Below are 144,179 nucleotides of genomic sequence, written 5' to 3' on the forward strand. Positions count from 1 at the left end.
AGTTCTAAAATTGCTTCTCTGGTACCATTTCTTGATCATTTGTTCCCTCGTGGTTTCTCATGCCATCACCTCTCCTCTGCCTTACTATCTCCTTCAGGAAAAACTCCTGGTCACCCATATAGTTATCAAATACTATTAGTGTCTCCTTGGTATTCCATTTGACATTTTAGAGTGAATGATTTCAACAAATTATCCATGTGCTGGCCCCATGTAGCTGAAAACTTAATGCTCTTATACTTTTATAATGGCCACTCAATCGTCATTATTCCATCAATTGACTATCTCCTACATCAAAGAAATAAACTTCTTTCCTTGGCAACTAGTTACAGGGATAAAAACGTGAAGCTTCATTTACAGTCTCTGCAGTAGCTGGTGTGTGTCCTATTTACTTTCAGTCACCCCCAATGCCACAGAAACACCATAATGACTCAACATAATAGTTATATACAAAAGAAGTTTCACTTTAAAACTGAGTAGTTGGCATGGACAAGTCATTGTCTATCTTCTGCTGCTGAATTTGCTGTATTTTCTGCTTTCTGGCTTGAACCCACCTAAGACCCATGATTCCATAGTACTTAGAACAGCTTTAATTACATCATGATAGAGTTGAAGCCACTCATCAATAATTTGACTGTGTCATATCTTTTTGGCTCCTTCAACATAATTTGAGCTATTTTGGAGTAAAATGCAAGCTCATTGTATACAAATATATTTTTCAGCTAAACGTCATTTTCTACATTTTTTTATGTGGAGCATTAGATATATTGGGCAAGTATTCATGTTGTGATTTACATGTCTTTATTGCAGTTATTTTCTTGCTAAATGTTTATGAATGTTATGGTTCAGTTTCATCATCTTCAAAACCCTCTTTCTACATCTACGTTGCTCAGTCTTTGCATAAGCTTGCAGGATTCTACAGGATTTACACCAAATAAATGGACAATGTTTCCATGGCCAGATCTATCTTCCATTCTATAAAATGGTATACTTTCCCAAAATTCATGTGCTATTATATGCTTAATTTGGTGAATAAATCTGTGTGTGTGTGTGTGTGTTTATTTCCTCCATGAACATCATATAGATATTGCAGATCCTCTAAGATTTCCATGAGAAGGTAAAAGAATTTCTCACCAACAACTTTTCTTGCAATAATCTCAAGAATCTCTTTTCTCACACCTCTCTGCAACACTTTCTGAATTTGAAGGAGCTACTGAATACATTAGCTGAGGTCACCTATGAAGATCCTAGAACTATGGTAGTAATTTACTTTACATGCAAATGCATTTCCACCTGCACAATGCATACCCTGCCCTCTGCATATCTGGCTATTTGTTTATTTATTTATTACATTTTAAAGTACCAAATAGTGGTTGTAGGATAATTGGATCATTTAAAAAAACTACAAAAGGAAACTGGTGATTTGCATTCCATGTGGTTTCATAGAATCTGTGGAATCATAGGGTATCTGTTGTACTGGATTGTTTGATTCAGATGTGCAGTGTACATTGTGTATACCATGTACATTGATGGTGCTATATAAATAAATAATAATAATAATAATGCAGTGAGGCTCTGTCATCCTGAAAGAAGGGAATGGGCAGCTTCTTTCACCTAAGGGACATCTTATTTTAAAGAGCTGTCTTTTATTCCAGTGTATCAGATGGGTGACAGAATACAAAAGGAGTCCATGCTTTTACTAGCAGCAGCAAAAACCCCAACATTTCTATGTCAGGTAAAGCTGAGTTCTGCCTGCTTACAGCTATTAAAGATGCTTACAGCTTCAATACTGTACACCCAGGAGTAAGTCTCCCTGAACTCTGGGAAACATACATCTACTGGGAAACAAGTGGGACTTGTTTCCCAGATGTATGTAGGATTGCACTGTAAAACTCTGTTCAGAAAATAACTATCAATTCTACAACAGAGTTTTAATTTATTGTGACACAAGCTTTCACATCCTAGTCCAGCTGGTACACAGCTGCCTTAATTCTGAAAAATCAGTCTGGCAATCTAAATAAAGCTAGATACACCCATCTCCTCTTTGGGTACCTAAAGAATTAGATAGAACTGGGCTGCAATCCTATACGCACACTTACTTAGAAATAAGCCCCACTGAACACTTACTTCAATTGAAGTGGAGATGCATATAGGATTGTGCTGTAGAGATAAGACACCTAGCATTTATATAGAACTGTTTGAGAGTTCAAAGCATGTACATTATCTCAAAAAGAAAAAAAAGTATTAAGAAAAAAAGTGTAACCATGTAAGATCGGGCAAACAGCTTGCGTGGGAAAGATTCGCCTAATGCCATCTAGCGAGGAAACATACCCATATGATGCCCTTTTCGTTAACACTTGGTCTGCCTACGTGAGCTGCTGCCTTCAACTGGCCTGTTCCAGAGTAAGAGAAGTGGATGGTAACTTGCTCTGTGGAGATGTGGGGCCATCGTAAAAAAGAGAGAGAACCCCTTCCATTTCTTCCCCTCAACCTGAACTCCTCACAGAGCCAATTAATGCATTAACAAGGACCGCTCTCCCGAGGGCGGGACGCACCCATGTGACTGACCGACCGGGCGGGGAGAAACGGCCGCCCCCGACTAGCGGCGGCGGCCTACCCGGGCCCAGCGGCGGCGACTCCGTTTTTGAGTTTGTCGCTGCCGGGCCCGGGCGGGTGAGGCTGCCACTCCATGGGGAGGCCGGAGAGCCCCCCGCAGGCTGAGACCCGCTGTCCGCTGTGGGCGCTGCCTGAAGAACTGCTGCTGCTCATCTGCTCGTACCTGGACGCGCGGGCCTTGGGCCGCCTGGGCCAGACCTGCCGCCGCCTTTGTCGCTTCACTTCCCGGGATGTGCTCTGGAGGCGCCTCGCTCGTTCCTGCCTCAACGCAGGCTTCAGCGCGCTCGGCGCCGACCTGTAAGCACCTAGGCTGGGAGAGGCCGGTTGGGAAAAGACGGGGCTTCGAGGCCTAGCCGGTTGCTAGGGGGCACTCCTGTAACTAAAGCCATGCCGCTCTGTAAGGGGAGGAGGGACGTCCCCGAAGCGCCGGTGCCGCGGGAAGAAAGGGGGGAGGCGGGGAAGCACCACTATGGATCCCCCGGAGTCGAGATGACTTCGCGGAGGGGCGGAGATCTGAGTCGGAACTCGTAATCGGCACGAAGCAGCCCGGGAAACCCAATTAGTTCAAGGGCCGAATTGCGCCCAATTTCTTTGTCCTGCTGGGACATATTAGCCAGGGGCTGAGACGCGTTGCGTTGTGCCTGGGAAGAGCTTGACACGTGGATTGATCTGTGCCATCCAGTGTTCGTTCACATAGCCTTGGACCTGGTATCACGCAAGGGACCCCGTCGTGACCTCTCTTGCTAGGGAACATCGTGCCCCCTCCCCCAAGCTAAAGCTGGAGGTTACACTAAAGAGTATGTGTGTTTTTTCATGAGCTCCCAGAAGAAATGAGTGGGTATTCTTGCAAGATAGCCCAGTTACGTTGCAATCCTATACACCAGGGGTGTATAGGATTGCTATACACCTATTACGTTGCAATCCTATACACTCTCTCCAGAAGTTGCTAGACTACATATCCCATAAACTCCAACCAGCATGGCCAATGGTTAGAGGTGGTGGGAGTTGCAGTCCAACAACATCTGGAGGGCCACAGGTTCCTTACCCCTGCTATATACATCCAAGAGTAACTCCCATTGAACTCAATGGGACTTCCCTCTGAGTAGACATGTGCTTCCCTCGTGTTCAGTCAGTCAGAGATGGGACAGTTTCTGAGCAATGGTCTTGCTTAGGGATTTCCCCATCAGATGTAGCACAAGTTGTGTGCTTACTCTCATTCCTCAGGATGATATTTGCAGAGAGAGGAGGCAATCAATGCTATATAGTGCCTGGCATTTTCAAGGCCATAGAGTGATGGATGCTTCCACTATAGTGGCTTAATTTTTCCAAATGCACTTCAGCCTCTCTTATGGCATGCATGTTGGGAATTTCTGAACCAGGTTGGGTTGAATTGTACAGCTCTAATTCTGCGCAGTTAGGGCAACACCTTGGGATGCACAGGCAAGCTATTTTGCTTTGACCCTTTCATAGCTGGTGACTAACATAATATCCCTAGATGCTTTTTAGCTTCAAATATGGCACTCCTTGATGTCGTCAATCTGATATAGAAAGTTGAAAAATGGATTGTACTTTCTGTACTTTAATTCAATTTACCTACTTGGAAAATTAAAATGCTGATTTTGGTATTGTGTATAGTTGCCTGAAGATATGATAGCTATTGCTGTGATTGTTCAAAGGGATGGCTATCTAGTGTAATAATACCAGGTTGCTAGATTGTGTACTTAACATCTGAGTTAAGGCTGGGGGCAAGCTTTCCAACAACTTAATTATATTGGATCTTCCCAGGCCTATGCTTAATGGCTGATATGAACAATTCTTTTACTACCACTCTAACTCTATTTAATGAATGGAGTTAATGCCGCGTTGAAATGTTATAAGAACGCATTTAGTGTATGTCAGCATAGAATTTACTGGGCTCCTGGTTTACTTCTTAAATGTATAACTGAAAGAGCAGAAAACAATTGCAAAGAAAATAAGCAATAGCAGCCTTCCCCAAAGTGATGCCTTCCAAATGTATTGGACCACAACTCCCAAACAGTAGGGGGGCAGGCTACCTGAAGGATTGTCTTCTTCCTTATATATCTGCCCAGACCTTAAGACCATTCCCTGAGGCCCTCCTCGGGGTGCCTGCTGGAATGTGCCTGCCTTTTCAGTGGTAGCACCCTGGTTGTGGAATGCCCTCTTGAGAAAGGCTTGCCTGGTAGCTACATTGTGATTTTTTTCAGTGCCAGGTGAAGTGCCTTTTCTTTTCCCAGCTTTTTTAGTCCTTTAGTTTTAAAAAATTGTGTTAGCGCATTTCTAGATCTTTGAACTGTTGTTGATTTTATCTTGGTTTTTCCTTTGGTTTTATGCTTTAAACTTAAAGTTTTTATATTATATTTTGCTATGTTACTGTATTTTATGATTTTAAGTTTGTTGTAAACTGCCCAGAGAGTTTCAGCAAATGGCTAGTATAGAAATGCAATAAATAAATAAAAATTATCCCCAGTCATCAAGGCCAATGGTCTTGCTGGCTGGGGAATGATGGAGGCTGTAGTCCAAAGAGATTGGGGAAGGCAGAACTACATTGTAGCAACCACCCTGTAGCATTAAGTTTCTTTTGTTGATGTATCTTCCAGTATGTGTGTGTATCATCACATTTCTAATTGGGTAGAAATGAGTTGTTTGCAGCATCTGGCAATGTGGTGATGAAAACTTGACCACTGCCCTGCTTCCTTTGATTTTTGATTAGATGTGTCACAAAAATGTTTCATGGTATAGCTGGATGCTAAAGATACAGTGCAACATACGTGGTTAATATTCCAACTGGTTAACATCCCAGTAACCATAGGATTGTTTGTATTTCCCATTCAGAGGTTGAAGACAGTGCTCTGACCTTGGATGGGGGTGGATCAGAGATCTAACCCTCCCCACCATTTCCTCTCAGCCAGTGCTAGCTGTCCTCCGAGGTTGGAAATGCAAGGAGGAACAGGGGTATTCTGGTGGTAGGGAAGAGACTGGAGAGACTAGGATATGATTTATCCTGAATGTCCTCCAGCGTTCTTCCCTCCCCCTTCGACCCACCCTCGCTAGACAGGCTAAAAAACCCATCTAGCAAAATATGCAGTGTGAGAAGAAGGGGAGGCGAAGATCACCTCTATTGCTCCTCCCACCCTGCATTGGATACCTCTGATTTCAGGGATTCTCATCACCGAGGGTGAACTCGATAGCACTGCACCCTGATTCAATGATCATAAAACCTGACTGTATAAGACAATTTGCCCTCCATGTCCCCATACTTTCCTGTGGTCTTTCAAGCCCAAATCCAGATGGGGAGGATTGAGTGCCTGGGACCAGCAAATATGTCCCAAGTTGTCCTGTACCTGTATTGCATTATGAGTGCCTTGCGCTTTTGCTAGAAGAATCTTGAGCCACAGCTAGACCTAAGGTTTATCCTGGGATCATCCAGGGTTCGCCCCTGCCTGAGCACTGGATCCCCTGTGTGTCACCTAGATGAACAGGTTTGACCCCTGGACGATCCAGGGATAAACCTTAGGTCTAGCTATGGCCTTACTGTGAGTTGATCCCTGCCAGTTTGTTGCTTGCTTCAGTAGCTGGCAGGATGGGTTAAATAGTGAAAGGGAGCCCTTTTCTAGCAGTAAAGCTAGATGCTTCATAAGGCAATACAGGACCAGGACAACATGTGGCAACTTTGCTGACCAAGGAAAAGTGTGGGTGCATTAAAGGCAAGTTGAAAGTAAGCACAGTTCGGTCAGAATTTTACCAAATCAGTGAAATGCACACCTTCTCAACTAGCCAGAATAGCATACATCAGTAGTTTCCATCAAAATTTGAAAAAATAGATGATATGCAAAGTCACAGTTTGGAGTAAAAAGTGCAAATGTGGCCATTTTAAGCACTTTTAAATTTGCTGTACCTGTGGCAATTTTTATCAGATCAGTTTTGCATTATGTACAGTTGTAGACCCCCATTGGGTACATCATGGATGCCAAGTTTGAGGTTATTAGCTCAACAGATGTAGTTTTGGAAGCAGTAGAACCTTGAGGCTTATAATAGCAGAAACCTTTTTTTTGCATCTCAACTTAACTAAAGGGGAACTCATGTGCCCCTTTAATAAACTCAGTTTATTGCAGTGGCAATGGAATAAATAGTAATTTATGAATAAATATGGGGAGGAGCCATAGTTCAGTGGTATAACACATGTCTTTCATGCAAAAGATCCCAGGTTCAATTCCTAGCATCTCCAGTTACAGGATCTGAGGTAGTAGATCTGGGAAAGACCTTGGATTGTTTCTACCGAAACCTTGGATTGTTTCTACCAGTCTCTGTAAATAATAATGGGCTAGATGTGCGAAGTAGGTTTCTCCATTTAATCAAGATTCATAACCAGCTTCAAATCATGGTTAAATGGGGAACCTACGTAGAGGCAACTGTTTGCTGACGTATCCCTTAACTGCAATTATGTGGGGAGGAAGTGCCTCACCTCTGATTTCTTAACAGTGGGCCTGTTCAGATGACATGCTAAGCTATGGTTAGGCCACTAAGCCTTTTGCAGGAAATGGTTGTCATCACCATGGTTAGGAATGGTTCATAAGACGACACACTAAGCCATAATGTTTAGCTCAAAATGCTTAACCGTCATGGTTTAATGTGTTGTCCGAGCAGGGTCTATATTATAAGTGCATTAGTTCTTTTGGCTGTTATCAATTGCAGATTTTTTTTTGTGTTTTTCTTAACAAATCCAGGCGTTTATAGATTATTAGGTTTAAATAACATTATTTTGTCTTCATTATTGAACAAATGTAATTTGGATGTCCCTGAATAATTTTATGCTAGCTTTAAAACTTAACCACTCATTACAAAATCTCCTATTATACTAATCTGTTTAAAAATGCTCCTGAACAGAAGACCAAGGAGACCCACTAAGATCTGGGATTGTGGGAGGTAGTAAAGGAAAGAAAATTCCCTTTTCATGAGTGTCTCAGGCAATAGTTGCATTGAAATCGGCAGGAGTGAGGGCTGTAGGATTGTTGTTCCTTTCAACACCTGGGATCTGCTTGCTGTTCTGTATTGTGTTTCCTTCTGAGAAAATGAAGTTTTGTATTTTTCATTAAGAAAATGTTCTACACTGGATGCTGGAGGGGGTTAGGTGTACAGCACAACAGGTTGGCGGGCCTGCTACTCTTACTTCCATAGTGAATGGCTGAACAATAAACTAACTTTTCAGTCAGCTGCGGGGAATGAACCAATGTTAGAGACAGCATTTATAACTTTAAATGTTCATGAAATTTACCTTAAGACTCTCTTTGATTGCATTTTTCTATTGTATGGCCTCCTCTTAAAATATCTCAGGCATTATGAGTTTGGTAGTGGCCCAAATTAGCCACAACCAAAAGCCAGGGTTCCAGAGAATCCTGTTTTACCATGATGGACAAGCCATACCATTGTGAATGGTAGTGGGAAAATGGTTAGGCTTGGCCTCTTCCTGCAGTTTGCTTCTGATATGAACTGAATGGCATCATGAGGCTTCCTTGGTTTGAGTGAGTGGCCTTAGCTAGATGGGGCTTTATCTCGGGGCGATCCCCGGGATCGTCCTTATGCATCGACATGACACACAGGGGATCCCGGGATCAGGGAGAGATGATCCCTCCCTTGCTCCGGGATTTTGCCCTCCACTTTTGGCCCATTTTTTCTGTGGTCTTGGGCTGATCCCGAGACCGTGGTACGTGTGGCTAGGTGTCGCGGTTTGTCCCAGCTTCTTGTGGTTCCTTGAACCAATCAGTAACAGTGACCACAGTGCTATCAGATTCAATATATACTTAAGTGGGAAACTGCCCAGGAAGTCCAACACAGTCACATTTGACTTCAAAAGAGGAAACTTCTCTAAAATGAGGGAACTGGTGAAAAGAGAATTGAAAGGGGGAATCAAGAGGGTTAAATCCTTGCAAAATGTGTGGAGCTTACTCAAAAGCACAATAATAGAAGCTCAACTAAAATGTATTCCACAGGTTAGGAAAGGTAGCACCAAGTCCAAGAGGTCACCAGCATGATTAACAGCAGTGTCAAGGAAGCTATTGTAGAAAAGAGGGCTTTCTTCAAAAAATGGAAGTCTTGCCCAAGTGAGAAAAATAAAAGAACAGAAAGCAGAGAATAGGAATAAATGGTAAATTCTCCTGATGGATGGAAGTAAATAGTGTGGTTCCACAGGGATCGGTATTGGGACCAATTCTTTTCAATTTGTTCATAAATGATCTGGAATTAGGAGTGAGTGGGGAAGTGGCCAAGTTTGCCGATAACACCAAATTATTTAAGGTGGTTAAAACAAAAAGGGATTGTGAGGAGCTCCAAAAGGATCTCTCCAAGCTGGGGAGTGGGCATCCAAATGGCAGATGCGGTTTGGTGTAAGCAAATATAATCTGATGGAATCTGAGCTGGCAGTTACTGATGAAGAAAGAGATTTTGGAGTTGTGGTGGATAACTCAATGAAATGTCAACCCAGTGTGTGGCTGCTGTAAAGAAGCAAACTTTAGGCATTATTACAAAAGGAATTGACAATAAAATGCCAGTATCATACTGCCTTTATACAAATCTATGGTGTGACCACACTTAGAATACTGTGTATAGTTTTGGTCACCACACCTAAAAAAAGATATTGTAGAGCTGGAAAAAGTGCAGAAGAGGGAAACAAAAATGATCAAGGGACTTGAGCATCTCCCCTCTGAGGGAAGGTTACAATAGCTGGGATTGTTCTGCTTGAGGAAAAAAAGAGGCTAAGAGGAGACCTGATAGAGGTGTACAAAATTATGCATGGTGTTGAGAATGTGGATAGGTAGACATTTTTCTCCCTTTCCCATAATACTAGATCCTGGGCTCATCCTATGAAGCTGATTGGTGGAAGATTCAGGACAGATAAAAGGAAGTACTTCTTCACACAGCACATAGTTAAATTATGGAATTCACTACCACAAGATGTGGCGATGGCCACGAATTATGATGGCTTTAAAAGGGGGTTGGGTAAATTCCTGGAGGAAAAAGCTGTCAATGGCTACAATGGCTAAGTGCAACCTCCAGTATTAGAGGCAGTAAGCCTGATCACAATTTAAAGTGCTGATTCTGACCTATTAAGCTCTACAACAGTTGGGACCAGTTTATTTGAAAGAGCGTATTCTTCAATTTGAGGCCACTTAAAGGACCTTCTTGGTTGCTGCTCCTAGACTCTGGAACCCCTTGCCAATATGAATCCATAGCTTCTTCTCTGGTGACATTCTTGTCAGCAGGCAAGGATATTTTTTATTCAGGCAATATGTAAATATTGCAATGCGGTCAGTTGTTTTTATTGGTTTATTAAAGTTTTACCTATTTGTTGGTAAGTTTTGTTTTTGTTTTTATCTTTTACTTTGTATTTTACTGTTAGTTGCCTTGAGTACCATTTCTGTGATATTAATTATGGATTTTTCTCTGTGTGTGCACATTGCTTCAAGACTGCTTTTTGCATTGGGAAGTAATGTGTAGTGTACATTTAATAAAATAATAATTTGGTGGAGCAACAGTATTCAAAGTAAATGAGCAGACAAACCAACCAACCAACCATATATTGAACTAGGAGCTTAGAAGCCATCTTAGCCAACAACTTAGTAGTTTCCTGCTCAAGTAGCTTTATTTTGAGCCATGTTGTCATTTTTAAAATGGGAATTCCAGCTTCTTATAATATCATAAGATAGTTGGGAAGACAAATTGTTTTGAACATCAGATGTGTTATAAATATCATCATTCAGCATTTGGGTTCAGAGAAATAAAAAAAGAAAATGTATCATAATTCATTTAAAGCCACTTGAGTCCTATGAAATAAAAAAGGCATAGGCTAACAAAACACCGAATCAAAAAGCATTCACATTCAATAAGACCAGTAACTTAGGAACTCTCAAAGGCCTTCCTAAGTAACTTTTATATTGTTTTCAGAAGGCCATGAGAGGTAGACATTGGCAGATATTTGTGGGCCAGGCAACCCCTTTATAAGGATAAAAATAATGTTAGAATTCTTTGACTCAAGCATCAACAGTTGTCTGGGGGGTTCCAGCCCTGTATACAACTATTAATACTTTCCATTTGACTGAAGTTGCTGTATGTAGTAACCGTAGAATGGCATGTGTCCTCTTTGTGACTACACATGGGTAGCTTCTTGTTTTTATATCAAAGGCCCCCTATTTTCTATTCTTCTCTGCTTTTTTATCCTACGAATCCCTAGGAAATTGACATGGGATGAACTTCTGTACTGTGCACAGCTGTGTATTGTATGTAAGGTAGACTGAATAATCAATTATGTCTTCAACATAATGTAGCTCATGTTGTGCTCTAACAAACAGGGTAAAAATCTGTTAATCTCCACATCAGTATTGAACTTCCTATTAGTATGGGATCTGCATTATTTGACTTGGAGCATATAGGATCTTGCAAGGCCAAGGTTCACAACTGTATTTATTGTTGTCTTCAGAAGTTTGCAAAAGATTTTGTTTAGTGGTTTCTTTGAGATGATAAAAACAGAGTTTAACTTCCTTTTAAAAAGGAGGGAGAGAAGAGAGAATGAGATCCATCACCTGCAGGAGCAGGAAATGGTCATATGATGTTAATATAGTTTGTCCAAATGTAAATTGCAGCCATGAGAGAGGCCTTGTCTTACAATATATGGTGGTGGTTGGGTGTACACATGTTAGTGCAGTCTCTACTTATGTGTGTGTGGGGGGAGGTATTCTGCCCTTTGTAAGAAAAAGCTCCCTTCAGATGTTATAAAGCAACATCTCTAAAGTGCTTCCTGGTGTTGTCAGAAACGATGAGTCTCCTTCCATGAAGGCCAAAGCAGTCTTTGCCATTGGGGTTTTATGGCCAGCAATGTGGTAGTTAACTTGGACTCTGTTTTATCCATTGTAAACTTTATTGGCATTTTACTCCTGGCCCCACCTCTCCCTTTTAAAGAAGCATATTCCAAAATAAAATATACCTGTCAATTTTCATAGCTGCAAACCATGCACTGCGCAGAAAAGCATTGCTGTAAGCTATTTATACCTGAAGGCAGTCTAGGAATTTCTTCTCTCCCCCTCTTTTCTGTCTTAAAAATGGGCAGAGAACTCAAAGTAATCTGAAAGGGAATCTTTACAAAAACAGATTCTCCCTCTTCCAGTTTTGTAGGCCAGAAATTTTTGAACTAGGTCTAAGTAGACTAGGAAAAATATAATTGTGGGCTAGTGTCTTAGGCCTTAGCTAGAACTAAGGTTTATCCCGGGATTGTCCCGGGGTCTTCCCTGTTCATGTAAATGACACACAGGGGATCCTGGGAGCAGACAAGGACGACCCTGGGACGATCCCGGGATAAACCTTAGGTCTAGCTAAGGCCTTAGTTGCTTGGCCACAAATGATTGATTAAAAAAATGGATTGAGGCTTGTAGACAAGCCTTTTATCTCTGGAAGGAAAAGGGCCAGTTGGAGTTGTCAGAAGCAGAATCTTTTTGCTAGAGGGCAAGAAAGATAAAAAGTCAGCACTTTGGAAAGGAATGTTAGGGTTTTGCTATGGCACTTTGTCACCCGAAGTGGTAGCACAGGAGAGACTTTCTTTAAGGACAGATACACACATATGCAACAAACATGATTAGTGTGGGTACACCACGTTTCCTACACCAGTGTGGACAACTGGTGTGCATACATGCTGCTGGGTACCCTGACTGGCCCAGGGGTCTCAGATGTGTATACCCAAGTGTTCAGATATTTTAATTATTTGTTTATCTAATAGATTTGTATCCTGCTTACAAGGGATCCTACCCCCATAAAAGTAAACATAACAACACATAGCAAAACACCCACACAAAACTGAAACACAGGAGCATGTTAAAAACTCCAAGTAAAAATCCAATTTAAGCAAGATGAAACAGCAACATTAAAATACAAAGTGCACTATTGCAATGGCTAGATGAGTAAAAATAATTTTACCTAGTGCCAAAAAACCATATGCAGAGGCACCAGGTGTCTGGAGCTAGGGAGGCTATTCCACAGATGCAGTGCCACCACAGAAAAGCTCTGTATCCTGGTCACCACCAGCCTGGCCTCAACATGTATGGTAACCTGAAGAAAGATCTTGCCTGGTAATATTAAAGCATGTGGAATACCCTAATACCAAAATGTGTATATATGTATTGCTCATGTTGCTGTAGGAAATACTAGGATATATGCTGCCATTTTATAATGTTTGTAGCTGTCCTAATTACAGCCACTGGGAAATGCAATCAGTAAGAAACTTCTTTTTTCCCTGGTGAACATGCCAGAATGAGAGAGGTAAGCCATAATTTCAGCAAAGTATATATAAGTGAAGAAGCAGCTAGATTAAAAAATAAATCTGTGAAGTGTGTGTTACAGTTCAGTGATAAATTTTTGAGGTACAGAATCTACCAAGTTCAGGGTACAGGAGAGAGCAGGATTATTCCACAGTAAACAACAAGGAGATTGAGAATCAAATGAATACTTCTGATGTTACAACTCCAATTATGAATTCCTGTTGCCTTGTGATTTGCTTTATGAACACACTTCTCCTTGGGAGTGGGCTCTGCTTTTCCCATCTTCAGTATTATCACACGATCTCTGCAAAATTAGGCAAGTAGTGTCATTAATTTCAATTGGATTTACTCCCAGGTAGGTAGATATAGGATTTCAAGCTGAGTCTCATCCAAAAGAGATGATCATGGATGCATTCTAAATAGTAACTTTAATGGTATTACTCAGGTATGCTAACTCCTGGTCATGTATCTGTTGCTATTATTGTTAATGGAATTATGGTATATGTTTGTTGTCATGAGATTAGGTGCTTCACTGAGTTTTTAGAAATGTAGAGTAATTTTCCCATTTAAAAAAGAAAAGGCAAATTTGCATATGTGGAAGGCTAAGGAATCTGAACGGGTTTTGGCGTCAAAGTAAAAAGATAGGCTTAATTTCAGACTTTAATCTCTTGTAGCATACAGGGACACTTCTTCTGGCAATGATCCAGAGGTGTTCCCATGCAGAAACTCCTCTGCATTGTGTGGATAGGTCTATGTACAGGACTACAAAAAGGGTTGACCAAGGCTGTTCTGAAGATTCAGATTTGGATAGGGACAGCATTCCACATTTTAAGATCAGATGCAAGTAGCACTTCCTTTCTGTGCTCACTGGGATCCCATTTGGGGGTGGGCAGAGACTGGGCATACAAAACCACTGTTGGGAATAACTGGATCATGTCATTTAACTTTCAGCAGAACTGTGGGACCTGTTTGTAGGGTTATGAGGGTTAGCTGTTGACTTTAACTTATGAGCTTTGTGAAATAAAAATCTTATCCTTTGTAGGGGATAGCTTTAAAACAAACACCCTGATCCTAACCATATTTATTTGGATTTTTTAAAATTATTATTTTGATGGGGCTTGCATCTAATAGAAAGAGGTGTAACTGAGGTATTCAGCATGCAGTTTGTAGGCTATGTATAACCCAAATGCACTTTAGTGTTAATAGTTTGTCTGTTTTTGTTTGTATTTTATGGTTTTTATGGTTTTAAATTTTGTATATTTGTTTTTAATTTTCACTGTTTTTAACTTTTGTATACCGCCCAGAGAGCTTCGGCTATGGGGCGGTGTATAAATGTAAATAATAATAATAATAATAATAATAATAATAATAATAATAATAATGATAATGTTATCCATGGGTTCTTGCAAGAATTTTGATTATAACAGGGTTCATTTAAAATAATAGCAACAAAGCAAGATTTAAAAGTAAAGGTGTATAAAGTAAAGTAATGACTGACTGAGAAGGTATTTCCAAAACATGTTGCTATTATGTGGTTAACTGCTTCAAATTAAGGTGGCAATAAAAAGAAATACTCTCCCACCCTGGCTCTCAAATCTTCTTAGGCCTATGTTAGACTGTTGAAGGGGCTATTTAAGACTGTTGCAGAATAAGTGTAACATAGCTATAAGCTGTGGTTTGGTACTCACTAGGTCATGCAGATTTTATACTATTACATTGTAGACATGTTGTATATGTCCAAGGTGACACATCATTATAAGCAAGTGAATAAACTAAGAGATGGATATGCCTGGTGAATGAGGTGATCTTAATTCCTCACACACTGGTTGCTGCTTTAGATTATATCACAAGAAACCTGTAGTGTGAAAGGGAAAAAATTAAATTTACGTTTCTGTGCTATGTCCTTTGCCTTACCTTCCCGCCTAGGTTCTACCAGTTTGGGACATCTGAGCTGTGTTGCTTAAACATGGACTCTTGGAAAATAAAGGAAAAGAAATATTTTTGAGTTCTATTGAAATGCAGCAGAGCAGAGAGCTCTTTGGAGTGACAGGGTGGATAAATGGTAGATAAGAAAAGCCCTTGCCTTTTCCTAATGGGGACAACAGCATGGTGCCTGAGGGTATGGTAGGGCTGCACTCCTATTTGGTTCAAGTACAGTCCTGTCTCTGTAAACATCCTAACATGGTGCTTTAGTAGGTTTAGGCTTATTTGTTGTGTTAACTTAGCACCATAATACAAGGGAAACAATGTAAGGTAATAACTTTAAGGCCAGCTTCTGCTGGTGACTGTGCAGGCAGTGCTTGAAGGAGTCTGAAAAGCTGGTGCATTCACTAGCAGAAGTAGATCTAATAAAAGATTCATAGAGCTGGTTCGGACATGATAAACTATGGTTTATCAGTACAGGAACAAACTGAAGTGAGCCTCTGGCTTCTGTGCTTCCACCTCTCCTCCGATGTGACCTCGAGGAGGAGATTGGAAGCTTTTACTTCTGTTTTCAATTAACCACAGCTTGTGTCTCTTAACTATGGTTTGCTTGAAACAAAACATAAAATTAACCATAGTTTAAGATTCTGTTTAACTGCAGTTAATCAGAAATGGAAGATTGGAGCTTCTGATCTCATGGCTATACCAGAGAAGGAGAAAGATAAATAAATAATACATGAACACAAAGCTAGCTGCAGCTTGTTCCCATCACAATGAACCATGTTTTATTATAAAGTCCGAACTGGCCCACAGAATGTTTGTATGCCTGGTGGTGTGGCAGGGGACAGGGAAGAGAAAAAGATGCACTTTGGGGATGTCAAGGATGTCACTGGGCCTACAGGTGGCCTCCATGATACAGAGTATCTTTTAATGCTCTCCATGGCTTGGGCCCAAGGTACCTAAGTAACTGCCATCTACACATGTGTCTACTCAGAGCCTAGGTCATTCATCAAAGGCTGTTCTCTGGATGCCCCCATGAGGTGAAGTGCAGCAAGTGGTTACTAGGGAAGCAGCCTTGTCAGTAGTTGCACCCTACTCTGCAATGCTCTCCTCAGAAAGGCTCTCCTGGTACCTGCTTTAATGTCATGCTGGTGCCAGGCAAACACCTTAGTTTCCCAGGCTTTTTAATTTGTTTTAGCTTCAGATTTGATTTTATCTCCTTTGTGTGGTTTTATGCTGCTCAGCATAAAATATACAGTTTTATATATTTTAACTGTTTTGCTATTACCTAACCATGTGAGTCAACCTGATGATTCATTGAAGGGTGGTATATTCACGTCCAAATATAAAAATAAAAAACCCTTTCAGTAGGGTATATAGTATCTTAACTGACTCCATGGTAATTAAATTTAAGACATTAAGCTAGATGGAAATTAATAGTTGGTCTAAGGTCTTCTCTCTCTCTCTCTCTCTCTCTCTCTCTCTCTCTCTCTCTCTCTCTCTCTCTCTCTCTCTCTCCCTCCCTCTCTCATGGTTTGGGGCAGAGAGATGAAGCACAGTGGCTATGAGCAGTTTCTGTACCCTCTCTTTTCCTGATTGTAAACTTGTATGGGGAAGAGATTTCTAGGTGATAGAAATCTGTGTGTTTTTGTTTAAAGTGGGTCACATGCCCAGGAATGCAGTCAAATTATAATAGTGACAAAGTGCCGGAAAGAGGAGGGGGGACTGAGGAGTAGGGGGGGAGGGAAGAGCCCCAGGCAATGGGAAGAGAGCTGGGAATGCTAGAATCTGGCCAAGCCTCAGGGCCAGTTTAGAGATTCTCCCATGCATTAACAGCCACAACAGATGTTTGTTTAAAAGGGTGGTTTTCCCCCCTTGTCTGAGGTGCTTTGTCATGTTTTCAAATACTAGTCCTTGGGGGGGGGGGGGAAGAGGGATAGGTAAGAAAGGACATTCCCGGATGCACTTGCTCTTGTTTCTTCCATCCTGCACCTGATCAGATTTCTTCAAGTTTCATAGTTAAAAACATTATCTTGATAGAAAAATCCCAGTTCTATCTTTAATAACAACAACAACAACAACAACAACAACAACAATTCTTGCAGTTGTTACCTCACTTGACAAAGCAAGCAAAAAGAAAGAAAGAAAGAAAGAAAGAAAGAAAGAAAGAAAGACACCATAATCCTAAACATGCTTACTAGGGAGTAAGCCCCACTGAACACACTAGGACTTACCTCTGACTAGATATACATAGGATTGTACATCAAATGTATCTTTGGTTGTGTGTGTTTGTATGTTTTTAAAGTCTCAAGGACAAATGGGAATAGGATAATTGCTTAAAATACACAGAAAAAAGTGACAGATTTGAACTGGTGCAAGGTAAACTTCACATGCTCTGAAAATTAATATGGAATCTTTCACTGGCTGACAGGATCAGGATCTAAGCTTCATTAGCTTGTTTAAAATGCTGTATTGAAAAATTAATATTGAACAAAATCTGGTTATGTGAGAAGCTGCCCTAAGGCAACTATTTGGCTTGAGTAGCACGGAACTTCAAGTCCACCAGTGGCCAGTGATTAATATCCCTCCAGTTTCATTTGTTCTAGCACAGTTTATTGGATAGGAAAAGAAACTGTTTAAAAGCTGCACCTTACTGTGTTTCTCTGTCCATTGTTTTAAATCTGTTCTGTGCCTCATAGTTTTTGAGTTCTGTCCACTGATGCATGAAAAGAGCTTTCTTCTTTGTTAGTTCCCGCAGCTAATGGAGAACGAGACATCTTCTATTCAGTCTTGTGTTTGATGGATGGAATTGCTAGCAAATCTCCAATTGCAGACTTCTTTTTTTCTTGTTTGGAAGCAGAACCTAGTTCATGTTTCCCCTGCTATCCATAAGGGTTAGTTTACTATGCTCCTGTGATTTGTGAGAGACAGAGCTAGCTATATAGTCTTGCATTTCCAGTGTGAGAGGAAATGTAAGGTGATGTCATGGGAAGACAGTTTGTATCTATTTGTTCTTTTGGAGGTAACCAGACTCTGGCCACAGTCCAAGTTAAAGTAAGGTGCATGGATTTGGTTGGGACTTAGGTGCATGTAGCTGTGTATTGGGTAGAGGCCTCTGTAAGCAAGCTAGAGTGGTCTCCTGTTAGGAGTAGAATGCTTTACTACTAGTGTTTATACTTTGAGGGAGAAATAGATCATAAAAGTTTTAACAGATTGGATTTCCATCTAAATTAACCCGCATCTATGGTAGAATTGGCCTAGATTAGTACCTATCTAGTTTTGCTAGTCTAGAAATCTTGGCGAGATGGATGTTAAAGTTACCTCTGATACTCTGGTCTTTTATTTCCTCCTGAAAGGCCAACTTTATGATGGCAAATCTCAGGTGTTTTGGCTAAGTTATTGGGAGGGAAAAATTGCAACGGCAGTGCGAAGTATATCATGGCGAAGCCACTTACGATTGGTGCTGCAGGCAACAATGGAGTTGTTTATATAGCACCATCAAATGTACATTAGTGCTTTATGATAGAGTAGCAATGTGAGGAAAAGTAGTCTCTGCCACAAGTAGCTTACAATTAGAATTTTAACAGTGGATAGGATAGGGGCATGAAAGGTAATCAGAATAAGAAAAGGTAATCAGAGATGGAACGTAAATAAATGCAGCTACACCTGCTTAGGCTATGCCCTTGAAGTGGGCACTAGCTAACTAGTCTGAACTCACCTTTCTAGTTCCATGAGAACAAAAGCCCCTTCCAAATTTGTGTTAATAATAAACAGCCACAATAGCTTTAGTGCTGTAACCTGCCGTGCATTTGAAGGGTCGGTGCCCATGAGCTTGGTGCTGGAATGCACGGAGCTAGGACAAAAGCATTCCTGCAGTTTTGTTCCTCCCACTGTTGCACATGCCTATTTAAAGTAGGTTTCATTCATGTAGAGCTCTTAGGGGATTCTCTTTCTTTGTTTTATCAGTCCGCCGGGTGCTAAATTTGGAGTTTAGCCACTCTGCTGGTAGTGTTGATTAAAATAAAACTTCCTTAGGCTCTCTGTCAATATTTCTTCTTGAGTTCAAAAATGAAATTCATGTTTTTCTCCCTGTGTAGTGCTTTGGGCTGGTATCATCTTGCTGACTTTCCAAGGATTCATTGCAAGCCACATGCTTTGAAATGGAAAGGAAGGGTTGGCTGTGGCTTAGAAATCAAGGTGGTGAAAGTTACCAGAAAAATCAAGGGCTGAGTTTGAAATTTACTAGAAAAAGCAAGCCAGCATGTATCCAATTAGGTTGTGAAACTGACCACAAAACTTATGATTTACAGCCCCAATTGTACCCATGTTTACTCTGAAGTAAGGCTACAAACCACTTGTCCTGAGATGCAGGCGCTGTTTTTTTTTTAAAAAAATCAAAACCACCACCACCCTCAAACAAACAGGATGCTTAAGTGGTGCTGAGACACCCACTGCATAACCCTCACTTTCAATTTGTGAATGGAACGTAGCAAGTTTTACATACTCAAAAAAGTGCTAGGCCTTCTGAAACGTGGACAGTCAATGAGAATTCTACTTTTAGCTTTAAGCAGAAGTGTAATGATTGGCAGTGCATGGAGTCCTCCTTCTGGAAGCACCCTAGGATATGTGACAGGGCTGCAGGTGCTAGGACAGGTGATCAAGTTTTGTAAAGGAGATAACATTGGGTGACAAGTCCTATCTCCCCTCTTCGTTCAAACTTGGGGTGGTAATGGAGTTGTCTGATTCCTTTGAGTCATGTCAACATTCTCATGGAGTTCTATCTGGCCCTGACTTTTCCCTGTGTATTTTTCTCTGTAGAGCAGCTGGTGTTCCAGTGAAAGAGAGGGTCAAGGTTTCTCAGAACTGGAGGCATGGGCGCTGTCGGAGAATCTCGCTCCTCAGATGGAAACGCAAGCAAGTGGCTCCTTCTCTTTCCCCAGTATCTGCAGCCAGAATTGTCTTTCTATCCCATTCTTGGTCTCTGTTGAGCTCTAATAACTGTTAGTTTACACTAACTTTGGACTTTGTGAGATTGGATAGCTGGTGATGCTGCCTTGTCTGCACCCTGTTAACATCTGTCAGTCTTGCAAGACTCTGTCTCTGTTAATATTCTTCCTGTCCACATTCCCATTGAAGTCTTATTCTCATTTCTTATATGACAGTTCTGAGTTTAAATTGCAGAATATGTACAAGCAGAAAGCGGTGGATCAGCTGGCTTTCAACAGGAGTGATTAAAGGTTGTTGAGAAATTGCTTCTCTTCCCTCTTGGTTCCAAAAGGATTAAGGGATTTTCTATATCCTGGTTTTTTCATACAACGAATACATAGTTGTTATTCATTTTGTTTCAAGCAAGTTGAGATCTTTCTTCAAGGTAGTGCGTATGTTTGGAGAAGATTGCATTGTCTTAGTACTCAGACAGCAATATTTTGTGGCTGAAAAAAATGGGATATTTTCCCTCTCAGCTAGCAAATGAATCCTCAGGAATAGCTATTGGATATTACCTGTGAAACCTCTAGCGATGAGCTGCCACCACCCAGCCACCCAAAAGCCTCGACCATTTTTTATGATTTTAAGAATTGTATTTTATTTCTTATTTTTCTACTTTTTGCGATTGCTCTTGTTTTCTCTGTTGCATTAGTTTATTGTTCCCCATTTAACTCTAATTCTAATTTGTAAAAGACTTCCAATTTCCCTTTAGCAGTGTCTGCCATTACACAGATCACTTCCTATCACAATATTTTTCCAAATATATTTATTTGAGTTTTGTTTACTTCCGCATCTGCACTGGGGGGGGGGGTACATTCCCACCCACCCAAAATATGTGTTTTAAAGTAAAAAGTGTGGTTTAATATGTGGTTTAAAGTAAAAAAGCCTTACATGGTTTGGGTCCAAGCTACCCATACAGTCTTCCTCACACACTCAGGTCCTCTGAGGAGAACTTACTAGTTAGTCAAAACTAGACTGACAATTGTTACCCAGAGGACCTTTTCTTCTGTTGCCCCCAGACTGTGGAATGGCCTGCTGGAGGAGTTTTATTAACTTAACTCTTTCTCTGAATTTAAGACTGCTTTTAAAGACTAGCCTTTTCCGGCAGGCCTACCCAGATGAATGTGAAACCAAGAATTTTTAAGATTTGTTGTACTAATGTTGTTCCCTGCCTCGATCCAAAGAGAGAGATGGGCAAGAAATAATTTTTTTATTATTATTATTAAATATGCCAATCAGCAAAATTTTCCTGCCATTATGTTGTGGTTCAGTCAGCATTAATAACACACCTAGCAAGACCGGAAGTTTTAGAACAATCTAGAGTGTTAATTTAGGATGTTTTTTAATTGCCAATATAGTCTTCAACGAGATATGCTTGAGTATTTCATTTGGTCTTCATTTCACAATGACCTGACCTAATCTGCTCCTCCTAGATTAATGTATGGTTTAGAATGCACTTCTCCTTCAGATTTTGCACTTCTCCAAATTTTGCAGCTCAAAGCAAACAAACAAAAAACAGAACTGTGTATAAAACGCATATGTTTAAGAATGCATATTTTGAGAGATAATACTTTTACAAATGCATATTTTGTGCCAGTAGGTTTAAAAATCAGTATTTAAATATACATTTTCTTTCTTTTCTTTTTCTTTTTTTAAAAATGCAGATTAATGTATGAAAACATGCAAAATGTTTCTAAAATTTAAAATATTTTCCCCTCCAGTTTACTGCCCTGGATGCAGCTAGATGGTGACTACCTCTACCTATCTCAGGCAGAAGACATTCAGGTTTATTGGCTCCATCCCAATGGCACCAGCATGCAACACTGTCCTCAGGCAGTCTTCTCTGGCCACCAGGAGGACGTGTGCCGCTTTGTGCTTGCTAATGGCCATATTGTCAGTGGAGGAGGGTAAGCTCTTTGTTGGAGAAAAAGGGGAGGAGAGGGATGCTGGTTGAGCATCTAACATTGGTTTATAGGAGCACTTGAACAAGAGCTGGAAGTACTGGTTTCCAGAGCCTCCCACATCGTGTGATTTACTTTTATTTTAGAGGAACCCTGCTTGAGGATCACTTTGCAAATCATTCTCCAGATGTACGTGTGTGTGTGTGTGTGTGTGTGTGTGTGTGTGTGTGAGAGAGAGAGAGAGAGAGAGAGAGAGAGAGAGAGAGAGAGAGAGAAAGTGATATTGGATTTCTTGTGAATCAAAGCTTTCATTTTTTACACAGTGTGGCAGTTTCTACACCTTATTTATTTATTTATTTATAATATTTATATACTGCTCCCCATTGAAAATTTCGGAGCAGTGTACAAGATAAAATAAAAATAAAAACAGAATAAAAATAATGGCTGCACGGAAATGTTTGATGGTGTGAGACAATGCCTGCTGAAATCTCAGAGGCCAGAGAGCTGGCGGAAACATATTTCTAGTGGCTGGCGATAGAGCTCCTGTACCCTGCATATCTCTTTCCCTCTTCCCATTATGATCAAAACTAGAATAATTATTCAAAACAGCAAACAGTGTCCAATGAATTATGCAAAATAAATGATTTTGCACATTTTACTCAGTTTGCATAATTTATACAGGCAAAAGAATTCTGCATTTCTTCCTGAAACCATGGAGAGCTGCTGCCAGTCAGTGCCAACAGTACTGGGTTAGATGGATCTATGGTCTTACTCAGTATAAGATAGTTTCTTATTTCCTGGCTCTTTTGCCCCTGCTTTCCCCCTCCTCCTTCAAATCTGTCTTGCACATCTTTATTGACTGCCATCTAGAATAATCTGAAGTGGAATTCCGTAAATTGGCTCATGGTATAGAAGACTGGGTGGCTTGTTGGGACTAGTTTCCATGCCATATGCCAGAGTGTAATGTGACATTGTTCTCAGGAGATGCACCTTCACACTTGGATTTTTATTTTCCAGAGATGGCAATATTGTCCTCCATAAACTGAATGGCTCCTTCAGCTTCAAGTTCTTGGGGCATGAACAGGAAGTGAACTGCGTAGACTGCCAAGGAGGCATCGTTGTGAGCGGTTCCCGGGACAGGACAGCAAAGGTGAACTCATATGACTTGCTTTACTTCTATGCTTAACAAGGGTTTGCATGTGCAAAGAAAGCTGGAAGAGGGACAAGAAGGGTGATGTTCTTGTTCCTCACTTTGTATTAAAATTAAAACACAACAAAATAAAACCCATTTGAATACATTTCTGCTAAATTCTTGATTATTTAAACTCTGTCTTATACAAACCAATCCCAAATATCTCAAAACATCTATCACGGAACCACCTGCCCAAAGCAGAGTAACTACATTTCTGTTGTGGTATAGATGTGATATTAGATAGTTTTAAGATATACCAAAATCAAAGTACAGAGTCCTGATAGCATTGTCCATTAAGGCTTCTGGACATGGCTGTTCATTAGTTCTTCAACTGCAAAGAGTGTGGGCGAGGAATCAATGGAGGGCTGAGCATTTGTATAGCTACTCCTTCCCTCTTCCTTGTAAGATTCTACATGGTTTGCTGTTACTGGAATGCCTCAAACACCAGAGGTGCAGCACATTTGGATAACATAGCATTCAGGCTTGCTACTTTCCTGCACTTCCCTAACTGTTATGGTCAGCCTTAGCTCTATGTGTTGTCAGAACTTCAACCATGTTGTGAGCTCTTCTCCATTCCTCAAGCAATTAGAATTTTAAGGCAGCTTTTACAATAACAACAACAACAACAACGGTGGATTACAATGCTTTTATGGATTGGAATGGATAGGAAGCAGTGGTCAGGACCATGCCAGCCTAGTGTGGGCTCTGAAGTCCAAGAAACTCTGAGCCTCAGCCTTGGCTGCTCATGATTGATATTGCACATCTGTCTTAATTGTTTGCAATACTCAGTGAACAGTCTCTCAGCTACCTCTTTCCACAAGTGAAGAGTGGTGCTTTCAGCATTTAATGACAGAGCTAACCTGGCCATAACTATTTATTATTATTATTATTATTATTATTATTATTATTATTATTATTATTATTTTATTTATTTATTTATTTATTTATATAGCACCATCAATGTACAAGGTGTACAGTACTCTGCTGTACAGAGTAAAACAGTAAACTATCCACATAATGCTAAGAGAATAGTTGAAGGAGAGGGTCAATGCTCATAGTTGTCTATGATTTAATTTGTATGTGGAAAGGCTAAAATAATATGTATCTTAGCTTAGAGCCATAGTGTTCACTGTGTGGGGCATATTTCCCTAGGGTGGCATAGGGAAATGCAAGGCTCTCCCCGACTTCTCAGCTCATGGGGTTTTCAGCTCAGAGAAGGAGTGCTGACCTTCCATGTGGTTATATAAAGTGGTTATATAATGCACACCTCTCAGTTGTGCTGGCAGTGTTGTGGGATAGTGGAGCAACAGCTTCCTTTTCATGAGCTTTAATTTTGGGACTGGGGGACTCAGGCAACCAGGGATAACATATAGCAGAAAGGATGTGGTATTTTTAACCTCCTGCTATCACACTTGGAATGGAAGGGCCTTGTGAATTGTTTGGGATGATGGCCAGGAGTAGTCTAAATTCAGTGAATTGTACTAGTTTCTTCCATATTTTGTCCTGCAGCCCTCCCTTATTTTGATTTAAGATTTGGAGCAGGAATATCTTTAAGGCTGCTGTCCTCAAGTAGCAGAGCCTTGTGTTTGCAAAAATCAGCAAGTAGAACATATCTGTTCTGACAGATACCTTATGAGTCACTGACCAAAGAGTGCATTTGAGGAGCATTTTACAAAAGATGTATTACATTAACCTGCTGTAATTGACCTGGAGAAGTGATGAAGTTTCCCATTACATTTATTATCATTGTTAAACCATGAGTTCTCCTGGTGACATTTTCAGGGCTGGAATTTGAATCTCTGGAGATACTAAGCAACAGCAAATGAAACTTGTAGCAGAGTCTTTGAAAGTAAAAAATGCACGGAAAAGAGGCACTGTATATTAGCAGAAGAATTTCAAAGTTGTCTAAAAGTCAAAATCGCCTATTTATACTGTTTGTATTTGCTGCATTATTCATTTGTAGATTGCTTTTAATCCGTTGAGAAATGCAAACAATAATTTTCTAAATAAATAAATTCTCCATCACCCCACATATTTTTGTTACAAAAAGGAAATCTATGTTCCTTCCAGTATTTCAGAAAGTGCTATACATGCAAGCTGTGGATGTAATGGTTAGTTCTGGTTGCCATGCAGTGGCCATTTGATGACAGCAGCTCATCACATTTCTGCAGGAGACCATGAACACAGCAGAATAAAAGACACACCTTACTTTAAGAAGTCTAGAAGTCTCATTCTGATGACTATATGCTTGCTCCTTGTGACCTTCAATAGGTCGTCATTGATGGCAGTTTCTGGAGCAGATTGTAGTTCATCTGGCCTCCACCAATTAACATAATTCATGTGGGCAAAGAAAAAGGCTTGAAACATCATCTTCTGGCTTGAGGTAAAGGCAGTGAGATCAGGTGTTTGGAACCCTGGCACAGAAAGGTGACCTGTGATCGTTTGTTCACAGTGGCCTGTATAAGCAAATGTCTTATACTGAAGGTGGTGGAGTTAAGCCCAATAAGGGCAGGAGAAGCACATCTCAAAGAGAGTAATCACAATTACAGTGGATTCATTCAGCAGGAAATATCTGGATTCTGGATAAGTGTTCTTAAAGATGACTTGTTTATTCCTCCTTCAGAGGAAAGCAGGTAGAGATTTAAGTGAGCGTTTTTTCTCCAAATTAAGATTGTAGTGTAATACATATTAATTTTAAAAGTTGCAGCAATATACATTTAGTTTCTAACTGCAGAACAATAAAATGCTGGAGCTCTTATAGTGTGCCCTATGTAATTTGTATCATTATGGGTGAAGATTAAGCTGTGTAAACTTTTGTTAGGATGCGTTAGGCTCAGGATTTTCTGCCGCTGGGTTAGCATTGAGAGGGTGGTGGGGATTGGACTAGATGCTCCCTACAGCACTTTCCAATTGCTTTCTCCTCCCACTTTCTTGTCCCAGCTCCAGGATCTGTGAAATAGATAAGTTATCTGGAGAAGCAGCTGCTGTGTTTATATAGGTGAGAATCAACTTCTCTATTTCTGGACAAACAGTTCAGTCTAACTTGGAAGCTTATGTATTCTTCCAAAAACAGTTTTGCATTTCTATTGGCAATTACAAAGATGTTTATAATTGCCTATTCCTCTAACAGAAACATTCCTCATTAAGTTCAGTGTAGCTTATATCAAAGGAGGTGTGTTTAAGATTGGAGCTTTATTCTATTTCTCATTGCATGTGATGGGATTTTGCTGCTTTAGAGAAGTGTTCTTATAAGTAAACACAACTTTTACTTAGATAGCTAAGTTCCTGGATTTAAACCATGAGTGCAGGATTTTGTGATGGCTGCATGTGTCTGGGAGATTTGAAGGCATCTCATGACCTTGAAAGCAAACTCCTCAAAGTCAAAGGGAATTCTGCTTTAATTGTGTTCACTGTTGTTGTTTTTAAGCAGAAATGGAATCTGGCTCACCTAACACTCTTTCAGACTGATCCTTATGAGCAGAGAATTGCTTTTATTTTTACCAAGTGACATTTTCCTTGTGTTGACTCCTAGCTGGAAGGGAATCCCTAGTAGGTCTCTAATGGGAGCTGTAAGTGCATTGGGTGCTTTGGAGGGATAGTGAGTGTTGATTAGGACTGAGCTTTGAGTAGCTGCTAATGCACATTCCTCATTGATAGGCACCAGATAGCATGCTCCCAGCAATATTTTTAACCTGTATGAGATAGGGGTGCATTAAAAGAGCTCAGCTTTTCTGCTGCTTTTGCTGACACTAGGTGCCAAATTCCCCACTGACACTGAATAGCCTGCAATCCTGAGCATTATCAACAAACAAACAAATACAACACTTCCAACTTTGAATTCCCTTAAGACATTGGGGGATAGTTGGGGAGGGAGCCAGAGGCTTTGAACTGTAGGATTCGAGAATGGCAGTTTGGTTCATTTGGAGGGATGGAAGGTAGAAGGGCTGGGATCCAAAAGGTTTTCAGGAACACAAGCTTAAGCTTTTTCCCTACATGAGTAACAGATGTCTGAAAGCTCATAACTTCATAAACAAGTCACTTCAGGCTGCTAATAAACAACATGTATTGTGGTAGAATAAGTACTATGAATCTGCATTAAGGGGTTTGTGCATGTTTTAACAGTTAGTAGAGAAGGGGACACTGCACAGGATTCTCCATGCATTTCTATTGTTTTGAGAAAACTGGAGAAGAGAGTTCTAAGCATTTGCCCACACAAAGAACCATAGAATATAATGATGAGATAAAATATCAATTTATTCTAACATGCAGACTCTGAAGATAATTTGAGCAGATACATGTCAGATGGTCATCCTCTGCCATCAGAACCTGAACTGGGACTGATTTGGACAGACACTGTACTAATCTCTTCTATCATTTAATTGCTGTGAATAAAGTATTTGCCCAGAAAGCTTTTAATCAAAATGTTGGGGTGGGGTGGGAGGTGGTTTAGGCTTGCTCTGATCACTTCAGATTGTATCCAAATGATGTCATGGGGGTGGATGGGATTATTTTAAACACAGCTGATCTTAACACCTCAATCTTTTACCTTTTATTGTGTGTAATTTGTCTTCTCTGCATCTCTTCCGTTCTCTTTCCAGGTTTGGTCGCTGTCACCAGGCAGAACTGGGCAGTGTCTTCATACAATACAGACTGAAGACCGGGTCTGGTCTATTGCCATTAGTCCATTATCAAGGTAACAAAGAGGTCATTTAAAAATTGTATTGGAATATATGGACATCTCATGTTTAATTTGGGTTTTCTTTATTGTAAAGCTGCTTATTTTACAAGTATACAAGAAGTCTATAACTCTGTGCCAAAGTATCACCAGTTTTATTACCCAAAAATCTCATTTGCCTAAATGAAATTAATTATGCACAGAGAGAGGAAGCATGTTTGTTGAATTATGTTTAGGTTTTGTTGAATTTGGTAGGGTTTTTCTTTCCCTCCCTCCCCCACACCTGCCACCATAAAGTCTAGAAAAGGAAAGTTTTTAATTTGTGGAACACTTTGGGCTCTATATGGATTAGATAAAGAGATGGAAAGATTTTGAAATTGTACCAAATTAAGCACTCCATCCTCTATTTTACTGGAAACTGTTCTTAGACATCACTGATTTTAAGCCTATTCTTCTTAGTGAGCTCTATGCCTCAGACATAAGGGTTCTGTGCCTGTGCAGACCTCTATTTGAAATATTCCTAAACTGAGATTTCGTTCACTTTTTAATATTAGAAACTGAAGGTTTTTTAGCATGTTCACCCAAAGCTTGCCACTGCCATATTGTAGACATTGTACAATACTCTTGCAAGCATCTCTTAGGCAACAGTAATATGATATCTAATCTTCATATAGTAGATAGATGTAAGCATATTAAAAATTGTACTCTTTTGGTATGTGGGGGTGGTAGCTATTCTGCTGTTCACCCGTTTTTAATCCACTGTTTGATTTTCTGCACATGAATTGTGCAGTGGGGAGCTACACACACTCAAAGCGACTTAACTGCAACTAATGGAATGTGATTGAGCACAGGAGGAGTTCTGTCACTCACCACTAACTATGTCACAGACTGTATCCAATTGGTGCCACTTGTACAACCACATTCCACATTGCAATTACAACCTGGAAGGAATTGCATTTTCTTCAGTACAAAATACAGTGCTTTGCTCAGGCGAAGCAAGTCAGAGAAGGCTTAGAATAGAGAACTAGATTAGTGTTAGCAAATTGGTTATTTGAAAGATTTGATAAAATGGAAGCTGCCGAGGAATGTTGATATGATCTCATGCGCCCCACCCCCAGTTTGATGTGTTAATGCAGATGATTGCTCATGTGCATGTCCTTGCTAAAGGGGGGAAATCCAGTGAATGGGAGAAACAACGCTGCGGCAAGAACAAGGAGTACATGTACCAATTCTGAGATTAATTTCAGAAAATCTCTGTATAGTTGGGAGATAGCTGGAGTCTTCCAATTAGCTCCAAGCATTATGGAAGGGGAGAAATCTGTCCTCTGTTGTAACAGGGAGAACCACACTATAGCACTTGTCCTTAGGGTATTGTGATTCCAAGTATTGTGATTCTAGATTACTATTTCACATCAATGCCATCTTTGTATGTATTTTCTATGTGAGATTTGTTCAGCAAATAGTACTGCAATTTAGTCCCCTGCCAACACTTAAAGAAAAACAAGGTAGACTTGAGGCTCACAGTTTGGTTCTGTTTCAGGCAGCCTCTTTTGCTGGTAGTGCAAAATGAAAAGGGATTCTCTGCATTGTCTGAAGTTGTACTGTACTGGAAGCTACTGGAGAAGCACTCATGTTCTGTGGGAATGTTGATAAGAGTCACTAAAACACATGGGGTTATACTCAGGGCTGGGTTATTCATATACAGAGAAATTAAGCAGCCCTGATGATTGAACTTTTTATTTATTTATTTATTTAGAATATTTATATACTGCTCCCCATTGAAATTTTTTGGAGTGGTGTACAAGATAAAATGAAAATAAAATCAGAATAAAACAGTTAAATCCAAATTTAAAAGAAGCAAAAACAGAAATCCAAGGCTGCATATTAAGGAAAGAATAAAGATGTTTTCAGGAGGCGCCGAAAGGAGTACAAGGTCGGAGCCTGCCTGACCTCCAGAGGCAGGGAATTCCACAGGAGGGGCGCCACCATGCTGAAGGCTCTTCCCCTGGTGGATTCGAATCAGAGGATGGATCTGTGTGGAACCACCAGGAGCAGGCCCTCGGATGACCTCAGTGATGGGGCAGGTTGGTAAGGGAGAAGGCGCTCTCTCAGGTATCCTGGTCCCAAGTTGTTTAGGGCTTTGTACACAAGGTTCAAAGGTACAAGTACAAGAACCTTAAACCTGGCCCAGTAGCGAATAGGCAGCCAGTGCAGTTCCCTTAGCAGAGGAGTTACATGCTGGAAAGGGGCAGCTCCAGACAACAGCCGAGCTGCAGCATTCTGCACTCGCTCCAGCTTCCGGAGCAGCTTCAAGGGCAGCCCCACATAGAGCGCGTTGCAGTAATCCAATCTTGAGGTTACCAGTGCCTGTACCACTGTGGCCAAGCTATCCCTGTCCAGGAGAGGCCGTAGTTGGCGAACCAACCGAAGATGGTAAAAGGCACTCCGAGCCGTGGCGGCTACTTGAGCCTCCAACGACAGAAATAGGTCTAAGAGTACCCCCAAACTATGAACCTGTTCTTTCAGAGGCAGAGCAACCCCATCCAGAACAGGCAATGAGCCTGTCTCCCGGGCTCGGGAACCACTCACCCACAGGGCTTCCGTCTTGCCAGGATTCAGTCTCAGTTTATTGGCCCTCATCCAGCCCATTACTGAGTCTAGGCACTGATCCAGGACCTGCACAGCCTCACCTGATTCAGTTGTCACAGGGAGATAGAGCTGCATGTCATCAGCGTATTGATGGCATTTAGCTCCAAATCCCCTAATGACCGCTCCCAACGGCTTCATATAGATGTTAAATAACATTGGGGACAAGATGGTGCCCTGCGGCACTCCATAGCTCAATTGCCAAGAGGCCGAGGACTGGTCACCCAATGCTACTCTCTGAAAATGACCCCGTAGGTAGGACCGGAACCACTGTAAAATAATGCCTCCGATGCCCATCCCACGGAGTCGATCTAGGAGGATACCATGGTCGATGGTATCAAAAGCCACCGAGAGATCGAGCAGGATTAACAGGGTTGCATTCCCCCTGTCCCTCTCTCGATAAAGGTCATCCATCAGGGCGACCAAGGCTGATTCAGTCCCGTAACCAGATCGGAACCCAGACTGGAATGGGTCTAGATAATCAGTATCCTCCAAGAGTGCTCCGCCACAACCCTCTCAAGTACCTTCCCTAAAAAAGGAGTGTTAGCAACTGGGCGGTAGTTGCCTAATACCATCGGGTCCAGGGTGGGCTTCTTCAGGAGTGGTCACACTACTGCCTCCTTAAGGACAGCAGGGACCACCCCTTCCTGGAGAGAAGCATTTATCACCCCCTGGACCCACCCAGTCAGACCCCCTCAGCTTGCTTCTATAAGCCAGGAGGGACAGGGATCGAGAGGGCAAGTGGTCGGCCGCACTGCTGCAAGCACCTTGTCTACATCATCAGGCCGCAATAACTGGAACTGATCCCACAAAATTGGGCAGATGGTGGCATCGGACACCTCAACTGGAGCTGCACTAAAAACAACATCAAGCTCGCTGTGGAGAGAATTGATCTTGTCCTCAAAGTGTGATGCAAAAAGGTCACAGCGGGTTCTCGACGGGGCCAGGGCCCCATTTGCTGGGGAGGATGTTAGCAGCCCCCGGACCACCCGGAAGAGCTCCGCTGGACGGCTACTCGAGGACGCAATGGAGGCAGCAAAATAAGCCTTCTTTGCTTCCCGCACTGCCACGCAATAGGCACGATTATGCCCTCTACAGTGTGCTCGGTCATCTTCGCTTTGAGTCTTGCGCCATTTGCCATTTTTGGTAATCATATTGCTGTTCTGCTGAGAATGGAAAGCCAGCAAAAGTTTATCATTCTTTTACAAAAGTAACAAAACTGAATTACTCAAGCTTGAGCAGTGTCTGAAGAATTCCAAGTAGTTTTGTACTCTAGCCCAACTTTTATTTTGAGGCTTGTTACTAATCATAGTAGCAGATTGCAACAAGGCAGTTTTACTTTGACTAAGCTCTTTTTTGATTCTGAATTATGAGCAACTTGTGAATGTTTTTGTGACAAACTTGCCTTGAATTTTTCAGAGTTTATCCTAGGCTGAAAATTTGGCCTGTTAACAGAGACTAGTCCTGCCTCTCCTGAAGCCTGGCCTTGTTGTCCTTTTTGAATTCACATCAATAGTTTGAATTAGTGAGCACATGAGATGGCCTTGTTAGCCTCCAATCTATTGAGTGAGCACCATTTGACATCCCTTTTGAATTAGTAAACATAAGAACTATCAGAGTGGCTCAGTATTGTCAGCACTAACTAGTGCATACAGCTTGTTAAAAGCTACGTTTGCATCAGTTAAACCAGTACTAAGGGCCTTCACACTGCTTGTGCAGAGCTTTGGGAGGCATGCGCTGGATGTACTGCTGTGACCGGGAGAACTCTTGTACAGCACGCTGTTTTATCCTCCTAAGTGATGACCTGCAGGGCTGGCCTCTTGTCAGAGCACTGACTTCTCTCCCTGGAGTGAACACACACTCTCTGTCACAATATTTACCTAGCGTCTTTTTCCCCCCACTGGGTGATAAATGGAAGCTTGTGGAGTGGCTTCTCCATCAGCGACCAGGTTTGGATCACTTGCTTGTTTTATGAGACTGCTGATCCCGCTGCACCTCTTTTTCCTCCCCACCCCCAAGTATTACAGCCGATTAGCCACGTCATTAATTCTTCAATTTGATGGCTGATATACCAAGGCCTGAAACATGCTGCTGACCCCGTATAATAGAACCTCTGCTCCTTAACATATTAATGATGGGAGAAGTTAATTAAAATTCCACAGAGCGAAGGTGTCAGCTAACCTATAAACCTGTCGCTTCTAAGAAAATGTCTCTGCCATCCTAGAAGAAACAGTTTGGGGGCAAGAGGGGCACGACTAGTGCAGGGTGAGATTCTCTCCCCTGCCCCCCTCCCTGGGCACTTCAAACTAAACTGATTGTTTGGGCGCTCTGAAAGAGTTCGCTTCAAGGTGACTCAAAATCTTTGTCTAGTTTTAGAGCCGTGTTCTCTTTTACCCTGATTACACAAATTTAGGAGGCTAAGTTATTGCCTTTCTACGGGGAGCTGATAATTGCTGGCAAACTGATTATTTTTGCTTCAATGTAAAATGCACTGTATGTTTGGCCCACTTGGCTTTTCTTTTATGATCCTCTAGAGTTTTTGTTGGTTGTGTGATAGTTTTTCAGTCATTTGACTCTCCTCAAGTTGGGCATCAAGCACTGATACTTATCACTTCTGGGGGAGAGGGGCTTGAAAGATATCTTTAAGCCCAAAGCTGCACCGGTCCCAATGTTGCCCCCTTTGTATCTGTGGTACAGATGGATCGAAGATCGATGTAGGCCGAAGATCCAGAGTTCTGTACGGCAGGGTTTGGATGTGCATCTGACCTTTCCCAAGTCCTGTGAAGGATCATTCTTACTTGCTTCTGCACCTTTCTTATGATAAGGATGCATTCTTCTGTACAATGGACTAATCTGTTAAGGTTGTTTTAAATCACGGAAAGGTTTGCTATATATAGTAGGTAGCACTGAATATTCTTCTAATTTTGTTCTTCTAATCCCTTGTAGTCCTACGATTCTAGGATATTATGAGCGCCATAATGTCAATATGGTGCTAGGTTTGTTTCTACCTGCTTCCTCTGCCTCTCCAATGAAGGAATTGAAGTGGTGTGTGTTATCTGAAGGGAGGTTTAACTTGTCACTGATGGTGGCAAATGCACTGTCAAGATCCCAGCTTGATTTGCAAGGCTCAGGTTTAGTTTGTAGAGTGGTTTGCTCCCCAGAATGGACCTGTGAAACCTTACAAGGCTGTTCCCTGGAGAATGTTATTTAGTTACTTTTTCCCCTCTGAAATTGGAATACAAGAATTTTTCCAGCTTGATTCTCCACCCCCATTCCACCTTCCTTATGGTGGGAGCAAGCCAGTTTTATTTTCATTATTTATTACATTTTTATACTGCCCAATAGCCAATGCTTTCTATGCGGTTCACAGAATTTAAAACCACAAAGTACAGCATAAAACAGTATAAAATATAAAAGCTTAAAACTACAATATAAAAGTACAACCAGAATAAAACCTAACAGCAATGCAGAGATTTAAAGCATGGATTTAAAACAGCAGAGCTAAAAGACCAGACTCCTAAATTTCTGGGAAAATAAGGAATACAAGGAATATGATGTAGACTCCAGCAAACTTCTCTGGGGAGCTCGTTCCTAACCTTCCGTGCCAAAGCAGGGGCTCCCGGAGAAGGATCCCTGAAGATGAATTTAGGGTCTGGGAGAGGATCCTTCAGTTACCCTGGCCCCAAGCCATTCAGGGCTTTGAATGTTAATACCAGCACTTTGAATTGGGCCCAGACATAGACTGGCAGCCAGTGCAGCTGGAAAAGAACTGGCATAATATGATCTCGTTGGCCAGTCTCTGTGAACAATCTTGCTGCCCTGTTTTGGACCAGCTGAAGTTTCCAGACCGTTTTCAAAGGCAGCCCCGCTTACAGTGTGTTGCAGTAATCCAGACGAGATGTTATAAGAGCTTAGATATAATAATAATAATAATAATAATAATAATAATAATAATAATAATATAGTAATTTATTTTATTCTTACCCGCCTCTCCCTCTGGATTGAGGTGGAGAACATCATTAAATACAAAAATACTATAAAATACATAAAACTAATTAAAACATTTAAAACTAATACATTATTAAAATAACAGCCAGACATCTTAAAATTTGACTGGTTAGGCTCTCTTTGTCCAGATAAGGTAATAGTTCGTATATTAATCTATGTATTTCTGCTTTGACTCTGTTCACCCTGTTTGCTTGAAGTAATAGCTCTGGTTTTTTGTCATGAGGGGGTCTTATATGGATTAAAAAAAATTCTTGTCTTATTCTGCATTTTATTTTCTTGGAGACTGTAGAGATGCATACTTTTTTATCATGCCAGCAAATTGTAGGGTGTTGGCATGTTGGAGGAAAATATTTATTTAAGTTAAATTCCCCTTCTCTATTGAGGTTGTAGGCATGTTGTAAAGAGGAGATGATCCCCTTGAAAGACCTCACTCTATTAGGAAGGTGGCTGTTATGTCAAATTCTCCTTAATTCAGTTCCTCACGTTTATGTAGTTATTGCTGCTGCTGCTGTGATTTTAATTATTTCCAAGGGCAGAGGAGCTTCCTGAAAGGCTAGGGGAGAAACCTCTCGTGCCATTTTGCACAGTGAAGGAGAAAATGCCCATGTCAGATTCTCCTGTCACATTGATTACAGTTCAGGGGTCCTGCAGTCATAGGACTGCAGGTTTCCATTTCCAGTTAGTGATCTTTCTCCTCCATTTTTCAAACTTCCAAGGGGAGGGATAGAGAAGGTAATTTTCCTGGGCCATGGCCGCTGTTTACTTTTGCTTGGCTGTGCAGTATGCCTTTGTTTTTCTACCTTTGATCAGTGTCCTGCCAGTAGATAATTTAGCAATTGCATCCCAGGGTGGAAGTGTGGAGTTAATGTTAAAATTAGGGTTTTTTTAAACTTCACTGGCTGATGAAGCAGGGATAGCAAGAGGGGAGGCAACGGGGGTCATAAATTCTACTCCTGGTGTATCTGCCTCTTGCAAAAAATGTAACCCTCTGATGTCTCCACAGCACTTTCATTAACATTTAAATTAAGGGTTTGTTTTTCAGTGACTAGGCCTTTCATGGCCTGACTCGTGCCTTACCAGTCAGCTACAATAGTAATCACTGCTTAATTTTCCCCCCTCATCTTTTTCTGGGGAGGGCAACGACCTGACAAATGTTCAAAGAGAATCTGCAACAGACTTGCACAGGTACCCAGGCAGCAGGATGCTAGCTTCTTTCCTACAATTACAGAGTGGTCTATGTTTCTTATCTCCCCCCCTCCCTCTCTCCTCCACTCTTCTTCAAAGACTTGTTTGGAGTCCATTTGGTATGTGATTGCCTCAGGTGTAACCTGCGTGGGACACCCTTCACCCTTCAAACAAGAACTTGTAAGGATGAAGGGGGTATACGGAGAGTGGAAAACAAATCTGTAATACTCTTCCACAACACTGCCTCTGTCCCACTTCTCTTTGTCAACTGTGCTACTTCATAAATGTTGTGTTAAAACTGTTTTATTTATTTATTTATTTAAGCATTTTTATGCCGCCATTCACGGCGGCTTACAAAAGTATTTCTTTAACTGTTGTGTGAGTGAGCTTCTGAGTAGGATAGGTTGTGGTGTTGGGGATTGTATATTAAAGTGAAGTGAACTGAAGAAATGAGTGAGGGAATTGAGCTTTAATGTAGGTAACTTGCACAGACATTTTGGCAAATCCTAGTTTATTTCCAGAATACGACAACACATCATGGCTTGTTTAGCAGGTTATATGTGTTGGGCCTGTTTTAGAAGGAAGGCCGTTGTCTAGCCCAGTAAATAGTGTGTGAAACATCCATGAATTCATGTGGTGGCAAGTAGCTAGTTCTCAGCCTGGATTTTGCACCTGTAAACTGAAAATTGCTTCCTCATCTTCTGGGAGCCCAAAAGATCTTAGGACATTAGAAGTACTACATAACTGATTTTTAAAAAAGACCGAAGTTGTTCTTTCAAAATACCTTAATTTTGCTTATCCTGCAAGCACCTAAGAGCCACTTTGCATGTTATAGTAGAAGCAGCTACTGAAACTTCCAGTACTGGGAAAAAGGCAGGATACTACTACTACTACCTCTACTACTAATAATTATAATTCACCAACAACTGGCCATCAAATTAACCTCATCAAACAACCTCCACCATACTATGCATACTCACCCAAAACAATTTTGGAAAATACAAATCAGAAAATATAGTGGGACAGAACAATTCACACAGAACAATTCAATACCTTGCAATCGACCAGACATAACAGTTATAGACAAAAAAGAAAAACACACCTCATTAACATAGCAATACCTAATGATAAAAATGTAGAAAACGAAGAGGAAAAGAGAAAAATATATACACCACTGGCTATGGAAGTTAAAGAACTATGGCAACAGGAAAAGGTCACAATTATTCCATTAGTCACATCAGTTACCGGCATCACATCAAAAAACTATACAGAAAATCTTCAGAAACTGGGCTTACCAAAACACATCTACACAAACACTCAGAAAACAGTCGTACTTAAAACATGTTCAATAGTCAGGAAATTCCTGAATCAGTAAAAGACAGCATGACTTGGCAAAACCTATCATGTCTGTCTAGAAAAACTGCTGCAAGCGAGAAAATAGAGATGACGACGATGATAATAATAATAATTTAAAGGGTTGAGAGATGGTACATGGGAGGCAACTACATACCTTCCCCTTATTTTTTATTCCTAGCAGAAATATGCTAGAAATATCCCAGAATGGCTACATGCTAGACTTTAGATGTGTAGCATATCCCAGTGTAACATGTGAATCAACTGTAAAAACTCTGATACTTGTCATGGTATTAACTGCCTACCATACACCCTTATTCCCCTTGGACCTTTGTGGCTGTGTAATGCCAGTTGCCCTCTAGTCATTTTGTGAGTAGTGTCATGTGGCCAAATTGTTTTGCTAACCCACTTGTTGAATCAGTTCGAGGAAACCTGATCAGAAGTGCTAGCACTTACAGTAACAAGGAGGTGAAAGCTGCCAGCCTGTGTCTCTGCAGGTGCTAGCTGGATCGAATTGCAGGGTTGCCATTAAAACTATCCTGGCCGGTGATTAATGTAGGGCACGGGGCATGCACATTCTTATTCTGGCAATGTGAAAAACCGTCCGGAAAGCTGAATTGGTCTCTAAATCTCAGAACTGTCTTGCTCTTTTCAGATTGTCAACTACTTGTCTGTCTTGAGTAAGTCTTGTTGAAGACGTTTGTCTTCACTGTGTGTATTAGGATAAGAATATCCTGAGAAGGTGTTCTGATATAAAGCTGTTAGTTTCTGGTTCTCTTGAGAGAAATGGGAGCCCAGGTCCTGAGGACAATATAGGGAAAGATATTCAGCATTTGTTATACAAATGAACCTTGACAACGGTACAGCTCCTGATGAAGGACCTAAGGGCCCGGAATGTCGAGCTAGTGTACGCGTCAATTTATCTTTTTTAAATCCACGCATTTTCTATTTTTTATTGAGGAAATTACCATTAAATATTGCAAATCTTATTCAACACCAGAGTATACATCTCTTTTTTCTTCAACTAAATCACAATAACAGTTTTTATCCTATGATTACCGATATTAATTAACTTAGCAATTCCAGGATATTAACATTTCTTTGCAAATGGTCAATGTGCTTATCTTACAGTTATTTAAGCTTTAACATCATTGTTAGCTTGTATTAACCCATGTGTGTGCATGAGGATAACACTTCATGCATCTGATGAAGTGTACTCTTGTCCATGAATGTTTATGTCATAAAAAAATCTAATAACCTTTAAGGTGCAACAAGACTTATTTTTGCTGCAATGAACTAACAGAGCTACTCCTCTGGAAATTAATAACTCTATTTTCCTTGGATTGTTAGTCTGATATTTTCTGTAACATGTGGCCATTGTTACATGCTTCATAGAAAAGGGTCTATGGCAATCCTGCACAACATATGACCCAAAGGCAAAGTGCAGCTCTATTTTCATAAGCTGGTAGCCTGCAAGGGGTTGCAGTCCGCTCCATTGTGGGCAGCTCTCCTACCACCAAGTAGAGAAGTAGCCCAATAAGCATTCACTGTTCCATATGAGATGGGTGAGGGATGTGGTTACAGCAGTACTGTGGCCGCCTGAGAAATGCAGAGAGAATTTAGTGGCACATTCTTTTATCATTCACCGTAGTTATCCATATCAAAATATGAGGCCCAGAAGGCTCTTATACCAAAGACTTGCTTCAGCCACCTTGCTTTATAATCATGATTGGAAAGGAAAGTGCATTGCATTTAACTGTTAGATGCAAGGTGCTGTTGTCTACAACTCGACTATGATAGCAGTGTAGCCATCAGCAAACAGCATGAGTGGATAACATATAATATAACACAACAAGCTATGCATCTCTGCTTCAGATATGGTATTTTCAGATCTGCATATAGAGAAAAAAATGAAGCATGAGTCTATACATTGTGTTTTATGACAACAAGTAAAATCGAAAATTCAACCACAGCTGAATTTTGCTAAAGACAGTTTAGCAAAGCCTAAAAGCCATTCCATTTCTGTCCTGATTTGGTACTGATCTGGCACAATATTAAGAGACCTTAAGTAACTTTAATATTGTTTATGAAGTTGGGATAAAAAGATACCAGAAATTTTTGTGCCAATCTGGCATAAGTAGAGCAATAGTGGAACAAAACATTGTTGTCAATTTTGGACATGAAGGACCTTGAGTGTGACTCAGTTTACAGACTGTTAGATATTTTTCTACTGGTCATAATGTTGGTAACTTCTCTCATGGTATATTATACATATTGTTGACTCCTCAATAGCACTGAGAGTATACAATGACATGTTTTAGACCCCTTGAAAATCCTCAAACAATCCACCAGAAAATTGTTTGTATCTGGAAGTGTTTTGTGTGGTTTTGTCTTAAGCGAACCACAGCCTTGCTCAAAGATATGGATGGTCCACGAACCATGTGAAGAAAACAGTATTTTCTTCATAATTACTGTGGTGACGCTGTGCTGAGGGCCACGAGAGGCACAGTTTTGGGGACTTCAGAAGAGTGGGTCCCACACCCTTGTTTGACCAGTGTATATGGTGGGAATGCATTCTCCACCTTTACACCTAATCCAGTAGAGTGAATAAATCTGGGTGTGTTTCCCCGGTATGTCAGTCAGCAGTTGTCATGGGGCTTCACTTGCTTCTGACCCAGCCTCCCAGTTCAGGGGCAATGCTCATTTCCCCCCACCCCCTCTTGATTGAATGCACTGGTTACTTACTGCTGTATAGCTTAATTGACTGCAAGAGTCCTGGTAGTCCTGGTTTCAGCAGCCAGCACCCTTGGACAGCAGTCGGGGCCCTTGCATCCTGGCAGGGAATATTAGTGCTGATCTTTGTCCATGCCCCCCATGCTGGGCAGCCTTGAGCCACGATATTAAATTTCACACAGTGTCCTGGAGTGCTCAAAATAGCATTGCTCCTGGAAATTTAAGGTGGCAGCTTCCCAGCTGACTGCTGTTGCTGTTGCACCTGCAGGCAGGGGTGGCCTACCAACATAGAAGAGGACTACCAGGTGGCACTTTGCCAAGGGCTCCCTCAACCTTTGGCCTAGCCGTGTTCCTGGGGAAAGCAATATCAGAGTAAGGGGTGTTTGACCGTATTTGTGGCATGTTCCCACCTTCTCCAGTGGTCCTATGAATCTTTGATTAAATGTAGGTCAAAATTTTCTACATTGTGACCTTAATAAGTGGGGATGATTGGCATGCCGCCTTGGCAGAAAGGGCGGCCAGTCCCTTTCATCTCCTCTAGTGTTGCTTGGAGACAATGGGCTCAGCATATTTTTCTTGTTGTTCCTTCTTTGAAAATGGCCTGGTATCTCTACTAGGTACCTGTGACATGGGGGTCTTGATTGGGGTCTCATAAAGGGCCTTGCCAGTGTGTCTAAAGGCCAAGAGGACAAAAGCGATCAGTGGGTGGGGGTCTCAGCTGACCGCCAAAGAAGGGAGGGGAGGGTCCTGGAGGCAGTGAAGGGAGAAGCAGCCCCTGTTGGGAGCTGTTCGAGAGAGGAGGGGGAGAGGAGTGGCCCATTTTTGTCCCAAACTCATCAAGCACATCTGCAGAATTGTCCCAGCTGCTGCCTCCCAGTTTCAAAAGAAAATGATCGTTTGATAAACCGGCCTGATTTACCGCTTTCTCACAAGGGAGGGAGGCCCACCTTTGACCTCTATGATTTCACATCAGACCCAGCTTTTCTTTCCCTTCCAGTCCTTGGAGAAACTTTGAAATGCATCCCTTGCTTTCTTTCTCTATCCCTTTACTCTTCTCTGCCCCCTTTTCCCCTTGCTTTGTTTGGGGTGGGGTGGGGGGAGTAGGGGCGTGCGGCCCTGGACTTTAGGCAAGTAATTAGTAAAATCTTCCTGCAGCACAATAAACCCACAGCGCCCATCCTGTATATTCCCACCATTTACTTGCTTGTGGGCATCTGAGAGAACAGGTGGCATTCTTATTACAGCGTATCTTGGGCTGGCACCCTCCACGCCTCTGTGCCTGCTAACTATAGGAATGCACATGAATATATTAAAATATTTTCACACAATGCATGTATTTTCCAGTGGGAAAGGGCATCTCCTGGATGAAAGGCAGCGGGCCCCACTGGAACGCTTGTTCCCACTCGGGCGCTTGCTCACATGGACTAGATAGAAAAGGGGGTGGGGTGGATTTCCTCTGAGAAGAGTGAACCTTTGTGTTCCCTACCCACTCCCCATAATTTTGGGAAGTGCTACATAGAGATTTGGGCACTGGATAATTTTCATTATTTTGACAAGTTTCCTTTTGGGGGCAGAAAACTAAAAAGCAGGAAATCAAAATAAGTCCACAGTTCTGTAATTCTGCAAATCCTCATTTGATGGATAGCACTGGCTAGTGCCAAGATGCTGCAGTATATCTTAGGGTAGGGCTCTCAGTGCTTGGCTACTCTGTTAAACCAGCAAATTTAATAGCAGAGGAAATCTACCCAGTGCTTTCCTTCTCATAGAGGAACTTGTAACTATGCATAACAAATCCAATCATAACAATCATGCAGATGAATTAGCTGCTAAAACAGTTAAAATGTAAATATTTGCAACTAAATAGAGCTTACTCAGGAGAATCCAAAACCTCTAGCTAAGCAACTTACATTCCCCTTTCACTCCAGATCTTGCATTTGCTTAGAAAAGCAATTGTTACATGTAGGATTTTCCTCTGGTATGTGTAAGGACACTAAGCAAGATCACATACTTGAAGACTTGCTCCCAGAACTTTCCTGGAGTGAGGGCTGGTTGTTGTTATGCAGAACAGTGTTTCCCCATCACATCAAAAGTAAATGTCTATGGTTGACAGAGCTTACCGAATTTTTATGGTTTGCATAATAAAAAATATAATACTTTATCTTTTGTGCCACATTTATAATATTTGACGTCAAAAGTAATATCCCTATCAACTTTCATGCTCTTAACAGCTGCTTTTCTTTGTAACTCAATGGGCCTTTTAACTCAATGGTAGGCAACATGGTACTCTGCAGCTGTTTTCTACTACAGCTCCCAAAATCCCTGACCATTGGCAATGCTGGCTGGGGCTTATGGGAGTTGTTGTTCAAAACATCTGGGCTAATATGTGTGTGAAAACGTCATGGATTCAGTTTTGAAATGCAGGCATAGACTTGAATTTTTTTTTATTACATTCTTATATTACTTTAAACAAAATGGCTTTTAAGGGAAATTTAATACACCTGTAATGAAACTTTTTTGAAAATCCAATTGTTTTTGTTTTTTCAGAACAAACCATACAGAGGACATCCTGAAAGCATTTTAAAGAAATGTATATTAAGTAATATAGCATTGGAAATATTTGCAGTTAGCTCCAGTAAACTCCTCAGGGAATTCAGCTACTTGCCTTATCGGAATTAGAGGTTTCCCTAGAGAGGCTGCTCAGCTGACAGAGCAGAAATAAGAACAAAACGTTGCTTGCCTATTCGACTTTTACATTCTCTTTCCCATGTTGAATTGCTCCCTAATCTTTACTGGCTGTGGAACAACATTATGGAGCAAGTAAGGCTCCTAGCAAGGGACCATATTTTATTTTCCTTGAACTTTGAAGAGAAACACTTCTGCAGAAAGTAAAACAGGGCCATATTTTAGAATGTGTTTTTAAAAATGTATAGATGTGGTTTATTTTTTCACTACATTTCCAAAAAAGCAAGTTTCTTTGTAAATGACCCAAGGCTGGTCTCTAACGGAAGAGAGATGCAGCACATAAACGCCGTGTCCAGGATGGGTCTTCTCAACCTTGAAGATTGCTCTTGAAATCTCTGTAGTGCGGGGTGGGTAGGTGGGTTGGCTTTAGGTTTACGATGCTATCGCATCAATCCCATGTTAGAATTATATCAGACAGTTCTATTATCTGGCATACCATTTTATATACTGGGAATGTCAGCTTTCCTTTAATCTTTTTTTGAATAATTCATGATAGAATGAAAAGGCTAGTAATATATTGGCAATTCCTTGAAAGTTCAGAAAATAACTTGGAGCTGGCCAGTCATTGAGTGGTTAGTTGTAAACGCAATGCCTAGCTTCATATCTTTCTTTCATGTGTATTTCCCATTCAATATCCCTATTGGCTGTGTATCTCCAATTTGTAGGCTCACCCTCTGATACCCCAGTCCTTGGGGGCAGGGGGTGGTGGAGAAACAGTCGCAGTTCCCTTCTTCAAAGGGAATGAAATTTGTCTAAGGAAATTAACACAACCTATTCTGAATGTAGAATTTAGATTTTCGTTTTCACAAAACTTGATTATTTCAGGGAAGGGAATGCAGACTCCACACATCCTCCAGTGTAATCTTAAAACCCTCTTGGTATGAACAGTTCAGGCATACTCTTCAGCAGTGTTAAGGTCTTTGCACTGTCATACATTTACCACAAAGAAAACCTGACTTTTGCCTGAAGGAGAGGCCTGTAAAGCTTGGGAAACTTATACTCTTTCACCAATAGGAATTGGTCAACTGAAAGGTGTCGCCTTTCCTACATGGAGAATTAATGAGCTTCCAATGTGGCAAAGTCGATTATGATTATGATTATTGATTATTTTGCTTCAGATTTTCCTGCCTGCACTCCCCTCTGCCCCTCCACAAGGCAGGAGAAAAATGGCTTTGGTTTTTGTTCAGGACAGAGGTTAGAAAGGTTGCAGGGGGCACATAGCCCTCTCATAGGGGTGTCTTGTCAGGGCGCAGCATGAAGGACACAAACAGATCATAACCTTTAAATGAAAATGCAATGGAGGGGAGAGATGAAAGCATTGAAACAAATTAGATACAACTATAGGGGGTGCTCAACTGGAGAAAATTAGCATTTCTTCCTAATTGGAGTGCAGGGCATGCCATTACAGGGATTCATTACCAGGAGGAGAGGGTGCTGGGCCTCTTCACAGAATGCCCCTTAAAGCAGACAAAAACAACAACCCTTCTGGTTTTTATATATTTATAAATGTTTAAAAATAGTGGGTAAAGTACTGGGGAGTTGGTCTGAGTCTTTCTTTGTTCATAAATATATATAATTCCTAGAAATTTGAACCTCTTGCCAGATGGAAAGGGGATATTTGTATTTTTCTCAATTTGATCTTCCCATTCTTTCTCTGTGTGTATGGGTGTCCATTCTAGGGATGGACGGATTAATCCCTTTCTGGTCCATGTTACTTTCACAAGTGTTTCAGTTATAAATCTGTTCCGTACCATTTTCTTCCATTAAAAACACACATGGGAATTTGCATTTAAATTGTATGCATTTCCTCACAAAGTATAGATTTTTGTAAGCATTTCCCCTTAAATATTCATTTATGTTAAATTTTCTCCAAACTACACATTTATCTATACATTTTTGAGCCAAGAACTGCATTCCAAAATTTGGAAAAAAAAAAAGTAATCTGAAGGATAACTGCTTTCTGATCCACATATTAGTCTGGGAAGTGTGAATTAGGTCAGTTTGCTTAAAAATGTGAACTGAAAATAATTCTCCAGCATCCCTAGTCCTCACTAGGGCACATTTGTGTGACAGATGAATATAAAGGGAATTTTAACATGCAGCAATCAACAAGTGTGAAAATGCTTGCTGCCAAACTACTATGTGTTTAGAAATAACTTAGTTCTTGCATCTGTCTATATGTAGATACCATATAGAACTGAATTCCTATAGTAATTTACAACAAATAGCCAGCAGGGAGTTTTGAAAAGCTCACGCCAGTTTCTGTAGGAACTGAATTGACTTCAGGCCTTCACATATTCTGGGTAGATGGACAGTTATCCTCCCCATGTGCACTGTTTCATCGGGGAACTATTATGTGGTCTGTATATGCTAGGAGGTAGATTAGACTGTTCAGATATCATACCATAGTTAAGTTCATGTGTTTCCCCCTCCCCTCTTCCAACACAGTTATGAGGAGGAGATTGGAAATGTTCACTTCCAGTTTTGATTATCTGCAGTTTAGCATGTCCTCCAAACCTTAAACGGTGGTTAATCTCAGCTGTTGTTTGTTTAAACTCCAGCTTTATAAAACATGGTTGGAAATTGGCTTGTTTCAAATAAGCCATAGTTAGCATTAACCACAGTTTGTTGGAATAGCAAGGTGCAGTTAAGTTAAACCAGAAGTGAAAGCTGAATTCTTCCTGTTGGCTGTGCTGGAGGAAGATGAGGAGGAGAATATGTGTGAGCCTGAGGCTTGCTGCGGCTTGTTCTCCTCTTGGCCATGATGTCCAAACTGGAACATTATCAGCAACACAAAAGAGCAGATCATAGAAGCATATAGCAACCTTGCTGTACTATGTTTCATCTTTTTATTCAGTGGTATATAAAACCTGTAAACTAATAATAAATAAATCTTCCCAAGTCACTGTTGTATAATGTTTCTGGGACAACAACAGCAACACATGTGTCTGGGAAAAACTTTAAATTTCTGCGTTGATTTCCCTGTCATCCTACTGCCTTTATTTCCTTCTCCTAACTTTGCACCTTCTTGTCCTTTTGCTGTCTTTTTATAGAAGTGGTTCAATGCATACATAAAAGAGAGAATTTTGCAAGCACAAGCACAAGTTAAATCACATGTACACAGAGGATTAATGGGTCACAAAAGCTGCAATGTTAACACCTGTTCTTCAATTGCTTCTGAAAAGGATGCTGAAACGATGCTCCCCAGTTAAAACAACCTGCAATATAAGCAAACTTTAAATGATTGAAAACCACATGTTAAAAGGCTTAGAAAACTTTATGCACTGCCCCTGCTTGTCCTCTCTGAGCCATCACCCCAGTAAAAGTCAAGTAAGCATGGTTTCTTCTAATTTCTATTAATTCAACAAGAGAGTACCTAATTCTGACTTCAATGAGAGGTGGTGTAGCATAGTGGCTAAGTGGCTAACCTGTGAGGCAGGTTTCCTCAGTTTGAATCTGACCTTAGCCATGATCTTGCTAGGTGGATTTAGGCACACCACTATTCTTTCAGCTTGCCACCAGCAATATGGGGACGATAATAATACTGACCTGCTGCAGAAGACAGTTGCAAAGATTACTGAGAGAAAAATCAAAGTATCATATGTAAATGTGCAGTATTATCCCATCTCATCTTTTTTTCATCTTGTCATTTGTATGCAGCTTTTCCACAAAATTGTGCCCAAAGCGGCTCACAACATAACGCGTTACACATTTTTTGGGGAAAAAACTTGCCGAGCCTGTTGTTCAGTTCATAAAGTTCCTCTGCTGAAAAGCCTTAGCAGAGGCTGGGGAAAGATGGCAAACTGAGCGAACTGATTATAAGCCTAGACTAGTGTTGCAGAAGAGTTTAGATCACTTTAGAATTCTTTGTAGTGCAGGATGCAATTTGGTACAGGGAGTAGCTTGAAATGAGGAATCACCGAAATGCAAAACCAGTCCTGCTCCAGTTCATTGCTCTGTGTGCATTTCTAGATGGGACCTTCACCAGATTTTGGATAGATTGGGTGTTATGTAGAAATCATGATGGTCAGATTGGTGTAAGAGTTTCAAAATATATCTTCACATTTTCTCCTTGCCTAATTAGTAAATGCTTATCCCCTTCCCCATCCCATAAGGTGGCAGTGCCTGCTTTTGTCGGCATTTCCACCTGTTGGAGGAAAGTTAAATGAAGACCATTCCATGGTCGGTGGGCACAGGCTGCTAATTGGAGAGAGGGAGCCCATTTCCTCTAAGGAGCGCAGGCTGCACAGAGGTGATGGATGGGCTGGAGATTTATTAGCACATGGTTGGGGGCTTAAAGCCCAGCACCAGCAGCTTGCTTCCTTCAGAAAAGAAGGCAGGAACCAGTGCCTGTTGCCCCTCCCCTGCTCCAGAAAGAAGGGTGAAGAAAGAAAAGGGGATAATTGGAAGGAGCGGTTTGTTTGAACATAACCGCAAGCCTGCTTTTAATTCTTGGTCTCTTGCATTTTGAGGCTGATTCTGAAATTTCAAAGTGAAGGGCAGCTATTTGGTGTCACACCTGTTGCTTGTATTGTAGCTTGTTTCCTAAAGTCCAACCTTATAGTAGCAGTGGAAGAAGCAAGTCTTTTACTCCAGTCTTCTGCTTGTATGTGTGTTTCTCTCTACATTGATCTTCAGAGATGTGCAATCCTGGGGTCCTTCCAGCATTGTACTAGATTTCCTAAACTGATGAGGCCAAAAGAACTTGTTCTGGGAATGAAGAGAACATGAATACCAGTCATGTCTATCTCCAAATCCTTGGAATTTGCTAGTTGTTCTGGGACTGCAGTGGGCCTCTGTTGCTCTTCGTTTTCTATTTAAGTTCCTCAGTTCTAGAAAGGAAAGCAATTGTATATACACTTTGCATTGTGACACACCAACTTTGTGCTGTCTATGCTAAAACCCTTTAGCCATCTGCAGGCTAGTGAGGTTTACCAGAGAAGGAACAGAAATGCTTTTGAAAATCATTGGGTGTTTCCAGACAGAGGGATTGTACAGCTATTCTGACTTTTCTTCCTTAACAGAATTTTTTTCTGGTAAGAAAATGGAAGAAGTAGTGGGAAAACAAAGGAAGGCTACAAATCGAATACAATGTCATCGTCCCCCCTCTCCATTCTATGAATAAAGTTATGACCCACTTCATGTGATCGTGGTTTGGTTTACAAGCCATGGTGGCTTGTTTCCACTGTCATACATGCCAATCAGATTTTCCTAATTACCCTTGCTGGAGTGGCTTGCTACAACATCCGAACACAGATGACATAACTTTATTTGAGGGGGCAGCAACCCTCCAATAATTCATGGGCTGTTTGGGGGTTATTTGCAGGTTGCCTGCCCCTTACAGGGGCAGAAAAAAAAAAACAGTTGGCTCAAAATGCATCGGGAACTGGAATGGCTTCATTGATCTTTATGCATCCTTATTTATTTATTACATTTATATCTTGCCTTTTTTCTGCCATGGAACTCGACACGTTGTAGACAACATTTCCAGACAGACTATGATCTAGGCATTGGCAGAACCTATTGCTGCATCATGTACTTTCAGGCCATACCTGTAATGGTTTGTTGCTACTTGTTACATTAGGATGTGGTCTACTTGTGGCAAGATTGCCAAATTCTGAATCAGGAAATGATATCCAAAGTAAATAGATTAGCATAGATTTAATACTGCACAACCTATTTTGCTGCTAAAATTCAGGCACTTGCAGAATATTAGTTTTGATTGCCAGCTGGAACAAGTTTTAAACAGAAAATAAGCAGGGAGGTCACATTCTGGAACCTCTCTTGAATTTTGCGCATTGCTCCAGGAACTGGTCAAACTTTTTTAAGCCATCTAAAGTATATGGCAGCAAATCCTGCATTGATGCAGCGGGGAGCTCGGGTGCTGTGACTGGAGGACGGATGCTTCAATGGCTATTTCATCACTGCTTTGAACACAGATGATGTCATCCTCCACAGGAGCATCTGGGTCTCAACGCCTCCCTGTCCTGGCTCCCTCCAGCTCTTTTCCTTTGGTACAGTAGTAACTTATCACCTTAACTAGTTCTTGAAGTTCTTTAAAAGAAAGCATATTCACCAAGGAAATGCTAAATATGCTGAAAATTTCAGCTTTTCTTTACAAAACATTCCAAATGCATGAGATGGTTTACAGGGCAAAGTGAAGAAGGAAAGGATCTTAGATTTATAATTTAATCCAAAATGGCTTCTTTTGTGTGATGGAGAGAAGTACTTCGAATAAAATGTTTGGATAGTTATAGCTGGCAGAGCTGGAAATGTATTTTGGATATTACCTTTGCCCATAGATGCTTAAGTAAAAGCCTTGTGGATTTTGATCCTTAATAACATGAGGGACTGGATGGCATGAACAGGTGGAAATCTTTATTTCTCCTGCTGCCTTTACCAAACTAGGCTTAAACTTCTCTGCGTCTCGGGTATCTACTTTAGGTAGTGTGGGGATTGGCTGTTATACATGGGGTGGGTAACAAAAAGAGCAAACAGTTCAGAGTTTCAAATAACAAAGTTTAAATGTTACTGAATAAAAATGCCAACAGGGAATTTTTAAAAATCTGAATGGATACACATACATACATCACAAGAAACATGTGAGCAATAAAACAACCAGGGATAAACACATTCAGCGAACGTAACTAAACTGGGTCTCTATTTTATCCAGGTCCCTTCCAAGCAATATTTTACTGTAATTGGTGGTCCAACTTTCCCAATCAGTTCTCTGGTTCCAGCTGCTCTGACCCTCCCTTCCTTCCTTTTCTCTCTCTCCTTCTTTACTCCTCTACCTTTTGCTCTTATCATTTAAATTTATTTTTCCCTCCCTCACCAGCCACTCAGAAGGGTTGTTTCATGTTCATTTCTGCCCACTAAGTTTCTTTTTCCTGAGTTAAAACTTCTCCCTCTCCCTCCCCCACTCTCTTGTTTTGATTTCGTTTCTAATATTGTATAGTTTTCAGATAACTTTTAAATACAAGGAATAGTATGGCAAAAGAGATGGGAACAGGAAATAGAGAGAGACATTATGGTTAGATGGTTATTAATGCTTAGGGACGGTTATTAGGGATCAAAACCAAGAGGATAGGGAATAAAGCTGTACAGGACGCTTGGCATTCCATCCTCTGATTGCTGGATATCTTGCTCCCAGCTTCTGGATTTCCTTCAGGCATTCTCCACATGTTTCTTAGTGTATATCTGCAATCATGAGTAAAAGAAACTTATTTTAAACAACAACAATGACAGCAACACGAATCAAATCAAAACTGGGAGTCTCATGGTAATCCATCACCATGCCATTCCCTCATTCTGCCTGTGTGTGAATTTTAGTTACAACTCAATACCAGGTGTATATTTCTGACATATGCCAGAAAGAGTGACAGACATCCACATTAGATTGTGCTTTACACTTACTGAGGCAATTCATATGTTCAGGGTGGGGTGGGGGTATCTCGTCAGATTCATTTACAGGAGAGATTTCAGAATGAAGTTTGGGATGGGATTGCTTTTTCACAAGTGTCTCTGTGTCAAACTATCCTTGCATATGGACATGCACATACCAAAGAGAAGGCAGTAAGTAAATTTTCAAACTTTCTTTGATCTGTGTTGCTATTTTTAAAGCACTGTTTGTACATTATCCTAAATGCTACCTCAGGACGACAAGGTAATTAATACACCTTCATTGGAGAACGACCTTCCTAGCGCGGCCCTGCTTTCTTCCTTTTAATCTTTTGTGTGTGGGGGAGGGGGGATCTGAGGCTCAGTATGAAAGCCAGGAGAGGCAGCATTTCTGTGGTGGTACCTATGCACCAGCCTTTGCAGAGAGAGCTCTCTGGGTAGAGGTGCTGCTTCTCTTCACTCCCCTCCTCAACAGGTTGGACCCCCAAGAAGCTTTTATCTGCATACTGCATGCATGTCTGGGCCTGCCATTCCCACATGGGGCACCCTCCCTTGGCAAAGTCTTACCATTCAGTGATGGTGGCTGAAAGAACCTTGGCTAATTACGCTGGATTGGAAATTACCACTTTGCTGTGTGCTCCTGCTGCTGGAGCGGTTTGTTCAGGGGCTGTATTTAGTGTGAACAAAGCCCCCCTGCAGCGTGAGTCCAGCCCCAAGTGTGAAGCTACAGGTAGAAGCTTAAAATAAAGGGGGTAATTACCAATGTCTCCAGGTGAAAGCCCCACTAAACTTCAATAGCCCAATATAGATTTGCAGGGGGGAGGGGAGGGGAGAATCCCCCTCCCCAAATAAACGATTCCCACCAGGCAATTAAGGGAAAATAATTCCACTCAGTGAAGGGGGTAGTGAGCTGCTGCTTAGAAATTGTGGCTTTTTTCTTGCCCTTGTTTGTCACTGGGTGGGGAAACAAAGTGCCTTCATTGAGGAGGGAGGGATGATTCCCACATATATACCCCAACCTCCCTGCTTTGTTAAGTGGCTTGAATGTACCTAGTGGGGAGCAGGAGAGGGAGAGAACAAATAAGTCAGAAAAAGGAATCGCTGGAGCTTTACACCTGAGCAAGCTTTGAAAAATGTGACAATGCCATTCACAGTCTCTTGTAAGGTGTGTGTGTGGGCATAGGGACCCATCTGAGCAGTGGAACAGGAATTGTGTTCTTTGTCCACAAAACTTTTGAACCTTAGAACCCACATTCCCCTCTACTGTCTGTAGCTGCTGGAGCCACTGTGTATGTGGGTGGAAGAGAAAGATTTTCTGTGATACGAAGCCCTACCTAAAGACCAGCAGGTGGCATATTGGGAACAGCAATAGTTTGGAACATAATTAAAGAACTCAACTTTTCCATGAGCGATGTTAGGAGATACTGACTAGACTATCAATATTTAGTTCATTTAGAAAAATGCTTTCTGTATTTATTACATTTCTGTCCAATAGCTGAAGCTAATAGTCATTTTTGGTCCACCATTGGTCTCCCTTTCAAAGTCTAGTCTTTAGAACATTTGCTTTCTGATTTATTCTGCATTATATGCAAACAAATGTGGGTATATACCAACTACTGTTTCCTCAACTAAGCATAACTGTATTCTTATTGCAACAACTTTGCCATTTTTAGTGCCTGTATTTGGACATTTCACTAAACCCTACTTTAGTGCAATGTGAACAACTTCAGGCTCATGCATCCCTCCCCTTTCCTTTTCCGGCAAGGCCACAAGAAGGTGATTGAAACCATATGCTTATGTTATAAACTAAACTACAGTTTGTCATTTCATCCAAACTGGGACAAATGTTTGTTAGCTTAAACCATGGTTTTTCTGTACATGCCAAGATAAAACTTTTCTGATCCTAGTTTGTTTGAAAAATCATAGTTTAACCACAGTTCCCAGATTGGTTGAAACAACAAAGTACGGTTAGTTTAAAATAGAAATGGTTGTTTTCAAACTCCTTGTGACCACACTTGAGGAGGAGAGGGGGGAGAGGGGGAAACAAGATCTTCCATGTAATGCTAAACTGTTGTTTGGATCCAGAGCAGGTCAATGTCTGAACCGAAGCCTGCCCATAAATCATGGTTTGTTTGAGGCTGACAAACCAGGTTGAAGTTGGTTTGGAACCATTACTTGTTCTAACTGTGGTTTGCTGTTATGCCTGATTTCACAGACCATTGACAAATCACAGTTAGGGCCACTGCTTTGCCTCAGTGGGCTGCTGCACTGTGGAAATAGGGCCCCAAGAAGTATTTTGCATAGATACTTAATCTCAGGGTTATCGTGACGTTGTGTGGACACATGTGGGAAAAGAGCCCAGTACACTTACTCCTGCAAACTCAAGGTTAAATGTGGGAGTACTGTGTAATATAATGTGATTTATTAGTATCTGTTTTGGCAGTTGAAATATGTTTTTCCAGCCACAGTCTATGATTCCTTTATCTATTATTTTTGAAGTCATAACTTCAGGCATTTTCCCAGCAAAAGCTAGGACAACATTTATGGGATGTACGTAAGCAACAAAGTGTATATGCCCAATTTGCCCTGGTTTTCTGCTCCATTTGTGTCATTTCACTGCTTAGCATTCAAACCTGGTCTCAAATGGAATGTTTGAGCCTTTGAGACACAGAGTAAAAGCCTAGTCTCAAGATAGTTCTCTCATCCACACATTCACTGGAAATTTGTTTTAAATATTTTCCTTTAGCCAGCAGTAGGTTGTATTCACTTGCACAACAACCATCTACAGTTTCTTAATAGCTTATGACTAAGTAAAAGGTCTGTAACTGAGATGGCTCTAGGAATGTGGTGATATAAAATGACAGTATTTATACAAGCTCCCCCAGTAGCCCCTGTCAAGATTTAAGCTTAGGTAGTACAGAAACAGTAAAACAACCACCTAAAAAGACACTGGGTTGTTTCAGCTGAAACACCAAATTACGTAGGGATGTATAGATTTTGTTAAAACCGTTCTGTCTGAATTTCACAGATTGTCAGCTGTCTTCTGTCCTCACTGACATAATCAGTTCTACTTGTCTTAATTTGCACATGCACAAATGTGAATTACTGCTAATGCACACTAACTAATGTGCATTTGTGCAAATGTGTATTAGCGCTAATGCACACTTCCGCTAATGTACATTAATGCTGGCGCAAATTAGTGCAAATCCCTCCCAAAAGTGAAAGCTGGTCTGCCTATCCACAGAATATCTGTGACACAGAAAAAGCTGGTCTATTACAGAATTCACAGGTCAGATTCAAAATAATCCAAACTCATTTGAATCTCTTGCAGCTTTTTCCAAGGTCCCTAAGTTTGCTGCTATGTGAATGATCCTTGTGCCTGCACCTGCCTTTGTCTCCTTGTGTGCTCCTAATTTAGCAGCAAATGAAATTTCGCTATCACGTCTGAAATGGGCAAATCAGGATTTTAAACCCTGTTGAAACTATGGCTTGCCACCGTAGTTTGTGTACTATGTTTGCTGATAAATCAAAATAGGTGGCCCAGGGAAGGGTGTGGGGGAAGAAAATTGGCAGGAATAAGGGAAGGAAGGAGCACAGAAGTACACTGCTTCTTTATATAGTGCCAAACCATGGTTTGGGTGGTATTATGGCTGAAATCACTTTCTGTCCAGCCCAACCTGACTGACATAATGACCCTGTTCAGATGACAAACTAAGCACGGTGGTGAAGTATTTTGAACTAAACATTATGGCTTAGTATGTCATGTGAACCATGACTTAGCCTGTTGTGTGAATCATTCCTAACCGTGGTGGCTACATAACCATGTTTTAAGCATGCTCACTAACCATTTGCTGCAAAAGGTTTTGCAGCCTAACTATGGCTTGCAATGTTGTCTGAACAAGCCCAATATAAGCAGCTGGATGTCTTGGGCTTTGTGAAGCCATCCTAAATTATCTAGCCCCATGGTTGTGCTGCAAGAACTATTTTGGAGTTATCAGTAGCAATGACAGATACATTTGTAACTAATTGTCTGGGTATGTTACTAATGTCATACTTGTTCAAGACATATGCACTGTGGGACACCCCCCCCCCCTCCATTGCAGCAAGATTACCTTGTTGGGTGGAGCCTGGTGTCTTTATTTGGAACTGTTCAGATGCAATCAAGCAGGAAACAGTATAATAGCCAAAGAGACATGGCAAAGGGACAATAAGTATCTGAGATGTAGTTGCTTCTTTCTGCTATTCAAAGTAGGACAGAGCTTTACCTCTTACATTTTAGTAGACTTTTTGGGTGGAGTGGGAAGAGATACATTTAGTACTGAGGATTGCTTTGAAAATATTTCAGTGATGCCATATGACCCATCTCTGCCTGACTCAACAAACATGGAAAATATATCAATTTAGAACTAGTTGGATTTTTAACCTTTCGTGTTAAGGATTGGGTTCTGCCTTTGGATTTCAAACCCAATTACAATAATGCTTACCATAATTTTGAGGATAAGGTCCTCAAAAATGGAAGCTGAGATATTTATAAATCTCACAAAAAATTATAAACTGCCTAACAACAACAACAACAGACATGATAGCACTCTTCAAATACTTGAAAGGTTGTCACACAGAGAAGGGCCAGGATCTCTTCTTGATCATCCCAGAGTGCAGGACACAGAATAACGGGCTCAAGTTACAGGAAGCCAGATTCTGGCTGGACATCAAGAAAAACTTCCTGACTGTTAGAGCAGTACGGCACTAGAGGCATTCAAGAGGCAGCTGGACAACCATCTGTCAGGTATGCTTTAGGGTGGATTCCTGCACTGAGCGGGGGGTTGGACTCGATGGCCTCTTAGGCCCCTTCCAACTCTACTATTCTATGAACAACAGCAACAAAAACCAACAACACTGCCTTGGAGAAGATCATACAGTGTTTACCTTTGATCTTAAAGGAATAGCCAGGTAATGCTGTATGCTGAATAAATTGTGAATAGATTTTCTGAAACTGGTGAAATAGTTGGCTCTAATCTGTTTAATATAAAGGTAGTCATATATTTCATATTTTTGAAGTCCTGCACGAGACTGAAGAAAGTGTTCTGATTTCCTAGAAATCAGGCATTTGCTTTACTGGGATTCCTCCCTTCTCCCCAGCACACATTTGAAGGTTTGGTATGAGACAAAATCCCATGTATAGAAGCAGTGTATGTGTATCATAGGCTGAAGATGAGGATTTTGAGCAGTACTCTAGGCTTGAAACAATGAAGCAACTGGAGCCTGGGCTTCAACTGAACCTTCAATGAGAGGCATTTCTGTTCTACCCCTGAGTTCAGAATTATGGCTTTCCCCACATCCGCAATGCTTTTCTTAGTGTGAAATGCGTACACTCACTTCCCAGGGGCCAATTTTCCAACCAGGTTGGGAAACAGAACACACATGAATTATTGGTATCTTTCCATGCCTCTGTTGTTAGTGTTACCTACCTTTTTTTTTCTGGGGTGTGTGGGAAAATACTGTAAATCCTGGAAACACACTCTATCTCCTTGCCCGAGATTTCTTCTCTCTTTATATGAAATGTCTCCATCACAGCACCTGGAGGGACCAGGCGAAGTTCTTCTGTAGCTCCACTGTGTACAATTTATGGCGCATGCTTGAAGAGCAATTGAATCTCAGGCTGGCTATGAAAATAGCACCATAGCAGCTCATAGACCTGTATATGTAAAGACTTTTAGAGAGCAGTGGCTAATAAGCTCATTGCTCATAATTCTACTAATGTGCCGCCACATTTTGGTAATAAATTAACATAAAAATCCTTGGCAGGTAAATTTAAACAGCTCCATTGGGCTTCACCAGACAGTAGTGTGAACTTTCGCTTGGGATTTGGAGGCCACCAACAAAGCCGGGAAGAGGCAGTGTTTCAGAGAAGGAAAGAACTATGGGCACTAGAATAGCTGTTGGGTTGATGGGTGTTGGCAGGATAAAAGAAGAAAAGTTTTGGAGCAGCAGTGAACTTAACTGAGATTGAGGGCTACAGGCAGAGTTAAAAGAATATGGAAGCAGGACTGGGATAGCACTAAGAATTAATACTTTTGTTACATTTGTAACAAAAAACCTTCTCGGAAATTTAAACTGGCATTTTAGACTTGCAGCAATGCGCACCACTGTCATGTACTCGTTTGGCAACTCCCAAATTGGATGATTGTAAACATGCTCTGTGTCAGACTGCCCTTGGAGATAGCTCAGAAACCTCAGATGGTACAGAACACAGCAATGTAGCTATTACCTAGTACTGGTTGCTTGGACCATATTACACTGCTGTTAAGAGGTGCTTATATTGATCTTTATTATAGTCCCAAATGGTCTGGGTCCAGCTATTTTAGAGAGTAGCTTCTCCCTGCACATCAAGATCATCAGGCATCGTCTTTGTCAGATATCAGGTTGGTATCTAGCAGGAGAAGATTTATCATGGTGGTAGTACCCTTTGGAATATTCTTTCCTACAAAGTCCAGATGTGATGTATAGAAGCTTTTGCAGGCAGAATGCATTGGCATCAAATGCTCTATATTCTGAAAGAGTGTAATAGGTATAGAATCAATACCTAGATGTTGTTGGGGTTTTCAAAAAAAGTTATATCCATTCAGATGATAAAGGGTTTTTTTAATGGGAAAGAGCAGTTTAGAGAGGAAAGGGTTGGGCTCGCCACACTTTAAGGCCTGCTAATCAAAACAAAGGACTCTTCCAGTTGTGTTTAATTCAGGGGTTGGGAGTCTTATTTCAACATTTCCAACTGCCTTAATCCAGTGTGTGGGGTGCTTTAGTACATGCTAGTGACATCATTTCCTGGCGAGAACCAGTATGGACTACATAACTCTGCACTCACTCTAAGGGAATATCCTGGAGAAAAATAGATTACCATTTCTTGGGCTACCTCTTATGTTACTAGCTCTGGCCTATAGGAAACTGCTGTTTTAGTGAGCCATGACTCACTAATAGGATGCTGCCTTTTATCAGGTTAGATTATTTGTCCAACAAATCCAGCATTGTTTATTCCAATTGACAATGGCTCTTCAGGGACTCAGGCAAAAGGACTTTAAGAACATAAGAATATAGGAAGAGCCAAGCTGGGTCAGACCAAGGGTCCATCTAGTTCCGCACTCTGTTCACACAGTGGCCAACCAGCTGTTGACTAGCAACCCACAAACAGGACACGGGTCTTTCACATCGCTTGCTACCAGATCCTTATAATTGGAGATGTCTGGGATTGAGCCTGGGACCTTCTGTATGCAAATCATGTGCGCTATCACTATGCTATGGCTCCACTTTACATGCAAGATAGAGGCCAGTTCAAAGCTGATATTGCAGCACAAAGAGCACTTCCCCATACAGTTTTTCCCATTTTAAAAGCTTCTTGCTCCATACTCTGTTCCAAACATGTGCAGGGGCTGCATATCCATACTGCATCAGTTGGGGCCAAAGATTGCTATTCTGCAAATGCCATATGTGTGATGCTGTCACACACATATGTGTGTGACAGCATCAAGTATTTCAGAGTCTGGCTGTGGAAAGAAAATCAAATGAAAATTGCTAGGGAGAATCAATGGGTGGGGAAACATTAAACACCCCCTTCCTTCTGCAGGCTAATTATTCTCTGCAAGCACTCCCCTTGCATTAACATTATATGGGTTGGAAATACTTTGATTCCCTCCTAACATCTAGCTTCAGTCTTGAGTTTGATTTCCAATGGAATCTTATTTAGGTCAGGACTACACATACAACAGAACAAGGTGGTGGAGACCTGAGATGATGATTGTCTGGAAACTGGATTGGGATTACACTTCAGTCTGGAAACTGGATTGGTATTACCTTTCTGAATATGTTTTACTAAAACAATCACACCCCAAACTCATTGCATTTAGGAAACTAGCCCAGCCGGGTGTGGATTGGACTACAGCAGCAGGTCTCCCTAACATGCTTTTTTTTTACCTGAGTTGTGTGTGTTTTAAACAAGGGGCAGCATTCCAAAAATTGTATCCTGAATGTACAGCTTGTCCATTCTTCCTCTACTTCATTCTGCTGCATGTGTAGGCCATGTCTTATTTTCGTAGGGTCCCAAGTGGGTGTTGCTTGTTATAGCCAGCTAAATATATGGCGGTGTAGTCTTACTTTTGTGTTGTATTCTGATCCTTCAGAGCATATCTGTCAGGTTCTCTTGTTGCCTTTTATTCTTTTTTCCCATTCATGCTCCTGCATGAGTACATGAGGGCTGGGACTGGTCAATTAAAACTAAGCTGCCGATAGTTTCATGCGTCCCATGTCTTGGGTGATGTTCCCAGGAGAGAAGAGCATTCTCTCACTATCCAATCAATTCTGGGTATGTGTGCAGAGTTGGAAAGGCTTCATGATGTAGGCACTGCTTGAGACCATCCGCTGTGCCGTGCCCATGTCTCTCCTACTCTTTGCAATGCTGCTACTGTTGGGGCCCTCCTCCCATCGCTCTCTAGCAGGGGGGACGCTGTGAGTTTGTGTGACCTTAGCACTAAATTCAGACTGCAGGAGTTACCTTCTATAATGATGTCAACTGATTAGGTTAGCGGGGCTGGTGGCAGCCACGATAAGACGTGACATGTTCTAATGATTCGCTTTAGCAGGGGCACAGGAGCAGTGAGGAGGAAGAGGCAGGGAAGGCGGGGGGCCCACAGGTGCCGACAAAGACTTTGACCTTTGCTGCTATAATATCAGTGTTTCACAGGCCAGGCGGTTCGGTAACCCACTTCCAGACCATCAAAAATTGATTTAATTGCAATTTCCCCCCCAATTTGGAGCACTGGAGCTTGACTAATTGGAGTAATAGAGAGTAATAAGGCTCTGATTAAAAAAAAGCTTTCCTCTGCCTCCTTTTGTATCCTGTGTCATTGCCTGTCAGAGGTCAGGGAGCCTGCATATTCTATTAGGCCGAGTTGCCTTCATTTGGACAAATTAGTTTACCCAACAGTAATTAAAATGCCAATGTGGGTCGGGAAGCGCTGAATGCAATTGATGGGCACGTTGGTGAAGGATTTGACAGCTTTGGTGGCCGCCCTTGCCAGAGCGTGTCGGTGCGGACTCAAAGGCTGCACAAGTTTGGGCCTATGTGGCTAGCGTAGCTCTATGGTTGAAAGCGGCTCAGGCAAAGTGTCCTTCTCTTTGGTATCCTCTCTCCTTGTTTCTTTATGACACTTGGGTTCATTCCTCCCCCACGTCCAGACTCTTTGTCCCAGCAAGACGGCCCTCAGCCCCCTCTGCCATACCCTCCATTTCCCAGCTGCAAGGCTCTTGCTAAGTAATAGCTTCTTTGTTTCTTGGTTCGATGATTCTTCATATAGAATAAATTCAACATGGGATAATAACATTAAGTTTAAAGGGTGTGGGGTATGGGACTGAGATTGAAGCATTCATGCATGTGCCAGTTTCTGGGATCCAGAAGTTAAAGACCAGTGTAGGGCTTAGACTCTTAAGTCTTAGAGGAAACTACTGGTTCATAGAGTAAATTTGGATAAAACGGAAATAACTTAAAAGAAAAGAGTTAATTGGGTAATTCTGGGGATATGTATGCAAGCGACAGAATAACACAATTAGCCCTAATTGTGAAACAAGTGACGAATTTGAAATGGTTTAAGTATTCGAAATCAAGAGTGATCCCTGCTGTACACATGTTTTAAAGTGAGTGCTTTAGTTTAAATTCATTTAGGTCAATGTTGGGTAAATCTTAAATCTGGTCATGCTTCCAGCGTGTGTGGTGTGGGTGTGGGTGGCTTTGCTTGATATGGCTTTTGCACACTGAACCAGGTGGCTATTGTTTTCATGCTACTGCAAATCTCCCTAAATATGGTTCCGTGGCAGTATGCAGTACAGACTGGTTCAGCATATGGCTTCAGGAGTTGCCATGGTCTGAGGGTTCATTTGCATCAGTGTTTAAGATGTTTTAGTTGCAATCTTGATCTTTATTACACTTTATGGCAAATGATGAACAACATTTTTCCTTCTCCTATTGGCATGACTTATATTATTGTAACTCCAGAGCTATACATAACCTGCCATCCCAATTCTACATCAGGGAAATTCAAATACTGTGCTCAGAATGGAGTATGAAAGTTCAGTTTTTCATATATTTTCTTTGCATGATTCTCCTTAAAGCATTCAAAGGGTTTGGAATTGTTCTGGAGGAGGATAGTGGAAGGCTCAAGGGAGACTGATGGCCAGCAGAGACAAGGAGTAGTATTAGTATCCATAAGAGAGTAATACAATCAGAGCACTTCCTCCCATGACCTTTGGAAGACTTTTCCAGCCAGTCTTCAGCATATACCTACACTTTTCTTGCCAGTTGTTAGGATTAGAAATATCTCTATACTTTAAAAAGAGATCTGAGATTAAATTTCTGTGACTTCTGTGTTAGATATCAGATTCTGCAAGAATATGTATTATGCAGGTGTGCAGATTATGCCCAGCCCTGTCTGTTTTCACATGATTAACATGTCTTTATAAACTGTTCAGTTAGCATTGCTTCTTCCCATTCCCCATTTTTTAAATTATTGCCATGCTATTCAACACTTCATATACATTATTGTGTTCCTGTCCATAAAACGGTCCTGTAATGAGGACTAGTATTATTATTATCCCCAGATAGGGAGCTGAGGCTGAGAAAAATATGGATAACAGTATGGAAAACAGTGAGAATACCTACATTCTATTTCTTTTCTTCCCCATTTTTCCTCCTCCTCCTCCTCCTCTTTTTTTTTTTGAAGCAAATCTGTTGCATATGTTTTATTGTGAGGGCTTATTGCTTGCAATCATACATGCTAGTGATTGGCTTGCATGTGGCCATCTATTGAGTTAGTAGCGGAGGTGGGGCTGAATACAGATAATTTCATATGAAAGTGATTTCAGCTAGTAGTGAAATTTTTACAGTAGAAGAGTTATTTGCTCTGCGTGGCGAGGACATTCGGTGGGATGAGACATTCATTCATGTTCACATTGCCACTCTTCACATAAGAAGAACTGTCTGTGTAAAAGAATCCGTCTAAACACTAGAATATCTATAACTGTTATTTCATTTGGAGAAAGTGCCAGTGTAGCAGTCATCAAGGCAATCATAGAGGCAGTAGCATCTGGACATCAAATTCTGCCCTGCATAATATTGTAATTCTTTTTTCCACTGTTGCTTTGTCCTGCAAGTTCCTTCCACAAGGATGTTTTTTACTCCTACATTACAAAAAGGTCCCTAGTGTTGGGGGGAGCACAGGGCTTTTCCTTCTCAGGAATGATGTTTCAGAAATTTGAAACTATAAATATCCCCTTTATGCTCCGGAACAATAGCAACAAAGTCATAGTTCAGAACTGAAATGACTTCACTCTCTTCGTCCTCAGCATTCGAAATATTCTAATTATGAGAACTACAGCCCTTCTTCTGGAGTAGGATGGCAGGGTGAATTGGTGGGTCAGGATCTGTGTAGCTGGAGGGAAGTGGCGTTAAGCTAAGGAGCAATTTGGAAGCCGACTGCCGAGAAATTTTTAATCCCTACCACAGACTGGTTTGAAGGCTGTACCGGCAGAGTGGCAGGGATTAGTGCTGGTGGTCTCCACCCACCTCTCCTTTCCTATTGACATACCTTGATGCTAATTTAGACCTGTGCAGCCTCTGGAGGGTTGTTGCATACCTTCTTCTCAAAGATCTGTGTGACTGTATAGAGCAAGGAAGAGAGAGAGAGAGAATCTTAAAAACCCAATTGCCCACTTCAGTGATTTCCAAGCTGCTATTATGTTTCTAACCACGGTAATTGGCTTTACCATTTATTAATGGCTTATGGTAAAGAGAAAAAAGAGACAAAACCCAGCACCTACCTTTGTAGTTCTGGGCTCCATTGACTGCAAGACTACTTGCTGACTTGGGGTCAATTGATGTGCCGCTCTATACTTAAGAGCTTGTCGGTGTTTGACATCTCATCCTTGATAGCCCATGAGGTGTGGAGTGGATTCTTATAGGCAGCTTGGGCCTCCAGTTTGTTTGGTCAAGAGAGCATGTTGCCAACTGACAACACAAAAAGCAATTTCTTTGTTGTGGCCTTTAAACTGGCACCACTGAATGTGAAGAACTTGTGTTAAAAATGCTTCTCTTGAGCTCTCCTAAAGGAACTCTGGCACTAGAGGAGAAGGGGTTAGTCCAGCCTTTCCCAAACTTATGTCCTCCAGATGTGTTGGGCTACATTTTCCATCATGCCCAGTCAGCATGGCCGTTGTTCATGCCGCCCCAGGTTGATGGGAGTTGTAACCAGGGATGAAAGAGAAATTAGTTTGGTTCACATTTTAATATGAATTGATCTAATTATCACCAAAGTAATAAGCACACCAGAATGCAAGTTTTCACACTTATCTGAATTTTGTGATAAGAACATAAGAGCAATGCTGGATCAGACCAAGGGTCCGTATACCCCAGTATTCTGTTCAAACAGTAGCCAACCAGCTGTGAACAGGAAGCCCACAAGCAGAATATGGTGGAACAGGACCTTCTCACCCATGTTCCTCAGCAACTAGGGTACATAGGCATACTGCCTCTGATACTGGATATAGCCATCAGGACTAGTAGCCATTGGACATAAGGAAAAACTTCCTGACTGTTAGAGCACTACGACAATGGAATCAGTTGCCTGGTGAGGTTGTGGGTTCTCTCACACTAGAGGCCTTCAAGAGGCAGCTGGACAACCATCTGTCAGGTATGCTTTAGGGTGGATTCCTGCATTGAGCAGGTGGTTGGACTCGATGGCCTTGTAGGCCCCTTCCAACTCTGCTATTGTATGATTCTATGATTCTGTGATAGCCTTATCCTCCATGAATTTGTCCAATCCCCTTCTAAAGCCATCCAAATTAGTTGCCATTGCTATATATTATGGAAGTGAATTCCATACTCTAATTATGCCCTGTGTGAAGAGGTCCTTCATTTTATCTGTCCTGAATCTCCCACCAATCAGGTTGATGGGATGACCCTGAGTTCTAATATGAGAGGGGGAGAAAAATGTCTCCCCATCCACTTGTCCACACCATGCATAATTTTGTACACCTCTATCATGTCTTCCTTTATTCATCTTTTTTCTGAGTTAAACAATCCCAGATGATGTAATCTTTCCTCATAGAGAAATTGTTCCAGCATCTTGATCCTTTTAGTTGCACTTTTCTGCACTCCCCCCCCCCCCCAACTCTACAATATCCTTTTTCAGGTGCAGTGACTAGAACTATTCATAGTATTCTAAGTTTGGGCGCACCATAGATTTTTATAAGGGGAGTATGATCTTGGCAGTTTTATTCTCAATTACTTTTCTAATAATGCCTAACCTGAAGTTTGCCTTTTACACAGCAGACTTTCCTCACTCATAGTTGTGTATGGGTGTTTTAGAGGATGCCATGATCTTTCAGTTTCACTTCTGCTTTTTAAGAGCACTTTTACTGGTTTTTGAATTGGGGAAAATGCTATTTTTTAAAAAAAAAAACTCCCAAAACTCCCCACTAGGGTAATTGCATTATTCCTCTATACCACAGTGCCATCTAGAGGTTGGAAAGGTAGGAAAGGAAAAGCTCTTTGTGTGGAGCCCCCTGCCCTGGCTTCGGGTGACCTATCAGAGGTTGCCATCTCCCTGGAAACACCCCCAGCTTGACGCCTAAGTGAGGTCACATGGTGAAAGGACTGTGGTGACCTCACTTCAAGGGAAAAAGTCAGGGTAAATCCCCAACTTTTAAAATCCAGAGCTTTGGGGCTGTGAGTTGGTGGCTGCGTTGTATAGCTTTCACAGCACCATCGCGCAGCCACCACAGGGCAAATAAGCCATATAGACAGTCCCCTAATCTTAATTCTGTACCTGAAATAGAAGTAGATACCACAGCCTCGTCTGCAAAAGCTCCTAGATATATGTGTGTGTGATTTGGTTTTGGTTTTGCTTCTGTTGTTTTACTATGTATACATTTGTAGTTCATCTGCTTGTGGTCATACAACTATTTACTAGTGATACAAGAAAGACGGCTAATGATTGTTTTCTTCCTTGATTGACAGTTCATTTGTGACGGGAACAGCATGCTGTGGACATACTTCACCTTTGAGAATCTGGGACTTGGGGAGGTAAGATTCTCCTACATTGGTGGTTGTGGTGAATAGAAGAATTTGCCTGTGAAATGAATGCCTGTGGAAACCCTGTAAACTGACTGTAGTTGCAAGTTAATGTTTATCAATAATAAAGAAGTAGATGAGATGTCAAGCATCTAATTCAGTGCTATGCATTGAACTCCAGACTTAAATCCTAAATTAGAGATGTTTATGCAATTTGTTCCTAACACACACATCAACCAGTGAATACATTTCCACATCTTGCCAACTATTCTCTGTAGTTAGGGCATGTTCCCTAAATGTTTAGTCAAATCTGTCTTCCGACAACTTAAACATATTTCCTCATCTGCTTTAGTGGCAAGGAAGATGAATTTACCTTACTTTTGTCTACTCTGTTGCAAGAAGGAAAATACAATCTAATTCTGGATTTATAATCTTGGTAACTACGTATTTATACTTCGATATCTATGAGAACCCCTGTACACCATCAGTCACAGCAATAATACTCCATTGTAATATAAATGATGGCAAACTAAATGGCTGAAAAGGCCTAGCAAATATAAAGGCTTTCACCTGGTACTGAAAAGAAAAGAAAGATGGCCTCAGGTGAACCTCCTTGGGGAGAGAATTCCAAAGATGGCACTGTCTCTAGTCACCAGCCATCTTACTTTAGATTTGGGGGGACTTGGAGCTTCAGGGCCTCAAAGGCTAATCTTAATGTCCAGGCAGGTCCATCTTAGTACTCTGGTCTCAAGCAATTTAGGTTGACTAGCACTTATTCCTGGCATTGCTCGAGTCCCTGAATAACATTAATCCGGTTCCCTCCGCTTGTTACTGATGCTGCTCCTCGACACTCTCTCAAGGGGTAGCATCGCCAAGGAGTGGAAGGAAGTGGCTCTCAGTGGATGTGGGCAGCTCCAGGCAAGGCATGCTGGGATGTGTAGTTGTTTCAGAGATCTTGGGCAATCGCCCACGTGGCTGTAGGCGATCCACGAGGTCTCTGAAACCCCCTCACCTCCCAGCATGCCTTCGGCGGTCTGCAATTGCCCCTGTCCTCTGAGAAGAGCTTTCTTGACAGTTGCTGGGAGTTGTAGGCATGCTGGGAGTTGTTGGCATCAGTGTAGGATTTGTTTAAATTAGATTTTTGGATTTTTGGGGTACATTGTACAGGAATGCCTATCAGTGTCCCAAATTTCAAGTTTGAAGCTCATCTAGAAGTAGATAACATTTCTGGACATACAAACCCACACACATGCGTTCAGCTCTATCTATCTATCTATCTATCTATCTATCTATCTATCTATCTATCTATCTATCTATCTGCACTTTGAATTGTACTTGGAACCTGACTGGAAGACTGTATAGCTCTTTAAAAACTGATATTCCATCTGCCCAGTACCAGTTAATAAGAGCATTGCTGTATTTTGCACTAACTGTAGTTTCTGAACAATACTTAAAGACAGACCCATGTACAATGCATTGCAGTAGTCTAAATGAGATGTTAGTAGAGCATGGATAAGTGTGGCCATGCTCTCTGACCAGGAGGGTTTGCAGCTGGTACTCCAGCCTAGCTAGTAAAAGATACCTCATTCCACAGAGATCACTTAGGCTTACAAAGATAGGGTAGAAAAAATAATTGAACCATAAGTCACAGTTGCCATTTCTCCCCCGCCTCTCCCTCCCCACCACATCCCACTTATTTGGGCATCAAAGAGATGGGTCAGGCCCTTGACTTAACTCACTTGTAACCAGTGAGTGAAGACTGAAAGGGCTATGCTTCATTTATAAGGTTGCTGCCCAGTGATGCCATCTTTCCCATTTTATAAAATCATTCCACAGTTAGGGCACAATTGATTTATATGGTTTATTTCTCTGAGAGGGAATATATGGGAGATTTTATGAGACCCTTCCCTTGAATCGAAATTCAGATGTATATAATTTTGAAGAGACCTGAGGTTCTTCTCTCCAAATTCTGTCTATGAGTTAGTGTGCAGTCACTTAAATATCTCCAGTTAATAGTATCCTATCCATCAGTCTTTCTTTGGTATTTCTGAGAGGAGACTTGTATAGCTGCAAACCTTTTGTTGTTGTTGAAGAACTGTAATATCCCTCCTGTCATATTTCCCTAGCCATTGCAATATTGTCTCCTGGTGTCTGTTCTGCTGTCCTGTTTAACCAGTGGGTTGTTATGTTCTCTGTTCTATCCCTGCCAAATTACTAAACCGTTAGTATAATTTCATTAGCCAATGGTCCTTTCCTTAATCATTACTATTGAATCTACATCCAACACTTTATAATTCACATTTAAATGTAATGTCTCTACCATATATTGTAGCTTATTGTGTTTAGTTATTGGGCAGTTTAAAATGTAAAAATAAATAAATAAAATGTTTTGTGGCTTTCTTATTCTCTCAAATATGTGATTTAAATAACAACAACAACAACAACGATATTCTTACCTGCCTCTCCCTTTGAATCGAGGTGGGAAAGAACATTAGTCCAACAACACAATGTAAATCAAATACATAAAATTAATTAAAAAAGCATATAAAACCAATACAACATCAAAATAACAATCAACACATCTTAAAAATTCTTGGTTTAAAATTCATCTCGGTAGGCCTACCAGAAAAGGCTAGTCTTTAAAGCTGTCTTAAATTCAGAGAGATAGTTAAGTTGAAACTTCTGGCAAGCCATTCTACAGTCTGGGGGCAACAGAAGAAAATGTCCTCTGGGTAACAGTTGTCAGCCTAGTTTTGGCTGACTGAAGTAAGTTCTCCCCAGGGGACCTGAGTGTGTGGGGTGAATTGTATGGGAGAAGGTGATCCTGCAGGTAACTTGGCCCCAAATCATGTAGGGATTTAAAGGTAACGACCAACAATTTGTATTTCACCCAGAAACTAATTGGTAGCCAGTGGAGTGATTTTAATGTTGCGGTAATATGCTCACCCCTAGATGTACCGGTGACCAACCTGGCTGCCATATTTTGAACTAGTTGAAGTTTCCAAACTAGGTACAATGGTAGCCGTACGTACAATGCATTGCAGAAGTTGAGCCTTGAGGTTACCAGTGCTTGCACTACTGTCTTTAGGTCTTTCAACTCTAGGAAAGGGTGCAGTTGCCTTATAGCTGAAGTGAATAGCAGGCACTCCTGGCTGTCGCATCTGTCTGTGCTGTCATTTGGAGTGACAGATCCAGGAGCACCCCCAAGCTGCAAATGCAGTCTTTCAGGGGGAGTGTAGTCCCATCCAGAACTGGCTGACACTCCTCCAAACCCAGGGCAGGGCCCTTGACAGCAATCATCTCCATCTTGTTTGGATTCAGCTTCAGTTTGTTTTTCCTCATCCAGCCCATTACCGCCTCCAAGCATTCATTCAGAGGAGGCACATTATCCTCAGCTGATGCTGTTATCGAAGGCATAGAGAAATATATTTTGGTGTCATTGGCATACTGATAGCACCTTGCCCCATGCCTCCGGATGATCTCTCCCAGCAGTTTCATGTAGATGTTAAACAGCATTGGGGATAGGATGGCACCTTGTGGTACGACGTACAACAGCTCCTTTTTTGAGGAGCAACTATCCCCAAGCATCACCATCTGGAACCTACCTGAGAGGTAGGACCAGAACCATTGGGGCACAGTGCCCCCGATTCCCAAACCCCTCAGGTGTTCCAGAAGGGAGACCATGGTTGATGGTATTGAAAGCCACTGAGAGGTCGAAAAGCACCAGCAGGGTCACACTCTCCCTGTCAATACTCATGCGGAGATCATCCACTAAGGCGACCATAGCTGTCTCAGCTCCATATCCTGCTCTGAAGCTGGTTTGAAATGTGTGTTCAGTCATGAAAACTCAGTTGGACATTGGCCAAGGTGCTATCTTCTTCCCTCATTCCATCATCTGTAAAGTGGTGACCTACATTGTGAGGTTTCACAACTTTTACATTTCCTTTAGTCTTCCAAGACTGATGTTGAATGTAATGTGGATTATGTGTAATGCGGTTCCTGCATTTAGACTAAAGGAAGGATGATTTTCAGCTTGGTTTCCCCTCCCACCCTCACCCTCCTTATCCATGAACTTGTCCTGGGTTACCTCAAATAGAAGCAACCCTTAGAAACAAGTGGGGAGTGGCTCTGTCACCTTTTCTGCCTTTCCCAAGGAAGCCTCCACAGATAATAAAGCTATGTAGAAAATAGGATTAAGGTAATGAACGGGCAGGATGGAGTTTGATCTTTCAATAAGGCAAAAGCCTGACTGACAGGCAGAGCTAAAGCTTGGAATCATCCAGCCAATGAGATGCTACCTACAGTGGCTGATGAGTGTCACGGATTCCTCCCTTTTCACTCGTTGCAGTGGAATGTAGTGTGCCACTGAGCTGCCCCTGTCAGGCCTCACACGTGGGGAGGAGCGGAAGTTACACCATTTGAGTGCCTCACATAATACATGTTAATTGGAAGAGCATAGTTGATGGGGCACCTTCACATAAGAAGTGGTGGTTGGTGTATATTGGGTGGTTACAGAGGGCAAGGATCAGATGTGTGTCTCTCCGTCTCTCTCCACCATTCCCAGATGGTATCTTTATTTTTTCATTGTTACTTGCATTGCTTTCTCCAGCTAACAGTTATTTTGTGTGTGTTTTGTGTTCTCTTCTGAGCCCACCTGTATAGCTGCAATACCGTCCACCAAAGAGTCAGTGCATGAATAGTTTCAAGCATTCACCCCCTACAGACTTCAATTCACTTACTCTAGAATATGATAGACTGGGTAACACAACAACTGGTAATGCATTCCCAGGGTGCATAATGGTTGCCTTATTTTGGAATATTTAAATAGAAATGCATTGTGTGTGGCCTGGCTTAGAGACTTGACTATTCTCTGTATAGCATTCCTATTCCTGGCTGCTGTGCCACCTCATTGCTGGTTCTCTCTTCTTCCTCACTCTCCAAAAGGCCCTGTTCTTCACCACAAGTCCTATCCTTCAATTCCCAAACACTCCCTTTCTTCCTCCTATATTGCTCAGGCTTTGTAACTTTCTTCCTCATTTGTCCTTAGTCCCTGTTGCGACATGCATTCCACTCTTGTTGACAAGCTCCTTGTACCTACTTTTTTTCTATTTTGGCAGCTTCAGGTAGATAAACATATAACCCTGTTGCAAAAGCAACTTTAACCAGATGGTTTACTCTGTTCTGCACTCCGATCTCTCTCTTTTACCCTCACTGGTTTGCTGAAGCCATCGAACAGAACACCCTTGGGTGATTGATCATTGTGATCCAGTTGGAAGCCTTGGTAGAGAACCAAGGACTGTGATCAGAGAAGCAGGCAAATTCCAGGCAGCTTTGTGCTGACCCATATTTTTTTTGTGGCGCCTTCTTATTTTCTCTCTTCCTCCTATGGTCAAATGCCGGCTTTACAATAGCCAAATAGATTCTGGTACCTTACTAATTATGTGCTATCTAAGCCCATTTGCTGCTCATCTTTGAGCTGAACTGTGGTGGTCCTTAATGTGCTCTTTTCCCAGAGAGATGTTGGGGTCCCTCTCCTGCTGATCATTGGTTTAAGGAATTGAACATGCTACAAAATTGCACCAAAAGTGTAGCTTCTGTTTGTGGCTTTACTTGGTTGGTGGTGGGATGACTTTTGCTTTTCTCTGACCCTGTGTTTCTAACACTTTGGATGTGTGAAAAGCTATGCTATGCTGTTTGGACACCAAACACCAAGGAGTCTTAAGGGAGGTTGGATGGCTCCCACCCTCGGGAGGATGGGAAACAGATGCTACTCAGGGGAGTTGCTATTTAGCTTCCTGTCCACTTCTGGGGAAAAGTTGCAATGGTAGCCCATTGGGCTTAGTGCTTAGCCCCATATTTCATCTCCTTGCTCTGCAACTGACATCCATCTAAGACCTTTGCCATTATAACTTATCTGTTCAAAAGAAATGCAGAACAGGGAAGTAGCCCAGAAGAAAAATAGTAGATATGTTCTGATAGCAGTTCATGCTATTTACATATAGTCTAAAAAGAAAAGCCCGGAGGAGGGAAATAATAAGTATTAGGTGCACAAAATGTCTTCTGGAGGAAAACAGGCTAAAAAATTAGTACTTTTCAACTTAGAAAAAATGTAGCTAAAGGGGGAATCTGGAAAGAGGCTTGCATGATGATGATCAACTAATAAAATGAACTTGGAAACAAGCATGTTCATGTATTTTTTAAAGCTGTTGGACAGACTTTGGCTACTAGCTCTAGTATTACTTAAAACAGTAAATAATTGTGTTTACACTATTCACAGTTGGTTCATGGATCTTGTTGCAAGCCATGTAATAATGCCTAACAACATGTTGGGAAGCTCAAAACAATAGTCAGACAAATTTATTAATGGTAGGAATTACGGCAACACATCCTTCTGCAAGATGGCTTTAAAGAGAGGCTGCAGATGAACAAATGAAGGATGTGGCTTGTGTGTATGCACTTGCATCCATGTGCTTTTTTCTTCTCCTTTAAAGTGCTCTGTGGTGATAGAACTGGCTACTACTGAATACTGGCCTGGATGGACCATTTGTGTGATCCAGTGAGGCTTTTCTTATGTTCTAGTGTGCACCTTGATCCGTAATTCAACAGAGGCCTTGTGAAGACAAGTCATATTTAGGTATATTATCATAAATTAGCTCTATTTAGCTAAACAGTCATTTTTCTTCTAAACCATCTTTTTCTTAAAAGTACTTGTGACAGCTTTTTTTTTAAAAAAGAACCCTCTAATTTTTCCTCTTTAGTTCTCGATCTTTATAACTCTTTGAAATTGGCTTCATGCCATCTCTGACACCAAACTGACACCTTTGCCGTTCCCCAGTTCTTATCCCTTTATAGCAACAGATGTTGAAATTTTGTATCCCTTTTATCTGCCCCTCTTTAACCTCTTCCTGTAATTAGGTTCCCCTTGTTAGCAGTACAAAGTGGGCTGGTCCGCTACCTACCCTGCCTTTTGAGCCATTGTGTCTGAGCACATGTGGTTTTGGGATGTTTGGGAAAATCCCTTCCCCCTTAGGTAATAGCGGTGGGTGGAGGGACAGAGATTGTGACCTTCTTTTTTTGTTCTTCATTTATCTTTGCCAAAGGAGGAAGAAAAAGGGAGGAGAGCCAAGAAGAACGTGTGAAGGAGAAGCCACAGACCTTCACATCTCATGCAGTTGGGTTTCCTGTTCCTTTGCTCTTTGGTGTCTTTCCCCCCCCTCCTTCATGTGTTCAGGGCAGGTCCATTTTGATATCTTCAGGGAGCTGGTATACTACACAGCCAGTTAAAAGGGGTGTGATCTCATGCACGTGCAACGCAGTGAAATGCATATACATATACGTTTGGCTTTAAGAAAGCTACAATATAAATTTTAGAGTGGCTTTTCATATGCATTTTACACCTTAGAGCTAAGAAAAGCACAAGACAGAAAACAGAAAACACTGATGTATTAAATACATGTGCAAAGCTGCCTTGGAGTTGGCTTCGCGTGTTACAGAAGCATTGGCAAAGGCTATACAAGTGACTCCCGTGTTCACTTGTAAATATATGAAGGTTAAACATGTGCATCTGCCCTGAGGAGAGATCTATAAGTTCCACATGAATTTGGAATGTGTGCATATGTCTTTAGTGGGAGATATACAAGTGCACTGTCTGTATGCTACATCAAAAGCACGAAGAAATGATGCATGAGTTGCATCTTCTTTTGCTTGCCACATGTTGTAAAATGCAAAGCTGCTATTAGGCAAACCTACAGTGTGGGCTGTATAAGAGATTGTAACATATATAAGCAGAAGCCAGCCCAGTTGCTGGTTTCTGTCTCTGCCTCCCACCACTACCACCAAATAGAGTTGGGGCATTGCATTTTCTCATAATGAGGTGGAAGCCATGACTCTTCAGACATTTCTTATTACTATTTTTTTTATTGTTACATGTCTTTTTACCATTTTGTTTATTGTTCTTGATTTCTGCTCAGATAATGTCCAGTATTTGTGAAGCTAAGAGTTGTAAGACAAATGAGAGAGAAATAATAATTTGTATTGCTTTTCTGTATTTTACATCTAATAAAGAAAGGCATATGCAAAGAAGAGCATTCTAAGGTGGATTTCTATATAAATGTAGTAACGTTTCATATTTGCATAATTATTGTAATGAGCAGCATGTTGATGATGTAGGCATGGACAACTATTTCTGTTTGTTTGTTTATTACATTTCTGTACCACCTAATATCCGAAGTTCTCTGTCATTGACACTTGCTGGTGCAAATGCAGCCCTTTCAGGGCTTGTGTAAGAACCTGCAAAAGTTTAAGGGCAGTTCTTATGTAACAAATTGCACACATGAGATGATTAAGTATTTTGTAGACTAAGTATATATGAACTTACCTGTATGTTAATCTGTGAGCTGAAGCTATATTCTCTTCTGAAACAATCTTTGGAAGTCATGCTGGTAGAGGATGGCTTGGGAGTAGAGGGGATTAGCCTGCCTGTGATCAATAGTCTCTCTGTGACCTGTCTGACCAGGTAAAGGGCCTTGGGGTACTCTTGGACTCAGCACTGTTTCTTCAGAAGCAGGTTAGAGTTGTTGCCAGAAGTGCCTTCTTTCATCTTCAGCTAATGAGCGCGTGCACACACACACACACCCTCGACAGACCAGCCCTTGCTATGGTGATCCATGCCACTGTAATTTCCAGGTTTGACATCTGCAATGCATTCTACATGTAGCTTCCCCGGAATATGACTTGGAAGCTTCAACTAGCATAGAATGGTGCTGCATGCCTATTGTCTGGCGTTGGAAGGCATGCACTTATTCAACTTGTTCTGAGTCAGTTGCATTGGTTGCTAATTAGCTTCCGGGCCCAATTTTACAGTGTTGGGTTTAACCTCTAAAACTTTGCATGGCCTTCGGTCTTCATATTTCAAGCACCCTGTGAGGCTCTTTGCCAGTCAAGGTTGTCATCAGGAGTTGTTGTCTGTGCCAACTTTGTGGCAAGTTCACACAGCAACTGCTCCGGAGAGGGCTTTTATGGTGGGACCTCCTCCCAAAGTTGTGGGACCTCCTCCAGAAGAGGGGAGAAAAACTACCCTTTTGCTGCCCTTTGAAAGAATTTGCAAGAACTTCCTTTTCCCGACCCCTTTGGACTGAAGTCCTGTTTCTATGGCTGGTCAGATTTGTTTTATATTTGATATTTGTTCTTAGTGCTGGCTTTGTTTTAAAGGTATCTGTTTTATTGTGTTTGATGTAAAATACTTTGAACCTTTGGTAAAGCAAAATAAAATGCTTGAATAAATATACAATAAATTAATAAGCATTTCCTACACTGATACTGTTTGTAGAGTCCTTTGCAAGAAAATTGCACGATCCTATTCACAGCTTCTCTTGCCTGCTCACCCCTATTTTGCACTGGCATCATGATGATTTTAGATTATAAAGCATCAGGCTGAGACTGTTTTGACTGACTTGTTCAGTACAGGACCTGTACCTATCTTTTATAGCACCTAGCTGCTGTAGGTAGATGATACAATCTTGACTATTTCAACAAGAATAGTATATAGATTGCTCATAGCAGTACCACCTGCATGGAGAACCCTTTCAAAAAGGACAGTTATTCATTTTAAAATACACAATTTTAATTTGTAAATAAAGTAATCAGCTAGTTATACTGACTGATCCATTACTTTCAGCCCTAGTTAGAAGGAATATGCTCGTACAACACTTCTGCAACACCTGTAACAAAAACCTCCAGTATGTGAGGGTGGAAGCCCTCTGGCTCTGGTCAATTTTATGCTCATGAATCATAAGACCATTTTATTTCCCCCTAGGTGGCAAGGGAATCAGCAGAAGTTATAAAGAATAAGTGTACCTACATGTGGGATGGGGACACACACACACACAGAGAACTCCCTCTCCGTCAGTTTGGACTGGCTCATTTAAACAGATGGCTTTGTTTTGATTTGGAATCTCTATTTTTCTTTTTCTTTCTGTCTGTCTGTCTGTCTGCCTTTCTTTTTCCTTTCTTTCTTTCTTTCTTTTTTTTGTCTGCTGGCCGAAGGAGACCTCCAAAGTGCTGTCTGTTCAAAAAGAAGCTATACAGTGGCTTATTCCCACACAACTCCCTGCCGGTTCTCCTTACTGCCCCCCCACCCCAATTTGAGAGAATTTCCCCCACCTTTGAGACATTCTTTACATTCTTTGCAGAGAAAGGGGGTTAAACGTCTGAATTTGGGGGTCACCATGTTATACAAATTGCAATCTAATCGTTTTTACAAGAACACACGTGTGCTAAGAAAAAGAACCCTGAACAAGAAAGACAAGGAGACAGACAGCTTGCTTTGTCCTTTCTTCCCCCGAATGTTTCGTGCCATTGTCATATTGCCGTGTCTCTCTCCCCTCTTTGCCTCTGGGAAGGAGAGAGTTGGTTTGATAGTTAAATTGGCCCGTAAAGCAGAAGGGCTTGGTGCCATTTCTGTTTGTTTTCCCAAATAAAAGCCCCAGAGGGGTCTCTTTTGCACCGTTGTGGCTTTATTTGAGGAAACTGGCTTTTTCCCATAGCTAGCGTGTCAGTTTATACTCTGAACTTAACCTTACGACAACCCGGACAACAAAAACTTCCAGAGTCCCAGAGCCAGGAAAGGTAAAGAAATTGTATCTCTTTATTGGACCCTTTAAAGTGTGTGTGGGCTAATTCAGAGTCACCAGAAGAAAAGAGGGCAAAGCTTTCTCCATTCCCGCCACCGCCACTATCATTGCCACCCCTGCTGAAGCTAAGGGCATGCTTGGCTCCAGATGGCACAGGGAGCATTGTAAGGAAGGTGCTGTCCAGAGTTAACTTTCTTTTTTTAAGCCTGTCACAGGAAGCCAGTTATTGTTGCACCCCAGGGTGCTTTTCACTCTCGTTCATTTGTAAATGGTCCAGGAATCCGCATTGATTCTTTATTAATAAACTCTTGGCTGTGAGTTTATTAAAGCAGTCGACTGCTTGCTCATTGTGATTTGCTTCTTGCCAATATATGTTGCATTCCTGCGATATTTATTAGCAGTCTGTAAACCAAAGCAACAGAGTGACTCCCCACCCCCCAGCATAGGCATTTGTCAATACAGAGACATATCTTTAAATCTAAGAGTGGGCACAGTGGATAACATCCAACATAAGTTCTAGTAAGAGTAGACTCAAGTTAACTAGGACTAACTTAAGTTACATTGAGTTCAGTGGATCTACTCGAAGTAGGACTTATGTTGGATTTTACCCAGTGTGGATGTAGTTGCAATTCTGTATGGCTCACAGGCTTTTTATTAGTATCCTGAGAATTCTAGCTTCATTTTTATTTAACAGTGTCTGGCAACATTATATTTGGGTTCTAAACTGTCCTTTGAATTTAATGCTGGTTACAATTATGCAGTAGGTAAATTGGCACAGGTACTGAATTTCTATATCGGTGCTGGAACAGTATATGTCCTAGTTCCTGTTCAGTAGACTATTAGCAGTTGGTTGAAAAAAAGTGTTTGGCAGTCGAAAGCCTAATCTAGATAGTTCCTGCTCCTTTTAAGTACACATGTGATTTTTCTTCTTATTGAGTGAGTAGGAATCATAAATAAGGAATAAGTGCTAAGCTTCAGCTCCAAAGTTAAGCCTGTGTTAGAAATATTTTGTCTCCAGTGTAGCTGATTGCATATGGGTGAGATACACATGGTTAAGATCATGTGATCATGTGATCTTAACCATGTATATCATCCATATACAATCAGTTAATATTTTCATATGCATGCACATGATAAAATAGAGGCATGTGTGATCTTATCACAGTATTAACTTAAGTCAGTGGAGTTTATAGCCAAGCACCTTCTCCTTATGAGGCTTGAACGAAGGAGAATGGCAGGCAAATGGGTGTAGTTCTGGTTTGTATGAGCAAGAGAGGTTAGAAAAATCCTTTAACATTTTTAAACCCTGTTTACTTTTATCAGAATTCTTATCCTTGGATGTTCATATCGTAATCAGTTTCATATTTCATTTGATTAACGTGAAGGTGATGAGCAAGAAAATAATGAAGCAATATATAGTTACTTCTTGGTGTGCACAGAAGCTCTGGCTGCCTTAGCAGTCAAAAGGAGAGGAAGGAAAAAAATACAGGTCAAGTAAACCTTCTCCCTAGAGGAAGGGAGAAGGTGGTTGCCTCCAAAATATCAGCAAAATTTTATGAATTAAAAAAAATCGGCTTGTCACTTCTGTCTCTAGGTCATGCTGAATATTTGGTGTGTGGGGAAACAGTAACCCCATTGCTGTTTTGGCCAGCCCAGCTGATCATCCTCTGCTGTGGCCTCGCAGGTACAGCAGAATTAAATGCATGTGAGTCCATTCTAGATGATCTACTGCAATAGGCTTTTGCCTATGAAAATTCATGCCTGTGTTTGTCAGGCGTTAAAGTCCACAGGACTCATTGTGGCCTCTGGCTTGAGCCCACCGTTGGTAGTAAAGTGCACGTTGAAGATTGGGCTTAGAAAAGTATCCCACTCAGCTTCCAGGTCATATTAGTTTTGGCATTTTAGTTTTGGCTGTGCCACTGATTTTCCAGTATGGGTAGTGAGATTTGTGGCTTGAACGCTGTTTCAGGAAGCTTGAACAGCTTGAATGCTGTTTCAGGCAAAGTAGGAGAACTGCCGACAAAGTAAATTCTGTCCCTTGTCCCCATTAGTATTCAGCACTATTGAGCAGACAGCTCTCAATCTAGTTAGACATGGACTATGCCACTTAGAAGGGGCTTGGGTAGTAGCAAGAGATACAGGAGTCTCTTTCCCACTGAAGTGGGACATTGTTGGTTGGAGTCCAAATGGCTTTTTGTAATGTTACAAACAGAGAAGGCTTTCAATAATGAGTGTACAGTGGTTTGAACCCCAGACTCTTCCTTTTCATATAGACCTATCTAAGTGACATTTAACCAAATTAGACTGAATTGGGACTAAGTGCTGAATGATCTGTGGATTTGAAAGGAGAGCTGAATGGGAAAGGGATGGTGGTGGAACGAGTGAATTGCTTGAACCAGGGCAGATGTTGTTGCTGGCTGCTTACTTGTGGAAATAACTGTTCACATGAATGGACTACTCACACAAGTAGTGAAACGAGTAACTGCTCACACAAGGAGTTACTTTTGTGGGTAAATCAGCTGCAGTAGTGTCTGCATTGGCTCCTGCACCCAGGCTTTGCATTGGACTCAGAATGCCTTAACTTAATAACTTGAAAGTCCAATGGCCACACTTCCAGAAATAAAAGTCTTAAAGAGGAGATGCCTCATCATTTGTCTGCCAGTGATACTAGAGGAAGAAAGCAAAGAAACATTTTCTCTGTTTCATCCCATCCCACACAATCCAGGGCAAGGGTGACTTCCCCAGTTCTCCTCCAATTCTTATTCTCCTACAACTGTTGATTGCCTCTTCCTTGGTAGACATCATTTTGTGGTTGCAACTTGGATCCTGAATTCCATCTGTGCTCTAGGTAGGACTGGGACATGCCGTTGTGCCACATTGTGACTGTGTTATCACTTCTTTTATCTGTATCTATTGGTATAGGGACCTACAAAACTTTTCAGAGTTCCCCATGCACCTGACGAAATGGGCTACAGCCTATGAAAGTGTATGACACATGACACAATACATTTGTTACAGCAGAGGCCTTTGTGTTTGCTGCAGTATAATATGGCTACCTTCTTTGAAATAATTTTTCTACGTGAATGAGAGGGCTCAGCCGAAGAGGTTGAACTATCTCCATCTGCCAGCACGCTTGGGTTTTATCCTTTCCCAGCCTAGGAGGTAGGTGAGGTGCTGATGGAGGAGTTGTGTCTCAAACACAAGAGGGAATGAGTGGGTGAGGGAGTAAACGTAGCAGTTGTAAGTACTAAAGATCTCGTGGCAGGATAAAGGGTGAGGTAGCACACTCCTGTGGACTCAACTACATAATGGGAGCTCATTTGCACTAACAGGCTCTCCCTACAGATGGGGATATAACAGTGTTAGAATGCTTACTAATTGTATTGCCTTTGTAATTTTTCCTGGTGTATCTTGTAAATGTCTTGGGGTCATGCTATTTCACATGAATGAGGCCTTACCTGTACCTACCTATTTTGTGAACCGCCCAGAGAGCTCCGGCTATTGGGCGGTATAGAAATGTAATAAATAAATAAAATCAAATAAACATTTTCTCTCTCTACTCAATATCTAGGCTTTCTAATGTGCATAGAACAGTGGAAGATAACCTGTAGCCCTCCAGGTGTTGTTGGACTGCACCTCCCATCATCCGTTATCATTGGGTGTGCTCTCTGGGGCTGATGGGATTTGGAGCCCACAACATTTGGATGGCCACAGGTTCCCTACCCCTGATGTAAAAGCACCTCTATGGATCATATGCTACAAGGTTTACTTTGCTATTGGCATTTGTCAAGTTTTTAACTTGTAAAGTTTCCCAATTGGAATATATAGTAGAGGAGAGCCTCTATGCAGTCTAGCCATGATCCAGGAAATATTTCTAAGACAGCTCTTTTAGTCCCATGGCTGCAGTATGATCATTTATAAGATCACTTTGAATAGGCAGGAAAAAGACAGAGGAATCAATCCAGGTTTGTAGACATCCCCATCCAATCCCCAGTCTGTGCTGATGTAGAGAGTGCTGTGTCTTTGCACATCTGGCCAGCATCACTAGGCATGATACCTGTAGCTCCTATCAACCCTAATTCTGCTGCTTCCAGTCCCTTCCCTAAACTGCTAGGTGGTACTTGAGGGTCCAGTTTTCTATCTTGGCTGGGAGTCTTGCTTTCTGTAGAAGATAAGAGGCCTGCCTCTCACTCCTGCCCTGATCCTGTAAACATCTTCACCTCCTGATGCAGATTTTATAAAGCAGACAGGCTACCCTCCTTCCCTCCAAGGGTTAATGTTTTAAGAGCTTGTCCAGCAATTCCTGCCTTGAGAAACACAAAAGTAAGTGCAATAACCCAGCACCCCTGGACTTAGGTTTTGGGGGTGGGGGGAGGGATGAGGATTAATTCCTGCACTTGGATGTTAAAGCTTGTCCGAGAGGTTTGCCTTGGGGGGAGCATTGCTAGGGCCGACTGGTCTTGTTAAATGGTTGCTAAGGCCCTGGCATCGCGGCCCGATGGAGTGGCCCACAGTCACGGTCACGGAGGGAATTACACAGTCACAAAGAAATTGTTATTCTCCGTAATCTGCTCTTTGGAGAGTGACTGGGGGAGATGGGCCGGCCCCAGCATGCCGCCAGTGCTGTGATCACAGAAGCGTGTTGGCTCTGGCGAGCGGACAAGGCTCACCTTCTGATCTGGGGGACACCAGTGCTGCTGGTGCTAATCTGCTTTCTCAGCAATTTTGCTCCTCTGACACAACGGTGTTTACTTGTTTGAACATCTCCTGGGACTCTATTTCACCTATTGTGTGGTCTTTATCCCCCTCACCCCCATGGGGCTTTAGCCCAGATTACAGATGGAATTAAGGCCTCTGGCTCGGGTGCCCCAGAAAGACTGATACGGGATCAAGGAGGAGAAAGTAACAAAATAACTGGAAGGAGGGGGAGGTGCTAGTTGCTTTAGGGAGTGGAGGCTGCATTGTCCCATGAAGCGAGAGCCAGTGCAGTAGTCTGAAAAGCAGGCGTTCAGTGCTTTGTGTCCAGTTCTGATTAGACCGTTAGGGAGGAGGAGAAGGGCTGGGAACATGTGGGTCTTTAGTGGCTGAATGGGCTTCATTGGATGCTGTTGTCTGAGTGGTAGTGAGAACTGTGGCAGCCTGGCTTTCTCTCGTAAGGGAGGTGGTGGGGGGAGGACAAGTGGGGCATGTTCCTCCTCAATTAGGAGCGTGTATTAATTAATCAGAGAGCCCTGTGCTAGACAGACCTTCTAGTTGTAATGAAGGACTACTCAGCTGCCTTGTTCAAAGTCTCTTGTTCCTTGGATCCTTTTGCTTTTCATGCCCATTTGGTTCTCACTGTCTCTTGATAAAAGTTGCATTCTCTTTTCCTGCCTATGCATGTATCCCCTGCATACGATAAGGTTGCCGGTTTTTGATATTTCCAGAAGCCATTATACTCTTTCCAGTTCTGCAATTAGCATGCTGCTCTTCAACACACCGTAGAGCAAAAGCTCCAGAAAGCTCTCTAACAGCCATGGCTGTGAGATTGGGTATCTGTTCTTCTAGAGTGAAGTGCTGGAAAGTCTGCTTCAGATGATGGGAATGAACTCAGCCTCCCTTTCAGTGTTGCTTATATGGAGGGTGGGGAAGGTAGGGGCCCTTAATGAAACCTATAAGGTCCATCTTTTGAATCTCCCAATGTTAGCCATGCCATAACTCTCCCCACTCTGCCCACCAGTGATGTGGGATGGAATTTTCCCCATGTTTTGTAAATTAACTAGACAAATGGATGTATGCCAATTGCAAGTACAATATTAGGCAAGCTTGGCAGTTTCAAAGTAGTAATTAATGTTTTTCAGGTGAATATCCCTAGCAGAGAATACATATAGGTCATTGAAATACATATATGTCTTAGAGTGAAATGGAACTTGTAAATAGTGATGGTGAAACTGAAGGTGCCCCAGCAACCTTAATGGAAGAGAGTTGAACTTTGTTGAAATAGATGAGTGGTTGTCAGCATATCATGCACATTTCTTTGGTTGCAAAAATTGATTAGGGTGGCAACAGTTTTCAGTACTTTTGTTTGTTGTCTTTAAATTTTTACAAGTATTCCAATAGAAATGTTTACCTAATATAACATTTAAATCACAGTAAGTGTGCTTTAATCCCCCCCCCTTAAATATTCCAGGTCAAATACTTATGGTGTATTGGGACAAAATGTTAACATAGGATACTTTTCCTTAGCTTTATTTGTAAGTAAAATAAGCATGCTGCAGTAGATCTCTCTAAGGCAACTTGTGGCCTAGCAGATGTTTTGACCTACGGCTTCCATTAGCTCTAGCCACTATTGCCAATGATGAGGGATAATTGGAGTTGTGGCCTTCCAGAAGTTTTGGTCTACAAGTTGCCCACCCCTCTCTAGGGCATTGGAACATTTTGTGATACAAACTGAAAAATTTCCTATACAAATTAACCTAATTTGCATAGGAAAAATTTCCCACCCCACTCGCCCTTCTAAAAACATCAGACAGGGGGAAATCATGGTTCCCTACCGTTGCTTCTCTGCCCCCACTTTTGTTTCTCAATATTTCCTCTTTCTCAGGGAGAAGGAAGAGGAAGTAAACAATGTCCATGTGGCCCATTCAGTGGGCCGTTTTTATCGCGCCGCTTCTCTTGCACACAGCAGGAGATAGCAGCAAGTTCGATCTCTAAAAATAAATCAGACTTACTGGGATCTTTTTTTTGTCATGGGAAGAAGGCTAAAAGGGGCAGGAGATGCACGGAAGGTAGATGATGTTGTGAATAGGACCCATGAAAATCCGTGAGTGCCCAGTAATGAGCATGCAATAAAACACTGGTCTGATGACGCTCTGTATGTGCCCAAGCAAAGGACATCCGGAGCATGCAGCATATCTGGAGTGTAGTGGCTTTGAGAGCTGTGAACACAGTAAAAAGGGGAGAGCGCCTTGGAGAAACGAGGAACTGCTTTTCAGTATCGCAGAGAAACTTCCTTAAAATGTAGTAACTAGGGAATTTTCCCCAAGAGAAGCATTGCCTCTTGAATCATTCAGAGCAAGACAGAATCAGAAACCAAGGGACGCCTTACAGATTATGTAGCAGCAAACACATTTTTGCTATAATGTCTATGTGCAACAAGCCATGGCTCCCTGGCATGTGCATCATGGAGATGTACAAGTAAAAATTCTACATGTATGCTGAAATCATGTAATGGGCAAAAATGTTTGAAGGATTGAGCTGTAGAATGCCTGTCATTGCTTTTTGGGCTTGAACTCTTGCATTTACAATTCATCAGTGACTTTTGAGCCATAAAGCAGGATTGCAGTAACTGAGTGTCTCTTTCCTTGCTGTGCTGCTTGCTATCTGAAGACAAGAAAGGATTGCTTAGGGCTATTGGTTTAAGGACAGAATCATAGAATTCCCAAAGAAGCCCAATTGTTTCCAGCATATTCTGTTTTTTCATTATATCAAATACGTGTTCGTTCAAACTACCCAGGGTATCTTTTGCATGAGCCCTTGTTTTTGAGACCTCTACTATTCTTGGTAAATATTATTTTTTGACACAGTTGCAGGACTTGTTCACTGAACAGTTTTACTCCTGGCAGGCGTTGTTATGGATAGTCATAGCAGGAGAGTGCTCAATGTAAGTATCCCAAAGAGAGAACCGTACTCCAGCCTAGTATATATTTATCTGTTCTTCATGCTTATGGAGTTTCGGTAACAACCACTAGGCAGTGCTACCCAGTGTGGCTTCTATTGATTCCCATTTGCGATGGTAAACATACCTAGTGTGTCATCTGCTTTTAATCTCCAACTTTGCTAATATAAGACCACTTAACTCTGTTCTCTGCTTTACAAAGGACACATAAGTTCTCATTAGTGCTAGAAACAAAACTGAGTACTAGCTTTTATACTTTCAAAGGAAAAGTAACCATTTATTTATCTTGGAATGCTTTTGTGCAAGTTGTAATCTTTTTTTACTGGGCACAAACTAATCTGCACTTGGTTGGTCCGTTAGCATCTTTCTTCCACTGACATCTGCTCTGACAGAAGAGCTCCATTGAAACAACCATAATGTGATACTATGTGGTGTGTATTATTCAGAACTATCATTTAGTTCCTTGTTGGGTTCTCTTTTCAGTGGGCAACTGGTCACTTGCCTTGGAACAGAATTCCACCGAGGCGCTGGAGTCTTGGATGTTCTCTATGAAACACCTTCCACCTTGCTCTCCTGTGGGTATGATACTTACATCCGGTACTGGGACTTAAGGACAAGCACAAGGTTAGTGACTTGCTTTGACAAATAAATAAGGACTGGTGTACCTGTATCTGGGGAAGAATGCTCTAAATTTCTTGCTTGTGATGTTATCTCCTACCCTTGCCCCCACTCCCCAGGGAATGTGTGAAGAAATGGGAAGAGCCACATGACAGTGCCTTGTACTGCATTCGGAGCAATGGCAATCACATGATCGCAAGTGGCTCTTCTTACTACGGTGTGGTCCGTCTTTGGGATAAACGGCAAACCAGGTGCTTGCAGGTGAGGACCATCACTGTGTTCCCAGAAGCTGGATGAAAGTGAACTATGCTGAGTTGCCCCACATGAAATAATGAGTGTGGGGATGTGAGTTACTTCTGCTCATTTCTGATTACATCATATATAGGGTGATGGATAAGAGTGTTGGACTTGGACAAGGAGACCCAATCTCAAATACTCACTCTCACTCATGAAGCTTAGTGTGTGCCATTGGGCATGTTACTAACCCTTGGTCTAACTAACATGATAAGGTTGCTGTGAGGATAAAATGGGGATGAGGGAGTGGAGGGGGAAACACATTTATTCCACCTTGATCTCTGGAAGGGTGGGATACAGATGTAACCATCACCAGCCCCTATCCTTAAAATGCCAAAACAAGCCTACCTACTAACATAGTGCTAGGACAGGGAATTCCCTCTATGATTTCATGAGATTAGATATATAGGGACAGCAAGTAGGGATCTGCTATGAAAGCTTTAGGTTCAATCCAATTCCAAAGATATCAACAAGGTATTCAAGCTATTATGTTGCCTTGAACTAACTTTATTCAGAAAGTGCCCTCTGTTAGTTTTATAATCCCTTGCTATGATGGAAGATGCAGGTTTACAGAGCTGAATGGAATCCTATGGGTGCTGTATGGCCGTTATCTAGTCCCTGGCTCTTACTGCTGAACAGTTTAAATCACTTATCTTGGATAATTTTTCATTATTACTTTGCAGAGCTTCTCCTTGTCATCACCCGTCAGTAGTCCTGTGTATTGCCTGCGCTTCAGCACCACCCATCTCTACGCTACCGTGGCATCTGCACTGTATGCCCTTGATTTCACCACCTCCTGACACAGATTGGCCTGGACTCCAGATTTGATGCCCAGCTCAGGAATCACCAAGAAGAGATAACGTCATTGAGACAAGCAGCCTGAAAGTCACACTAAGTGCTAAGGAGGACGCCATGGAGGGGAGTTCACCTGCCTTCTGATTTCAATAGAGGCTCATGTCTCCTTCCAATTCTTTTATCTTGCACATTTTGCGGTTCGCTGTTACCCTTTAAATTTCTCTGAAGGCATTGTTCAGTAAACTTGAGAATGTGTGCATTTTGGGGCGGGGGATATCAGCATAGATTCCATTTTGACCTCTGCGTGCTGCAAGTCCAACTGTACTGAAATCAGTTGGATTTAGTTTAGGAAGAACTGACTGTACCCTAGACAGTGAAGAGGGGGTGAAGAGCCTTTTACTCCTGCTTTACTGATATTCATCACTGCCTCATAATTGAGCACTGGGCTATAAGAGCAAAGCCTAGCTGGCTCTGTATAATTGTACCAAATTAACTATTGCCATCTGGCAGCATAGAAAGAGTGATTCATTAGATTGGTTCTGTCCGGTCAATGTGTTGAATAAATTGTCGAAGTGGAATGCAAGAAGTCTGTGATGTGAGTCTCTTTAATTTCAAAAGCAGTAACTGAGTATTGGCGATATATTTGAATTGATGCCTGTGATCAAATTTGTTTACCCTTAAATTAAGCTATAACACCTACAGATGTGGCATTCTGGCAACTGTTGAAATAATGGAACTCCTTTTAGATGAGCTGGAAATGTATACCTATGATGTACAGTGCAAGATGAGAATGGGATTGACTCATAATCTAAAAGCAGCCTTAAGGGGTCAAACCAATGGATGATCTCCCTCTATGCAACGTTTAACCCCAGATATTTCTAAGAGATGGGGCACTAGTGGAGTATCCTAGCCCCTGTCAGCCACTCCCACCAAACACCTGTATTTGTGATGCATTCCATGAACAGCCTACTGACCAGCTGTTGCCTTTCATACAGATATACAATTATTTTTTAAGCCATCCCTCACTCTAATAGCAAACTGAGCTGGTGAGTGTCAACAGGATTGTAGCAAAAACAGGGCCACTGAAAAACAAGAGGGAGGTATCAGCAAGCTCTGGGTTTGCAGAAGTACAAAGAAAAATTTAGGGGGAAACTAACAGGACAACTCCCCACCTCCCAACAGCTCAGTGGCGGCAGAACACTGAGTCTTTATAGGGGAGAAAGAACTGAAAATTTGATGGAGTAGAATGGAGTACACTATAGTATCATGGAGGAAGGAAATCTCTCTCTCTCTCTCTCTCGTTTTTAAATAAACAGCTGACACCTCAAATTATGGTGCAAATGAGTGTACGCTGTGAGATATAACAGTAAAGAAGATCATACTTTAAAATGATCCTTCATGTTTGTTTCAGAACAGGAAGGTTTGTCTGCAGTTTTAGGGGCAAACCAAGGAAAATTCTTCTGAGCAGGTGCTGGATTGGGTTCACACAACTTGACAATCCACCCTCAAGGTTGAGTGTAGTTTGTCATTGAACTGTGGATCGTTGCTGTGTTATGTAAACCCAGCCATGCCAACAAAACATCGTTTGTTAACCATGAACAACTCACAAAGAGAACCCATGGTTTGTTGTTGGGTTGCGAACTGTGGTTTGTTTGTGGTTAACAAACCATGGTGTGTTACCCATGCCTGAGGTCAAATAACACAACTCAAGATTCAATGACAAACCATACCCAACCTTGAGTGTGGATTGGTGTGTTGTGAGAACCCAGCTACTGTATTTACGTCTACATAAGAAATTCAAATTCAAATATAATTCCAAACAACTTAAGAAAATGCATCGTATTTGGCTTTTGGGCTTGCCTTGATATCAATTTAAAATGCTATGGAGTGCAGGAGAGAAGTGTAATTGTGGCCAGTCATCATCATCATCATCATAAAATTTTTACTTCTAACCCGCCTCTCCATCCTGATCGAGGCGGGGAACAACAAGTATAAAATACATAAAACATTAATCAAAACACAGTATACATTGTTAAAACTTCCTAAAAAAAATATCCTATGAGCCACCATTTCCCATCACATTCTTGAAGACAAGAAACTTGGCAAGCCTCAAGACCCTTTTCAGGCTCTTTAAGGAATCCAGATATAAAAGTACTTGTGGATGATTTTGCTCACCAAGAAGTGCAGACTGGTGCTTCTCACTTGGGTTCAGCGCCAGCAGGCTGCTGGGGAGCTTTAATACATCTGTGGGGAAATTCTCCTGTCAGGATATACTAAGTTCACTAAGGTCAAACAAATTCGCATCAGTTCAATGCATTTATTTGTTACAGAAAAGTAGCAAAATATGTACAGACAAGACATTCTGCGACTGTTGCCTATTGCGTCTTGCACTCCCCATCTCCATTATTTGCTGCCTTTATCTTCTTTAGCTCCTTTTGCAGCTCCTCCTCTGCAACCAGAATCTCTGTTGGCTTCTGATACTATGGAAAAGAAAATCATCTGAATATACCTCTAGCAAAAACAGAGCCACCATTAATACAGTGCCTTATTTTCAAAAGAGGCCAGTAAACAAGGTAAAAAGAATAGGCAAACTCACTGGACTGCTATGAAATTCTCACTCGCATTGTCTTTTGAGCTGCCCAAGATTCAATGAAACATTGAGCATAAGTCTGTATCTCAATGCACATTATCATTTCTGTACTCTAGTCTTGCCTTATTTTTAACCTCAGTTAAACCTGCTGGACTGGACTGTATCCAAAAGTAAACAGTGTACTTAGCTTTGCTGGTTCATTGTATTCCCCCCTCATATATTCTAGGAGTCTGGATTTCTACACTGAACACCACAGTTTGAGGAAAGATTTGAAGTTCAAAAAGGTGATTGCTGGTGGCAAGGTGAAACTGTATGGAGCATATGGAGTTCTATCACTGAAACTCTGAAGCCGAAATAGCACCAATAAGTCTATTTTCCCCCCCTGCTAGGCCTCAAGAGCCTTATCAGTATAGTTCTAAATTTGTAATTTTTCAGTCTTAGGCAAGGGGCTGTTTTTCTGTTTATGTCTTTCTCCAGTTTTTACAAAGACAGCTGGGAGAAGTGATGTGTCAGTGTTGATGAATTACCTACCGTGATGATCAATGTGTTGTTGGCATGAGTGAAGCTCAGAGCAGTGCTCTCCATGGGCAGCTGGAACCGGTCTAGGTCAGGAATGGAGAACTTCTTGTAATACCTGAAGGCAAGCATAAGAGAAAACGTGAAGAAAGGACCAATTCCTGCAGTGGTTTAGTGAAATGATAATTTATAAAGATTTAATTCTAGACAATCCCCCCAATATATACTTTTATATTAGAGAAACAGCTTGAAAGTTTATTATGCCTTCATATTCTATCTGAGGTATAGTCTATCTCAGCCATCAATGGTTCCAAGGCTTGGATGCTGAGCACTTTCCAAAAGGGTTATGAGATTTAGAGAACAATCCTATGGCACCTAGATAGTGCCTGGGGATCATAGGATTGCTTGGTTTACTATGTCCGAGATCAAAGATAGGACTCCGACCTCAGAGCCAGTAAACCATGCTCCCCACCCCCTCCCCCTCAGAGATGGCCTGGAGATGGGGGAAAGGGGGCAGTCCTGGGGCAGGGGAGGAGACTGGGGAAGTCATAGATTCATAGAATAGTAGGGGCCTATAAGGCCATTGAGTCCAACCCCCTGCTCAATGCCTCAGCTACCTCACGCAGCTTCCTATGTTCACCCATCTAGCAAAAATGCAGGGCAGCCGGAGAATGGAAGCAAGGCTCGCCTCTGGCCAATGGCTGCCTTGCATTAGGATAATCAGCAGCCTCTGAGTTCAGAGGCTTCCGGCTCTCAACATAGGATTGCACCCTTACATCATTTTTTAAAAAATTCTGATTGAATTAAGGAATTCCTCTGGTTATCCGAGCAGCAGATTGTAAAGTTTTTGTTTTTATTACAAGGATGCCCCTTAAGATGGTGCCTGGTGCAACAGAGCGCATCATCTAAAAATGAACCAAGCATGCTTTTTTTTTCTTTAGAATTTCTGATATGCACATTTAAACAATTATTTTATTTTGATTAATCAACTGAGATTTGTACTACCAATTGACATTACATTTCTTAGTTGGATAACTGCTGTACAACAATGCTGGGTGCCTGGTTCGGTCCCTTGGCTCACCTGGGGAAAAAAGGTAGGGAAAGAACCCTAACGGCTTGAATGCTAGCTTAGTGTTGATCACCTGGAGTCTGCACTGCTTCATACACCTTCATTATATCCATCAGACACTTGTCTGAACAATCTATTTTCTGCCAACCCTAACTTAACCAAGCTGGAAGAACATTATTCTTATTACCCACCTCCACCGCCAGCATTGCTGCCATTTAGCTCCTTTGTTACTTGGAGCTCTTCCCTTGTGAAATTCTCTCCATCTCTGACATGTTTCTGGTACTCCAAACTGAACAGGAGAATTTATTTCCTGGTGTCAGACCCATGAGCAATCCTTCTCCATTAAGCTAGTTTTGCTTGGAGGTTGACTGCTTGAACTGCTGCTGCACAAAACACGAACCCTTTATTTTCCAAGCCTTCACGAAAAACGCATACAAAGGCTAACCCAGCCCTGGCTGCTTTGCTTGCTCAGGAGGAATGTAACCGCAGGGCTCAGAGCCTTCTGCGTGTATTTGGGAAAGGTGGCAGACATGGATAATAATGGGGGTGTCAAAGGTTAAACAGCAAAGATTAGATGAACACAAAGACATGTTAAGGAAGTGTTAACTTCTTACTGATTGAGACAATAAAAAACAGGTCCCAAAAGAAGCCCAGTGTTTCAAAGAGCCTTGGGAGCCCTCACTGGGAACACCAACTTTGCCCCCCACCCCACCCTTCCCCAGGGCTGAAGCAGTGGGAAAAATACCTGGGGTCTGGTCTCCAACTGAAATCTCTGAAAGATCAAAGGAAAACAGATCTGCCACTTTGCCCCCTTTCCAGTGTAATGTTAACTGCTACCTCGCCCTGCCATAATTGAATCTGCTGTGGCCAAGGAGGCTTTGCCTGTTTGTTTGGAAAGTTTGCTTTAATGGATTTGTTTTACAGCAAGAGGGCTGGAGCAAATCCCACTTGAGCAGCCTTTTGCTGTGGCTGGAGGGGACAACAATGAATGAGCTGGAGCGGGTGGCAATATTTTCTTTTTAAGGTTCCTTGGGGCGGCTCTGTGTTCTGGCAGAGCTCCTGTGCCTTTAACAGCTGTGTAGCAACGTTTCAGTAGGTTCAGCTTTCCCGTTGTTGCATCTCCATACCTGGAAAAGTTTCATCTGTTGAGTTTCTGTCTGTCATGCAGCTGTTAAAGGCATCAAGGCATCCCCTCCCCTAAAACCCCACCTGAGTACAGGCAAGGAACCATTATTAACCATGGCCACAAGAACTGGCATGGAGGGCTGATACTTAGCTTAAACGAAAGCCTAGTTTCAGTAAAAGTACTAAGAGCAGAATAATTGTATAGAAGACCTAATACAAACACACACCGCTCTCTATAAAAACTATGCCACTAGCAAGGGCAGGGAATCTGAACTCAAGTTATTTTCTTCTCCCCATCCACCTGCTTTTCACTCCAAGAGACCATCACAGTAGTACCAATAAAAAAAGAGCTACCATAAAAACAGGGCATATGATAAAAGTAGAAACAGACATAGAAATCAACGAGAAGGTAGAAAGAGACTGTTGTGACAGCCATCTCTAGCCCCTGAAACTTTTGAAGTAGAAAGAACCTGCATTCTAAAAATTATTTGTGTGTGTGTGTATTGGAACTTGGCAGGCCTTGCTGGAGGGGGAATCCTTGTAAGGAAGGCGTCACAAAAAAGGGCTACCACTATAGGAGTGAGCCTATCTTGCATCTGAAGGTAGTGTGATTTGGAACAGGCTCTCTCCTGAAAATCACAAACGACAGAGAGGCAGGAGATACTCCTTAAGAGTTACCTTTTAAGGTCAAGATGCAGATGCCGAGTCAATGTTTCCTAATCCAATGTTCTAAAGGTCAACACACCATAGGAACCTGGAATGTAAGATCTATGAGCCAGGGCAAATTGGACGTGGTTATTGGCGAGATGTCAAGATTAAATATAGATATATTGGGTGTCAGCGAACTGAAATGGACCGGAATGGGCCACTTCACATCAGATCAGCACCAGATCTACTACTGTGGACAAGAGGATCACAGAAGAAACGGAGTAGCCTTCATGATTAATAACAAAGTGGCTAAAGCAGTGCTTGGATACAATCCAAAAAATGACAGAATGATCTCAATTCGAATTCAGGGTAAGCCATTTAACATCACAGTGATCCAAATATATGCCCCAACCACAGATGCTGAAGAAGCAGAAGTAGATCAGTTCTATGAGGATCTGCAGCACCTACTGGATAACACACCAAAAAGAGATGTTATTTTCGTTACAGGAGACTGGAACGCTAAGGTGGGCAGTCAAATGACATCTGGAATTACAGGTATGCATGGTCTAGGAGAACAAAATGAAGCGGGACATAGGCTGATAGAATTCTGCCAGGACAACTCACTGTGCATAACAAACACTCTCTTCCAACAACCAAAAAGACGGCTTTATACATGGACTTCACCAGATGGCCGACACCGAAATCAGATTGACTACATCCTTTGCAGCCAAAGGTGGCGGACATCTATACAGACAGTAAAAACAAGACCTGGAGCTGATTGTAGTTCAGATCACGAACTTCTTATTGCACAATTTAGAATCAAACTAAAGAGAATAGGGAAGACCCACAGATCAGTTAGATATGAGCTCACTAATATTCCTAATGAATATGCAGTGGAAGTGAAGAACAGATTTAAGGGACTAGATTTAGTAGATAGGGTCCCGGAAGAACTATGGACAGAAGTTCGCAACATTGTCCAAGAGGTGGCAACAAAAAACGTCCCAAAGAAAAAGAAAACCAAGAAGGCAAGATGGCTGTCTGCTGAGACACTGGAAGTAGCCCAAAAAAGAAGGAAAGCAAAAAGCAACAGTGATAGGGGGAGATATGCCCAATTAAATGCAAAATTCCAGAGGTTAGCCAGAAGAGATAAGGAATTATTTTTAAACAAGCAATGTGCGGAAGTGGAAGAAGACAATAGAATAGGAAGGACAAGAGACCTCTTCCAGAAAATTAGAAACATCGGAGGTAAATTCCAGGCAAAAATGGGTATGATCAAAAACAAAGATGGCAAGGACCTAACAGAAACAGAAGAGATCAAGAAAAGGTGGCAAGAATATACGGAAGATCTGTATAGGAAGGATAATAATATCGGGGATAGCTCAGACGGTGTGGTCAGTGAGTTAGAGCCAGACATCCTGAAGAGTGAGGTCAAATGGGCCTTAAGAAGCATTGCTAATAACAAGGCAGCAGGAGACGACGGTATCCCAGCTGAACTGTTTAAAATATTGCAAGATGATGCTGTCAAGGTGATGCATGCCATATGCCAGCAAATCTGGAAAACACAAGAATGGCCATCAGACTGGAAAAAATCAACTTATATCCCCATACCAAAAAAGGGAAACACTAAAGAATGTTCCAACTATCGGAGAGTGGCACTTATTTCACATGCCAGCAAGGTAATGCTCAAGATCCTGCAAGGTAGACTCCAGCAATTCATGGAGCGAGAATTGCCAGATGTACAAGCTGAGTTTAGAAAAGGCAGAGGAACTAGAGACCAAATTGCCAATATCCCCTGGATAATGGAGAAAGCCAGGGAGTTCCAGAAAAACATCTATTTCTGTTTTATCGACTATTCTAAAGCCTTTGACTGTGTGGATCATAACAAACTGTGGCAAGTTCTTGGTGGTATGGGGATACCAAGTCATCTTGTCTGCCTCCTGAGGAATCTGTATAACGAACAAGTAGCAACGGTAAGAACAGACCATGGAACAACGGACTGGTTTAAGATTGGGAAAGGAGTACGGCAGGGTTGTATACTCTCACCTTACCTATTCAACTTGTATGCAGAACACATCATGCGAAGTGCTGGGCTTGACGAATCCAAGGCTGGAGTTAAAATCGCAGGAAGAAACATTAACAACCTCAGATATGCAGATGACACCACTTTGATGGCTGAAAGCGAGGAGGAGCTGAGGAGCCTTATGACAAAGGTGAAAGAAGAAAGTGCAAAAGCCGGGTTGCAGTTAAACCTCAAAAAAACCAAGATTATGGCAACTAGCTTGATTGATAACTGGCAAATAGAGGGAGAAAACGTGGAGGCAGTGACAGACTTTGTATTTCTGGGCGCAAAGATTACTGCAGACGCTGACTGCAGCCAGGAAATCAGAAGACGTTTACTTCTTGGGAGGAGAGCAATGACTAATCTTGACAAAATAGTTAAGAGCAGAGACACCACACTGACAACAAAGGTCCACATAGTTAAAGCAATGGTATTCCCCGTAGTAACCTATGGCTGCGAGAGCTGGACCATAAGGAAGGCTGAGCGAAGGAAGATAGATGCTTTTGAACTGTGGTGTTGGAGGAAAATTCTGAGAGTGCCTTGGACTGCAAGAAGATCAAACCAGTCCATATTCCAGGAAATAAAGCCAGACTGCTCACTTGAGGGAATGGTATTAAAGGCAAAACTGAAGTACTTTGGCCACATAATGAGAAGACAGGATACCCTGGAGAAGAGGCTGATGCTAGGGAAAGTGGAAGGCAAAAGGAAGAGGGGCCGACCAAGGGCAAGATGGATGGATGATATTCTGGAGGTGACAGACTTGACCTTGGGGAAGCTGGGGGTGGCGACAGCCGACAGAAAGCTCTGGCGTGGGCTGGTCCATGAAGTCACGAAGAGTCGGAAACGACTGAACGAATAAACAACAACCCATTACACACCTTGATGTTAAATTGGGGACATTCAATCCTGCACACAATCAAGGGTGGTTCATTTTAAGATATTGCTAATGTGTGTCGTGCCTCACCATACTGTTCTTGATGGCATAGATGCAAAAGGCACAAAGATCTTCTTGCCTCTCAAAATGCACCGAAATTGGAATGTGTTGCTGTGCCAGACGATTATTGCTCTAGCCTTAGGATTGCTCCTCAGATTTGATTTCCTATCTTATCATATAAACGGCCCTCCAGGATCAGAACAAGGCTCCATCCATTTCCAACAGTGGCCATCCAGAGCATACAGGTATGGGAGCCATGTTTGTTTTACTAAAAGAGAACTCTTTTGCAAAAATAAGTGAATGAGATCTAGACTTGTTCAAACACTTTTGGGATTTTGAGTGTGCAATGCAAGACTACTTCAGATTTGCTTTTCCCCAAGTACAACTGAGGTGCCTGCCCTTGCTAAGGCAATGATGCAGTTCCAAAAGATGGCTAGCACATTAAAACTTGTAGTGCATGCTGTACATGCCAGGGAACAAACTAGCATAGATATAACCTAGAAGTTTAAAATAAACATTTGGAATAGTTCATCCACAGGAATCAATGATGGTAAAGCACAAAGAATGCCAAACATATGTCCTGTCATCTTCCACAGGCTTCAAGCTTTCCGACATTTCTTTTGGAGCTATAAAATACTACTGACTACCTTTACAAAGCTTGCCCACATTGTCTTGAGAAGTTAATGACCCACAGGACTATCCTACTCTATTATTTGCATGTTCTTGAAAGGCAGAGTTACCAATACACCAATTCCCTCCCCTGCTCCTTGTTGAGCTTGTCAGCGCCCCTTTCCAAATACACAACAATTTGATTCTGTGCAGAGTTATGCTCTTTTAAGCCCAATGAGTGCAACGGGCATCAGAGGAATTGTTGTGCCTAGATGTGTCAATCTTGAAAAAACACACAGAAAAATGGGGGTGGGGGGACGACCCAGAAAAATCCACACATACCCTGCAAATCTCTAGGGGGGGAAATAGGATTTAAAAATATATATATTCTGGTTCCCCCACTCCCACTGCTGCCATTTCCCTCAGAACTTCACATCTGTAGTTGGGTCATTAGAACAGCACTTCAAGATCTGCCCATGGCTAGACCAGCATCCTGTTACCAGCACTGGCAGGCAACCCACAAGCAGGGCGTGAAAGAAAGAGCCCTTCCTGCCAGGAGCGCCTGATGACTCTAGCGCCATCCCTGTATCCCTTCTAAATTCAGAGGTTCTGTTTAGCTATCATAACCAATAGTTGCTTTTAGATCTATCCCCCGTAAATTTGTTTAACCCCTGCTTTGAAAGACATCCAAGCCAGTGACCGCCAACCCATTTTGCGACAACAAATTCCACAAGTTATTTATGTGTCGTGAGAAGAAGTACTTTTATGTAGTCCAGCAATTTACTGGCAATCAATTTCATGGGCTGACCTTTAGACCAGTGTTAGGGGAGTAACTGCGAGATTCTTCAGAAAGCTGAGGATATTCAAGGGCTGCTCAAATCAACAAGTACTTAAGCATCTCCATACCTATCAAGAGGAGGCCACTGAGCAGCAGGGACCTGGTCCTGCACCTGCCAATTGCAGCCAGAGAGCAAAGATGCAAAGTGGGAAGACCCACAGGGTTAATGTAGTCTGGCCTTCATTGTGAAGTGTTTGACAAGTCCTGACCATATCCCTAGTCCTTTACTGTCACTGATTAATAGTGCTCTTTGCCCTCGGAAGAACTTTAGCTAGCCTTCACATAAAAATGGCCAAAGAGAAAAGGGTAGCTCTTTGCCAACAGCACCACCTCTAGGTGATTATCAGGGATTGCACAAAACTGGATTCAGACTTTGAGCCAGAAAGGAAAATCAAATGCTATTTGTTCCATGGCAGTGTATTTCTCCCAACTTCCTCTGCATCAAAAATTGGGAGTGAGAAATGGATTTGCTTCAATTTGTAACTTGATACTGTCAACTAGAAAGGAGAGAAGTGGTAGAACTTTGCAATAAGGTGTATATACTGTTGACTCCTGAATCTGGGTCTTAATCTGAGTTTGCAACCTACGCTAACTTAATCACACCAAGAGTGAACTTCATGCTTACTGACTTCTTGTTTGTTGTGCGGACCACACAGCAGCGCTGATCCTTCTCCACTGAAACACTGTAAACATTCTTAGGATATGGCAGGTTCCGGATCCGCCACTGGAAACTGTTCTTTGTGTCGTTTCGCATAAAGACAGGCTAGAGGAAAGGCACACGTAAATCAGGCTGGTGACATGGATAGGAACTGTATGCAGCTTTCCATGAGTGGCGTAAATGAGGGTTCCTGACTTTGAACATTCAGGTGCTTGTTCTTGTTTCTATGATTCAAGTCACAGTATAGAGGCGTGTTGTGATTCCAAGCCCTCCCACTGATGCGAGACAATAAAGATGTTTGCTGTGTAATCCACAAAGCTTTATCCAACAAACACCTCTTCACATCTAAAGGTGGTGTGAATGCTAGGAGCTATCCTCTAAGGCAAATTTGGCTAACAAAGCTAGGTAGTTGCCTTCAACTAAAGCAGGACTATTACCTCAATCCAACAGGCACTTTAGCTCAGGAAGGGTCTTTTGGAAAGAGCCTTTTGTGAGCTGCTACTCCAAGAGACCACTTCCCACCTCTCTCAACAACACTTGTTTGACCCTGTGGCAGACTCTGGGATCTGTCAACTCTGATGTCCCCTCCCCATCACACAGAAGCAAGTTCTCAGGAGTAGGGGCGGGGAATGGTCTTTGAGCAGTCTGCATTCTCTGCAATAATCTCATGGGAAGATTCATCCTTGACTCCTGAAGAGTGAGTCTTGGAACATCTCCACCCCTGCTTCCTGTGTTGGCTAACAAATCCCTGATTCTTCTTCAGATTCTGAGTCCAATTGACTCCGAAACTCCTTCCCCCCATACTAGGGAGAACAGGACTGATCCTGACAAGGCTAGAGTCTCTTGGTTTCTGCTCCCTCCCATGTACTTATATTTCTTCATATTTATCATGGATTCTATAGGTGGGAATGTTGCCAGTCATTATATTTCAAGGCATCCAGAGATCTATCCAGGATACACAGATGTAGAGTAGTGGGTGGAAGAGAAGGCTATAATGGATTCAGATTACACAAAATGCCACTCCTCTTTAAGCCAAGCTTTCTTCATTTCGGAAGTGTAATTAGTTTCTACTCTTGTTAAACAATTGCGAGTCAGAAATCCTTGTAGGTCTATTGTAAATCATCTGGAGATCTACCAATAGTGGCAGAGCACATGACTTGTATGCAGAAGGTGCCAAGTCCTGTCTTCTTCAGATAAATGGTCTTGTGAACAGATTCAGTGGGCAGCTGCCAGTCCGATACTGTGGGACACCTTGCTCCCTCTCAAGAGGTTGTTTACCAGTTGGTGAAGACCTTTCTATTCTGCTAGGCTTTTGCCTTCTAAGCGTTGTTTTTGTTTAAAGGTTGTTCTATATATGGTCTCTGCCTCTGTATTTTCATTTTCATTATATGTTATTGTATTTTTAACTGAATGCATGATTTTATATTGTACTGTGGTTTTAAATTATTATGTGCTGCTCAGAGTGGAGCATGAGCACCTGGGCAGAATATACATTTTAAAATAAATAAATAAATAGGCAATATTGCGATAGATGGACCAATGATCTGACTTGGTATAACACAGCTTCATATGTTTATACCATGAATCAAGTTATAGGACTGGTTCGCCAAGGAGTCATTATTTGAGGTTTCTCAGCCCAGGAATGACCATGAGAAACAAAACTTGTGTGTTCTCCTTTCTCTGCTCCCAAAATCATGACATCCCAAACCCTGAATTTCAACTCATCTTATTGAAGAAGCCAGATTGTAACCTCAGAATTCGTACCAGGAAGCTCCAGAAAATGAGTCTCATCCAAATTTGAGATGTGACTGCTCTAGACAAGAACTTACATTGGTGCTGCTCTCCTTTATGAGCTCACGATCCGCTGCTCCTGGCAATGGCAAGTGTGGCTCTCCTACTTCAACCTGCCAACTGCCACAAGCACCCAGAGCATTCTTCTCTCTCCATTTTCTCACTGCAGAGAAAGGAAAGGGGGAAATTAAAGCACCACTTTGACTGGTTCTTTCAGGAAAGCAATAAATTTGCAGGTCAAATTTATCTCAATAACTCTGATGAAAATGAGCTCTAGTAGGCAGTGATGTGGGATTTCTTGAAATATTTGAATCTGAAAAATGCCCAGTGCTCCAAATCAAGTGAGATCTGATTTAGCAAGTTTGGGTTGTTGTGTACTTTTGGTTCTATTTATCCCCACTGCCCCAATTATGCCCCTCCCTGTATTTGGAAAGAAAAAGATAGACTTAAGCCTTCTTCATGCATTAATCACATGAAGGGGGTCTAAGCGTTTAAAGAAGCAGCAGGTTCCTACCCCTATCTCTGCCATTGCACAGGTCTCCAGCCTTGCCCTTGATGTCCATATGGGCCTAGGGAGTCAAGCCACCTTGGGTTGGGCCACAGTGTGTTCCGGGTTCCAACTTCGTCAAAGGTCCATGTGCATAAGATTTCCTGAGTCAGATGACCGCACTCAAGGCCTGGATCACACTGAGGCCAGAGAGCAAGGCCAGCATGATCAGGGGTCCAACTGCCATGGATGTCTATGCAGCTCCCCCAGCTCAGACAGCCACACTCAATGTGTGGCTATCAGAGGCTAGGGGAGAGAGCCATGTAACCTCGGGGGTGAGGCCAGTAGTGTGGCCCCACTGCCCCTTTGAACATATGGATGCCCTTCACACAATGAATGCATGAAGGGGGCTATTGTGTTTCTGTAGTGTAATTTAATACCTAATCAAATTCCTTGGAAGAATCACAACTGCTTAATTTTACTATTATTGTATCTATTCATTCCTGTACTCATTAGTTTTTATGAAAATGCTTTTTTAGAAAGGGGAAAATCTCCATGGAAAAATTTAGTAGCAGGAAATGTGTAATACAACAACATATTCTAGAAGAGCAGCCTTTTCCATGATGCTGTCAAGTACACATTACCTCCTAACACAAGGGGAATTTTATTCTGCCTCTCCTGTGGTGGAAATATTATCATGTGAATGGGTAACCCGAGTCACAGTTGCCCTCATTTGAAACCACGCTGTAATTAAAGGCATCTAAACATAAGAGGAACCATGCTGAATCAGATCAAAGGCCTATCTAGTCCAGTATTCTGTTCTCACAGTAACCAACCAGCTGCCTATGGGAAGCCCACAAGGAGGACATGAGTGAAATCGCACCTTTCCACTCATGTTCCCCAGCAACTGGTATATAGCCTCCAATGCAGGAGGGTAATATATAATCATCATGACTAGTAGCCATTGATAGCCTTATTATCCCTGAATGGGGCCTGGAGCAATTGTGAGATTGGAGCTCTTTCTGCCATGGTCAACACAAAACATTTGATTTACAATATGTGTAGCAATAACACAGGGCAAAGTTGGTATTTGTGACCAGCCTGTACAATGTGGCATTAATAACAAGTCAAATTCCAATTACCAATATTAAACTCCAAACAGAGAAAGGGGACTGGCTTACCAAGCAATTGATTAGTCTTCACGTCATACTCCTCTGCCATCTCCTTCCCACTGTCAAAGAGGTAATGAATTTTTCGCTTGCCTAAACAGAGCACAAGGCAAGTAAGTCCACAGAAATGATGCAGAACACGGTTAGGCAACCTGGTTCCCTCCAGACATCTTGGACTACAACTCACAAGAGCCATGCTGGATCAGACCAAGGGTCCATCTGGTCCAGCACTCTGTTCACACAGTGGCCAACGAGCTGTCGCAGTGCAACAGCACCCTTCCACCAGCCCCAGTCACCATGGCAAGGGATTATGGGAGTTGCAGACCAGCACAACTGGAGGATACTAGGTTACCTACTCCTAATGCAGAGGAACGTTCCCGGCCCACAATGCCCCCCACCCATGTTCACCCTCCCCGTGCTTGGCTGGAGACCACAAAGTAAGGGCATCTGTTATTGTGGATTTTGTAGCACGCCCCACCCACCCCGCCTCCTCCACCATCCCAAAACATACAACCCGATTCCATGGGCATGCTTTGTCGGAAATAAACACCGTTTTAAATGGGGCTGACTCCAAACTTCCCAAGTGTACCCAAGAGTGCTGCCCGACACATTCCAGTCCTATTGACATTTGGAATAACGTTCCGCGGACGGAGTTCATCTTTGTATATATTTACGGGGTTTACACCCCGCCCTTCAGCTGGTTCGTAGAGGGGTGGGCTTCAATGGGGCGGACTCCCAAGTAAGCTTACATAGGATTGCAGCCTCAATCGTGCAGGGACGAGTGTACACTAGCGCTTTCACCGCGACCAAGCATTTCACGCAGTCTTCCCCGTCCTGGTGCCCTCCAGATGGTTTGCAGTAAAACTCCCATCAATTCTGACCATTGATTGGGCTTGCTGGTTGGAGATGATGGGAGTTGTAGTCAGAGACATCCGGAGGGCACCAGATTGGGGCAGGCTGATGTCCACAGTCGACCGTCTCGTATGGCCGGAAAGGCACCGCCATCTCTTGGTCGTCGCGGAAGCCGTCCCTTCCCCCGCCCGGTAACCTTCCCCATCCCGTCAGGATCGTGGCCTCCCTCCCTTGCCCCCCGCCCCCGGAGGAGAGCCGCGATTGGCAAAGGCGACGACCGGCTCGCTTTCAATTACCATCCCCGAGCAGGGCGGTCTTCCGCGCTGCGCGCAGCTGCTCCGGCCAGCTCGGCCCAGCCATGATGCCGCTGGACACATTTCCAAGGCAACAGTCACACACTTCCGTCTCTGCTGGCCTGACACGGAAGAAGACGCCGTGAGCCTAGGGCGGCGGTGGCTCCTCCTCCTCCTCTACTATTGCACCCACGCCTCCCCCTCCCCGGTAAGTGAACATGACATTTTAAAAGCGCCCCCCCCTCCACGTGCCCGCTCTCACCCCACCCGCGACGTAAGGGCGTTTCTGAGCCGTTCCCCTTCTCCTTAGCCTCCCCCCACCCGCGATGGGTGCAATCCCACTCGCTGGGGAGGCGCGTGAGCAGGGCGAGTGGCTCCTTGCAGCGCTGGGGGCGGCAAGCGGTGGAGGGGGGCACTGTGAGCAGCAGCAGCAGCAGCACCTGCTGCTGCCTCTGCTCCAGGGGTGCGGAGCCTGCGGTCCTCCAAACAACATCGTTGGACTCCAGCGCCCATAATCCCTGACTATTGACCATGGTGGCTTAGACTGATGGGAATTGGTGTTCAGCGACATCTGGAGGATTATAGGGTTGCCACACCTCCTCTACTCTGAGTAAGCACACACTCTTTCTCTGGGCAGCAAGCCTCAGGCAGAGGTACCAGCCTTTCCAAAACTGGCACCTGCCTGATGTGTTGGACTACAACTCCCATCATCCACAGCCAGCATAGCCAGTGCTGGGAGTTGTAGTCCCAATACATTGGGGGTTGCCAGTTTAGATGAAGCAGAGTAAACAAGTTAGTGGAGAAGGGTTCAACTGGAAGGAACCTTCAGATAGCTTCTTTGCTTGTGTTCTCTCTCTCACTCACTCACTCACTGGCCCTGATCAGAAGACACCTCAAACCACAGTTTAAGGTGTCTTCTGAACAGGGCCTCTTTCTCTCTGGCTGGTCTAGTGGTTAGATCAGTGATCTCTGGGCTGCAGTGGGTCTAATCCTAACCACCACACCACTCAGAAAGAGAGCAAGCACACACACAGGCAAGCAAGCTGTGGTTATGGGGCTGCACCTCTTTTCTATCAATTTCCTGACCTCAACTTCTGTGCCATCTTTTTCCAACCTGATGCCTTCCAGGTGCTTTGGATGTCATCTCCCATCAGCCCAGGACAACATGGCCAATGGTCAGGAAATCTGGGATTTGTAGACCACAACATCTAGAGGTCACCAAGTTGGGGAAGGCTGCTCTAGGCAGTGTGGTGTTTATTTGTTTATGTATAGGCTCTTGTAATCCTATATTGCATGCCACATAAGAGGGATTGTGTTGCCCAGTTAAAAATGTAACTATTATTATTTATTATTTATTTATTACATTTCTATACCTACCGCCCAATAGCCGAAGCTCTCTGGGCGGTTCACAAAAATTAAAATCATGAAGAGCATAAAAACAACCAACAATCTAAAAACACAAATACAAAAAAACCCCAATATAAACTAGTCCTCACTCCCCCTCCCCCATATTTAATTCGTTGCCAAGTTGGTTCCAATATCTCCCAGGGATTTCTGCTGCCTTCCCCTATCCCTAGAAACATTTTTGACAGCCCCCTTGAAACACGCTCCCCCTCTCCTTGTTCAATAGGCATGGCAGAATGAATAGTAACAGAGAGGCATGATGGTGCAAGAAGACAAAATGGTTGATGCAGTGGGATGGTGGAGCCCAGGAACTCATGGGCTGCAGTTTCAAATTAGCTTCATCAATTTAGCCTTTTGGGGAGGGGGGATTCCTGAGTCTGAAATTCTCAGAAATCCCTGTGAGAGTATACAGACAGTATACAGAGTATACAGACTATTCTGAAATGGAGAAAGTAGAGACAATCCCAGAGGTTTTTCAAGTTTCCCACCCCCACCCCCTTGGAGTATTGTATCCCATTAAGATGGCTGGCAGCTGAAGGAGCACCACCACCACCAGGGTATCCAAGTGGCAGCAGGGACTAGGGGTCTTGGCCAGCACTGGGAGGGACCACTGAGAGCAGCCTGCTCAGGGCCCCTCAAAATCTGGAGAGAAGCCTATTCCTCTTGTGGCAACTCATTGACAGGGATCTGTCCTTTTGTAAAGCTCCCTGCATCCTGATGGTGCTATATAAATAATTGTGTTGTTGTTGTTGTTGATGATGATATAGTGGCATTTATGGAGATGTTCCAAGGATCTAAGTAGCATTATGTTGTTGTTGTTGTTATTATTATTATTGTGAAGCACCAAGTCTACTGATCTTTGGATGTACAAGATTTTGTATGCTGAGGAGAGTATTTATTTATTTACAATATTTATATACCGCTCCCCATTCAAGAATTTTGGAGGGGTGGACAAATCGAATAAAAGAATAAAACTGAATAAAAACATGTTAAAAGTACATTTTTAAAAGAGTAGAGTCCCATCAGTGATTGGATGGGAGAACTCTCAGGGCCTCACGCCAGTGGTAGAAAATAAATGTCATCCTTCAAATACCCAGCTGAATTGGAAATGGAACATTGCCATAGGGCAGGGGTGGGTAATGTTTTTCAGCCCAAGAAAACGTCCTGGGGGCTGCATGCCAGCAGTATGTGTGGCCCAAGCCAAAACAGGGAATATCCATCCATCTCTCTTTCTCTCTCTCTCACGCACACACATGCACGCACATACACCCCTCCATTGTCACAAACACTTCCCAGGCCCATGATCCAGCTGGGGTATTTCTCATCCCACGCCACACCCCGCTTAGCTGATCCATGCAGGTTAGCTGAAGGAGGAGCCAGGGCAATGCGGGAGGAGATTTCCCTTGACGAGTGCTGAGAAAGTCTCACTTTTTCAATGCTAACCAAGTGTAAGGTGCTGCTTAGAGATAAGAGCTTTTCCTTGGTGAACCCTTTCTCACTGTGCAGCCAGGAAAAGCTCTTATCTCTGATCAGCAACTGCTCAGAGATTAGGGTTTATCCTTGTCATGGCAGAGAAGCTGGCAGGCTGGATGGAAAATTCTTCACTGGCCATATCTGGCTTATGGGCCAAAGGTTCCCCATCCCTGCCATAGGGTTTCTTTTTCTGGAGGATTGGCGGTCATTAAAATGGATCATAACCTAAGACACACACACACCCAGAAGCTGAAGCTATCCTATTGGCCTTGCACTCCTCATTTAAATTCCCTAGCTAAAGTTGCTTATGGGGGTGTTTCATCTGTTGCTGTGGAACATGAAGTAGCTGTATTTTCAGAGAGGGGCTAGAAATCTCTCTGAGGAACATTATTATTATTTATTTATTTATTTATTTATTTATTTATTTATTTATTTATATAGCACCATCAATGTCCACACTTTAAACCTTTGCTGTCTTTACTATCCTCTTTAGCAAGACTGCTTACTCCTGCCTGGGAAGGAAGCATCAGTGTTCCATGGAACCCCAAGGAATTGTCAAAGCTTTTCCCAAACGAAAGAAATTAAGAGATGATTCACAGATACCTCCAAAGGTACTGAAAGAAGAAACCAGGAACAAGCAGGGTGAGTTTTTTATTCCTTAGCCAGGTGAAGCTATGAGATAGCCTGCTGTGCTCTGTCATAGATTACTATGGGCTAGTTTTTAGTGTAGCTTGCTTTGGGAGAAATTACTGAAACCTGGAAGGATCTAGTAAAGTAGAGGTATTGTTCTTTGATATACTGCTTATGTGCTGTAAGTCAGATAGCCTTCTCTATAGTCATTTTGACTTCAGGCTGCCAGATTCCCATCACTCAGATAAGGCATGAAATCATCTTCATCTTGCTGAGCCTCTTTCCTTTGTTGCTTTTACTAGCAGGGTGGCTGGAACCAATGATGGCCTATATTCTGCAAGCAGGAATTGGCCAGGCCAGGGCTCAGATCTTCTGCAAGCAGATCATCCAAAATGGCGGAAGCATCTGCAGTCAGCTTTCCCCAGACGTGACACACGTAATAGTGGATGAAGACATGGACTGTGACCGGGCTTTCCGGCTCCTCAAACTAACCAAGCTACCTCAGGGATTGCAAGTGGTGAAGGCATCCTGGCTGAGTTCGTGTATTACAGCACAGCAGATTGTAAACACTGCCGGCTACAGCCTCCTCATCCCAGATAAGTAGGGAATTCTCTTACACACTTTATCCAATCTGAGGTGGCAAGGTGTATATAGAAATTGATTTCTCATCTTGGGAATGCACAGAGAGGCAAGAGTTTTACTGAAGTTCTATGGTAACAGGGCCAAGAAATCCTTGCCTGTCTGCTTCCACACACACACCGAATTAAATTTTCCCCTCGATCCTATGTGATGGTAAAACAATAGAGATTCTTGCTTAAATGCATACCTTGCTGTTATAGGAGTAGAATTCTAAGTGCTTTTCATTGTCCTACTTGCTCCCAGTGAAATTGGGGCCATCTTAGTTGGTTTCCCTCATTAAGGATGACGTGATATTCTCTGTCAGCCCTGTCATGAGCCCTTTCTAGGGTTGCTATTTAATGGGACTAAACTATGGTGAAAAGAAACGTCTTTAAAATGGGGGATTTTAAAGGATGTGTGGCAGTGTCATCCTTTGCAAGTTCAATAAGAGTTCACAGAGAAACCCAGGATATTTGCTACATCCAAAATGTTAAAAAGGCCTCTTCAACTGCTTATGTCAAAATCAAATATTGTACGGTCTTCATGTTTGTCACAAAGAAAATCTTTAAACTGCAAAGGTAGTGTAAAAGAGGCATATTGATGGAGGTTCTAGCAGCTCGAGAGAAAGGGCTTTTTGCCCCAGTTGCTGGGCCTCCTGGAGGCCTGGGTTAGACAGGCATGGTGTTGGGTGCTCTGTTACAGCTCCCTACAAGAACCCGTGGTGGGGTGGGGCGCTCTAGTGAGCAGTGGGCCAAAAGTACACATCAGATCTGAGAAAGGAAACCCCACCCCAGTCAGTCCTGCCCAGTTGCCTCTCGTGCCACTGACCCTTCATCCCACTTCCAAACGATGAGGGCCTTTTGCTATTGTACATTTTTATTCCCCCCCTTCATTGGAATAGGCTACCTAACCCAGTAAAATAAGCTGTAAGCCAAATAAAATGCTACCTTATCTGATGATATTTGCATCTGAGCAGTTTTCTCTTTAGTAGTTAAATGTTAAAACATTTGAAAACCAGGCCGTTGGGACAGCAGGGTTTTCCCCAGGGTAGGCTTTGAAAAACAGGCAGTTCTGGCTGAAAGAGACGGAGAGTAAATGACACCCATCCACAGAGTTAATGTATGAACTCCGCAATCCCCTTTTTTCGTAATTTCTCAGGTTCTTGTTAAGGGGTAAGATGGATGCCTTCAAACCCAGTGATAGTACTTGACTGTACATTGATTCTTGGCAGGTATCTGGATGTGGCCGACCTTTCGAAGAGCCAGTCACAATTTCTAGATGAGGAGAAGATCCACCCTCAAACAGAGAGGGCTGCTAGAGAGCAGGAAGCTGAACCACAGACAGGAGACAGTTCTGCCTGCTGTGCATCAAACTCCTTGGAACAGCAGGAAACCACAGGGGTGGACCTGGTTTGTGGCTTCCCATTCTTGTGTTTTTGAGCTTTTTCTCTTCTTTTCATGTTAAGCTAATGGGTTTTTTTTTGTGTGTGTGTTTTTTAAAAACTATTTAGAATAAGGTTAACCAATGTCAACCTCCATCCAAGCCCGTTGCGGCTGGTGACAACAAACATGTCTGGTTAAATCTATAGATACACCCCCCTTTTTTTCTTTTGAAAAGGATCAATTCTCTCCCCTCCCGCAAGAAGAACATGTAGGTGTCCTTGTAGGATCTGGCTCATAGCACATGCCACCTTTGGTGGAGCATGTTCCTCTCGTGAGCTTGATTTCAACCCACCTGAAAATCAGAAATATAGGGGGCGGGGAAATATAAGGAGCATTTAGTAAATTGCTGTGATGATTGAGATGCATAACTGTGTACTGTCATGCTGCTACATTTATTCTTTGTCCTCTGAAATTATTATTGTTGTTATTGATATTAATATCGATATTCTCCTTCCAAAAACATCTCAGAGTTCTGGCAAAAAATGTACACTGGCCTCAAAGGCCGTTTGCCTCAATTTTTATTTCTTCTCTCTACGAAGCATATTAAAATCAGCTTGTGGAGTATTACTGCTATAATGTATTAAATGCCCTAAAGCCTGCTCCTTACTGCATCTTGACCATGCTGTGTACTGAGTGTGAGCCATTGTTCAACTTAAGCATTCCTTTATGTTCTCTACTAATCAGTGGAATACCCAGTGTGTCTATTATGGACTGTTGTCGCTCCCTAGTGGCTGCAGACTTTGCTACAGTAGTTGCTGTGTCCTGGGACAACATCTTATAGTTATGATTCATCTTCCCCATCACCCTAAAATTCTCATATTCTTTCTCTCTCTCTCTCTCTCTCACGCACACACACACACACACACACAAACACACATACATATTCATATGTTGCGATGATCTGTAGCACGTTGGTCATCCCAGAGACTCTGCCAGCTATGTGTCCTTATTCTTCTAGATCAGCCTTTCTCAACCTGGGGTGCTCCAGATGTGTTGGACTGCATCTCCCAGAATTCTGGGAGTTGTAGTCCAACACATCTGGAGCGCCCCAGGTTGAGAAAGGCTGTTCTAGATGATCACCTTAGAGGAAAATGTGGAGATGCAACTGTTAGTATAACTGATGTTTGCTGCCTTCGACTCAGCTTATTATTATTATTATTTATTTATTTATTTATTTATTTATTTATTTATATAGCACCATCAATGTACATGGTGCTGTACAGAGTAAAACAGTAAATCGCGAGACCCTGCCGCATAGGCTTACATTCTAATAAAACCATAATAAAACAATAAGGAGGGGAAGAGAAAGCAAACAGGCACAGGGTAGGGTAAACAGGCACTGGGTAGGGTAAAACTAACAGTATAAAGTCAGAACAAAATCAAGTTTTAAAAGCTTTAGGAAAAAGAAAAGTTTTTAGCTGAGCTTTAAAAGCTGTGGTTGAACTTGTAGTTCTCAAATGTTCTGGAAGAGCATTCCAGGCGTAAGGGGCAGCAGAAGAAAATGGACGAAGCCGAGCAAGGGAAGGAGAGACCCTTGGGCAGGCGAGAAACATGGCATCAGAGGAGCGAAGAGCACGAGCGGGGCAATAGTGTGAGAGGAGAGAGGAGAGATAGGAAGGAGCTAGACAGTGAAAAGCTTTGTAGGTCAACAGGAGAAGTTTATATTGGATTCTGAAGTGAATTGGAAGCCAATGAAGAGATTTCAGAAGTGGAGTTACATGGTCAAGCTAACTGTTGCTGTGGATCTCATGAGAGTCCATTGAGTGTATTAGAGACCCCCTGTTTGGCTGCGTAATGAGCTCGTGCCTTGTAATTGTTTGGATCAATGATAGCTGCATTTCATGGCTTCTTGTTCTACCTCTCTCCAAAGAAGATCTTGGACGATGAGGGAACAGAAGGAGAAGAGCCTGTTGTCACCCTGGGAGAACTGGAAGCCCTGAGGTCAGGTCGGGACCCAAACGCTCTGCCAGGAGACTCCCCTGTGGCACTTCCCTCTGGCAAGTGGGTTTGTGCTCAGTCCTCTGAAAGCAAGAAAGTGAATCATAATCAGTGCATTACGGAGAAGCTGGAGCTACTGGCAAAAGCCTACTCTGTCCAAGGGGACAAGTGGAGGGCTCTAAGTTACTCCAAAGCCATTAATGCGCTCAAGAGCTACCACAAGCCAGTCAGCTCATATCAGGTAAATGGGAGAGATTTCTTCTCAAGCAAACTGTTTTCCTGTTACAATTCCACCTTCCCGAAAGTATCTGCCCCTTGCCATTCTCAGGAGCAGCCACAGAGTGTCGGAACGTCTGGCCTTCTCTCCTGTGCACACTGCTTCCCATGGGGATAGCTAGCAGTTATGTTGCACCAGCAAGGTGCAAGCTCAAAGTCGCTCGCAGCATACTCCCACTTGCTTGCCAGGGTTATTCACTTGCTATTATTCTCTGCTGTTCAGGGAGAATTTCTGAGCATGGAATTAGCAAAAGCTTGTGCTGCACTTCTAGTCCTTTCAAGAAGGTCTGCGATTGCCTTGAGGGCGAGACGACAGACTGGTAGCGAGAGGGTAAAAGACACAAGATTGCATAGGCTTCTAAATACCAGTTTAGGAAAGTGGCTTCTTGGGGAGGTGACTCCGTGTTAGAAAGTTGGCACCACCTCAGGAGTCAAGAAACCCATTCTTTGGAAGCTGAAGTTCATAGAATCGTAGAATAGTAGAGCTGGAAGGGGCCTACGAGGCCATTGAGTCCAACCCCCTGCTCATTGCAGTTAGCCCTGTCCAAGTGAGAAAGGCAGGTCCGGCATAAGCCAGCTTTGCAGACTTTTTTTTCTGGCTAACTGTTGCTTTGTGGGTTTCTTTCAGGAAGCCTGCAAGATCCCTGGAATTGGGAAGCAGATGGCAGAAAAGGTTGTTGAGATCCTGGAGAGTGGGCACCTTCGGAAGCTTGACCACATCAGTGAGAGTGTCTCAGTACTAGAAGTGTTTTCCAGTATCTGGGGAGCAGGAGTAAAGACTGCTCAGATGTGGTACCAGCAGGTAATTTTCTCTCTTCTTTGCACCACTGAGCACAGCAGTAATTGCTGTTATATTCGTTTGTCACTTTTGTTTGTGCTGCAGCACTGCCACAAGGCATACATATGTGAGTTTGCATCTTATGGCAGGGATGGGCAACTTGTGGTCCAGAAGATGTTTTGGCCTACAGCTCCCATCATCCCTCACCATTGGCTATGCTGGCAAAGGCTGATGGGAGTTGTAGGCCAAGGAGTTAACTGCTCAAGTTCCAAAGTGAGTTTCTATTGACTAACCATCCCGGATGCTTGGATCTTGGCCTAATCTACACAAAGCAGGATATTGTACTATGAAAGCGTATATAAAAGGCAGGAGCCCCACACTACTGCTTTATAGCGGTATTGAAGTGCACTGGCAACTGTTGGGGCCCATTGACACATACCCTATACCACTTTCATAGCGCTGTATCCTGTTTGGTGTAGATTAGGCGTTTATGTGCTTTGTTGAGGGGAAGAAAACACTGACAGCAAGGCTTAGAACAGTGATGGGGAATGCGTGACCCTCTGGATGTTTTGGGACTACAACTTCCATCATCCCTCACTATGGGCTGTGTCGGCTAAGTCTGGTGGGAGCTGCAGGCCAAAACATCTGGAGGGCTGCAAGTTGCCCAGGCCTGCTTTAGCCTTGGTTACTGGGAAATAACTTCTAATGTGCTAGAAACGGAGTCTTTATCAGTGTCCTCTGAACAGCTGCTTGGTTACCTAGAACTATTATTTTGCCACTGAGGTCAGAGAATTGAAACTAAAATGGATTAAGGAGAAAGTCTCTCATTGTGGCCATCCTTACCATAGTTCAAACTGTAGTGGAAAGAGGCAGTGTGACCTTTTTGGTTCAAATGTGTCTGTGTGTAAAATGACTCTGATGTATTTTGACTACCAGTACATAATGTAAATTCTATTTGAGTAAGGCTACCGTGCGATTTATTTGAGTGGGAGGGAGTGGGAGGGCTTGGGGGAGGGTTTACGAGGCACTTGATGAGCAGGTAATGGCTAGATTCCACTGCCACATCATGTGCCCAATGAGGTCATGTGTCATCACTTGCTTGCATTGGCCTTGTTTTCTTCATTATCAGTATCTGTGTTGTGTCATTGTCACCCTCGGCTCTCTATCTGCAAGAAAGGGCAAGTGCCAGATCAACACTTTCGTTCAGTTTAAGCCTTTCTCCCAGAGCACCACCATCATTGTCTATTTTTGTGGGCTATGGAACATCGCCCCAGCGGAGCCCAGTGACGACGGGGGTGACACTCTATAAGCATTCTGCAAACACTAGGCTGAAGAGAGGGCAGTAAGACAAGGAATCCTATTACGATTCCTCATTCCAGTCTCACTCTAAAGGTGACAGAGCTGGGTTCCAGATAGGTGTGAATGGCAGCAGAGATGACTGAAGACAAGGCTGCCCTGTTTGAGTGTCCTGTGTACTCTGCGCAGGGCTTTCGCACTCTGGACGACATCCGCACTAAGGCATCTCCCACCAGTCAGCAAGCTGTTGGCTTGAAGCACTACGAGGACTTCTTGGAGCGCATGCCCCGGGCAGAAGCTGCCGAAATTGAGCAGACTGTGAGTACCCCAGTGGGGGCTGTGGGCAGGCCCCCAGCGAGACTTAGGAAGTCACTTAGCACACCTCATCAGAGCTCAGTAGAGCATTACTGACCTGTAAAATTGACACAATCTCTTTTGTGTTGATGGCTTAAGAGACATCAGTTTTCCTAAATTTCTATACATATACCTCTTTTCCCTTATACATTCCAATTTGGCAACAACAGCAAATCCCACTTTTTCTCTCTCTCTAACTAGCCACAGTGGGGGTTGGAGAGGAATTTGCATAGAAATCATAGGTTATTTGGGCTTCATTTCTCTTCTTCATCAAACTGTTTGGGGTGCCAAAACTGGGATCTACCCTGCCCTGCTGGAGCACCAGTTGCAGTAGCAAGTAAAAAAGCAGGGGGCGGGGGCTCGTCAGCATCTCAAAATAAGGGAAAGGCCTCCACCTAATTCCATATTACACCAACTGTTACTCCCAAACCTCTTGTCAAAGTGCTGTCTTCCGCGCCGCAGGGTGCTTCCTCTCTGGACCGGAAACTTTGACTCAACAGAACCTCTTACCGGAAGCAGGGCTGTGCCTTCTTATTTGCCGAGAGGGAGAGTAACGAACAGGATGCTGAGGTCACCGTGAGGGTGCCATCCCAGCTTTCTGCCTCCCAGAGACCCTTCCCTTCTAGAAGCATTCATAGCAGAGCTTATCGGGAATGATTGGCTGGAGATTTAAGATTGGGTCCTGGTAGGGCGTTTGTACTCCCACGTGATTTGCGGTGAACGCACGGTTCCCCATAGTTGGGCAAGAGGTGATGTGCAAAAAGAAGGGGAGCAAAGCAGCTGCCTGTCTTACCCTCCCTCCAGGCTGATGATCTGCAAACCGCCAGAACTGATCTAGCATTCAGTCTGCGTTACTGGTATTCCTCTGTCCTAATCTTCTTACTGCATACTGGCAGCTCTCATCCCTGTTGTTGTAAACTCCCAAAGCTATTATGCCAGCACTCCTCTAAAGGAGACCCAGACTGCCTCACAGCAAACCAGATGGAGGATTGGAACCAATGACTCAGGGCTTTCCCACACTAGAGGCCTTCAAGAGGCAGCTGGACAGCCATCTGTCAGGGATGCTTTAGGGTGGATTCCTGCATTGAGCAGGGGGTTGGACTCGATGGCCTGATAGGCCCCTTCCAACTCTACTATTCTATGATTCTATGAGACCCAGACTGCCTCAGTGAATCTCTTTGCCAGCCCTCCGAGCAAGTCCCTTCTCCTTCTCATTATGGCTCTGGCCAGGATCGTGGCCCCTCATAAGCTTGTAGAAGTCAACGAGCAATTAATAAAAATGTTTGAGCGGTGAGTTGCAGGCTCATGGATCTAAGCCGCATGAAACGTTTTCATGGCTTCTCCTGGATGCTGAAATTACCATGGCAGCACCGGGCGGCGTGACGCTGTCACTCAGTCACACTGCCTGGCCCCGAAGAATATGTAGTTGCCAGGTAGGGCATTGCCCCTTCCACAGAATGAAAGCTCTTTTGGGAGCCTCCGCCCTTGGGAGCGGGCCTATTGTGGGTTTGATGGGATTACCCATCTCTTGCCCACCTCGGGGGAAGAGACAAGAGAATGAGGGGATTAGCTGCTGTCTGTCCAAGATCCAAGGTGCTGCGTGAGGCTGGCTGCTTTCAAGAAAACTTAATTGAGGATGCAAAGGGGGCAGATCTGCATTAGAAAAGCCACGGAGGCTATTCCAAATGTTGCAGGGCAGAGGTTAATGGGTTTATCCCTCGCTAATGAAGGATGATCCTGAAGACTGACAAGGGGTGCTCACCCTCCAGGCTGCCTCCCCCCACATGCCATCCACAGTGTTCTGAACCAGCAATCAAGTCTTTGTTTAGCAAAATGGGTGATTGGCATCCTAATACCCATAATCCCGCATACTGAAACCACCTTCAAACGATGCTTTAATGAAGCCATCAGAGGGATGCCAGTATGGATCGGGAGCTCAGCTTTGGGCCCAGGCCCCCACTGGGTTGTGAGTTCCAGCTCTTGGCCTGTTTCTAGGGCTTGGCTGCAGTTGGGAGAGGACTTGGAGCTCCAGCTGAGCTCTCTCTGTAGAGCTCAGCTGGAGCTCCCTTCCATGGAATGGAGCTTCTAAAGAGGCCAGGCCTGTAGCAGGGAGAGTGCCAGAGCCCCGGGGCCAGGCCTGCCTTGCAATGCCGTGCTTCATGCTATCGCCCTGGCTTTCTCTTCCTGTCTAAAAGATAATCAGATATCCCCACTCTCACCCCTTTGCACCTGCTTCATCACAGACTTCCTGCTGCAGCACACTTTGTTTCATTTCTTTTTCTCCAGCTCTGCAGCATGGTAGCATCCCATAGTTTGGAAGGATTATTGTCACCAGGCTGCAAGCCACTGAAAGAGCAGCCAGGTCCTGAGAGAGCTAAGACCAGGACTGGACTGTGTGTATTCTGTGTGCTCACATAATTCAGTATCCTGAGGACCTTAGCTTTTACTTATAGCAAAGGTGGGCAGAAAGCAAACCTCCAGGTGTTTTGGACGTTAACTCCCAGCGTTCCTGACCATTGGCCATGCTGGCAGGGCCTTTGGGGAGTTGACATCTAAAACTGCTGGAGATCCACTTTCTGCCTGGCCCTGACTTATAGCCATGGTAGATTTGAAAACAGGCTTGCAAACGTAGGGACAATTCATGGGGAAACTCCCCCATACTGGAGAAGGGCTTAATCAAATGTTCTCTGGTGAAAGGGAAGGGGTTCCTTGCCCCTCCCCATGTCTGGCAGAAGTAGAATAAATTGAATGTTGTGTTGGCAGAATTTATACAGACTATGGAATTCAGCTTTCTTGCCAGATTATGGTGGCATTGATTTTTAAAACTTTATTTATTTATTTATTTATTTATTGCACAAAGCACATAGGGTTGGGTAATTGAATGACCTCCATAGTGGGTGGCAAAGGCTTGAAATCAGCAAATACTTCTCAGTCCATTCCTCTACCCTGTCTTTTCTTGGAGGTCAGAGAAGCAGCGCAGTCCATCAAACCTGGACTGGTGAGTGTAGCCTGTGGCTCGTTCCGGCGGAGGAAACCCACCTGTGGAGATGTGGATGTGCTGGTGACTCACCCCGATGGGCACTCCCACCAAGGAGTATTCAGCAAGCTACTTGGCAGCCTCCGGGAAAGTGGTATGAGCAGGAGGGGGAAAGGGCCCACGCCCACGACTCCTGTTACGCCTTTGTAAGAACAAGCATGCATTGTTGCCAAATACTGTCATGTACATCCCAGTCCTGGCAGTTCATACTGATGCTCAAAGCTACTGTAGCTGGCGTTTCATTGGAAGCACCAGATACCTCCCTTCTTGGGAATAGGCATTAGGCTCCCTGCATGAAGCACCTAGAGCTCATAAGCAGGGAGGGCTTATGTTGTCTGCCATCCACATTTAACAGTGTGCATTATTCCTTTTCTTGGAATTTCCCTCTATAGAGATGCCAGAGCCCTGAATCTCACTTCTTCTTAGCCTCTAGCATCCTGTCAATACAGGCACACAAGCTAATCAGCAGAACATGGCTTCATCAGCCTCCCTGTTTTATTTTGGCCTCTTTGCCCTCTGTGCCAAGATGCACAGGCAACTGAGCTCTCCTCTCTATTCAGGCTTTTGGAGACAGACTTTGCGCTTGCATCCTGAGGATACGGTCTTAGCTAGGCTCGTCATGAACTTTTCGGAAGGAGATCTCTTGATGCTCACAGCTGGGTAATGCAGGCTAATGTCCTGACAGTGTGCTATCTCCTAGGAGAATCCCCACGAATCATATTGGTCAGGTCCCTGGCACTGGTGCTAGCAAACAGGGAGCCCCCCGACCTCCCCAGGCTTGCAATGGAGTAGGGAGGGATTTATAACTCTGCCTGATATATGCCTTTCCCCTCAGGCTTTCTCACAGATGACTTGGTGAGTCAGGAAGATAATGGAAGCCAGAAGAAGTACCTGGGGGTCTGTCGTCTGCCAGGCCCGGGCCGCCGCCACCGCCGCCTTGACATCATTGTGGTGCCCTATGGCGAGTTTGCTTGCGCCCTGCTCTACTTTACGGGCTCAGCCCACTTCAACCGCTCCATGCGAGCTCTGGCCAAGACCAAGGGCATGAGTCTGTCAGAGCACACCCTCAGCACTGGCGTGGTGCGCGGACCTGGCGGCCTCAAGACAGTGCCCGGCCTTGCTCTGTCTACCCCTACCGAGAAGGATGTGTTCCTGCATCTGGGGCTGCCTTACCGGGAGCCACACGAGAGGGACTGGTGAGGACAGGCAAAGGAGCAGCCCCCAGATGCCTCCAAATGATGCCCTTGCATGAGACACATATGAAGAGCCCTGCAAAATCAGACCAGAGGCCTATCTAGTCCAGCGTTCTGTTCATGCAGTGGCCAGCCAGCTGCCTCTGGGAAGCCCACAAGCAGGACATGAGTGCAACAGCACCCTCCTGCCCATCTTCCCCAGCAACTGGTGTATTTAGGCCTTTGGAAGAAATGTATAGCCATCACTACTAGTACCCATTGACAGCCTTATCCTCCATGAATTTGTGTAACCCCTGTAGGCGGACGTGCTCACTGCCTTCAAGGATAGACCGTCTTTTCCTGCACTACCGGGCATTGAGTCTCTTGACAGAGAAAAGCCCAAGGCTCTGAACATACTTCATTGGCTTTGATGGATTGCAGTGAGAGGGGCACCAAGGGCAAATAACCAACCTCAGCAGGCAATTATGCGAATGAATGTGAAAATGATTGTAAAGCGTTTTAATCACTGAAAATCCCATTTGACATGGGAGTTTGGGAAATGCATAGATTTTAAGGAATGAATTTTTAAAACACTTTTGCAGCGGTTCCATCCTTTTGATAACTTTGGAGGCAGGTAGCATCTCCCAGCGGGAAAGGGTGCTTTTCTTTAGAAGGCTGTAGGCCTGATATCTTGCTTTCTATTGCACAGATGGGATCTTTTTTCTGTTGAGGGCCACATTTCCTTGGGCACTGCATGCCAACAGTGGCTGGAGATGAAGCCAATGCTGGGTGAGATCAGAGCCAAAAAGTGGCCAATGCTGTCTCTCTCTCTCTCTCTCTCTGTCTCTCTCTCTCTCTCTCTCTTTCGTTCGTTCTTTCTTTCTTTACTCCTTTCCCCCCCTCCTCTCCAAGGCACAAGTTACTTTTAGAATTAGCATCTATCAAGAATGTCTTAGATAGTTTGCAGTAAAAGATTAACATTCTGTGCCAAAGTGAACATATAACACTGTACAAATTATGTACAAACTTCAAAGTGATCTTGATAGGCTGGAGTGCTGGGCTGAAAACAACAGAATGAAATTTAATAGGGATAAATGCCAAGTTCTACACCTAGGAAAAAGAAACTAAATGCACAGTTACAAGATGGGAGATACTTGGCCCAGCAATACTACAAATGAGAAGGATCTTGGAATTGTTGTAGATCGCAAGCTGAATATGAGCCAACAGTGCGATATGGCTGCAAGAAAGGCAAATGCTATTTTGGGCTGCATTAATAGAAGTATAGCTTCCAAATCACGTGAGGTACTGGTTCCTCTCTATTTGGCCCTGGTTAGGCCTCATCTAGAGTACTGTGTCCAGTTCTGGGCTCCACAATTCAAGAAGGACGCAGACAAGCTGGAGCGTGTTCAGAGGAGGGCAACCAGGATGATCAGGGGTCTGGAAACAAAGCCCTATGAAGAGAGACTGAAAGAACTGGGCATGTTTAGCCTGGAGAAGAGAAGATTGAGGGGAGACATGATAGCACTCTTCAAATACTTAAAAGGTTGTCACACAGAGGAGGGCCAGGATCTCTTCTCCCGGAGTGCAGGACACAGAATAACGGGCTCAAGTTAAAGGAAGCCAGATTCCAGCTGGACATCAGGAAAAACTTCCTGACTGTTAGAGCAGTACGACAATGGAATCAGTTGCCTGGTGAGGTTGTGAGCTCTCCCACACTAGAGGCCTTCAAGAGGCAGCTGGACAACCATCTGTCAGGGATGCTTTAGGGTGGATTCCTGCATTGAGCAGGGGGTTGGACTCGATGGCCTTGTAGGCCCCTTCCAACTCTGCTATTCTATGATTCTATGTATTCTAGCTACATAAATTAGATGGGCCCTGAACCCCTAACCCCAGAAATTCTGTTGAAAGGCAGATGTACTACTGAGATTCGTGAAGGTATTACTTGTATTCTTTAAAGCCTATCTCCATAGCTAGGAACATGCTTCTTCCTTTTTTAAAAAATGGAGCTGCAATTCTCAAGGTGTTAAATTGTGGTTCACAATTGGGCCTGTTCAGACAACATGCTAAACCATGGTTAGGCTGCTAACCCTTTTGCAGCAAATAGTGACCATGTTTAAACTATGGTTATGTAGTCATCATGGTTAGGAAATGATTCACATGACACTAAGTAGTAATGTTTATCTCAAAGTGCTTAACCGTTGTTGCTTAGTGTGCTGTCTGAACAGGGTTATTCTGTATCTGTGGGGTTTGATTAGGATGCAAATAGTGGATACACTGTGACTTGAATTATGATATTGAACTTCACAGAAACATACAAAGCTGCCCCGCTCAGATCAATCTATTTGTCCATCTAGCCCAATATTTTCTACTCTGGCAGTAGCTGTTCAAGATCTCAGGCAGAGAGAGGTTTTCCATGTCACCTGGGTCCTTCTGCACTGATCTAGGGCCACATCCCAGTTCTAATGTGAATACACATTTTTGGTCTAGATCTCCCTTGTGGCATCTTCTGGTTCTGATATTCTGAGAAGTCCAACTCTCTCACCACTCGGAGTCCTGCACAGGTTCCCTCTTATTTCTGAGCATTTAAATGTTATCGATCATATTTCCCCTCTACAAGCATGGATGCTAGACATACTTTTAAAGCAGGAGTGGGCAGAAGGTAGATCTGGATCTTCTGGGTGGTTTGCAGTAGATTGGCAAGGGTTTCAGACTCTTCGTTATTTAACAAAATGACTCCCCCTAAATTAGACTGGTGAAAGGAAGAGGGTAGGAGTGTATTTTTGTGTAGAAGGACCATGAGCTCCATTCAGTTCTGGTACTCAAAAACACATGGTTTCATTCTAAGTGTGTGTGTGCGTGTGTGTGTGTGTGTGTTGTTTGTTGCACCAGGCTCCAGTTGGTGTATCTTCAGGTTATAGTAAAAGAAGAAGAAGAAGAAGAAGAAGAAGAAGAAGAAGAAGAAGAAGAAGAAGAAGAAGAAGAAGAAGAAGAAGAAGCTGCTGCTGCTTCAAATCTGAAGTCTGCCCATCCTTGCTTTAAAGCATTAAAAGCTGAAGTGGAGTGGGTGAAATATACCTCCGAGTTCCATACTAGAATGTTGTAGCATCACTACAGCCATACAGGTACCAGTATCCACCTTGACCATGCACCTCTGCAGTGTATCGCTTGGGGATCTGGGTAACAAGGTTTCTTTGTGCTCCGTACCTTTGCCATGATCTCTGAAAGGCAATAAAACCTGTTGACGTGTTTTAAGTTCTTCTTTTACAAATGAGGTCTTTTTCCGGAGCAGGGATGACACTTTAAAGCTGTCAGCGTGTTAACTATCTGGGCGAAGTGTAATGCTCCTATCTTATAGGGCTGCCTCCACCTGGTGCCTTTCAAATGTGTTGGATTACAAATCCTATTGTGCCAGCCTGGCCAATGGTAAGGCTGTTTTAGAAGATGTTGGAAAAGGCAGATGCAGGGAAGAACTCCAGGAGAAAGCATCAAAAGAGACTTTAGGAACGCAACCTGCTTCAGTCTGAAAGGTGGCTTGAGCTGGTTGTAAAGCAGAATGCTTTTCCCAGGAAAAGGGTTATTGAGCAGCCAAGAGACTCTTTGATCTATCAGGGAGATGCAGAGCAAGAGCCTTTATACTGCAATTGGACTAATTTAGATTGGATTGTATGAGTTACCCCGCTGGGGACTGATGGTAGTGAATTATTTTTGATGTGAATGATCAGCGGCAATTGAAAGGTAATTCCTGGCCTACCCAAAGGTAAGGCTAGATGATCTCATTGACTATAATCCTGCTATCTCCCCCCCCCCCCCGATTACCCCCTGATCCGAGTTCAGAAGGGACAGCTTTTCCCCTGCCCTTTGTCAGTGTTGGTGGCAGGGAGCCACAATTCACACCCAGGCACTAACCACAGCTCTCAATCATCAAAGCCTCTAGCTCCTGCAGGGGAGGGATTTTTACAAGTGACTTGGATGGGCAGTTGGGCAACCAGGTGGCAAGCAAAGTGAAGGGAGCAGAGGCCTGCCTGCAGCTTTCCTAGACCTCAATGGATCCCGTGACCAGTATTTTATTGGGGGAGGGGAGGTCTCAGTTCAACCCTTATGGCTGTAATTCTCTTTTATAATGGATTTTTCTTCTAAGAGATTTGGCCTATGGTGAGGGAAGAAGAGAGATCAGGCCTCTGTGAGAAAATTCACAATGCCAGATCGCACATAGTTGTCAAGTCATTAGCCACTAGTTGTATTTTCACTGTATTGTGGGCTGCTCCCCTCCCCAACTCTTCAATGGGCAGCTCCCCATGCATACTGGGTGCGTAGTGAGGCCCAGGGACGTTTTACTGTCAACACAGGTTACCTGGATGTTGTTGCAGGTCAGAAGGACATAAACACCCCTTCTTCAAGTATTGATCAAAAGATGCATCTCACACTTAACGACTTGTTTCCTCTGGCCAATGTTCGTGATAGTCCCTTCTTGAACGTTTGTATCTTCAGCGTGCTGAAGCTTCCTAAAGTATGAGGACATGTTTTGTTGTCACTGCCTACTGAATACATCCAATTATTCTAGAACTGGCGTAAGAACATATAAGAAGGGGCCATTCTGACTCAGACGAACATTCCATCTAGTTTAGCACTCTCTTTACACAGTGGCCAACCAGCTGTCAGCCAGGGCCTGCAAGCAGGACATGGTGCAACAGCACCCTCACACCCGTGTTCCCCAGCAACTGGTGTATACTGGAAGTCGCACTTAGCCATCAGGACTAGTAGCCATTGACAACGTCCTCCGGGAATTTATCCACTCCCCTTTTAAAGCCATCCAAATTGGTGGCCATCACTACATCCTGTGGTAGCGAATTCCATAGTTTATCTATGAGCTGTGTGAAGAAGTACCTCCTTTTAACTGTACTGAATCTCCCACCAATCAGCTTCAGGGGATGACCTCAGGTTCTAGTATCATGGGAGAGGGAGAAAAATGTCTCCCTACCCACATTTTCCACACCATGCATAATTTTGTACACCTCTATCAGGTCTCCTCTTAGCCTCCTTTTCCCCAAGCTAAACAATCCCAGCTGTTGTAACCTTCCCCCATAGGAAAGGTGCTTCGGCCCCTTGATCATTTTAGTTGGCCTTTTCTGCACTTTTTCCAGCTCTACAATATCTTATTTTAGGTGTGGTGACCAGAACTATACGTGTGGTGAGCATGAAAACACCTCTTCAACAGAAGAGTTTTCTTAGCAAGTCCACCTTCCATTTTTTTTTTTTTTGCCTGTAGGAATAGCTATCTTTGAAAACGTGCACATAAGAAAATGTGTGCGTGTGTGGAGGGGGGAATGTCCTGGGCCTAATTGCCCAATAATCAGCTTGTTGTCGGTGATCTCATTTCTCCCCCTCAACAAAGCAGGTAAGATCAAAGCACCCTGGATGTCTAGTAAATAGCAACTCACCTTGGAGTTTGAGCACTTGCTTCTTGCTCCAGAGTAGTCCTGTTGGCTTTGGTCAAGCATGGGGTGAACAGTGTGCATGTTCTAGAGAGGCACTTTTGACCTCAATCAAGTGGGAAGCCGTGTATTGCGGTTTTAATTTAACCCCAAACAGTAAAGTTTACTCTAGAACAGCTCATAGCTCAGCACATCAGCTCTATGAAATGTGAACTTAAAACTTTACTGTTTAAACATTTAACAAATAAACAAGCTATATGGTATCAACGTGGTTGGAACAATAAAACTAGGCCAGTTGCATCTTTACCTTATGCTTTATAACAACAGCTTTCTGAACTGGTGTCGTGATGTTGCCTGGACCTCGGTAAGCCCACCTATCTGCCCCTGTGCCCTTCTCATGCTGGGCTTCCCAATTCAGGGCATGTGTGTTTTGTGCAATAAGGGAGTCCTCTTGTGGTCAATGACTGTAATGACATGTAGTTATAACAGCTCCAGTCTACTTCTAACTATTAAAGGCAGATATAGTTAGAAGTAGTGTGATGCTCTTGGAATATTCTGCTCATGTGCAGTCAGAAAGTCGTAGAGGACAGTGGTGGTCAGTTGCTCATAAGGTCCATCTCATGGTCCTATGAGGCTCCACCTTATCACTCACCCTGCTCCCCTGAATTCATTTATGTGAGGCAACCTCTGGAGGAGACAGTACAGACCGTTGGGATGAGCACCTTGATTATGATGATGGTGCCCAGCTCTTCTTTTGTGCTATTCCTCCTCCTGTAATCTTAATGGCTTACTGGATAGAGAATGTGCTGAGAAGATGATATGCAGGTGAGCTGATTAGAGACCGAAATCAAGTGACTGAAGTTAGGTTCTGTGTGGCCTGGAGGGCAGAGGTCCCCAAGGACGGCCTGATTCACCTTCTCTGATTACTCAGATTTGGGATCTGGAGGTGTTTTACCACAGCGGCATCTTACATTCCAGTTGGCTTCTAAATGACAGAAGGGCTATGCTCACAGAAGATCCCCTTGCCTCTACACCTCAACTCTCATGATTCAGGGGCCTGGAGCAGCAGCCATGGGGAGAAGTCTGCTTCTGCCAGCCCGGTTTCATGCACCTAAATCTGGATCCAACCTGAGAGCTTTTATGTTGTTTTTTCAGTTATTTTATATTGTGTTCTTACCTTGCAAACTGCCTTTAGGAGGCAGCGCCTTGAAAGACAGTATAATAATATTTAAAGTAAGCAAATAATACAATCCTGGTTCTTGTGGTGTTGGAGAGAAATACTTCCTCTACCAATTACAACTGGTGAAAAGATGGTAGATGTTTCTTTTGGACAGGGACCTAGCAACTGTCCTGCATTCATACATGGCTACATGGGGCTGCCCTTTTAGGCAGTTCGGAATCTTCAGCATTGATTTCGATATACGCAAATATTAAAACACGTGGTCTAATTTTAAGGAATATTTTCCACTCAGTATTCAGATCACATTCCTCTTTCATGGTGTTCTCTTCACTGAGTTCCTCTCTTCATTTTAGGCTTCTGGTACTTACTTTCAAATGCCTTTTATGCTGTTCTGTTTCTATCCTCTCCTTTCTCTTTCAGCTCTTCGCTCTCCAGGTACAAATTATCTAGTTAAATGACAAGCAGAAAATATATTTTAAAATGGAAATGTTCAAGGCAAAGGTTTCATGGTAGAAGTATGAAGACAAGCAATGAAAATGTTACAGCAACCAATAAGAGAAATAATGAGAGCGTAAATTAAAATGATCTTATTAGAAAAGAAGGAATGTATAATAATAAACGAGAATATATGTCTGTCCATCTGCCTGTCAGTCAGTATCATATGAACCTAGCCCACTGAAACTTGGCAAGCTTAGTAAGGTGACCCTATGAGTGTACACCTCAGGATTATTTTCTTTTAAAAATTTATTCATTAATTTTAATTAATTTAAGTGCATCCAATGTGGTTGAAGCCTGCAGTGACATGTTCAGCCACTAGGGGCAGAATCCCAGCACATAGCTTTCCAGTCCAAACAGACTGAACCCAGAGAGATTAGCAGATGGAGGGACAGACTTATACGCCTCCCCCTCTCTTCTGCTGTGGGGGCTGCCCCTCCTCAAGGGGAAGGGAGTGGACAGACATGGGTTCACTTGGGGGGGGGGGACACACAATGTGTCCAACTCTTTAACAGTTGTATAAATTTGCTTCAAGTATTCACTATATAAAAATAAGAGCTATTCCAACCTGTGTGAACTCGGGTCCGTTCACTAGTTCTAACTAACTGCTTACCATTTTATTTATTTATTTATTGCATTTATATACCGTCCTATAGGCAAAGCTTTCTGGTGTTCTCCCATTTCCCTCACTTTGTTAGTACGATTCCCTTGCAGAGCTAAGTGGTTCCCCTCCCCCGCCCAAAAAAACCAACTATCCCTAAACAGATACCCATGGCTTGTTCTCCCCAACTCTTTTTGTAGCCCATTAAGATAAGAAGGCCTAGCTTCAAAGGCAATGCATGGGGCAAGCTTGGAGTCCCAGACAACTCAGCTGAGAGAAATGCACACTTCAGCAAATGTGAGCTAGCTTTCAACTAAAGATGACTGGAGAGGATTAAAGGTCACATGGGTTCCTTTGGGAGCACAGAAATTGGGCCCACTTTAGGCTTGGCTAAATCTACACTTTAATTTTTAAAACATTTCTATCATTGGTCTCCTGGGGACTGACTCCTACTTCTGTGCCTGTACAGATTTGAAAGAAACTGGTCCATTGAGCAGTCAAATCTTGTCAACTATCTGGCAAACATTTTACAACTAGGTAACTACCCATACATTTTCTTGGGTAAGATAGGGAGGGGCCATTGTTAATTCACTTTCTGTCCTCTGATGCACATTTAGAACTAGTTACTACACTTTAAATAGAAACACAATACATCTTGCCATAGAGGGTGCCAACTGACCTATATGTCTGCTGGCTAGGTGCTCACTGTTGATGGGCAACATCAAGGCCCCTGGTGTTCTCCCTTATGGTGCTTTCACTTACGACCAGGCTTGGGCTCCACAGCCTTTCAATGCCATCAAAGAGTTTCCTCTGACAGCCTTGCAAATACAGGACTCACCTCTGTACAGTAGGACAGATGACCAGTTTACCTGTAATGCTTGTTAGAGTAGAATGATGAAATGTAATCTTAGAAACTATCGGGACAGACTTGATCACAGCCAAAAGCTTTGTGAAGCCAAACATGCCCTCATTTGGGAGCTCCAGAAAGTCCCCAGGAGTCCTCTCTTGCATGTTCCTAGAATCTTTGGAGCACATGAAAAATGTTAGCATTCTGCACCAAAGCCACCCAAGTTCAGTGCCAAGAAATGCTGGATTTTGTGACCTATATGAATTATACAATTTTAGCAACAACATAAAAATGTGGTTTGAGTGCTAGTTTTAATATTGAAAGCCCTAAACAGCTTAGGGCAAGGTTACCTAAAGGAATGTTTTCTCCTATATTTACCTACCTGGACATTAAGTTCATCTAGATGTCCCTGCCAAATGAGGCAAAGTGGGTGGCTACCAAAGAGAGGGCCTTTTCTGTGGGGGGGGGCACCCCATTTTTGGAATGCTCTCCCCAGAAAGGTTCACCTGGTGATCACATTGTGGTCTTTTCAGCACTAGGTGAAGACCCTTTTATTTTCTCAGGCATTTTAAGAGCTGTTTTCAGTGCCTTTATTCTGCTGCTACTTTTAATTTGTTTTCATAATGCTGTGTTGGTTTTATCCTTTGCTGCTAGTTTTATCTTGGTTTAATATCCGAGATTTCCTAATTTCATATTGCTGCACCATAAACTCATTGTCTCTTGTCCTTTCTTCTGTTGAGAAGGAACATAGTTGCATTCCATCTGCTTGAGAACACCCTATAAGTATTTAAAACATGTTCTACTTCCAAATTAATCTACTTTTCTCTACAATAATTGTACTCTTCAACTCTCCCTGCATCTTGTATCCCATTGCATTTGGCCATTGAATTCATTCTAGTGTGCCATTACCCATTCACAACAGGACTATCAAAACGGCATGGCTTCCCCCCCCCCCATTTGAGGGCCCTAGTGCTATAAAGCAGCGCTATGACTTCCTGTTTCCAAAGAATGTCATTCCACTGCATCCTCCACACAGCATTTGCCTTTCTGGAAGCTGCGTTGCCTGTTTGACTCATGTTCACTGCATGACTCTAGCCCTCAGATTCCCTGCCCCTTGTCATAATCCCTAAGCCAGAGGAAAATAGCAAGGCATTTTGGGAGAGAGATGGTGTTGGCTTTGAGACATAGGGAAGAAGATGTCTTGGTGGCTCATGAAGATGGCGACCTGTGGTCTTTTTCTTCAACAGTCCACAAAGGCTGTGGATCTTTCCACAAAGTAGATATCAGTGAGAAGTAAGGAGGTAATGCACTGGTAGCCAACAGGGTACCAACCAGACATTTTTCCTGGCACTCCTCAAAGTGCCTGCCACGACACCACACTCCAAAGACACCACTCTCTACACTGAACCTCAAACTCTCCAGACCCAAGTACTCTAAACACCAAGAGCTCACACACAGAGAGCCCTAAAGACTCTAAGAGTACCTAAAAAGTCTCCCTCAATCCCCTCAGTCATTCCCTTATATATCACTCCTCCACCTTCCCAGACATTCTAACTTCACCCACTCAGGCCAACATTCTAAAACCCACAGACTTATAAACTTCAGACAAACATTTGGGAACTGGCTTGTGGGGGTGTAACGCCACCGTGCCCTGTTCCTCCCAATTTTTATTTATTTATTAAAAAAAAAATAACACACTTTCCTACCAGCTGTGGTTTCAAAGGAGTTGTTTAGTATGTTTGAGTCCACTACCACTGCCTTCTACTTCTATTTTGGGGCAGATCGCTTGTCGTTTGTGATTAGCCATGCCTCCCATGACAGCCACTGGTAGTGTCCAGGACAGTGTCTTATATTAACAAATGTGCCCACAGGTGCAAAAGGTTGCCTTCCCCTGAGGTAGAGGACTCCAGGGCAGGATCTACACTACTGCTTTATTATGGCATTGAAGTGCACTGATAACTGTTGGGGCCCGTGACACATGCCATATATTGTTTTCAAACTGCTTTCATAGTGTTATAGCCTGCTTGGTGTAGATCTAGCCTAGTACTCAGCTATTGGGGGCATCAGTGAGGATATCAGTTTGGGTCAACTCCAGGAGAGTGACAAGGACAGGTCACCAGATGAAGAATGTCCGGAGGCTGACATAAGACCATAAGAAGAGCAGTGCTAGACTAGATCAGGGCTCTATCTAGTCCAGCATTCTGTTCCCTCACTGGCTGCTCGACTGCCCACAGGAAACCCACAAGTGGGACATGCATGTAATAGCACCCTTCCACTCAGGTTCCTCAGCAACTGCTGTTTGGAGGCATACCGCCTCTAATACTGTGGGTAATATGTAGCCAATTGCCATCATGTTTACTAGCTATTGGTAGCCTTATATTCCAGGAATGGGGCCTGGGGTTTATGGGACTAGGCAGATGTGAGATTGTGGTCCCTGCTGCTGTCCCTTACAATGACCAGTGAGCGTGTGTGGTTTTCTGTTGAGCCATGTGGCAGAGCAGGGGCAGGGGGCACCCAGGAGCTGAGGTCTTCCTTAGCTGGGATCCAGGGCAAAATCCCCCGTGTCCCTTCCCTGCCCCCCGGCAGCCAGCCCTGAGCCAAGCCATGCATGTTTGGATGCTAGCCACTGTTTCCAAGTGGGAAAGTATGAAACTGGGGGTGGTAATTCTGCCTCACTGATCTTTGGTGTTAGGAGCACATACGAACCATATAGCGCATCTCTCTGTGAGTGTATTCAGAAACTCAAGATGGAGCTCATTAGGTGGCCTCTGATGCTGGGTTGTTCTTTTTCTGGGAAGCTCCTACTCCTGCTTATAGACTGTGAGTCTGATGATCCTGAAAATTAAAATTCAGCTAAATGTCGCAGCAGATTAATAGGAGAAGAAGCCCAAGGAAATGGGAATTGGTGCTTCCTGGGGTGGATTAACAATTCCTAGGGCTCTCATCCCAAAGAACACGGCGGCTCCCTTCCCTCCACACATTCATCAGTAGATTTGTTACTTGGATCTTAAGTACACCTACTCTAAGCGTGTAACTATATATACGAGGACATGCATCAACAAAAACGAGGGCAAGATAACCAAATGAGCATAACATTTTCACATGCTAATTTATATGTATAGATGCAAATATTGAAATAATTTCTATAATTTAAATAGAGATGCAACACATCTCACCATAGTGGGGAAGACTGTGTGACCAGGTGACCTGCGTGCCTGCTCCGTCCGCTATCACCGTTGATGGGTAGTTTCAAGGCTCCTGCTCTCCCTCCTTAGGGGTTCTTTGGCTTTAAACCGGGCTTGGACTGGGCAACCCCTCAAATAGAGGAAGCCTTCAAATAGAGGACCTTACGTAGGTTCCCAACAGCAGCACGAGCCATAAGGACATAAGCAGAGCTCTGCTGGCACACACCAAAGGTCTTCCTAGCCCAGCACTCTGTTTGCACAGTGGCCAAAAAGATGGTCACGGGGAGCCCACACGGATCCCCATGAATCCGAAGCCGGCACTTCCCTGCAGTGAAATCTCTCGCCGGAGCCGGACAGCCATCAATAGCGCTCGGTTAATTAATTTGATGGGAACAGCGGGGAGCGCCGTTTGCACTTAGTGAAGTTCCCAGAAACTTCCAAGCTCATCTCTGTAATTGGCCTCATAAATTTGAGGAAAGAGAGAGCTCAGCAAAGCACACGGGAAGGAGAAGGGGGGAGCAGCATGCCGTGGCGGCCTTAGTTAATTTTATTGGAGAAATCCATCTTCCCTTCCCCTGCCGCTCGCTCTCCCTCCTGATTTGCCTAATCATGATAAACTCCCATTCATATGTGCACCTACTGCACAGCCATTCGCCGCCTTAAAATATTGACTCATGAATATTAAGCACCCTCATTAACATGCAAAACCAGCGGATGCAATCCCTTCTGCCTATCGGAGCACTTGTAATTAAAAACTGAACTAGTATGTGGGACTCCGTGACAACTAACTGAAGGAAGCCAGGAACCATGAGGCTGGGGCAGGAAGGGGCTGGCAGGAAGGGGACCAACCCCCTGGGAACTTTATATTTCCCACAATGCTGGAGATATTATCCAAGGCTCCACATACCCAACAGACAAGGGCCAAGAACGAGCAAAGCTTGAGCGCGTGAGATTCAGGAATTGCTTGAGGAATGGAATTGGCCAGGAGCAGGGGACCTGTGTCCCTGCAGGTGTTGCCAGACCCCCGCTCCCATCTCCAGCCAGCATGGCTAATGGTCAGAGACAAGTTGCAGTCCAACAACATCTGGAGGTTGCAGTTTCCTCATTCCTGCTCTAGTCCTTCAAACAGCCTTTAACAACCTGGTGCCCTCCAGGTGTGTTGGCTTACAACTCCCATCACTCCACTTGCCATGTTGTTTGGGGATGATGAGGGTTATAGTCCCAAATACGTGGATGGCACCCATTTGGGGAAGGCCACCTCAAAACATATTCTGTGAATGAAACAACTTCTTCATAGGAACAAGCGGCTTCATACCAGGTTAGACTACTTAGCTATATAGCCCAGGAGTGGGGAAACTTTGGCCTTTCAGTTGTTGCTGGATTATAACTTCCATCATCCCCAGCCATGGGCCATGCTGGCTGGGGCTGATGGGAACTGGAGTCCAACAACATCTGTTCCCCTGATCTACACTTATTCTATTCTGACTAGCAGCCACCCTCCAGGGACTCAGGCAGAAGACTTTCCTTTTAAGCAGGGACTGAACCGGCATCTTCTCCATGCAAAGCATCTGCACTGCTACTGAGATATGGTCCCTTCCCTGCTCATCAGTTGCTTATATTAGGTACATGGGCCTGGGTTGCCAGTTGTTCAAAAAATTTTGGGACCAGCTGTTCATAGCTTTTGTCAATAATACGCAAGACATTTATTATGTGAGAGCAGAATGGCACATCTGTACAGGCTTTCTCCTGTCTCAGAACTATAGTTTGGGAATTGGGGAAGGCAGTGAAGACATTTTGAAAACAGCAAATAGCAACAGCACATATGCAAAAAAGAAAAAAAAAGAGTATTAATAAAGGTAAGATGCATAATTTTGTGATTTTGTTCATTATACCCACTTTGAAAACCGAGGTTCCTGTGTATAACAAGGCATCATAATTACCATTAGGTATTAGGAACTGTTTTCTAGCCTATTTAATAACTAAAATAAGAAAAGCAAAGGACACAATTCAGTCACATTTTATTTAACTGTGGCTGCAAAGGGTACACTCCAGCCACAGTTTTCCTGATTTTAATTATTAAATAAAGTAATTGGCTGCTATCCTGTGCTATTTCCTCAGATGTAAACCCCATTGAACACAGTGAGACTTAACCTCTGAGTAAACATGCTTAACAGTGCTCATTAAATAAATGTTTAAGGCTACAATCCTATGCGTAGTTACTTAAGAATAAGCCCCCATTGAATACAGTGGAACTTTCTTCTGTGTAAACATGTATAGGATTGCACTATAAAGCAGCTTGAAAATGCTTCGCTTTGGCTGGATTCTGTCCAATGTTATTAGAGAGATACCCATACATACACCATGCTGGCAATATTATAGAATAGGAGAGGGCAAGAGGTGGCCCCACCAGGTCTCCTGTTTCTGTGGCATAGTCCCCACCAGTGCCATGCCATCAGATTCCCAGCGATTTTGCCAGGACACAAGGTGCACCTTGTTTTGGTGAAGATTCACTCTCCCCCCAGCCCACCAAATGTGTATTTAGTTGGCTGGTGGGCATTGCAATTCTGCTGGGAAACAAAGGGCATGCTGCCCGTATGCCTTCCCCCCCCCCAGCAGAATTATTGGGCATGCAGCTGCGCGGCCACTTCCAGTTGGAGTGGGGGATGCAACGGGACTGGAGCAGACCCCAGAGGGTTGTGGGGGTCCAATTCAACCTTCTGCAATTGTCCACCCCTGTTACAGAGTATCTACTAGCCGAAGATGTGGTGATGGCTCCTAGCTTAGATGACACACAAAATCAAAGGATTAGGCAAGGAAAAGATAGATCTAACCAATGGCCATTAGCTGCGATAGCTGAATTAAATCTACAGAGACAGAACAGCATATTTCTGATTACCAGGTGCTGGATAACCTGAAAAACAACCATCAGCTTTTATGCTCAGTTAATGTTCTGCTAGACTAACCAGTGTCAAAGAGGTGCTGGAGGAGATGGACCTAGACCTTGCAAAATTCCACAACTTTCAAAGAGAAAATTCATGTAGCATAGGAGAAGGAGAGAGATATTTAACACCTATCTTACCTTCCAGTTACTCTTCCACCCCAGGGATCTTAGAGAACGAACCAGGCCACCCACAGACACTTTCCTTGCTCCTATGCAATGCCAGGTCGGTTAAAAACAAAAAAAAATATCATCCATGACCTCCTTCTAGATGAGGAGGCCGACCTGGCATGCTTCACAAAGACCTGGCTGGGAGATGACAGTGGCCTGACATGGGCCCAGGCCCTCCCAGCTGGGTACTGTGTTAGCAAGCAGGTGAGGAAAAGTGGGCAGGGTGGCGGAGTAGCTGTGGTCTACAAAGACAATCTCAACCTGACCAGAATTCCTGTCAGGGAATTGAATCACATTGAGTGTGTGTACCTGAGTCTGAAGACCAGGGATAGACTAAAGATTCTGTTAAGTGTACTGACCACTCCGCTACCTATCAGACTCCCTAGCAGAGCTCACAGAACTAGTCTTGGAGTTGGTGTTGGAGTCGCCTGGGCTTTTGGTCCGGGGTGACTTCAATATCTCATTTGAGATCAAGTTGGCAGGTGCAGCTTGTGAGTTCATGGCATCCATGACAAACATTGGCCTATCCCAACTGGTCTCTAGACCCACACATTCTGCAGGTCACACGCTCAATGCTGTTTTCAACTCTGAACAGATGGATCTGTGGGCGGAGGTGATAAATACCTCTGTGTTGTCATGGACAGATCATTTTCTGGTTAGTGTTAGTATCACAGCTACTATCCGCCCCTGCAGGGGTGGCGGACCTATTAAGATGGTCTGCCCTCGAAGGCTGATGGATCCTCTTGGATTCCAGATAGCCTTAGCGGGTTCTATGGCAGATATCGTTGACGATCCTGTTGAAGCCCTGGTCAATAGATGGAATCAAGACCTAACTAGGGCTATTGTCATGATCACCCCCAAATGTCCTCTCCGACCTGCTTCTAACTGGGCACCTTGGTATACAGAAGATCTCAGAGTGTTGAAGCGGGAAGGACAATGACTAGAGCGCTGATGATGGAAAACTCGACTCCTATCCGAGAAGACACGACATAGAGAACATCTTCGTTCCTATGGGGTGGCAATATGTGCAGCAAAGAAAGCTTTCTTAGCTGGACGCATTGCATCTGCAAATTCATGTCCAGTAGAACTGTTCAGGGCGGTGAGAGGTCTAACTCAGACACCTTCCCCCTGAACCCGACTTTAGAGCCTTCGGTAGTTGACTGTGATGCCTTTAATGATCATTTCACAGATAAAATCTCTCGGATAAGAACCAACTTAGATACCATCAGTATAGCAGAAGCTGACAATGGAGTGTCCAGCAACTCCGCAAGTAGAATTACACTGGATCAGTTTCAGCTGGTGAGTACCGAGGACGTAGACAAGCTGCTTGGATGAGTGAGGAGGACAACTTGCCCTCTCGATCCCTGTCCTTCGTGGCTGGTCATCCAGGGAGGAGATGCAGTTAGACAACAACTACAGCATATTATTAATGCATCTCTCAGGGAGGGGAATTTTCCATCATGCTTAAAAGAGGCGGTAGTACGGCCACTTCTTAAAAAGCCCTCCCTGGACCCCCTGGACCTTAATAATTACAGACCAGTATCAAATCTTCCATTTTTGGGCAAGGCAATCGAGAGGGCAGTTGCCTTCCAACTCCAAGCAGTTTTGGATGATACAGATTTTCTAAACCCATTTCTAACTGGCTTCAGAGCAGGATACAGAGTTGAGACCACTATGGTCGCCTTAGTGGATGATCTTCGCAAGAGTATTGACAGGGGGAGTGTGTCCCTGCTGGTACTTTTGGACCTCTCAGTGGCTTTCAATACCATCAACCATGGTATCCTTCTGGAACGCCGGAGGGAATTGGGGATCAGGGGCACTGTGCTCCAGTGATTCTGGTCCTACCTCTCGAGTAGGTTCCAGATCGTGATGCTTGGGGATAGCTGCTCCTCAAAGAAGGAGCTGTTGTATGGCGTACCACAAGGTGCCATCCTATCCCCAATGCTGTTCAACATCTACATGAAACCGCTGGGAGAGATCATCCAGAGGCATGGGGCGGGGTGCTATCAGTATGCTGATAACACCAAAATATATTTCTCTGTGCCTTCAACAACAGCGTCAGCTAAGGATAGTGTGTCTCCTCTGAATGAATGCTTAGAGGTGGTAATGGGCTGGATGAGGAAAAACAAACTGAAGCTGAATCCAGACAAGACGGAGGTGCTTACTGTCAAGGGCCCTGACCTGGGTTTGGAGGTGTGTCAACTAGTTCTGGATGTGGTTACACTCCCCCTGAAGGACTGTGTCTGCAGTTTGGGGGTGCTTCTGGATTCGTCGCTCCAAATGACAGCCCAGATAGATGCTACAGCCAGGAGTGCCTACTATCAGCTTCGGCTGATACGCCAGCTGTGCCCCTTACTAGAGTTGGAAGACCTAAAGACAGTAGTGCATGCGCTGGTAACTTCAAGACTTGACTTCTGCAATGTGCTCTACATAGAGCTACCTATGTCTGGAAACTTCAACTAGTCCGGAAACATCAACTAGTTCAAAATATGGCAGCAAGGTTGGTCACCGGTACACCAACTTTAAAATCACTTCTCTGGCTGCCAATTAGTTTCCAGGCGAAGTATAAAGCGTTGGTTATTACCTTTAAAGCCCTACATGGTTTGGGTCCATGTTACCAGCGGGATCGCCTTCTCCCATACAATCCACCCCACACACTCAGGTCCTCTGGGAAGGGTTTACTCCAGTCAGCCGGAACTAGGCTGGCAACTGTTACCCAGAGGACCTTTTCTTCTGCCACCCCTAGACTGTGGAATGGTCTGCCAGAGGAGATTCGTCAGCTTCAAGCTCTCTCTGAGTTTAAGACAGCTGTAAAGACTAGTCTCTTCCGGCAGGCCTACCCAGATGAATTTTAAACCTAAGAATTTTAAGATGCTGTGATTGTTATTTTAATATTGCATTGGTTTTATATGCTCTTTTAACTAATTTTATGTATTATATTTTATTTAGTGTTGTTTCCCACCTCGATCCAGAGGGAGAGGTGGGTAATAAATTTATTATTATTATTATTATTGTTGTTATTATTATTGTTATCCCACTATATTGCAGATGTGATGGCATGGGCAGCTTGCTATGTGTACTATACAGTGCTTAACATGGGGAGAAACGTCCTGCATGCATTTTATGTGCTCTATGACAAGCCCCTTGGCCAGTCTGTCTAAGGCCTTTTGTCTGAAAAGTAGCATAGAAACAAATACAGGTGTTGCATTTCATTCATTTATTAAAATATTTATAACCCACTTTCAATCCAAATGGAGCCCCCAAGGTGATGCACAAGAAGAAAAAGAACATTAAAGCAAATTCAGAACAACAAAGCAAATTCATAGCAAAGCTATAATTAAAAACAAAAAGGAAATAATCAACCCCATATTTAAAACCATACGGAACAAAAACATCTTCACTGCCTCCCTAAAACTGTGCAGTGATACAACCAGTCCCATCTTCCATGGGAGGAAATTTCACAATCAGGGTGGTGCCACAGAGAAGGCTCTGTCTAGTGTTCCCACCAACCTAGTCTGTCTAGGTAGTAGGGCACATAATGGGGCCTGGTTCCTATTGGATGTTGACTGCTCACAATTTCCTGTTTCTCTTGTTACACTTATCACTATTAGCTCCTCCCCATTCTGTGATGACTGATGAGAACACCATCCTTTTCTTAGTATAGGACCAGTTGGCAAAAAGAAACACACACACACACAGCATACACAAAACAACAACACAACTACACACCAACTGTGCTCTGTTTGTTCTGCACAACACAATAGGAGTACAACACAAATCTCTTCTCTTCCACTCTTCAGAATTGACTTAGAAAAATAAGAGGTTCAACCACGTGTAGCTATAAGAGGAGATATTGTAGTCAGATGGCGTCATCTTTTGGTCTGTTCTTCTGTTACTTGCCTGGCCAAGAACCACAGACATCGTACATGCTGAGAAGCCTTGAAACCAGTTTATTTATTTAAAACTTTTTTTAAAAAAAATCTTGTCTTTCTGTCCCTCAGGACCACCTAACCAGTGAACAATGATATCAAAACTAGAATTTAGAGAAATACACAATAGATTCATATGAGTTTGGATTTCTATGAATCTTACCTATGGATTTCATAGCACAAAAGATTTTTCTGAGTCATGTGGATTCCAAGGACTTGCAGACCATTTTTTTTTTACTTTTTGGAGGGGGCAGGGATTTGTGCTAATGCACACTTGAGAATGAAATTCTCATACACCCCTTAAAAAATCCAGTTTCATCAATGGCAGATGATGGAATGAAAGACGCCTGACAATCTGAAATGCAGACAGAATGGATTTAACAAAATCCATTCATCTCTTGTCAAAACACATGCTAAAACAAAAGTTCAATGAAAACAAAAGCAAAAAACAAATATCAGAGGAGAAATCACAAAACAAAAGAGATATGTCATTTTGGCAGGAATACAATGACCAGTGAATATATTTGATCGATATTAAATTATTACTTATATCCTAAAGACATGCTAGAACATGAGGGTTTTCATCAGCTGACTAAAAAGCAAGGAGGCCAAGTGGACTTCTAAAATCTTCATGCCACAAACGAAAAGGCCATGTCTTGTGTGAAAAACATCGCACAAAAGTGACACAAAATCACACATAATGAACAGGCACTTTTGTGTTTTTGTGACGCTTTTTGGGGGGTACTTGGTGGCTTCCCTCTTTTTGGCCGTGTATTGTATGATCATCCACTGGACTTTTGATGGCAGGGGTACTTGAGGAAGGACCTCTAATGTGAGCTGAGGTCCTCAGTAGCTTCAGTCCATCTAGCTTGATGCCTCATAGCAATCCACTCTTTCATCCTCCAGGCATTTGCTTTGATCTCCGTGGTGTATGCTGCAGTGAGGGGGCGAAGACGTACACAATGGCATTAATAAGCAGTCCAAATACCTTTGACCTTGAGATCAAAGCAAATGGCAGGAGGATGAAAAAGCAAATTGTTATGAGGTAGCAGGCTAGATGGGTGACAGCTGTCCCCAGGTGACTCCAAGGGACCTGGGGACAAGGTACGAATTGATACAATGGATTTAGGGAGTGGCAATGACGCAATGGGCTTGCTACAATGTAACCATGGCAACCCAAGGAAGTGTGTGTGTGTGTGTGTGTGTGTGGTGATCTTTCTGTGGCAATCTGGGAAGGCATGTCTGGGCAATAAAACATACATTAGCTATCCTCACTCTGGTCCCTTCCCCAATTAGAAGCAGGGAGCTCTGTTTCTAGCTCCATCCCACCCTTCATGTTTTTGTATTGGTTGTCACGGATAGGCAGTATAAATCTGGGATACTCAGGGAAGGCGCAGAGAAGCTGCCCTAAGGCCTGCCCAAAGGTGTCCTTCTGAGATAGATTTATTTATTTATTTATTTATTTATTTATTACATATTTATTTTATTTTGTGTATTACATTTCAATATTACCCAATAGCCAAAGCTCCCTGGGCACTTCACAAAAATTAAAACCCTAAAATACAATACGGTAAACAATACAAAATTTTAAAACAGAGTAAAACCACAGGAAAAAACAGCAGCTGGGAAAGATCTAAAAACCTACATCTAACAACAAAATGGAAGAACTAAAACTCCTGGGAAAAGGAAAAGGTTCTCACCTGACATTGCAAAGATCACAATGGAGGCACCAGGTGAGCCCCTCTGGGATGCTCATTCCGCAGGGTGCCACCACTGAAAAGGCCCACATGGCCCTTTAGTCTCCACTAATGTCAACAATACTTCCCAAGCCCCTGTAGCTTCCCTTTGAGTAGTATCCAGGCTTTCTCATCCCCAGCCACATTTTCATGTGTGCCTCCTCCACTTTTGTATGGCCACATTGCCCCTTCTCTGAGCATTAACAACCATGATCAAGCAAATGAATGTTAAAGCCATTATATTTTCTAGGCCATTCTTCCCCAACTAGTTGCCTTCCAGATGTCTTGGACTACAACTCCCATCATCCCCATGCTGACTGGAGATAGTGGGAGTTGTAGTCCAACACATCTGGAGGCCACCAGGTTGTGGAAGGCTGACCTAAGCAACCAACACCATCCCCAGCCATAGAAACACCTCCCCTGCTTGACACCATATTTGTCCTCATACGTTCCCCTTAATCCGTACGATACCTCTTTAATGCTTCACCCTGCCTCTCCTCCCAGTCCTCGGCCACATACAATAAGCTTCTCTTCTTGGCTCCCCCCAAAACAACCCCTTTTTTATTTCTGGGCCAGCAGCTGAAACCAAACTAAGAATACAAAGCTAAGCCTGAGCTGTGTGATGCATGTAAACAAGAAGGATTTTGGTCCTGCAGTGGTGAACAGTGCATGCCAAGCTACAAGGTGACCTTGCAGAGGTGCTCCACCCACTCTGCCGTGCCTTCACTCTAATCCAATGGGCAGCAAATTGGGGGGGGGGGCTGGGGGGCTATGACTGGAATTTTATTTCCTTGGTGTCTGCCAGGGAGACTTAACACTTGAGCCCTGCATCCCACTTGGCCGCTTAGCCTCTCTGGAATCTGGCCAGTAGTGCCCAATATCGCTTTCTTCCGTCTTTCTGGCTCTTCCGCTTTCCATTCCTGGCTCTGACAGTGTACCTACCTAGTGATCAATGATTTTTCATTTTGCTGGGAAAGTGGCACAAACAGCAGAGTTTACAAACTCGCTGCCTTTCTAGTCAAGACAATAACTCAGCACTTTGTCATCACAGGAAATGGGGGCTACAGTGCGGGCGCCGATGATGGCTGCAGCAATATTTCCGATGGTTCCCCCGTCTCATAGCAAATCTGTTACTGGGGTATAATTCAGCTATTTAGGCTAGGGCTCGATAATAAAGCCAAGCAGCTTTATGCATCTGCTGGCTGTGTGTGTGCCTGTATGTGTCCATGTGTGTTTATGGGTGTCCATATCTGGAAGGACACACAACCATCAATAAACTCTCTCTCTCTCTCGAAAAAAAGGTAAGTGCTGAGCGCTCTTTCATCCTGTTTCTCTTCAGAGTTCATAAATTGAGGCCTTTACTCCATTATCCCACTGTATTTATGGCTGCCTATAAAAATAACACCAAATCCGTTGGAAAACGTTTGATCTGAAAGAATGTATGAGACGTCTTGGGGAAGGACTGATGAATCAACAGCAATTATTTGTTTCCTGGAAGACATCTCTCCACTACCAACTCATAATAGATGGATTAGATTAAACTTGAAGTTGCCCTCCATTTATTGCAATGCTTCCTTATTAATTTCATTTTGTTCTCTGAAAATCAGGACTCAACTTGGGAATCTTAGAGGTGGCCAAAGCTTCTCTGAGAGAAGGTGCAGTTCATGTCACCATAAAAGAAGCTGCAGTGTGACTACTCTTGAAGAAATCCACTCTTGACCCAGTCAATACAAACAACTATCACTCTGCATCAAATGAACCATATTTAGGGAAGTTACATCTCAGCTCCAGGTACTTCTGGATGAAACTGATTACTTGATTCCATCCCAGTGTGGCGTCCAGACCAGTTTTGGGACTGGAGCCACCCTGGTTATCCTGGTGAATGATCTATGTCAGGAGACAGGGGCTGCCCTGTTGGTTTCCCCAAATGTCTCAGCAACATTGCTTATGGTATCTTTTGGGTGACCTTGGGACTGCAAGGCACTGTTTTCCCATTGCTCTGATTGACAGCTTACCACCTTCTCCCATATTAACTTACTGGGTTTTAAGATCTTTGGTGGCGGCACTTTTCTCAGCCCCACTGCCATCAAAGGCACATTTGGTGAGGACACAAGAGGGAGCCTTCTCATTGACTGCTCTCAGGCTCTGGAACTCCCTATCATGAGAGGCTAGGCTAGTGGTGGCTGGTGGTTCCTATGTCAGTGGGGCAGTGAATCCGCTCTGGGTTTCAGTCAGAACCAGTCAGAACTCTAAAGGTGCTATCTGGTTTGGGCCCTTCTCTGTTGCCAGTGGCAGGTATGTTTTATTAAGGGTTTTGGCATGTAAGTTGGCCTCCTGCTGAAGGGGGGGTTTAATTGGTTGGTGCTGTTTATTTCTTTTATTGTTGTGTTATTGATTTATTTCTTTGTGCTATGCATTAATTAAAATTGATTGTTAGTCCCCTTGAATGCCATTCTTTTTGGGGTGGTGGTGAAAAAAGGCAGAATATAAATTAAGTAAATAAAATAATAAATAGCACATTTTAAATAATAATCCCCTCCTGGGTGGCGGTTGTTTTGGTGGGACAAAAGAATCCTTTGAAAAATTATTCCGACAACCTCAGTAACCAGCAGCCCCCGGTAGGCAGGCCATCTCTTTTGCAAATCCTTAGCCACACTTTGCAAAACCTCCATCCAGGAGCCCTAATGTTGCCTCCTCCCGCCCAAAAAAGATGGCGGCGTTCAGTGGGTGTGTAAATATATGATGTGTAGAATCTCAAAGGTACCTGCCCAGTCTATTTGATTTTGTTTGCCGTCATGGCCAGTGCTAAAGAAGATATACTGTCGAATGCAGGCCCGCATATCTGGTGACCTTCCATGCCGAATCCAGCCCACCCACCGGCCATGCTTGGGGCCTGCCTGTTTTTGTAGTCTCAGCCTAGGAAGCAAAACCAGACGGTCAAGGAGACTCTGCATGCAGCATCGTGGGCCACCCGGTCCATCCCCACCCTCATTTAGAAGAATGGCAAGGAGGTCAATATGGTTGACCTCATATTGGGGCAGTGGTACAGCTAGGTAATTTTTGGCATTGGACTTAATTATCTTATCCACCACCAGCACCTCCTTTAGCTATGTGCATTACTTCAGTGGTGACGCATAGAAATAACATTTCTTTTCCTCTCACCCAATCGCCATTCCAACTGCAGCTACATTCCTGATCTGTTATAACAAGAAACTATTTACCAATCTTGGTTTTAAAATGGAGTTTGCTTCTGCTGCGCTGATTCCCTCATCGCCTTAGGGAGGTCACTTATGCATTTCCCCAAAAGAGGAAATGCATCACCAGAGCACCCAAATTTGCATAATATTTGCATATACTAATTTATATCTATCAATACATACAAATTTAGAAATAATGGTTATATTTCAAATAGAAACACAATTCATTTTGCTATAGAGGACCAGGGGGCTGAATATACACTCTGGAAGCCCCAAGGTGGCTTCACGGTGGCTGCTGTGTCGATTATACAATACAGCAGCCACCTTGAAGCCATTGTGGGGCTTTCCAAAGAAGCTTCATATTTTAAAAGCCAGGGACTTAACCCAACTTTTCAGGCTGGAGTGAGGTGAACACAGCCCATCCACCATCTAACCTCGCTCCATCCTTGATTGGTCGCCATTTGCCTGGGCTAAGGGCAGGCCCAGCCACTGGAAACCCCGCACTTTTGCTGTGCGTCAGGATTAGCCACCACCACCCCAACACAGCAAAAGTGTGTGGGGGGGTTGCTTATTGCAGTGGCAACCTGCCGCCATATAGGCAGCCCCCAAATGACCTGTGTGCCTGCTTAGTCTGCTGCCCATGTGCAACTTGGGTGTTGATGGGCAACTTCAAGGCCCCCTGCTGCTCTCCTCTTCTGATGGTTCTTTGATTTTAAATTGGACTTGGACTGGGCAGGCTGCCTCTGGCAGCTCTTCAAATTGAGACCTGCCCTCTGCAAAGGACACTCTACATCACCTGCTGCTCTCCAGGTGGTCATTTCCCCATACCCACCTGGGCTGCAGGGCCCTCAACATGGCTTCCAAGTCCAGCCTAAACTGCACCTCTGTGTGGGGAAGGAGGGGGGCAGCATCCAAATGGGTTTGTGGCTGAAGCAAGAATTGAACCGCAAACTTTCAGATTCAGGCCTAGGGTGACCATATGGAAAGGAGGTCAGGGGTCCTGTATCTTTTAACAGTTGTATAGAAAAGGGAGTTTCAGCAGGTGCTGTTTGTATGTATGCAGCACCTGGTGAAATTCCCTCTGCATCACAAGTTAAAGCTGCAGGAGCCCTGCTCTCTTTTGTATCTGGTCAGATAGGGCAGGGCTCCTACAGCTTTAACTGTTGCGATGAAGAGGGATTTCCACCAGGTGCTACAGATATACCTGCTGAAATTCCTTTTCTATGCAGCTGTTAAAGATATAGGAGCCCTGTCCTCCTTTTCATATGGTCACCCTAGATTCAGCCCTTTAGTGACTCATGGCTACACTGCATTTAATTAACACAATTAGCTTCATTAGCTGGCTCTCCTTAGCATAGAGGCTGACCAGTCCCTGGAAAAAACGAGATCCGGCCCTGAGGTTCTTGTCTCCAGAAACAGTTGAAGTGGATCTCTGCAGCCTCCCCTCCATCCAGAAATGAAGGCTGAACATTTTAAATCTTTGCAGAGAGTTAAAAGCAAACTTGGCTTTAGGTTGATACCAAAGAGAAATTCCTTGCAGCTTTAGTGGCCACCAGAGGGAACTAGAGGACCAGGCAATGCCAAGCCGGCAGCAATGTCACCAACCCGTCCTTGCCATTGTGACAGCAAATCCCAGTTACCATTTAATGTTCCTTATTATAGAATGTCCAGGGCCACTTTTGATCAGAACCAGGTTGAGGCAACAGGGAGAAACCACAGCACACAGGCTGAGATGAACATATTTGCCTCCCTCTTCTCTCCACACTGCAGCTCCAGAATTTCAAGGCAAGGAAGCAGAGCTAACCTAGCAAACTCAGGGACTTGTTTAGACCAGGGTCAGGCACTTTTCTGGGCCCACAGGCACATTTCGCAATTAGAGAAACAGTCCTGGGCAGCACCACAAAATGGCTACCATGGGAGGTTTGGCTAATCACAAAGGATAAATAACCTGCCCAAAAAACTGAGTACAAGGTAAAGATGGGGGTCTGAGCACTAACCCCCCCCCACACACACTTCCTTGCTCACTCTGTGTCTTTGCCACACATGTACACACAACCAGTGTTGCCCGTTCCTAAATCAACAGAAGAGAGGATAAAAGAAGGCATCCATTTGCAAAGAATTTGCATCTGCTGATTCACAGGTTACAGGCGCAAATTTAGAAATAATTATAATTTAAATAGAAATACACTGCATCTCACCACAGTGTGGAAGACTGTGAACAGTGGACCTGTGTGCTTTGCTCAGTCTGCTGCTCAGGTGCTGTTGATGGACAGCTTCTAGGCCCAGCTCTTCCTTCTCATGACCCTTTATCTTTATATCAGACTTGGAGGGAATCCACACGTCCTACCGAGACCGCTTCTAAGCGACCCCAGTGCGACCCCAAACTGATCGTCTAGCTTACCTTTGGAAGAGATGAAGAAGCGGCAAGGACGCCTCTTCTTCGTCTCTTCCAAAGGTAAGCTAGACGATCGGTTTGGGGTCGCACTGGGGTTGCTTAGAAGCGGTCTTGGTACGACGTGTGGAAAGGCCCCAGAATTGGACAGACCTTCAAATAGAGGACTGTCCACTATAAAGGAGGACACATGGCCACCCTGCCACACGTCCATCATGCATGCACACATCCATCCATGTTCCTCCCTTCTCATCTCCACTGCAAACACAAGGAAAAGCCACACACTCGTTCCTTTTGAGCGGGAGGGGGAGGGTCCCTTGACAGGCACCAAGAAAACAGTTCTCCTACTGGAAGAAGGAATGACCATTTAACCAGTTTATGCCCCTAGTTCAGAGATATTTCCCCTATTTCTAGTTTAATAGCAGATTACAAGATTGGGATGATAGGATCTGTGTTTTGGGCAGATGTGCTCTCAGTTCAGAAATAAGGGGCAAGAGTGTACTTTTTTTTTTTTTTAATACTGGCTCCTCAACTTCACTGCACCTTTTGACAGTGGGGGTGTGAAATTCACAACAGAATAGATCCTTCCATTTTTGACCCCACCCCCAGCCCCTTAGAGTTCAATGCCTTTTCACATGACAATCAAGTGCAATGAAGTGCATTCATCTCTCTCACTCTTCCGCCTGCAATGAAACTGCATCTCTAGGCAACCCATGTTCTGCCGGCATCTTCTTGTGACCTCTCTTTCCCCCTACCCCTAAATTAATTTCCCTGCCTGTATGCAACAGATTTATGGCAAGTGCCAATTCACAGTGACCTTGCACTTTGGCTGATGTGCAATAATAAAGGGCAGCCTACAGGTCAACTATATTAAGGGTTAGTGAACTGGCTGGGTGTAAAGATCAGCCACGTGGGCGCATGCACACATCTGCGCATGTTCCTGCAGAAATGGCGCTCCTTGCTGCTGATGCCAGCAACAGTGGTCTAGTTCTAGCTGACCTCTCTGCAGTACCTGGAGTAAGGAGTTCATATGAGGTGCTTTGGTAACAAAGATGTGATACCTGTCAAAATATGAAATATACACACACATGTTTTTTGTTTTTTAAGTGCTTGTCCCTTAAGCACCTTCTGGTGCTTAAAATATATACAAGCTTTGGTCAGGAAAAGATCAGGCCTTAGGTTATTTGTATCTGAACAGGAACAAGCACCAAAACAAAAACAAAAAATTGTGCGCATGCATTGCACACCTGATGCAGCGCATGTATATTTTTGTATTCCAATATTACAAAAAATCTCTCTTGCGAAGTAACCCTTGGACTGAACAGGGCATCCCTCCTCTGCATGGAAGGGTTGGTGGTCACACATTTGATAGTGAAAAATGGGAGTGAGAATGGGAAGAATACAGGTAGAGATGAGAGCGGACGGGAGGCGTGAGGTGGAGCAACCTGGGACAGGAAGTGAGACAGATGAAGGGAGGAGTAAGTTGTATGCGTAACTAATGGCATGAAGTAATTTTTGGAAGGCTACAACATTTTGTGAACATTTCCTGACTAGCAACAGAGCAAGCTCACAAAAGTAAAGGGATCAAAACTATGCCTCCTTGCCACTTTCTTGCTCTAATAGTTTTCTCTTCTCTTAGTGAAGATTATGGCCCCATTCAGAAGACACCTTAAACCATGGCTTTAACCATTAATAAGGCTTTTTGCCTTATTCATCATGGTTATAGCTATGGTTTAAGGTGTCTTCTGAACAGGGTCTATATGTTATGTACCAACTCACAACCAGAATTGTTCCATTATGATACAAACAGAAACTTGGTGAAAATGTAACTGACAACATCATAAACAATCTCAGACATGGAATGAAGACAAACTTTGAACAGTACTGGTTCTGTTTCAACATGGCTGCTTTGCTGGAAGATTTGCGTGATAAGTCATACCATGCAAAAAGCATTAAACTGCAGTGGCGGATACCATAATTGCAAGGATGCAATATATCTATGCTGCATTGCTTTAAATGAGAAGCACATCCTGATCTACATTCGGATGTTCCTACATGCATGCTCATGTATCAAAGCAAAGTCATATGTCAAAAACTTATTTACATGCAACTAGAACTGAATCAGGGATTTTGTTAGGTCCAAATTACGCTGGCCTCCATGTCTTGTTAAATGGTTTTGTTAGTTAAAATTTAGTTTCATTTGCTGCTATTTAATCATTCATTTGCTGCTATTTAGGAGACAAACAACTGGCCATGTACATGGTTACAGATGTTCATTTCATTATTTTTACATTTAAAAGGTACTATCCCTTTCTACCAAAAAAAGCAAAGATATTTATTTCCAAGTAACTGTGTTTAGTATCAATGCGGCAGAAGCAAAATCCCTTTTATTCCTGTAGTGCTATGATTTAAGTGAGTTTAAATGCAAATCTGCAAATGTTCAGAGTATTTCTCATATAAAATCAGGTTTGGCAAATGGATCTTTGTTGGGGTTTTCCCCTAACGTATCAGGAATGTAGAAGCAGTTGTGAATGTAGAAGACAGGGAGGGGAGAAGAGAAATGTTAAGTTCTGTGCTTCATAACTAAGGTAATATACATGGCTGTCTAAAGAACACCCTCCCCCCCCTCTCCATAAGATCATTAAGTTCAAGGTCTAAAATTTCCAAGCTGCATCACTGAGTATGCCTACAAGTCATGTCACTTCTCATTTGGTTTCACCCATGCTGAAATCATATTCATTTATTCATTCAGCACTGTACTCTGCATTGCCACAGCTGGGCTGAAGGTTATGGTCTTTAATGGAGCTGGCAGTAGGGTCCAGGGAATGTTTGAATATACCACACATCGTATGGCAAAATTATAAGCAACTGGAGGCCTGTGGGGGCAAATCCGGCCTGTGGACAAAAGTCAGGTGACCCACCATTCACCCAGGCTCTTCCATCAGTTTTTCTTTACGTATTTTTTATTAATTGTTAGCATTTATATCATGAAATTCAAAAGAAAAGCTTTCCCAAAGCATTATTTCACCTTATAGTAAAAACAACAATATAATAATGAAAATAAATAAAATAGCAGCTAGCTATTGTAGCAGTGAGCTATAAAATAAAACAGCAGTGAGCTAAATAAAATAGCTCACTGCTAGCTTCGGGAGGAAGAGGAACTATACTACCTGTGTGGTACCGGTAAACTTTTCTAGAAACATGTGAGCCTTCCAATCTCAACCTCTATGAGGACACAGCGGCAGCAGCAGGTGAGCAAGACATGGAAGGAAAGAACAGCCTTTCCTCCTGTGCTCTGCTTGCTAGAATGAAGTACTAATTACTCATCCCAGGCCAAGTCAGTCCTATACTTTTCATGACAAGTGGGATAACTCACAACACTATATTGTTGCTGGGAAAATCCATTTCTAGTCTCTCCCCCAACCCCAGCTACTGTACGGATAGCAGCAAAGCTCAGAGGGAAGAGGAAAACCTGAAAGGGGTGACATCATCAGCCCTATTAATCAAAATGTCCTGGGGCATGGGCCCCATGAGCCCTGGCTTAGGGTGACCATATGAAAAGGAGGACAGGGCTCCTGTATCTTTAACAGTTGCATAGAAAGGGGAATTTCAGCAGGTGTCATTTGTATATATGAAGAAACTGGTGAAATTCCCTTTTCATCACCACAGTTAAAATGCAGGAGCTATACTAGAGTGACCAGATTTAAAAGAGGGCAGGGCACCTGCAGCTTTAACTGTTGTGATGAAGAGGAAATTTCACCAGGTTCTCCATATATACAAATGATACCTGCTGAAATTTCCTTTTCTATGCAACTGTTAAAGATACAGGAGCCTTGTCCTCCTTTCAATATGGTCACCCTACCCTGGCTAGACTACACCATTAGCCAATCTTGGCTCTGTTATAGCTCCAGCCCTCTTCTATAAATACCCACTTAGATGCATGAAAACAACCTCTCAATATCTTTTAGAAACTCCCATACAAACATTACCAATCCCAAAATACACCACTCTTATGCAATACAAGCTGTGCTCCATTTTGCATGCATCAGGATTATCAATATGTTCTGGACACAATCCATCCCAGGGCCTGCACTGGGGTGAATCTCCTCAACATGGGTCAATTTTTCAAGCCCCCTTCTTCCTTCGGATAAAAGGGACCAGGTACCCTGAGCTCTTTGGATGAGCATGTCCAACTTATACACAGAGGGAGATGGGCCATTAACACTTTTTGATAA

At 43.1% G+C, this 144,179-nt stretch overlaps 3 protein-coding genes across 6 annotated transcripts; 2 read left to right on the plus strand and 1 right to left on the minus strand.

Moving 5' to 3' along the window:
* The first annotated feature begins 2,562 nt into the window (after positions 1–2,562).
* FBXW4 (F-box and WD repeat domain containing 4) lies at positions 2,563–84,371 on the plus strand. Of its 2 annotated transcripts, XM_063132539.1 has the most exons (9): positions 2,564–2,910; positions 19,674–19,769; positions 21,563–21,748; positions 22,760–22,892; positions 27,533–27,627; positions 63,737–63,802; positions 82,562–82,702; positions 82,816–82,957; positions 83,674–84,371. In XM_063132539.1, the coding sequence occupies exons 1-9, from the start codon at positions 2,687–2,689 to the stop codon at positions 83,788–83,790; spliced, it is 1,200 nt and encodes a 399-aa protein (XP_062988609.1). In that variant the 5' UTR covers positions 2,564–2,686; the 3' UTR covers positions 83,791–84,371. The 2 variants fall into 2 exon arrangements, with proteins under 2 accessions (XP_062988610.1, XP_062988609.1); XM_063132540.1 differs by lacking the exon at positions 19,674–19,769 and having other exon boundaries at positions 2,563–2,910.
* A 1,717-nt stretch (positions 84,372–86,088) lies between these two features.
* On the minus strand, positions 86,089–99,523 carry DPCD (deleted in primary ciliary dyskinesia homolog (mouse)). The gene is made up of 6 exons (XM_063132546.1): positions 99,427–99,523; positions 98,291–98,371; positions 96,661–96,785; positions 94,803–94,936; positions 86,907–87,009; positions 86,089–86,265 (listed from the first exon to the last, which is right to left on the minus strand). The coding sequence occupies exons 1-6, from the start codon at positions 99,488–99,490 to the stop codon at positions 86,161–86,163; spliced, it is 612 nt and encodes a 203-aa protein (XP_062988616.1). The 5' UTR covers positions 99,491–99,523; the 3' UTR covers positions 86,089–86,160.
* Positions 99,524–99,551: 28 nt separating this feature from the next.
* Positions 99,552–114,439, plus strand: POLL (DNA polymerase lambda). 3 transcript variants are annotated; one of them, XM_063132518.1, is made up of 9 exons: positions 99,552–99,631; positions 102,794–102,942; positions 103,233–103,530; positions 104,780–104,957; positions 106,861–107,169; positions 107,833–108,006; positions 109,468–109,596; positions 112,595–112,763; positions 113,505–114,439. In XM_063132518.1, the coding sequence occupies exons 2-9, from the start codon at positions 102,837–102,839 to the stop codon at positions 113,867–113,869; spliced, it is 1,728 nt and encodes a 575-aa protein (XP_062988588.1). In that variant the 5' UTR covers positions 99,552–99,631; positions 102,794–102,836; the 3' UTR covers positions 113,870–114,439. The 3 variants fall into 3 exon arrangements, with proteins under 3 accessions (XP_062988588.1, XP_062988589.1, XP_062988590.1); XM_063132519.1 differs by having other exon boundaries at positions 106,864–107,169; XM_063132520.1 differs by having other exon boundaries at positions 103,236–103,530.
* Positions 114,440–144,179: the final 29,740 nt, after the last annotated feature.

The sequence above is a fragment of the Elgaria multicarinata genome, chromosome 8 (assembly GCF_023053635.1).
Source record: "Elgaria multicarinata webbii isolate HBS135686 ecotype San Diego chromosome 8, rElgMul1.1.pri, whole genome shotgun sequence".
Lineage (NCBI taxonomy): Eukaryota > Metazoa > Chordata > Lepidosauria > Squamata > Anguidae > Elgaria > Elgaria multicarinata.

What these genes read in the sequence shown, in the direction of transcription:
- FBXW4 (XM_063132539.1), top strand. Translation starts at nt 2,687, where the DNA reads ATGGGGAGGCCGGAGAGCCCCCCGCAGGCTGAGACCCGCTGTCCGCTG. An exon ending in CATATTGTCAGTGGAGGAGG is followed by an intron (nt 21,749 to 22,759) that starts GTAAGCTCTTTG and finishes TTTATTTTCCAG; the next exon opens with AGATGGCAATATTGTCCTCC. An exon ending in GCCATTAGTCCATTATCAAG is followed by an intron (nt 27,628 to 63,736) that starts GTAACAAAGAGG and finishes CTTGATTGACAG; the next exon opens with TTCATTTGTGACGGGAACAG.
- DPCD (XM_063132546.1), bottom strand. Translation starts at nt 99,490, where the DNA reads ATGGCTGGGCCGAGCTGGCCGGAGCAGCTGCGCGCAGCGCGGAAGACC. An exon ending in GACCGCCCTGCTCGGGGATG is followed by an intron (nt 98,372 to 99,426) that starts GTAATTGAAAGC and finishes TGCTCTGTTTAG; the next exon opens with GCAAGCGAAAAATTCATTAC. An exon ending in TAAAGGAGAGCAGCACCAAT is followed by an intron (nt 94,937 to 96,660) that starts GTAAGTTCTTGT and finishes CCTTTCCTCTAG; the next exon opens with CCTGTCTTTATGCGAAACGA.
- POLL (XM_063132518.1), top strand. Translation starts at nt 102,837, where the DNA reads ATGGAACCCCAAGGAATTGTCAAAGCTTTTCCCAAACGAAAGAAATTA. An exon ending in AGAAACCAGGAACAAGCAGG is followed by an intron (nt 102,943 to 103,232) that starts GTGAGTTTTTTA and finishes TGCTTTTACTAG; the next exon opens with CAGGGTGGCTGGAACCAATG. An exon ending in CTCAGATGTGGTACCAGCAG is followed by an intron (nt 108,007 to 109,467) that starts GTAATTTTCTCT and finishes TACTCTGCGCAG; the next exon opens with GGCTTTCGCACTCTGGACGA.